Below are 105,838 nucleotides of genomic sequence, written 5' to 3'. Positions count from 1 at the left end.
TTTTACTTACGTTAATTGTATTAAGTCCCTGTACCCTATCGGCTATTAATTTTTTCGGGACTTCCGGCAAGTTATCCTTCTTTTCAACTGTAAATACTGAGACAAAGTAATTGTTCAACATGTGTGCCATTTCCCCATTAACAATGAACTGCTGCAGTCCGTGTGGGGTATGTACACCCACAGTGCTGATAGGAAGGGAGTTCCAGGATTTTGTCCCAGCGATAGTGAAGAAATGGCGATATTGTTCCAAGTCAGGATGCTGCGTGGCTTGGAGGGGAACTTGCAGGTGGTGGTGTTCCCATGCATCTGCTGCTCTTGTCCTTCTAGGTGGTAGAGGTTGCAGGTTTGGAAGGTGCTGTCCAAGTCATTTTTGATGGAGACTTCAGATAGTTTCTAACATTAGATACTGATAATCTGATCAAACTATCTTCAGAAATAGTTTCACTGTAATTTTACAAAATATACGTACAATCTGACACACACTGCATACCATCTCTTTGAGGGAGGTGAAATAGCCTGACGCTCCAGTCTCAGGTTACTATTTGATGGGTATTTCTCACATATCTTCAGGATGCTGTTCTAAATCTGTTCAGAGAACATAAGGAATAGGAGGAGTAGGCCATTCGGCCCCTCAAGCCTGCCCCGTCATTCAATAATATCATGGCTGATCTGCCCCAGACCTCAACTCCTCTTTCGTGTCAGCTCCTCATAGCCCTCAACTCCCCGCTATTTCAAAATCTATCTACCTCCTCTTTAAGTACTTTCAGTGACAAATTAAAAGTTAAACATTCATTTAAATTCTACAACAAATCTATTTGTTTTGTGACTTTTGGCTAATGATATAGAATTTAAGTTTAATATTTCAAGGAACACTGGATTTTACCAAGAAAATATTGCAGCAACAGAAAGTAAAGTTCAGATTTTAAAGAACAAACTTACATTTATATAGTGTTTTTTCAGGACATCCCAAAGTGCTTCATAGCCAATTAAGTACTTTTGAAGTGAAATCACCATAGAAACACAGCAGCTAGTTTGTGCACAGCAGAGCCCCACAAATAACAGATAAGCTACCACTTAATCGGTTTTAATGATGTTGGTTGAGGGATAAGTGCGTGTCAGGACACAAGAAACATACATGGAGCATGAATGTTGGCACAGACCAGTTGGCCAAATGGCCTGTTTCGGTGCTGTAGATTCTACACAACTTTCCTGCTTTTCCTCCAATGGTGCCATGGAATCTTTTACATCCACCTGGGAGGCCACAGCGTCTCGGTTTAACCGAGAGATGGCACCTCCAAAACAGCACTCCTTTATACTGCACTGACGTGTCAGCCGAGATCATGTACGCAAGTCTCAGCATTTAAAAAAAAATCTTGACCTAAAGAATAGTTAAACTACATTAAATCTTTGCTACATGTAAACTAATTAATGTGCTTCAACAAAAGGTATTTGGGCATTAACAAGCCTAGCTACATTAAAGTAATTGCAATTCTAGATAATTGAAAAGCTGATTAATAGTGCACTTAATAGAGTTATCACATTGCATCCTACTGATTTGCCAGTATGTTCAATGTGTGGGACGAATGAGATCTATAGAATTCATTGAATATTTTTAATGGGAGGAAGAACAGGGTTGATTCCATCAACACAATGTTTTTGAAACTTTTCCACTTTATTGGCTTGTAATAATTACAAAATAGAAGCACTGCAGATGACACACTGCTTTGATTAAGGTTGAAAAAGATTTTTGTACAAAAAAATTAGAAATATTTTCAATAAAATTGTAAATCCAAGTATCGCCACTTTCCTGCTAAATAAACCTCCACCTTCAGAAACAGAGATCAGGGTAAAGGTGAGGGGGAACATCGCTAAATTGTCTTTGAAGAAATATGTAAATTACCGATCCTTATTTAATAGAATCATACCCTCTCAACTATTTTAATATCCGCTAGGGCTGTAATTCATATCCCAAGGGATCAAGGTTCTGATCCAACAGCATGAGCGATGACTCTCTCAGCAACCGCAAAAACCTTGTCATTTCCTCTTTAGAAAATACCTGTTGTATGGAAAAGCAGAACAAAAATCCTTAAAACAAACAATTTTACTTGATACTTAATTGCACTTTGTTCTTGAACATAAAATCTTCACAGCACACTTTACATTCACCATTATGGCAACATCAGAACTCCAGGAATGCATGCAGATACCTGAACTAATAGACCTCGTCAATTTTCATTGGGCAAGGTATTGTTGGTCATTAAGTGATAGTCATTTTTGTATTCTTATTCAATTTTTAACCCTTAAAGAGTTTATTTTCCACCTTTTTTTTTTAGCTTCGCTCCTGATGTGCACTATTTCCTGATAGAGAAAGTGAGTGAGACAGGGGGCATGGGAAGATTTCCTAACTGTGACAAGGACTCTGCCTGTGTTGCTGAAGGACCAAGAGGACCTCAATATACCTGTGGAAACGATTTTACCAATAGTAACAATCAACATCAGGAACTTGCTGTTTGGGGAACTGTGAGCATTGGCCTGCATTCTAGCAAGTGGTGCCAATTTTTATTATATAATGCAAAGAACATAAGAAATAGGAGTAGGCCATCTGGCCCCTTGAGCCTGCGCCACCATTCAATAAGACCATGGCTAATCTGATTGTGGCTTTAACTCCATTTTCCTGCCTGCCCCCATAACTCTTGACTCCCTTGTCAATCAAAAATCTGTCTAACTTATTCTTGAATATATTCAATGGCCCAGCCTCCATTGCTCACCGAGGAAGTGAATTCCAAACACTAATGACTTTTGAAAGAAGAAATTCCTCCTCATCTCAGTCTTAAATGGGAGACTCCTTAATTTGAAAGTGTGCCCCCAGTCCTAGATTCCCTCACGAGAGGAAACATCCTCGCAGCATCTTCCCTGTCAAGCCCCCTCAGAATCTTATACGTTTCAATAAGATCACCTCTCAATCTTCTAAACTTCACAAGACAAACCCTTCATCCCAGGAATCAGCCTCGTACACTTGCTCTGAACTGCTTCCAATGCAAGTATGTCCCTCCTTAAATAACTGTAAATAAATAGAGTACACAGTACTCTAGGTGCGATCTCAACAATGCCATGTACAGCTGTTGGCAAAACACTTAGCAAATTTGCAAAAATTATAATGTTTGAGGTTTACAAAGCTGACAGCACTATAATTAATCAAAATTTCTTACTTCTTCATACATCATTGATAATCACCTTTTCCATAAGCGCTCACCCAGGCATGCCTTTTTAAAAGCATATGCATTACTTTACAATTATGGATGATCCCTTAAGCAGGAATGCCATATTCACCAAAGTAGCACACATTATTGTGCTAAATCCTTTTAGCCATTGGGTAAAATATTTCAGAAACGTTTTGGACTCCTAAACATGTTTTAAAATTGGTCATGGAACAGCAAGCTTCACCAAACAGCAACAGACCCTTCACTTTGATTGGAATAATGTTTTAAAATATGACTGATAGATGCACAACCAGGGTGAAATTTCTTTCAGCATATTCAAATAATTTCTGATTTATTAAAGATCAATAAAACAATCTTTAAACAAAAATTCCAAATAGAAAGAAAATCTGTGTACACACTTACTTGATAAAGCTTGTGTTGTTCTGATGAAATGACATCAGCCAGTTTTAAGCATTGCTGGTACTGTTTAGTGCTGTGCAGTACTGTATGAAGCAAGAAGCACATCATCGGAAGGCAGAGCTGGCGTAATAAATTCAACTGATGACTGCGCTCAGCATCTTCTTCAGCATCCTGGGTCAAAGTAAATACTTCAATTAACTTTAGAAAGTTTGTTAAAGTTGCTGCAGTTTAAGTACAACATTTCATCTGGAACGCTAGGTGAAATTTAGCTATTTTCCACACTTTTGTTGAATCAACAATTCTCCTGAGTTACTAAGTCCAGCAAACACTATTAATAAAAATAGAAAATGCTGGAAACAGTGGCTTGGTTAGTACTTGGAAAGAGAAAATAGATTAATATTTCAACAGAACAGAAGCGTGGAAGATAAACGAGACTCTTAATAGGATTGAGCAACACAAGGGAGCAGCAGACAAAGAACAGGTAGAAGATCTCAGGTATGCTGAATCCTGTTAGATTCAGATAACAGGCTGAACTGTCAGCAAACCAGATTTTTGAAAAGCTGAAAACAAAGTGTTAATGTATAAAGATTTCAGTGAAAAAATGAAAAATTATTATAAAGGAAATGAAAGAAAGTAAATCTGAACATAAGACATAGCACAGGAATAGACCATTCCGCCCCTTGAAACTGCTCTGCCGTTCAAGATGATCATGGCTGATCTTCTGCCTCAACTCCACTTTCCTGCCCACCCCCCATGATTCAGAGAGATCAAAAATCTATCGATCTCAGTCTTGAATATACTCAAGGAAGGAAATTCCACAAACCTCTGGGGTAGACAATTCCAAATATTTACAACCCTCTGAAGAAATTTCTCATCAGTCCTAAATGTTCAACCCCTTATCCTGAGACTGTGCCCCCATGTTCTAGATTCCCCTACTAGAGCCTGGATAACAGTCAAAGAAATTCAATGGAAAACAGATGGGTTTTGCTAAAATTGGCACCAACTGGTGCTTCAATAGGGCAAGAAGAGATTAAATATAAATCCATAGACCTGATGGCTCCTTATTCTTCCTCAGTCAAATTAATTTGATCAACTTTTTATATGCTAAGATGGAGTGTCATATAGAAGTCAGCCATTCCCTCTTCCACTTATTTTGCTTAGAAGAATGGGAAGTTATTTGGGATAAATCACTTGAATTATTTATACATTGATGCTGATCATGAGAAAACACAAATACTAATCAAGAAAAACTTCAGTTTTTTGGTAGGAAAACCTATAGGCCTTAATGCTCCATTGACACAATATGCAGTAGCCAGCCACGGTATTCAATTGTGTCATTTGTGACCTTGACCATCTAGCTAATAGATGATCAACACATCACTCTTGCATATAGCAGCCATGTTTCGTCTATTTCTACAACCATCTAAACATGGTACTCAACTGTTTTTAAAAACTAAGCCTTTTATTCAAAATGCAATACATTAATTTTCACCATTCCTCTATCTACATAAAATTAAGTGCCAGTTTAGCAGCACTCTTGCCTTTGAATCAGCTCACACGTTCAGGCACCACTATGGACTTCAGCACATAACCTAGACAGACACTTCAGTGTACCACTGAGGTGCTGTTATTCAGTGGTCCTGTTTGCCTGTTCAGGTACACATAAAATATTCTATGAACCTCTGCAGAAAAGCAGGGAGTTCTCCAGTTGTCCTGACCAATGTTCCTTCCTCAACTACCAACCAAAATTATCTAGTTATTCATTTATTTGCTGCATGCAAATTGGCTATCTACATAGAAATACGACATAGTACTGATAAAGTAATCCATTGCTTGTAAAACAGATCTTGAGGACACAGGAGGTGTTATAAAAATTCTTCTATATTTTTGGTCATTTCTAGTTAAGCAAAAAAATTCTGAATTGCTCAAACATTCCATTTTGACTTTACCTCTCTGATGTCAATCAACCATCCTCCATTCACAAAAAGCAAGACATTATAGATCTTCTCTTTTACTTCATTGGTCAGTGTTTCCAAAATGCTACTCCAAGTATCATAATCTGCCTGTTTGCAAAAAAAAAATCATCAATACCAAAAAGCATAGAAAAACACACGCTGCAACAACTGAAACTGTATATACTTTGAACCTGGAACTTCTTCTGTTTGTGCTCATGAGCCACCGTCTCAGTGAAACTTGCGCTTGCAGAAATGGTGGGTTCCTGAGGTGCCGATTGCATCTGTTTAAACCATTTATTGAATGCTTCATGAGCTTCCTGGAGAAGAGCATAAATTATAAAATTCCATTTCTTAAAGCAAAAGATTGAGAATATATAAATGACCATACCCTCTTCAATACAAATAAAAAAAAAAGAAAGTGAAACAGAATGTTTTCATAGGTGAGGGCTTATTAAAGTGTTAAATTTGAAAAACTGACTTGCATTAAACTTGAGTTACAGAACAAAGTAGAAGGGAGCACGCCTCAGAATACAAACCCCTCCCCCTCCAGGCAGGTTCTTTTTCTACCACTGGTTTGAAATTATAAATTTTATCTTGAAAGGGTGCTGGCCAACTAAGTGTTTATGCAACTCTGAATTTAAGATGGTCTGTCTTCAACCTTCCTTTAAAATCAACGGAGCTCGAGTATTGGGACTCCAATAATGTAGCTATATTTCTGTTCTGAGTGTCGTTTCACTGCTAGGACTGCAGGATTATGGAATATCTCTTGTAAACCTACCAGATAAGCCCTTATGCACAAATGTTCCCGGATAGCATTTTCTTCCTCTGCTGGAGGCATGAAATCCATTCCGTAATCATCCCAGTTTGTGTACACCTCACCTATAGAATCCTGTGGAATTTTGCCGAACACTTCTTTAGCTGCTTCATGCTTCTTAGAAGCTAGAAGACAAAATTATGGCATTTGAACTACATTATACATTCACCCATTATTTAGCTCACTATATATGAAGAATCCCTTACAATATCTCTTTCTGGCCCCAATCCTCCAAGTTATGATGCTACAGATAAGATCTCCTCAACCTCAAAACAGATTTCTCAGATGGGATCTTCTATTGATACATAATGGAATAAAGAAAGCAAAGCTGAAAAAGTACTTTCAGTTATGCTGGGCACATGATCATGGGCAAATTATAAACAAACTTAAAGTACTTCTTTACATGGAGCGATCAACAGCTGGAACAAGGTATTAGGAAGGTGGATGTGGCACATTAGATTGATTTAAGAAACAGCTAAATACTCTAACTAGAAGACAGTAATTGATATTCTAAAGATTAAATAAAATGAGCTGATGGGATTATTTTCACCCAAACCACTTATGAAAAACTATTTCAGCATTATAATTAAAGGTGATTTTAATAATTTTTAATCTTAATGTCGAGATGATCAATATCAATAGTCCTAAACTATTTAACCGAGTGTGCACGGCATTCTACAAGAAGTTATATTTCAGCATAGTTACCAATTTCACCACTAAAGGGATTACTACACAAAAATAAAAATATAAAGCACATAAAAAGTAAAATACAATCGACCTCAATTTATAATAGAGCATCTGAAGAGCGTGCAAAAAGCAGGTCTGGGCAAGAACACCAAATGTAAGAAGCAACCATGTTCAATAGTTGGTATCACTGTTAGGATATTTTCACCAAGTACAATACATTCATAAAATAGGGAAATCTCTCAGCAGTGGCAGTGCACCAAGCAGTTTTTTCATTCATCTATATTATAACTCACACAAGCCCACAGGATTACATGCAATTGGATTCTACAAATGGTGAGGCTCGTGGAGCCTTGAACCTCATTTCAATGGAGTTAGCGAGCTACAGGCGAATCATGACTGAAGATCACACTGCTGCTGGATTCGTAGCAGTCTTTGAGAAGATGAGGAAGGGTGGGAGATCAAGCTAGGTTTGCTTTCTTTTAATGAGGGGGATCGGGGGAAATACTCTTACTCCTCCAAGCTCCACTTTCAGGCAAGTATGAGGGCCTGCCTGGCTGTTACTGCCATATTGTGCTATGAGTTCAGCCTGTGGCCCTGTTGCAAATCAATATCAAAAAATGGATCCTGCAATTTAAATGATATTCAGATGTTGGCTTAATTTGGATGTGTGCCACTGAGATCAGTGCACCTGCCTATACCAATATGATGGGTAGCACACTACCAGCTTGTGAGGAGCGTGAGCCTCTTACCAGCCATATTGGAGGTTTGGAGGCCGTTCAGTGCCTGCAAAATGGGCACTGCACAGCTGAATTTCTAGGCCAGAGAATACACATGGCTATTAATCACAATCAAAGTAATTACCAAGTTCAATCCATTTAATAGACACTGGCCATCATCAATTTCATTTAGCATGAAAACAAAATCCACATATAAAGAAAACTATGTAATTACAAAGTTTATTGAATTTTGAAAATCACATATACATGAAACAAAACTACATACCCAAGAATTTCCTCATTATAGCATTGCTCTGTTTCAGTGCCTCTGCCCTTTGTGTAGGATCAAACACCAACCACTCAATTACATTAATCTTCATACGGTCTTCCTGTAAAAATCATGTTACTTGACTCAGCTTGTAAAATTCAAAAATATACATTGTTTTATTCTGTTACAACTTTTCTTCAATATTTATTTGTATCACGGTCAATCCAATATTTTTAAAGCAATGTATTTCACAAACTAACATCTCAAACAATAGTTAGAATCTCCCACCAAATCAATTACAATCTAATACAACTATATTAAATAGATCAGGATGGAGACAAAATAATTAACTTTGGAAAGATGAGTACAACACAAAATCTATTTTTTTTCTACATCAACTTTTTTGCCTAAATTAAATTGAAGGAATGTCACCCCCTTAATACGCAATGAACAGACATGCCTTTTATAATTAAGTACCATTTAAGGTTATAGCAGATCTATGCAGAAAATGACACCCACTTTTGTAGTAGCAGTATCCAGAGATGGCGACAGGTCATGGTGAGTAAACTCCTCGGCATCCTTTTTCCGAATGTTTTCTACGACACACTTGGTCACAGCTGCTACATCAAGCCCTACATAATTTTGGAAGACATCCCAATTAAAAAAATATTCATACAAGAATGTGTTGACAGACAAGATGATATAATATTTTAAAAATTAAAAGTCCATTTAAACCATATTCATCATTTGCAGATTATCGTGATGCTGTAAATCACTTAGTTACTATATTGGAACAATATGTGAAATCCTTTTGAAAACCTAAATCTACTATTTTGCATTTTTCAATTCAGAAACAAATAACTCTTTATTTTCTAAAGCACAGCATCTGATTTAGTTTTTTTTATATTGACCCGGAATTTCATGAAGTGGTATAACTAGCAAGTCATACCAAAATTTAGATCAATCTTTCCATTGCCAAGTTATATTGAATTTGCTGAGTATATACCATATATCAGAATGCAAAAATTGACTTGACACATAGGGCTGGATTTCATGCAGGAACTGAGAGTCCCGACACTGGGCTGAAAACTCAGGTGGAACCCCGCCTCTGCATTTTTTCAGACCCCCGGAGCAATCCTCCGGTCTTTGGCTGTCAAAGTTGAAGGAGACGGATTTCCCATCCCTTTAAACACTTAATGGGGACGGGGACACTGCCCCCAAGTGCTGCCGGCCAATCACCGGGCTGGCAGCTCAACAGTATCGGCAACACCAGTGGGATTGCAGAGGCCTTAGACCCTGGCCCAGGGGTGAAACCCTGGAACTGAGGTAGGTAAGGCAGGATTGCCGGGGAAAGGCCAGAAGGTGGGTGGGCGTTTGGTCCAAGGGAGGTGGTGGGGGTGCGGTTCTGGGAGAGGTACATTGATTCCACAGGGGGTGGGGGTCCTCCGGTGGCCACGAATTCCCTACGAAGGGGACCCACCCCACTACTAGTAAGATCCCAGCGTGGAAAGAAGAGGCCCTTAAATGGCCATCAATAGGTTACTTAAGAACAAAGAACAAAGAAAATTACAGCACAGGAACAGGCCCTTCGGCCATCCAAGCCTGCGCCGATCCAGATCCTCTACCTAAACATGTCGCCTATTTTCTAAGGGTCTGTATCTCTTTGCTTCCTGCCCATTCATGTATCTGTCCAGATACATCTTATAAGACGCTATCGTGTTCGCATCTACCACATCCGCTGGCAACGCGTTCCAGGCACCCACCACCCTCTGCGTAAAGAACTTTCCACGCATATCCCCCCTAAACTTTTCCCCTTTCACTTTGAACTCGTGACCCCTAGTATTTGAATCCCCCACTCTGGGAAAAAGCTTCTTGCTATCCACCCTGTCTATACCTCTCATGATTTTGTACACCTCAATCAGGTCCCCCCTCAACCTCCGCCTTTCTAATGAAAATAATCCTAATCTACTTAACCTCTCTTCATAGCTAGCGCCCTCCATACCAGGCAACATCCTGGTGAACCTCCTCCGCACCCTCTCCAAAGCATCCACATCCTTTTGGTAATGTGGCGACCAGAACTGCACGCAGTATTCCAAATGTGGCCGAACCAAAGTCCAATACAACTGTAACATGACCTGCCAACTCTTGTACTCAATACCCCGTCCGATGAAGGAAAGCATGCCGTATGCCTTCTTGACCACTCTATTTACCTGCGTTGCCACCTTCAGGGAACAGTGGACCTGAACACCCAAATCTCTCTGGACATCAATTTTCCCTAGGACTTTTCCATTTACTGTATAGTTCAGTCTTGAATTGGATCTTCCAAAATGCATCACCTCTCATTTACCCTGATTGAACTCCATCTGCCATTTCTCTGCCCAACTCTCCAATCTATCTATCTATATTCTGCTGTATTCTCTGACAGTCCCCTCACTATCTGCTACTCCACCAATCTTAGTGTCGTCTGCAAACTTGCTAATCAGACCACCTATACTTTCCTCCAAATCATTTATGTATATCACAAACAACAGTGGTCCCAGCACGGATCCCTGTGGAACACCACTGGTCACACGTCTCCATTTTGAGAAACTCCCTTCCACTGCTACTCTGTCTCCTGTTGCCCAACCAGTTCTTTATCCAACTAGCTAGTACACCCTGGATCCCATGCGACTTCACTTTCTCCATCAGCCTACCATGGGGAACCTTATCAAACGCCTTACTGAAGTCCATGTATATGACATCTACAGCCCTTCCCTCATCAATCAACTTTGTCACTTCCTCAAAGAATTCTATTAAGTTGGTAAGACATGACCTTCCCTACACAAAACCATGTTGCCTATCACTGATAAGCCCATTTTCTTCCAAATGGGAATAGATCCTATCCCTCAGTATCTTCTCCAGCAGCTTCCCTACCACTGACGTCAGGCTCACCGGTCTATAATTACCTGGATTATCCCTGCTACCCTTCTTAAACAAGGGGACAACATTAGCAATTCTCCAGTCCTCCGGGACCTCACCCATGTTTAAGGATGCTGCAAAGATATCTGTTAAGGCCCCAGCTATTTCCTCTCTCGCTTCCCTCAGTAACCTGGGATAGATCCCATCCGGACCTGGGGACTTGTCCACCTTAATGCCTTTTAGAATACCCAACACTTCCTCCCTCCTTATGCCGACTTGACCTAGAGTAATCAAACATCCGTCCCTAACCTCAACATCCGTCATGTCCCTCTCCTCGATGCAAAGTACTCGTTTAGAATCTCACCCATTTTCTCTGACTCCACGCATAACTTTCCTCCTTTGTCCTTGAGTGGGCCAATCCTTTCTCTAGTTACCCTCTTGCTCAGTTGGCCACTGGGTGAGAAGGCTGATGTCGGCCTATCCCGCCCCCGGGAAAATCGGGACAGGCAATCTTGGCGTCGGGTTCCGTGACGGTCATTGCCACTCCGATCCTCCAGCACCCAACCCGCACCCCCCCACCACCGCCACAGAATTAGACACCCGAGCTGGGTACAAAAACCAGCTCATAATCTAGGCAGACATTATACGGCTACACTTCAGAAGTGCTGTCTTTCAAATGAAACTTTAAACCGAGTCCCTTTTGCCCTCACAGGAGGGAGAAGATACTCCGGTAACATTTGCATAACAGCAGGGGAGTTCTCCTGCTGTCCTGAGCAACATCTGTTCCTCAACCTAAAACAGATTAAATTTTTTTCAATCGCATTTTGTGGGCCCTTCCCATGCGCAAGTTGGTTGCTGTGCATTCGAACATTACACCAGTGTCCACACTTCTAAAAGTAAATTATTGGTTGTGAAGTCCTACAAGATATGCTACGGTATTGCAAAGTACTATAATCCAAGTTGTTTCTCTCTTTCTATATTCTTAGTCCCTCTATATACTGGAAAAAAGTTTAACACCATTTAAGCACAGCATGTTTAAGAAAATACAATCATTGATGTATTCCAATTTTTAGTGCAAATTGTTAATGTCAAGGGTACAGAAAATACATTTTAACTCAAGAAGAAATAAAAACACTGGATAAAGAAAGCCATAAAACTTCAGAAATATAACTTTGGGTCCTGTTGTGAAGATTTTAGGCTAAATTTACAGCTGGTAAGAAATGGCATTGGTTATGGAAACTTGTGCGAGCCACATTCTTGTATGAGGGCAGAGTTACATTAATGAGCAAAAGAGGTTTTGGTGGAGAAGTTGCATAAAATTGGGCGTAAAAGTTACGGGAAATCTGGGTGTAGCATAAAAATGGGCACAAATGAGTTATGTCCCAATTTCCTCCATCCTGTGCCAAAATCAATATTACACCATTGTTTCTATGGAAATTTTCAAGAAATTCCAACCCATTGTCTTTACATGGGAGTCAAACCTAAGGTTTAATTCTGAGAACCAATACAAAAGAACTGCATTCAATTTTAAGCTAAGATAAATGCAAAGAATTTGTGATAAGATTTTGCTAATACAGTGGTTCATTCCTGAAGGTAAAAAGGCAACTCATACAATTGCAGAGTACTGAATCAGCCTCATTGGGTACTGTTACTTTGGTCTCAGGATTTTCAATATTTTTTTTTACACAATTTGCTAAAGAAATGTTTTGCCCCAAAAGATGCAGCCGCCCCTTTGGGAACCAGGCAGCACCATTCTGATTTGAATTAAACATTATGAGATAATACTTACCAGCCTCTCTTGCCAGATCTAGACATAGTCTCCGTTGTTCAGTCTCTGTGACAGTCTCCAAAAATGAAGAATACTGAGCGACAGCCAACTCTGGTGGCAAGTGGCTGACATAAAATGCTATTAAATTTGTGTGCTTAGCTTTTATCAGAAGCTGCAAGAGATAACATTGAAAACTAATGACATTTCAGGAAGAACTTTATTATAATGCAGTATAGAAATAAAATCAACTTATTTCCATGGTTTAAGAAAGCACGGTATGCTACATTTCTAGGAAGGCAGACTGTATATCTCCGTCTCAAATTAGTTTCTTTTAACCAGAGCAGTAAAATAAACTATTACCCAATAGACAGTTTTGTATTCCATTTATAAAATGACTGAAGAAAAATAATAAGTACGTTTAAATTTAGATTGGTTTCCGTCAGAGTTACTTTATTTGGGAAGAAAATTTTGGAAATGTGCCAAATTTGCCTTGCCCAGAGACAAAAGGCAGAATTAACACAAGGCTATAAACATCATTAAGGAGCAAGTCGCTCCAGCTCAAAATCATGGAAATAGTTTGTCCAATTACTAGAGACATTTACATCAGCATGTGTATTAATACAAAAAGCTGAAGTACTGTATTTGGAAATAAGTTAATCTAGTTATCTTACCTCTATATAAGTTTTTAGAATGTCCGTACAAACGTCCTCCTGAAAGTAGTAAAACGTTATTTAACCAAGATCATCTATTGTAGATTTTAACTTATTTGGGTGGGGAGCAGATAAAGGTAATAGTTTTCCAATTCTAGCTGGATTAAACAGACGAAGAAAGGTCCTCTTTAACACTGACCTAGATTAGTTCCATGATAACAACTGGTTGTATTTACAAACTCTTTCACTGAATTCGAGTGGAGGAAATGAGAAAGATCCAATGATCTATAATCAGTTTATAAAAAGAGAAACAGAGTTAGCATTTCAGGTCACAGATCTGAAAGGTTAACTCTTTCTCTCGTCACAGATGCTGCCAGACAGGCTGAGTATTTGCAAGATTTTCTATTTTTATTTCAGCTTTCCAGCATCTGCAGTATTTTGCTTTTGTAGGTCACTGGCATTGACATCAACTCTTCTCATTAACTTGCTCATCCTTGCAGAATGAATTACATCAGTTTTTGATCAGGCTCCTTAATGGAAAACCAAGGAGAGGAAGTGGTGTTCACTCTCAGTTTAGTAGTCAACTAACCAGATAGAATCAGGTTTTAGACAAATTCCAAGCTTTACTGAACTTAAAATCCAAAAGAAATTGAAATATGGTTTTCAATTTATGAATGTTTGCGTACTAATACACGGTTATACTTTTTCAACATAGCAACATTTGGATGCAGTAATCAGGTTTACCTTTGTCTGTAGGCCCATGTTCCACAAGAACAACACAAGATGAGTCATGAATCGAAGGAGATGTGCTGGAAGAAAAGATCTGCATTTTGCTAGCCAATCCTGAAATTCATCCATCAGACCTATTATTCACAAACAAAAGACAATTACATCAGATGGACAAGACATAATAAATTTTCCACAACAGTACTATTGATAGGATAAATGCCTGAATTTTTCTGTACACATACTTGACTACTTCAACTCAGTTCACTTTTTAAAAAAAACTCACCATCAATGTCTCCCAAGATTATGAATTTCTGAATGATGTGGTAATGAGCTTTATTCTCTTCCATCACTTGCTACAAATAAAAAAATAGTTTTTTTCACATAAATGTCTGTTCAGCACACCTAAACATTTGATACCACCATTTAACACACATTAATGCTATTTAACCTTTGGTACCAATTTCATTCATGCATATAATGTACATTTTATTTGACATTAGGCAGTTAGTTGCATTTGTGCCAATTTTTAAAACCTTATAAACAAAAACAAATGAATTTAGGGGAAAGAAAGTAACTTGTCTGAAATATATTCTCCTTTACCCCAGTCTGGGGAAAAAAGGTAAATTTATTTATTTTAGGAAAAACTGTCACCAGTTATAAAATTCTGGGGGACTAACTGGAGAGCTCTTTCAAAGAGCTGGCCCAGGCACAATAGGCCAAATGGCTGCCTTCTGTGCTGTATCAATGATTTTGATTGCATTCTTAACGACTGTTTCATGCAACTAAAAGTTTCTCTTTTATTTAAAAAAATGGAAAACCTAGGTAAAGGATGAATACTGGAGTTTTGAAATACTGAAAATTGGAGTTCTTTGAAGGAATTACATGTGCTGTGGATAAAGGGGAACCAGTGGATGTACTGCACTTAGATTTCCAGAAGACATTTGATAGGGTGCCACATCAAATGTTATTGCAAAAAATAAAAGCTCATGGTGTAGGGGGGTAACATATTGGCATGGATAGAAGACTGGCTAGCTAACAGGAAACAGAGAGTAGGCATAAATGGGTAATTTTCTGGCTGGCAAGATGTAACGAGTGGTGTGCCACAGGGATCCTGTGCTGGGGCCTCAACTTTTTACAATTTATGTAAATGACTTAGATGAAGGGATCAAAGGTATGGTTGCCAAATTTGCTGATGACACAAAGATAGGTAGGAAAGTAACTTGTGAAGAGGACAGAAGGGGGCTACAAAGGGATATAGATAGGTTAAGTGAGTGAGCAAAGACCTGGCAAATGGAGTATAATTTGGGGAAGTGTGAATTTGTTCACTTTGGCAAGAATAATAAAAAAGCACATCATCTAAATGGTGAGAGATTACAGAGCTCTGAGATGCAGAGGGATCTGGGTATCCTAGTGTATGAATCGCAAAAGGTTAGTATGCAGGTACAGCAAGTAATTAGGAAAGCTAATGGAACGTTATCGTTTAATCACGAGGGAAATTGAAAAGAAAAGTAGGGAAGTTATGCTTCTGCTATACAGGGCATTGGTGAGACCACATCTGGAGTACCGTGTACAGTACTAGTCTCCTCATTTAAGGAAGGATGTAAATGCGTTGGAGGCAGTACAAAGAAGGTTTACTAGATTAATACCTGGAATGGGCAGGCTGTCTTACGAGGAAAGATTGGACAGGCTAGGCTTGCATCCGCTGGAAATTAGAAGAGTAAGAGACGACTTGATTGAAACATACAAGATCCGGAGGGGATTTGACAGGGTGGATGTGGAAAGGATGTTTCCCTTTGTGGGAGAATCTAGAACTAGGGGTCACGGTTTAAAAATAAGGGGTCGCCCATTTAAGACAAGAAATGAGGAGAAATATTTTCACTCCATTTTACGTTGTTCTCGCCCAATCTGTCTCTTCTATTCTTTTCTAACTAAAAATAACTTTTAAACTTGTGCTTTCTCTTCTACCTGGCCTCCTGGGTTTTCGTCACTTTCAAGGCCAGGTTTTTTATCCTGTCAGAAGGTTAGTCACATCTACAGCTAATAAAAATACATTAAAAAAATTACATACTTGAGAGGCAAGTACACGCATCAGAGCCCTTAGATATGATTGAGTGAACTCAACCAAAAGGTTTTAAAAGTTCATTGTAAAAAAATTCCAAATTGCAAGTGCTATATAATGATCCCGATCAAATGCCCACCTCACCCCAAGTTAGTACGATTTATTTTTCCTTTTCAAGTCTCCACAAGCAATACATCGCCCCATAAGACCTTCTCCCCAATCTTTGTGAATTGTCACCCATGGGCAGCTACTTGGAGATGCAGTTACTGAATCTCTAAGTATGAGTTTTTGCTTGGAGAGTTTTATCCTTCAGTTAACACCTCCCCATTATGGCACAGCTAAAATAGCACCAAACAATGCCTAAGTCTCATTATACTTACATATGTGCAAACACACTAATAAGGAGGAGTAGGCCATTCGGCTCCTTGGGCCTGCTCTGCCATTTGATAAGATCATGGTTGATCTGAATGTGGTCTCAACTCCACTTTCCTCTCTGCCCCCATAACACCTGACCCCCTTGTCTATTAAGAATCTATCTACTCAGCCTTGAATATTTTCAATGACCCAGCCTATACTGCTCTGAGGAAGCAAATTCCACGGACCAACAATCCTTAGAGAAAAAATTTCTCCTAATCTCAGTCTTAAATGTAAGACCCCTTATTTTTAAACTGTATCCCCTAGTTCTAGTCTTGCCCATAAGTGGAAACATCCTTCCAGCAGCCACCCTGTCAAGTCCCCTCGGGATCTTGTATGTTTCAATACGATCACCTCTCATTCTGCCAGAATCCAATGGGTATAGGCCCAACCTGTCCAACCTTTCCTCACAAGGTAACACCTTCATCCCAGGATTCATCAAGTCAACCTTCTGTTTCTAATGTAATTTTATCCTTTCTTAAGTAAGGAGACCACAACTGTACACAGTACTCCAGATGTGGTTTCACCAACACCCTGTACAGCTGTAGCAAAACTTCCTCCTTTTATATTCTATTCCTCTTGCAATAAAGGACAACATTCCATTTGCCTTCCTAATCACTTGCTGTACCTGCATACTAACTTTTTGTGATTCATCTATCAGGACACCCAGATCCCTCTGTACTGCAGAGTTTATTTATTTATTTAGAGATACAACACTGAAACAGGCCCTTCGGCCCACCAAGTCTGTGCCGACCAACAACTACCCATTTATACTAATCCTACATTAATCCCACATTCCCTACCACATCCCCACCATTCTCCTACCACCTACCTACACTAGGGACAATTTACAATGGCCAATTTACTATCAACCTGCAGATCTTTGGCTGTGGGAGGAAACCGGAGCACCCGCTGGAAACCCACGCGGACACAGGGAGAACTTGCAAACTCCGCACAGGCAGTACCCAGAACTGAACCCGGGTTGCTGGAGCTGTGAGGCTATGGTGCTAACCACTGCGCCGCAGTTCTGCAGTCTCTCTCCATTTAAATAATATACTGCTTTTCTATTCTTCCAGCCAAAGTGGACAAGTTCACATTTTCCCACATTATACTCCATCTGCCAAATTTTTTCCCACTCACTTAACCTATCTATATCCCTTGGTAGACTCTATGTCCTCTTGCCAACTTACCTTCCTACCTATCTTTGTGTCGTATGCAAATTTAGCTACCATACATTTGGTTCCTTCATTCAAGTCATTGACGTAGATTGTAAATAGTTGAGGCCCCAGCTCTGTTCCCTATGGCACTCCATTAGTTACAGCTTGCCAACCCAAAAATGCCCCATCTATCCCTACTCTCTGCTTCCTGTTAGCTAACCAATCCTCTATCCATGATCATACATTACCCCCTACACATGGACTCTTATTTTGTGTAGTAACCTTTGATGTGGCACCTTACTGAATGTCTTTTTGGAAACCCAAGTACACCATATCTACAGATTCCCCTTTACCCACGTTGCTTGTTACTTCCCCAAAGAACTCGAATAAATCAGTCAAACACTATTTCCCTTTCACAAAACCACATTGGCACTGCTTGCTGCATTATGATTTTCTAAATGTCCTGTTATAACCTCTTTAATAATGCTTTCTAGCATTTTCCCTACGATAGACATTAGACTAACTGGCCTATAGTTTCCTGCTTTCTGTCTTGCCTTCCTTCTTGAATCAGTGACTCCCAACACAGAGCATGCGCAGAACGATCGCGGACATCATTAGTGCATGCTAACATTTGCCAGCTTGCTAGTATGAATACGCGCATGCTGACGTTACTACGCAATGATGTCATCACCCATCAAGAGTCGCCATTGCTGGCTCCATTCCCCCTAACAGTACTCCACTTCCTCCCGCCAGCCCCACTTTCAATCACCTACTGCATCCCGCCTCGCCGCTGCCTTCCCTCACTCATGCCGCTTCCCCTCTTGGCCACTCGCTCCCTGCCTTGCCACTGCCTTCCCTCAGCCACTCGCTCCTGCTCTTGTCACGTTTCCCCCCCCTTCCCCCGGCCCCCCCGCCGCTCTCAGAAGGCCTCGCCGCTTCCCCCCTTGGCCACTTGGTTGCGCCCTCGCCCTTCCCCCACCCCAACTGCTTGGTCCTGGCCTCGTCCCTTCCCCCTTCGGCCGATCACTCCCTGCCACACTGCCGGAAGAAGTGGCGGGGTACGAACCTCCAGAGCGGCAAGGCAGGGAATGAGTGGCCAAGAAGAGGGAAGTGGCGAGACCTGGAGCAAGCAGCCGGGGAGTAAGGGGGGGCATAAGGGCCAAGGTGGGGAAGCGGCGAGGTCGGCAGCAAGTGGCTGAGGAAAGGCAGTGGTGTGCCAGGGAGCAAGCAGATGGGCGCAAGAGGGACTGGCGAAGGGAAGTGATATGGCAGGAGGAAATGGGGATCGCAGCCACTGTGGGGATTTGGGTTTAAGGCTCAGTGTGCTTTTATGTGACAAACAGCAGCGCCATCTTTATTACTAGCAGCTGCCTGATACATCAGACAGTGACGCTTCAGTGGATGAGGTTGCATTTGCATATGTGCCAGTACTGCGCCACCTAGCGTTTTTGCTAGTAAATGCAGCCTTCTTGAATAGAAGATGTTACATTAGCTATTTTCCAATCCACAGGGTCCTTTCCAGAATCTAGGGAATTTTGGATGATCACAACTAATGCATATACTATCTCTGCAGCCACTTCTTTTAAGATCCTATGATGCAGGCCATCAGGTCCTGGGGACTTGTCAGTCTTTAGCTCTAATAGTTTTTCCAGTATCTTTTCCCTGATGATTAGGATTGTTTAGGTTCTTCCCCCTCCCCCCCGTCCACTTTTTACCTCGTTTCTCCTATGTCTTTGAGATTTTTTTCTGTCGTCTTCTTCCACCATTTCCTTGTTAGCCATAATTCCGCAGACTCACTCAAAAACCAACGCTCATTTGAGTTACTCTTTCTTTTTAGAAACTCTTACTATCTGTTTTTATATTTCTAGCTAACTTTCTCTCATGCGCTAATTTATTCCTTTCTTTTAGTTGGTTTTTCAAATCTGTCCAATCTTCTGATCTACCACTTACCTTCGCTGAATTGTATGCTCCTTCTTTCAATTTGATACTATTTTTAACTTCCTTAGTTATCCGCGGATGGTGCAACCTTCTCCTATCTGCCGTTCTCGCTGGAATGTATCTTTGCTGAGTTATGTTATCTCCTTAAATGTCTGCCACTGCTCCTCTACTGTCCTATCTTTTAACCTAATTTCCCAGTTCACTTTGGAAAACTCTGTCTGCATACCCTTCTAATTGCTTTTATTGAAGTTTTAAACACTAGTCTTAGAACTTCACATTCAGTTTGAGGGTGAGAAGTGTGAACACTGTTCTAGATATGTGATTACTTAATCTTGTCTTATTGTACATTACCAAGTCTAGAATGGCCTGCTCCCTGGTTGGCACTAGATGGTACTGCTGTAAGAAACTGTCCCGAACCCACTCTATGAACTTGCCTTCCAGGCTAATCTTATTTGCCAATCTGATTCATCACTCCATGTCATGCCACATTACAGTACCAATATGTTAAACCATAATGCAGTTGCTCCTCCCTTCCAAATTAATTCAAAAATTCTTGTCCTCAGCTACAAATCTCTATAAACCATGGCCCACCATATCTCTGCAATCTCAAGTTCTATATCTCCTCTCAAACACTGCTCCTGACTTGAACTTTGTGTCTCCACCTCCCTTCACCCCAATGCAGGAGGCAGACTGCGGCAGGCTGAAAGCTCTTTAGAAATTCCTCCTTAAATCTCTCTCCACTTTTTGAAAACCCTCCTCTAGACCAATTCCTTTGACCAAGTTTTCAGTCATCCCTAACTTCTCTTTTCCAACATCGAGTAACTATTTCCTTACGACTATTTTTTAAGCACCATAGGACATTTTTTTTATATTAAAAATGCTATAAAAACTAGAAGAATTGTACATAAACTTCCAAATTAGTTAAAAAGCCACTGAATAATCCCATATCTCTCAAAGAAAACCTGATGAAATCGCATCACAACTTGCTTGTACAGTGCTAGTCACAAAATGAGAGGTCCTTACATAAATACTTAGCTGCTGCAAATTCTGAACTAATAGTAGCATTTGGAAACAGATGATTAAGGAAAAGAACATTTCATATGTTTTCTCTTACCTTTTTATCTGTTGCCTGCAGCTCTTCAAATATTGCCTCAAGAGTCCAACTGAAAATGTACAAGACAGAATTTGTAATTACTTGACTACTCAAGAAAACTGCACTTAACATGAAACATATTTTATTTGTTTTACAATGTTCCATGAAAAGCTTTAGAGCACGTACTTACTTTGCTTCAGTGTACTCTTTAGGTAACTCTTCTAATTCACGCACAGAAGTACTCAATGCACGGATTTCTTGTTCTACAAGACTGTCCACCATGACCCTGAAGTATGCCCAAACACAGTCTTCCCAAGTATCACACACAGAAAGGAGCTACAAGATATAACAAATGGTCATACTGTAGGGAAACAAGTATGTCAACATTTCTGTATTTTTATATGAATTCTCTTACGAATTGGGATAAGGAAAGATTAAGTTTTGCAAATTTTACCTGTTTGAGATTTCCACTTAAGGCTGCATAGATTGCTCGCTCATATCTGTTAAACTGTTCCTATAAAACCAAATTTAGGAATTCACAGCTATATTAAAACATTAACCGTAAACGGTTCAAACAATCTTCATGGCTTCCACATTATTACAAAGACACACAAAGATCCTTTTCATAAAATGGCCCTCAAGTGAACACCTTTTTATCATAACTCCTGAATTCAATATTATAAAGGAAGCACACTGTTCTTTAATTTCAATATAACAGGTAAACAAATTACTGTTAAAATAGAGGGCTGAATTTGGTGGCACGCTTTCAACTCAGCGGCCTTCTGACACGGAAGGGTCGCCAAGGAGCCCCAACGATATTCCTGATAACGTAGAGGGGGCGATCGCTGCGTCCACAGCTTTAAGCTCTTACGATTAATTTTAATTTTTAAAGGTATATGGTAAAATTTTATTAAATAAAAACTTGTGATGGAGGCCCTTCCCCAACGGTCATTTCATTGCCCGAAATGACAAACAATTGGCTTTTCCCTCCAACCTTCGCCCTTCAACCCCTTCCCACCATCGCATCCAATCAAAATTGTTTTCCCCACTCCTCCACCCCCCCCACCCAGATAATTTTGCCTGAAGGTACGTATATTTACATCTTATTAATGTTAATTTGCATATGGAGATGAAGGGCCCACCACCAGGTGGCTACATAGAGGGGCCCGCCGCCCGTAATATGCAGCGGGCCCATCACGACGTTGCAGGTTGAGGCAGTTCTCTCCTCGAAGAATTTTACCGGCCCCCCGCTGTGTTGAGGGGCTGGTAAAATTCAGCCCAGAGTTTACTTTAGGCTCCAAAACTGTATTATTCTTTTTGCAACTTTTTAAAGAGGAAGTAAGTTAGAGGCTACATTATACAACTTGCCCATTTCCTCCTATAACTAAATTTAATACAGCGTTAATGTCAGTTGGTTCAATAAGATAGAATGACTAATAAGCGAGTGGAGAGCAGAGATGTACAAACTGGATCGGACAGATAAAACCACTACTACAGCTCAGTATATCCTCACGGCTACTGCTATAATATACTTACACAAGAGGACATGCTTCCCATTGCATACTGCACGGAGAAACAATCATCTAACCCTCATGTGATAGACTGATCAATAGCACAGCAGCAGTTTGTTCAGAGTAGAACACACTTTTGAAAAACTATAATTCACCATTTTAAATGTCTTTTTATTCGTTTGACATGTGGGCATCGCTGGCAAGGCCAGCATTGTTGCCCATCCCTAACTGCCCCCGAGAAGGTGGTAGTGAGCTGCCTTCTTGAACCGCTGCAGTCCGTCAGGTGCAGGTACACCCACAGTGCTGTTAGTGAGGGAGTTCCAGGATTTTGATCCAGCAACAGTGAAGGAATGATGATATAGATCCAAGTCAGGATGGTGTGCAGTTTGGAGGGGAACTTGCAGATGGCCATGTTCCCACATGTTTGCTGTTCTTGTCCTTCTAGGTGAAAGTAGTTGCAGGTTTGGAAGGTGCCGTCAAAGGAGGCATAGTGAGTTGCTGCAGTGTCAGTGATGGGGGCAGTAAATGTTTAAGGTGGAGGATGGGGTGCCAATCAAGTGGACTGCTTTGTCCTGGATGGTGTCGAGCTTCCTGAGTGGTGTTCGTGACACGGTCATCCAGGCAAATGAAGTGTACTCCATCACACTCCTGACTTATGCCTTGTAGATGGCAGACAGGCTTTAGGGGTCAGGAGGTGGGTTATTCACTGCAGAATTCCCAGCCTCTGACCTGCTCTTGCAGAAACAGTATTTATGTGGCTGCTCCAGTTCAGTTTCGGGTCAATGGTAACCCCCAGGATGTTGATGGGGGTGGGGAGGATCCACCAATGGTAATGCCATTGAATGTCAAGGCAAGATGGTTAGATACTCTCTAGTTACAGGTGGTCATTGCCTGGCACTTGTGTGGCATGAATGTTACTTGCCACTTATCAGCCCAAGACTGAATGTTACAATTCATAGAAACATAGAAAATAGGAGTTGGCCATTTGGCCCTTCGAGCCTGCTCCACCATTCACTATGATCATCCAACTCAGTAATCTGCTCCTGCTTTCCCCCATACCCTTTGATCCCTTTAGACCCAAGAGCTATATCTAATTTCTTCTTGAAAACATTCAATGTTTTGCCCTCAACTGCTTTCTGTGGTAGCAAATTCCATAGGCTCACCACTCTCTGGGTGAAGAAATTTCTCCTCATCTCAGTCCTGAAAGGTTTACCCTGTATCCTTAGACTATGACCCCTGGTTCTGGACTCCCCCACCATCAGGAATATCCTTCCTGCATCTACCCTATCGAGTCCTGTTAGAATTTTATAGGTTTCTATGAGATCCACCCCCCCCCCCCCTCACTCTTCTGAACTGCAGCGAATATAATCCTAACCGACTCAATCTCTCCTTATACGCCAGTCCCGCCACACCAGGAATCAGTCTAGTAAACCTTCGCTGCACTCCCTCTATAGCAAGAACATCCCTCCTCAGATAAGGAGACCAAAACTGCACACAATATTCCAATATAAGGGACCTACATTTGTCTTCACCAATCTTTTCTCTTCACATACCTATAGAAACTTTTACAGTCAGTTTTTATGTCCCACACAAGCTTGCTCTCGTACTCTTATTTTCCCCATCTTAATCAATCCCTTGGTCCTCCTTTGATGAATTCTAAACTGCTTCCAATCCTCAGGTCTGTTGGTTTTGCTGGCAGGTTTATATGCCTCTTCCTTGGATCAAAAGCTATCTCTAATTTCCCTTGTAAGCCTTCCCCGTTTTACTTATGAGCCAGACAGGGATAAACAGTTGTTGCAGTTCATCCACGCGCTCTTTAAATGTTTGCCATTGCCTATCCACCGTCATCCCTTTATGTAACATTTCCCAATCCGTCATAGCCAACGCGCGCCTCATACCTTCATAGTTTCCTTTACTAAAATTCATAGGAGCAGGAATCGGCCATTTGGCCCGGTTCACCATTCAAAAAAGATCATGGCTGATCGTCTAATTCAGTACTCTGTTCCTGCACTTTCCTCCTACCCCTTGATCCCCTTGGCATTAATATATCTATTTCCTTCTTGAATATATTTAATGACTTGGCCTCCACTGCCTCCCATAGTAGAGAATTCCACAGGTTCACCATCCTCTGAGTGAAGAAATTTCTCATCTCGGTTCTAAATGGCATACTCCATATCCTGAGTCTGTGACCCCTGGTTCTGGACTCCTTAGTCATCGGAAACAGACTCCCTGCATCTAGCCTGTCTAGTCCTGTAAGAATTTTATAGGTCCTTTCATCTATATATAAATACTACCAACTTTACATAGATTTACATTAAGTAATTAAACAAATCTGCTGCAGCTCAATATATATACTGTTACGACCAGGTAAGAAAAATGTCTAGGGTTATTTTACTGTCTTCACCTGGTCTTGTTGTAACAGGGTTTAATTTTAAACAGTGTTCTGAGCTCCCCCTTTGTGAATCCTTGTTCACAGCTTTCCAATTATTAGGCAAATAAATGAGCACACCAGGTTTTCTTAGGTTTAAAGAAGAAGTGAAATTTATTAAACCTTAAAACTTAAACTCTAATTTGGTTAACACCTACGGATACACGCCGCACCCCATGCTAGCATGCATATGCGATACGCACATGCTAACAGAGACAGAAAAGAGAATAAAAATAAAATGGAGAGTTTTTTTTAAAAACTGTGCTTCGAGCTCACTGTAGAGTCTTGGACTGTAGGTAGTCTTGCTTTTCGTTGGGGCCCAGTATTCTTCTTAAACCTTGTTCACTATAGGAGACTTTTCTCTCTTGGGGTTCATATGTCTTCAATGGTTTCAGAAGCTGGAGAAAGCGAGACAAGAGCAGACAGGAGAGAGGTCCCTTCCAGTCAAGGAGCAAACAGCCTTCTGATTTTTAATTCCCTGTTGGAAGTTCAAATCCAAAAAACTCCAACAGTCAGTCATGTGACTAAACTGGTCTGACCACGTCTGTTTGCGTATTAGCCCATCTTAGCAGTTAACCTGGAATGCTAGCCTTTCCACCTTCAACGTCTGGTAATCAAAGGTCCATTGTGGATTAAATTGGAGCAGGACATAGCCCCTTTGTCATACTGTCTGTTGATATGGTAATGGCTCTCTCGAGTCAGCGTCTCCAATTGTTTCTAAAGCACGTTCTTTCTTCAATAACAGTTTAATATCAATGTTCACGTGGAGAAAATAATTTTCTGCATTCTTGGGGGGCTTGCCTGACAATACATACATATACACGCACACGCACACAATAAAATCTCAGCTTTCAACCCCCTCACCATCCCCAAGCAATTTTCCTGTACAAGGAATTAATTGAAAGATTAATTGATCACTTTAAATTAACTGGCCTCTATTGATTACGACCTACATCAATGACATTAATTCCGAACCACATAAATAGTGGATCCAAAGATATAAATTAGTTTTAAGAGTTACCTGATCAGAATTTCACATATAGAAAATTACGTTGTGCTAATTGGAAATTTTGACCATACCTTGCATGTTATAAACTACTAGCTAAAATTCAAATTAATTCATCACAAGGTGTTTTAACTTTCAAGCATATAAATTATTTTAATTCAGCAAAATTTGTGGAAAGCAGCTACCAGATTTTTTTTTTTTTAAAGCTGGAGGTTCAATGCTAATAAACAATTCATGTAAGATTGTTTTTACACCTATTTTTTAATGCCTTTTAATACTTGTGTAGCTTACATCTTCAGCCATCCTCCAACAACAAGCCTTCCAAATACCTCTGTTTGGGTTCCCTTCCACAGGTTCAAGAATTGTTCCTGAAATCACACCAAATAATCAATTTCAACAATTTAAACAACAATTTATATCCATTTGAATAACTGACAGACAGTTAACATTCTGGAATAGTATACTCACCACCATTAAGATTTGGATCATGGTACAGTTTCCAGCCTTCCAGAGTTGCAGCTCTCCAAGCCTGACCACAACGTCTGCAGAGTCTCTGAGCCTGAGGGGTGTTATATTATTTACTAAGTACCTGGATTTTTCATAACGAATGTATACTTTTGAATTTATGAAGTGCATGCTGAAATAAGATCAGGACCGTTCTACCTCATCAGTCATCCCAGCTCGTATAAGAGCAAAGAGATATTTCATAAATCTGGCATCATCTTCCCTGTCCAAATCTGCAAGAGGCATTTTCTGCCTAATAGGAGCATCTGGATCCTTGGAGAAAATGGGAACAAAAGCTTAGTCAGAATTTTGTTTCTCAGTCATCATAAATTTTAAACACAGGGTTAGCTGCAGTAGAGCTTTAACACATTTCCTAATTCACTGGTCCACTCAAAAGCTACAGTGATTAAAGGTTCATTGGAAAATCTTGTTCAGCTCATCATATCAAGTCCTGTTTAACAGGACAAGTGAAAAGTTGATAATTAAGTTGTTCCAATAACTTTTTGTATCTAATTTGAGAAAAAGCAGAACAAAATTGTATTACCAGCTCAGTCACAAGTTGCCTTGAAAATCCAGAGATGCCCGATTGCCGCTGTTTCAACACATGTAATGTATTTTCCCTACAAGTTGAAAATAATGGGGTTCGGAAAACACACAGTTAGCACTATGAAGATCTTCTTTAATGAACAATGTCCATCCAGAGATTTTTCTTTATTAACTTAATGGATATTTAACTGTGCACTACTTTCTGTTTTGGAGACCCAGAAAATGGGTTATTCTCCAAGATGATCAAGACTCCCATAGCCAACAGGTGCCCAGTTGTCTATGAACTATTACATTAGCCGAACACCATTCCCCCACCTATACAATTCAAGAAACAGGAGATCAAGCCCGAATGATGATTGGTATGCGCTTGAACCAAAATACTGCTGAAATTCTATGCAATGGAGAGTAGGGAAATTGAAGTTGGTAAAACTTCAGACAAGGCAGATGTTGTTTGCATCTTAGCATGGAAGGGAAGACGTTAACTTACTACTGAAAATATTCCATCGCATGCTAGCCTCCTAGGCTAGTGTGAAAGATGAACACTGGCATGGACCTGTTGGGCTGAATGGCCATTTCTGTACTATAAAGGCTATGCAAGACTCCTCCTACAGGTGTCAAACATCACAGGAAATGTGTTTGAAAAGTGACTTTACAGATCAGAAGTTGGTATTGAAAAAACAAATGAGAGGAAATGGTTACGAATAATCAATTAATCATCAAATCTGAAACAAAGTTCTTGATTTTTCTAACAATCTAATTTTCTTCCCTTGCATTCACACCCTCCCCATACAAAAAAAAATGGTTCGTACCAGTATACAGATTTTGCATAAAATTCTATGTTCTCTGCAAAATTTCCAGCTTCATCTTTGGCAATACTCTCTAACCAGTCTACAACAATCTATAAAAGAGTTAAAAATAAAATGTTAACATGATTCTCATCAAAAATAAGATTAATCCTTCAATTGCTAGTTATTGGACGAAACATCTGAATTGAATTAACAAAGAGCATCATGGATTGAAATGGAAACAAGAAATGCTGGAACCACTCAGCAAGTTTGGCAACATCTGTGGAAAGAGAAGCAGAGTTAACGTTTCGGGTCAGTGATCCTTCTTCGGAACTGACAAATATTATGGATTGAAATGGTACTGGAAGGGGGTGACAGTGGATCACATTTCTATTTTTACAAGTAGAGTAGTGACCTACAATTATTGAGAAAAGCAAATCAAACTGGAGGAATTAGATGCTGACAAAATACTCTGCATACCTAAGACAATGTGATTCTTCTACATAATGGGCCGGAATTGCTGCAAAGGATATAGCAACAAACATCACAAGTTAGACTGTTGTGTTTCCTAATCATCCACTGTCAAATGTGCACCACAACTTACTGGGAAACTGATAACACACAGCAATGTATGGATTTGCGGCGAATCTGAAGTGGCGAAGCTATCAATGTATTGATCCTGTTAATAAAGTAATTTATGCCAGAGGATGATAAATAAGCCAGTAAAGCTGTTCTAACAAACCAATGTCAGCTTGGACTATGAAGATATTACTATACCAACCATTTCATTTTAATTCATTGTCTTACATTTTAACAGCAAATCATGTAGAATCATAGAAAAATTAGGGCAGAGAAGGAGGCCATTCGACCCATCATGTCTGCACCGGCCGAGAAAACTAGCCGCCCAATCTAATCCCACCTTCCAGCACCTGGTCCGCAGCTTTGCTGGTTACAGCACTTCAGGTGCATGTCCAGCTAACTTTTAAAAGAGTTGAGGGTTTCTGCCTCCACCACCGTTCCTGGCAGTGAATTCCAGACACCCACCAGCCTCTGGGTGAAAAAGTTTTTCATGTCCCCTCTAAACCTTGTTGTGCTCCCTGGTAATTGACATCTCCGCTAGGGAAAACGGGTTCTTCCTGTCTACCCTATCTCGGCCCCTCATAATTAAGTCACTCCTCTGTTCTAAGGAAAACAACCCTAGCCTATCCAATCTTGTCTCATAGCTGCAACTTTCAAGCCCTGGCAACATTCTTGTAAATCTCCTCTGTACTCTCTCCAGAGCAATTATGTCCTTCCTGTAATGTGGTGACCAGAACTGTATGCAGTATTCCAGCTGTGGCCTAACCAACAGTTCCGGCATTACATCCCTGCTTTTGTATTCTATGCCTCGGCCAATAAAGGAAAGCATTCCATATGCCTTCTTCACCACACTATCCACCTGTCCTGCCACCTTCAAGGACCTGTGGACATGCACTCCAAGGTTTCTCACCTCTTCTACCCCTCTCAAAATCCTACCTTTTATTGTGTATTCCCTTGCTTTGTTTGCCCTCCCCAAATGCATGACCTCACACTTCTCCGTACTGAATTCCATCTGCCACTTCTCTGCCCACTCAACCAAACCATTGATATCATTCTGGAGTCCACAGCTATCCTCTTCACTATCAACTACATGGCCAATTTTTGTGCTATCAGCAAATTTCCCAATCATGCCTCCCACATTTAAGTCAATTGACTTTTGAATATGTAAAACAGAGAAATCCTGGTTTTCACAACATACAGTTGTAACAGATAACAATTTTAAGCAGGCAGCTCATAACCATACTGTTCACACTATCTAAATAGAGGCCATCATCCATATACGGTCTTTTTACTTGTAATCAAGACAAACAAATACAAGAGAGATTATTAAGCTCCTCATGCATCTCCTTGGAACTCAAATAGCCTTGCCCCATTAGAATTCACCCCCTCTTGCATTACATTGCATTAATTCACAATCTTGTCATTTTCAGGTTGCTAAAATTAGAAGTGTTTTGTAACAGGTCCTCTTTGGGTACAAACCTCAGCAGAGATACTGTTCGCTATTTAAAAATTCCAATTGCCACATCTAGCATCAGTGTAATGTAGTGAGGTCAAATTTGCGAAAATAGCATTTTTAAATTTTAAATAAAATTTTGTACAAAGAATCCTTTTGAGAATATGCAAGCATCTCAAAGTAAGGAGTCAAGACCCAAAACACTCTCGGGCAAATCTTTATGATCTACAGAGTCTTTTTCTCTCTAAATAAATAAATATTTATACACTAAGTGAAGGGGCATTTCTAGTCGGGACTACAATTAGCATGAGTCAGAGATTTGCTTTATTGTGTTAGCCTATACCCCCAATTGGAACTTATTGTTATCTAGACCAACAGCCTTTGTGCCTCAGGTCATGTAACAAATTTATTTACAGGCAGGGCTTTAAGGTGCCATGAGCATAAAAATAACCTGTTCTAACTGATCTCAGAGATAGGATCAGGCTGATTCAAAAATCAACAGCTTTGTAGTGATTAAGAGAAAGATCCAGATTGCCAAGATCGTTTCCCAATGTAATGAATGGCTTAGAGGCAGTATTACAACCACGTGGTGCAAGGTGGATGGTTCCTACGATTCAACTCCCCACCTGACCGCAGCAAGTGTATTTGTATTAGAGTTTAGCCCCTTGGTGTTTTATTTTTCAAATAACAAGACAGCGACAGGTTTACTTGTTAGTTTTAAAAACAGAAAGTTGATTATGTTGCTAAAATTAGAAGTTTTGAAACTGGTCCTCTCTGGGTACAAACCTTGGCAGAGATACAGTTAGCTATTTAAAAATTCCAATGCCACATCTAGCATCACTGCAATGTAGGGAGGTCAAATTTGCAATAGCATTTTAAAATTTGAAATAATATTTTGTGCAACAGAAGACGACATTCAATTCTGGAAAGTTTTAGGATAGGTGGATGGGTTCAATTGACATCTCTTGGCTTGGAAAATTTGTCCTTTGGCTTTGTCAGATAGTTGGAATACACAAAAGGCCAATTCCTTTCTCTTCAGCGCCCACTTTGGACCATTGTTCACTTTTTAAAATAAAAGTTTTTTTTTTAAAGACAGTCTGTTTTTTCATAACTCTTCAGGGTTAGTCCATGATTGTTGTATCATCGCACCTCTGGTGTGTGTGACAGCAAATTTGTGATATTCATTCATTTTAATAGGGGTTAGCAATTGTAATTACCAGCTTGCTGTTTTCATTGATCAATTGTTTATTGATCAATACCCCATTATCCCAAAATTGTCGCAATTGCATCCACTCATGCATTTGTGCGCTGACACACACACACACACACAGACAAACAGATTGAGGAGGGAAAGGGGAAGGTGACTTTTAGTGGGGGGAGTGGGGGAAGGTTACAATAAACCTGTTGAATTCTCTTGGAAATCAAGTTCTCGATGGATGCAGATTTCACTCAATTGAAGATAGTGGGTTATGTCGAGCTCTCACTGCTGTATAATGTAGATGTTGGATTCTACAGCAGGGCACGTGCTTTTTCTGTCTTGGCCAGAACACAAGCTGTTAGGATGTTGCTTCTTTCCATTTCTGGCTGCCTTTTTTTTTTTAGGCAAAGCTGTTGTCTCTCACCTCCTGTTAGGATACACTCTATTCTCTCCCCCATTGTGATCACACAATGACCCAGGACGTGGCGAGTTCACCCCTCCTTTGTTTAAGAAGACCACACTCAATTTTGGACTGTTTTAGGATAGGTAGAGGATAGGTTCAATTGACACCTCTTAGCTTTGAAGATTTGTCCTTTGTCAGACAGTTTGAATACATAAAAGGCCAATCTCTTTTTCTTCAGTGCCCATTTTGGACCATTGTTCACTTTTCAAAATGAAAGTCAATTTTTTAAAGACAAAGTCTGTTTTTCATAACTCTTCAGAGTTAGTCCATGATTGTTGTATCATCACACTTCTGGCGTGTGACAGTAAATTTGTGATAGTCATTAATTTTTATAGGGGCGAGCAATTATAATTACCAGCTTGCTGTTTTAATTGCCATGGGGTAATGGTGAAGAAGTGTAAAAGTCCCAACAAATAGCATTACGCAAGTAACAGTACAAATCACTCAGGCCAGTTTCCTGGAACGTTGGCATCCTAATAATGGTGCACACCACAGATACGCCCTTACTGTGGTACACGTTTTCAAACCATTTTATTTTACTGGATTAAAAGACGTCAGTATACAAACTCTTGATTAATTATGTTCAAAATTTTGTGCACAATATATGCTAGTCTTTCAAAAAAGAACCTCAAAAATTACAGGATAAGCTTTTCAAATATTCATGTGGAATATAGTTTGTAAATAACATGGCAGTACCTGGCTCTGCCGGATCATCGAATCCCGTTGGAAAAGCATTTCTACAATGGTCTTTTCAGTGGCATTTGGGGCCTGCAAAAGATGTTTCATCATGCAACATAAATTAGTTAATTTTTTTAAAATTCTGAAAGTCCTGTATATTAGTTACTCCACCTACAAGACCATTACACATTTCACCAGCAAGAGTCTCAATTACTACGGGACAGAGATTAATTCATCCCTATCTCATAAGAGGATTTAAATGTAGTTAACTGCGAGAACGTGTCACATGTCATCGATGTAGCGGAGCCACCATGATCCTAAGCATGGCAGCTCATTTAAATAGCCTGGGCGGGACCCACCCCCGATCACGTGAAGGGGGCGGGCTGTCCATCCCTGGCTATGGCATCAGCTGCCTATGCACAGGCACTGACGCCATTTTTAAAGGGCTGCTAGCCCTACCAGCATATTTAAATATTTAAAGTTAGATTTAATTAAATATATTTATTCCCCCAATCAAGTAAATTAATTATTTGCCCTCCATCATCTGACCTTCCTCCCACCCCAAACTGCACAAACTACAACCCTTCTCACCGTCCCCAACACTCATGATGCTAATCTGACCCCGTCACACCACCCCTGCACTGATAAACTTACCACGCCCAACCCCCCCACCCCACCAATGTGACGCCTTGTTTCCCCAGACGGGGATCTGAAGGCGTTGGAATGCCGGCTGCTGCACCGAAGATCACGGCAGGCCATCAGAAGATGATGCAAGTTTATTTAAATTCATTTTAATTGATTTGCATATAAAATTATGGTCCCGTCACCCAGTGGCTGGAAGGTCGCCACGGTGCCTTGCCGCCGCCGGGTGGATCGGGTTGGGCCCTCCCGGCATCGAGGTCCGCGGCGGGCCTCATCCGGAGCCATCTTCGACCTCGAGATGGATAGACACAGAGGAAGGTGAGTGGGGAGAGAGATGGACAAAGAGGGGATAGGGACTGACACAAAGAGGGACAGAGAGAGCAAGAGGGGAGAAAAAGATCAAGGTCATTCCTGACAGATGGATATCTATCACGTTTCTCCACATGGCCACATCAAGTGTGCAGGCAGACATTGACTACTTGTACAAACGAAAACAATGCCAGGTACCTCACTAAAAAGGGTGAAACACATTTTAAATCAAACTGTGTTTTGATGGCATTAGGTTGGCTATACACTTTCTATAAATTAATTGCCTCCATGTCCACAGCGGAGTCAATAATTTTGTCAAATGTTTGTGCTGCAACATGTTGGTGCCTATCCCGGATCTGCACAAGTGGCATGGCTATCATATTAGTTCTCACTGTTTTTAAGCACCTCTGGTGCCTGCCTCAAATTAGCGTTGGATCAATTTGCATATGTAAAGAAGGGTCTTGTGCCTTTTAAATTTTGCACCACAGCAGATCCTACTCCTCCACAGTCTAAAGAAAAATGTAAGAAAAACTCCATTTACTCAGCTGCCCTCTTTTAGGCCACAGTAGAACTCAGGATATTTCTTCGTAAATGTGTAGGAAACTAAGTGGAGCATGCAGTGTGAAAGCTTCAACTAATTTTTCCAATTCTACAGTGGCCTAAAAAAGGGGTTGGCTGAGCAAACAGCAGGAAAAGTTTTTTTGTTTAAATACACAATTCCTTCTGTGCAGCGTGGAGGAGTTACTATGGTGCAAAGTTTAAAAGGCTCATTTCATGATCCATTCCAGGACATAAAGGCAACCTTCAACACAGCATGTGCTGACCAGATTAAACTATTTGCACCCCTGCTCTAGATAACATATGAACATACAAAAATGACACAGACTGGGAGCAGTGATCCCTCTAAATTTGCTTTATTATGTACAGCCGGCATATTTCAATGCACGGGCCCTTTACATTTTTATGCATGGCCTCGTAGGCATGGTATCTTAAAGGGGACAGCTTGTGAGCGGTCTGTGCAGTACCTTCACGATTGCTAGGTGGCTACGCACGTGAAGCTTGGAGGGAACACTGGTTGAGAGCAATGTTTCCTTTAAGCTGTGCAGCAATCCGGAAGTTCCTGCACAGGTCAAGCACAAGTTGGTCCTTTTAAGTTACCAGGCATGTGTGGCGGCGTAAAAAAATTTAAAGGGCTAGCACACTTAAATAAATAGGTTGTGCACAACAAAAAAAAAGAGGGAGGTTGGTTGAGAGTCTCCTATAAACCCATCTCTGTGCAGGTAGTTATCTCTAATAATCTCTGCCAGCAACTTGGCTATAGCTGAAGTCAAGCTATTGGGCCTATAATTTTATGGTTTGGAGTGGTTGCCCTATTTTGAAAGATGGTCCGTGGAAAAAAGAGGTTAACCAAGAAATAATAGGCAGCCTTTACAATCAATATGCTTTGCTGGAAAATTACAAATAATTTTATCACATCTCTGAAAAAATACTTACAGCTACTTCAAACATCATCCCCTCTTCCACAACAGATTCAATCCTATCCCTGTAAAATAACATAGCAAACTATATCAGTTAGGGAAAAATCGACTTAAAAACATGTGCAGGAACTTCTTACAGCTGCTATACTTCAATGTATTGTCACGACCGAGGTGGGAGGAGTGCACTGTTTTTTTCTAGTTCCACTTCGCCACAGGGCAAAACATATATTTACATTTTTACCCAGTTACTGATACGGTCAATCATAGACTATTTTTGATCCCAGAAAAGACACCAACCATGTTTCTTAAACAACAAAATTAATCGGTTTACTCTGAACAAAGTGATTATTGACAACGCAGCCAGCAGCTGACGTCAGACTGCGCCAATCGGCGCACATGCACAGACGGGCTCCTGCTCTCTGCGCATGCGCTGCATTCCGCAATGCCATGACTGGTTAACGCATGTGCAGATGACGTCACCGCATAACGCGGGCAGAGCGCAGGGGGTGGGGGAAGCTGGGAGAGCGCAGGGGATGGGGGAAGCGGCCCACCCCTTGCTCACTCTTTCCTCCCACCCCCCCCCACACCTCCAGCTCCCTCCCTCCTCCCCCCCACCCCCCCCCCCCCGGTCACTGTGTGCTGCCATGTGTTTCAGTTCCTTTGTGAGATTATTTGAGCAGCGACATCTTTAGTCCTGGCAGCTGCCGGAAGGTCGCAGGCTGAGACATTTTAGTGGCATAGGCTACATTTGCACATGTGCCACTGCAGCGCCACCTAGTAGTTGCACTGTCAGCAAACGCAGCCTATTTTCAAACAAGGCATAACCAGTTACGAAGCAAAGCATTAACACAGATTGAAATATGAAAGTTCCCTTTTTACCTTAGCCCCTCCCTCGCATGCACACACATACAGAGTTAATCTAAAAAGAGAGATTTTCTCTTTAGAGCTCTGTTAGAACAAAAAAAAACTTTGGCCAAATACCTGCTAATTCTTGAAAAAAAAAGAACATATGGAAAGATGTCAGATGTCCCTTTTTTTCTCCTGATGTCCGGGTATATGTTGATGGATCACGAGATCTTTTTCTGGAGCAATTCGTTCAGGTGCCATAGAGGATTTATCCAGCAGGCTTTTCAGGAAGAATGCAGAAATTTTTCTATTTCTTACACTTGCTTATAAGAGTTTCTCAAAGAGATGGAAAAACTGGCAGGCTTTTCAAAGAGAGGGAGAGGGCCAAGTTGGAGATTGCCCTTGGCAGGCTGATTTTTTTAAACTCCTTTTCAAAACACTGTCCATACCCCAACTGACTGTCCAAAGCGAAAGCAAAACAAAATCTCAAGAGTCAAGCCTCCTGACCGGTCACTCCTCTGTAAACATCTTATCTTCCCACCCCCCCCCCCCCCCCGCCCCCCAAGGTCAGAAAATCCCCCTGGGTACTGAGCTGAAGATAGGTGACCTCCAGTAAGGGTTGTTTACAAACCAAGTCCAAAAGACCTTCCAATGACTATTTTTTTTAAAAAAGAAAACACAAAGTCAAGTAACTATGGAATCCTTTCTTCAGTTTTAAAAAAACAAGTTCTCAAAATTTAACAAAAAAATGGAAGCACTCTTAACAGTATGCAGAACCAACATTAGTTCTGTGCAATACAGATCCAGCCTCAAAGTTAGAAATACTAGTAATCATAAATGTGTGGATTAGAGTCAGATTAGCCCCCCCCCTGAAAGGTTACAGTCCTGCTTGAAAGTGAAAATGACAGCATACTGTCCAGATATTGAAAGATTCTTCAAAGAAATCCAGCAGCAGAAATCACATTAAAGTAAGTTTTTTTTTCACTTAAGGAGCTGATGTTAATTAAACGGCTTATTTCAATGCTATAAACTTTTATTAACATTATACTTGCAAGAAAACATCAATCATTGACTTCTTGTCAAATCCTTTAAAATGTTGATAATCAAATGTCCTCTTTCATTGATGTTAATACATGTATGTTTACGGACATCAGTGAAAGGGTGTTACAAAGAAATCCATGAAAATGTCTGTCCTGTTTTCATTTTTATTGATGTTTGAGTAACAGCAATTGCAGCTGTTAAGATATTGTGTTTTTGAATCTTTTTTTTTTAAATGGCTCGTCATAAGGTTGCAGACCCCTGGCCTGAACTTAACTCATCTTGTAACAGTCAAGAATGTGCATTTATATAGCACCTTTAACGTAGTGAAACATCCCAAGACACTTCACAAAAGCATCAATGACACTGAGCCACATAAGGTGATATCAGGGCAGGTGATCAAAAGTTTGGTCAAAGAGGTAGGTTTTAAGGAACATCTTAAAGGAGGAAAAGCAAGGCAGAGAGGTTTAGGGAGGGAATTCCGGTACTTAGGGCCTAGGCAGCTGAGGGTATGGCCACCAATGGTGCAACAATTAAAACTGGGCAAGTTCAAGAGACCAGAATTGGGTGAATGCAGATGTTGTAGAAATCATCAGAGAAACTTACGGCACGGAAGGAGGCCATTTGACATATTGAGTCTGTGCTGGCTGACAAGGAACCATCCAGCCTAATCCCACTTTCCAGCACTTAGAGCCATAGCCTTGTAAGTTACAGGACTTTAAGTGCATTTCCAAATGCTTTTTAAATGCAATAAGGGTTTCTGCCTTTAGTACCTTTTCAGGCTGAATTCCAGATCCCCACCACCCCGGGTGAAAACATTTCCCCTTGAATCCCCTCCAAACCTTCTACCTCTTACTTTAAATCAATGCCCCCTGGTTATGAACCCTTCAAACAAGGGGCGTAGGGCCTTCCTATCCACTCGAAACCCCTCATAACTGCATACACTTCAATTAGGTTTCCCCTTAGCCTCCTCTGTTCCAAAGAAAACAACGCAAGCCTATCCACTCTTTCCAGGCAACATCCTTGTGAATTTCCTCTGCATCCTCTCAAATGCAATCACATCTTTCCTATAGTGCAGTGACCAGAACTGCATGCAGAACTCCAGCAGTCGTCAAACCAGTGATTTATACAGTACCAGCACAACCTCCCTGCTCTTATATGCTATGCCTTGGCTAAGAAAGAAAGATTTACATTTATATAGTGCCTTTCACAACCACCAGATGTCCCAAAGCACTTTACAGCTAATGTACTACTTTTTTTTTGAAGTGTACACACTGTTGTAATACAGGAAATACGGCAGCCAGTGTGGGCACAGAAAAGTCTTACAATGAACAATGTGATAATGAAAAGATAATCCGTTTTCGTGATGTTGATAAAGGCATGTATCCCGTATGCTTTCTTGACCACTAAAATTGAATGCTGTACCTGTAAAGAGATCCAATTAAACGCCAGGTGACCTTTTCTTGCTGAAGGAACCAGAGAACACTAGCTGTTTTTGAAAATTTCTGCTGTCCAGGAGTTGCACGGTTCACAATCTTCTTAAGTATATTTACCTGAAACAATTAAGTACTTAGAAATGTTTGCTTCATGCTTTGTTTTAAAGTATACATACATGGACAGGTACTTTGTGTACCTTTATATCTACCCAATTGCTTTAGTACAGAGAACAGATACAATAAAGTTATGCAAGACAAAATTTCTCCTTGCACACGGTACATCTCTTAAGAACTTGGGTCATTGCTTTGGCTCAACAATGAGTCACAAAGTTGCTGCTCATCTTTCCCCAGTCTCTGCTGCTCAGTATTACTTGAAAAACAGAATAACCAATTCACAATTAGTCGCTGGAGACCATAAGTACACAAACTATGACCACTAGCAGTCTTATCTAAGAAAGCAAGTTATATCACCATCACACCACACAACGATGTTAGTAAAAAGTATTATAACAGGCAAGTTGGGATAAGTTATAAGAGCAATTAATTCGCCTATTAATTTTGGACATCTGACATTGGCTCCAAACTGCATATTAAAATATTTCTGATTTGTACAATTTCATTTGAATTACCAGCAAAGCCAAAAATTGTAAGTTTCTTAACTTAGGCTTCTGTTAGCAGTACCCTGCAAAGATTCATTGTGCGTGTGCAGGGAAGTGAAACAAATACACAAACTACATTGCGATGTTTTACAGTTAAGAGAAGGCAACGCCCTATTTACCCATCTGATTGCAGATTGAGCCCACCAGGTTGAGAATGTCTGATTAAATACCTCAGAATTGTGAAATGCTAATATAGCAAGTTTTTAACTGTACGGCGGGTGGGTGGGTCACATACTGGTTGCTTAGGACCAAGCTCGGTTATGTACATCGATTGTTGGAAGATTCAAAACCCATCCCAATTCCAGGAGTTGACAGTTTGCATTTTATACGCCCAATAGACTGATCAGAACCCTGTATACATGCCTAGTGTGAAAGCACTGCTTTGACTGGGGAAGTTCTTCAAGGATGCTGGCTTCTACTTCCACTAAAGTGAGTTTATCGGAATAGAAGCCCTAAGTTGTTCAGTTCACTCCACAACAATAGTGAAAAGATTCAGTTAAATGACTAGGAATTCAGACATTTTGTTATACTTTAAACTTTTTCAGAAATCAGTATAAGTGCATTAATAATTGTCTGCTTTTTTTTGCTTGTGTGAATTTATTTCCTATATATATCATTAATATAGTTTTACCCTGAACTACATATGGTCTGATGTCATTCTACTTTTTCACATTGAAGAGTTAAGAACTGTGCGATAGGTATTCCATGCAACTTCCAGTGTGTAATCCAGTGGTACAAGTGTATTTTTAACTCTAAGGCATAGTACTCTAATTCACCACCTTTTTTTTTTAATTGCAAATGTCAGCTCAGAGTGAACAGGAGTCCACCTATGAAAAGTGAAATATGCCATGAAGAAAATAAGGAAATGGTCAAAACTTGAATCCACATACAAATGGCAAGTTCTAGATCAACATGGAATTGCATACTCAATTCTCCTATCCATACCAAATATCTGCCTGTTAAAGTTAATTTCTTGAAAAATTACAAAAATTATAAACAATTCTAACCCTTCATAAATGGCTGTGGCAGCAACCTTTCAGTACAAATCTTCCCCCTTCTTATTTCAACTAATCTTCAAACTACTTCGATTTCTTCTCTCTCTTCCAACTGTATGCTGCACCAAGAGGCAAGCAGATATAACTTTTCCACAGCTCAGAGACTGCCACTACCTATCACTGAGGGAGCACCATCACAACAAGGACTGCAGTGCTTCAAGACCAACACCTTTTCGGGGCAACTAAGGATGAGCAATAAATAGAGTCTTGCCAGTACTACCCAGAAAGAAACAACAAGACGACGAAGGAGGAATATAGAAGGATATATGCTGTTGAATAATAAAGAATTGGAGTCCAAATCTGCCATTTTAGTTACTGAAATTGAAGATTAATACAGGTTGCAGCTATGTATTTTACCTACTATTGACATCAACGTGTTGAAGGGTTAAGCACCTTAAACACAGGAATCTGTTCTAAACCAGACACCCCAAAACACGTAATGACTTCCAATTTTCTGTCAAGCTCTCAGGCTAATTGCCAATTTTCTTTTAGAAAATAACCATGAACTGGTTCAATACACAACATGGAGGAGTCCAACATACAATAATGTGGGAGATTACATTAATCAAATGTTCATCCCAGTTTCTTTGCAACTCCATCAGGTACCAGTTGCTTCCCCAAAGTTTGGGCATTACAAATTCAGGTTGTGCCTTAGATAGTCTCTTAAATACAACATTACTGGTCATTCCCATATGTAGTTTGGGCCTCCTACATTTAGGGTCCTGTCCAATAAAGCCCAATATCCAACTATACAATAGAATAACCCAGGAGTTTAACAGTAAAGACCTCGTGATCTGAAAAGGATACTTGTGTCTTCGTTCACTTTAAAGCCCCAAATTTTAAATGCAACTATTTTCTAATTCATTTTTGCAGAAAAATGCCCAAAAATCATGAAATGTAACACTGGGCTTAAAGAAAAGGAAAAATTCAGTTGATCCAAGGATACATTTATACAAAAGTAAAATACTGTGGATGCTGAAAATCTGAAATAAAAACAGAAAATGCTGGAAATGCTGACCAGGCCAGGCAGCATCTGTCAATCTTAAGAGTCTTAGAATAGTACAGCACAGGAGGAGGCCATTCAGCTCATTGAGTTTGTGTTGGCTTTCGAAGAGCAATCCAGTTAATCTCACTCCGCCATTCTCTCCCCAAATATGCAACTTTTTTTTTCCTTCGAGTATTTATCCAATTCCCTTTAGAAAGCAATTATTGAATCTGCTTCCACCATCTTATAAGGCAGGGCACTCCAAATCCTGACCACTCGTGTAAAAAATAGCTTTTCCTCAGGTCACCTCTCGTTTGTTTGGCAATTGCCTTAAATCTGTGCCCTCTTGTTGGCGCCCCTTCAGCCATTGGAAAAGTAATATAAATTCCTAGTTGGTTTGAATATTCTTTTAAAAAGAACCATTGCCTGGCCATAGAACATTGGCAGCTATGCCTTCAGCTGCCTGGGCCCCAAACCTCAGCATCCACTTCCCTAACCCCTCCACCTCTCTTTTCTCCTCGATTATGTCCCTGAAAACCTACAACTGGGAGTTTGGTCAACTGTCTTAATACTCACTTATATGGCTCAGTGTAAAATTTTGTTTGATAATTGTTCTTATGAACCACCTTGGGTGGAGACAGCAACATACTTAATGTTTCAGGTCAATCACCTTTTATCATCCATCTGAAATTTTAACGCTATTTACTCTCCACAGATACTGTCCGACCAATTCAACATTTCTATTTTTATTCCAGGATTCATTTCTTGGTAGCCTGCTCAAAAAGCAGCACTGCCAAGGTTTCGAAGAGGATTATTCAGCCACAGCTAATATGGCTTAGGGAGATAGGAAATGTTCTCAGACACGAGAACAAACTAGGCTAATTTACATGATTGAGAAAATAGACGTTTTCTGTTACTCCACAAAAAACTAGTAGAAGCCAAGCTTTAAAAATCTTACCTGTTCACTGCAATTAGCTTCATAAGATGCTATTAGATCAAAGATAGCACTAGATGAATGCTTCAGGAAAGAATCCAAGAATTTTGGAAACAAACTGGCTGAAGCTGTCAAAAACAGAAAGGTAAAAAAACTTAAAAAGTGTTACTAGATTATGATACTTGAGACAGCCTATAAATCTAGGTCAAAATTATATTTCTGTAGTCACCAAAACATCTTCAGATTTTGATACCCAAATTGGTTGTCTCATTTTATTCGTACAATACGGTTGGAAAGTCCAACATTCATTAAATACTTTGCTTTGAACTGGTTTCATTTAAAAAAATAAAATTACCATAACGTATTGTGTTTTATATACGGTCATTAAAAGCAGAAATAGGAAAATAGCATTCAGCCCTTAATTTTTTTTTTAAAAATTTGTTCATGGGATGTGGACGACACTGACAAAGCCATTTATTGCCCATCCCAAAATGTCCCCGAGAAAGTGATGGTGAACTGCCTTCTTCAACCACTGCAGTCCACGTGGTGCAGTACTGTCAGGAAGGGAGTTCCAGTGAAAGTGAAGGAATAGCAACATATTTCCAAGTCGGGATGGTGAGACATTTGACGGGGACCTTGCCAGTGGCAGTGTCTCCATGCATCTTCTACCCTTGTTCTTCTAGGTAGTAGAGCATGGGTTTGGTAGCTGCTGTCAAAGGAGCCTTGGCAAGTTCCCGCAGTGCATCTTGTAGATGGTACACATTGCAGCCACTGAGCGTTGGTGGTTGTGGGAGTGAATATTGAAGGTGGTGGATGGGGTGACAATCAAGCGGGCTGCTTTGTCCTGGATGGTGTCGATTGAGTTTTGTTGGAGCTACATCTATCCAGGCAAGTGGAGAGTATTCCATCACACTCCTGACTTGTGCCTTGTAGATGGACAGACATTGGGGAGACAGCAGGTGAGTTACTTGCCACAGAATTCCCAGCCTTGGACCTGCTCTTGTAGCCACAGCATTTATGTGGCTGGTCCAGTTCATTTTCTGGTCAATGGCAACTCCTAGGAAGTTGATAGTGGGGGATTCAGCAACGGTAATGCCATTGAATGTCTTGGGGAGATGGTTAGATTCTCTCTTGTTTGAGATTGTCATTGCCTGGCACTTGCATGCTGCAAATATTACTTGCCACTTCTCAGCCCAAGCCTGGATGTTGTCCAGGTCTTGCTGCATCTGGAAACGGGCTGCTTCAGTATCTGAGAAGTCACGAATGCTGATGTATTGTAGCCACAATACTTATATGGCTGGTCCAGTTAAGATTCTGGTCAATGGTGATCAATGTACCTTCTAATATTTTTCTTCTAGTGCACGGGCCCTTTAAACGCAGTAACTTAAAGGGGTCAGCGTGTGCGTGGCCTGCACAGGAACTTTCCTGTTGCTATGCAGCCACACAGCTTAGAGGGGAACAATGATGGTGCACCCCAGGATGTTGATGGTGGGGGATTCAGCGATGGTAATGCTGTTGAATGTCATGGGTAGATGGTTAGATTCTTTCTTGTTGGAGATAGTCATTGCTGGCACTTAAGTAACATTCATACCACATGCCATTTATCAGCCCAAGCCGGAATATTGTCCAGGTCTTGCTGCAAGCGGGCATGGACTGCTTCCTTATCTGAGGAGTAGTGAACAATGTTACAGTAAGCTGCGTGACTGCCCCGCAGCCCAACAAGCACAGCACAGGCCTTGTTCTGGGATAAACACCACATATGTATGGTCATGCAAAAAAATTTAAAGGGACCATGCACTAAAAAAAAAGGGCTGCATAGAGCAATAAATTTAAACAGGAGCATTGGTTGCGATTGGAACTGAACACTTTGCAATCATCTGTGAACATCCCCACTTCAACCTTATAGATGGAGAGATCAATGAAGCAGCAGGTTGGAGCTAGGACACTGCCCTAAGGAACTCCAGCAGTGATATCCTGCCACCTTCCCTGTGCTTGATATGACCCCAACTAGTAGAGAATTCCTCTTCCCCCACTCCCCCCACCCTGATTTCCATTGACTTCAATTTTACTAGGGCTCCTTGATGCCACAGTCAAATGCTGCCTTGATGGAAAGGCAGTCACTCATCGCACCTCTGGAATTCAGCTTATCCATATTTATCCATATTTGGACCAAGGCTGTATTGAGGTCTGGAGCTGAGCAGTCCTGGCAGAATTCAAATTTGGCATTGGTGAGCAAGTGCTGCTTGATAGCACTCTCAGCAACACCTTCCATCACTTTGCTGATGATTGAGAGTAGACTGATGCAGCGATAATTGGCCAGATTGAATTTGTCTTGTTTTTGGTGGACAGGACATACCCGGAAAATTTCCCAAATTGTCTGGCGAATGCCACTGTTGTAACTTTACTGGAACTGCTTGCCAACAAGGCACGGCTAGTTCTGGAGCACAAGTTTTCAGCACAACAGCTTGAATGCTATTTCTGTTGGGGGGAGGGGGGGTTAAACTAATTTGCCAGGGGGATGGGATACAGAGTGGAGGTACAGTAGGGGGCAATACAGAACAGAAAGTGAGTCTGCCTGGAAGGCAGAGCAAATATAGACCTGGTAAGGTACAAGGGAAAAATGCAAGGTTGGATTTCATCTATTTCAATGCAAGGAATCTTACTAGTAAGGCAGATGAATTGAGGGCATTGATTAGCACATGGGATTATGATATTATTGTTATCACAGAGACATGGTTGAGGGAGGGACAGGACTGGCAGCTCAATATTCCAGGGGATAGAATCTTCAGGCGCGACAGGAAGGGTATAGAAGAGGAGGTGGTATTGCACTGTTGATCAAGGAGTCAATTACTGCAGTAAGGAGGGATGACATCTTAGAAGGTTCCTCAAATTAGGCCATTTAGGTAGAAGTTAAAAACAAAAAGGGGGCAATCACTTGGCTGGGTGTCTACTACAGGCCTCCAAACAGTCAGGGAGAGATAGAGGAGCAGATATGTAGGCAAATCTCAGAGGTGTGAAAATAATAGGGTAATAATAGTAGGGGATTTCAACTTCCCCAATATTAACTGGGATAGTCTTAGTGCAAAAGGCTTAAAAAGGGGTGGAATTCTTAAAATGCATACAGGAGAGCTTTTTGAGCCAGTATGTAGAAAGTCCGACAAGGGAAGGGGCAGTACTGGACCTAATCCTAGGGAATCAAGCCGGTCAAGTGGTAGAAGTGACAGTGGGGGAACATTTCGGGGATAGTGACCATAACTCTAAGATTTAAAGTAGTTATGGAAAAGGACAAAGATGGACCAGAAATAAAGGTACTGAATTGGGAGAAGGCCGATTTCAATATGATAAAACAGGATCTGGCCAAAGTGGACTGGGAGCAGCTACTTGTAGGAAAGTCTACATCACATCAGTGGGAGTCATTCAAAGAGGAAATAGTGAGAGTCCAGAGCCAACATGTACCCGTTAAAGTGAAGGGTAGGACTAACAGGCCCAGGGAACCCTGGATGTCAAAGGATATAGAGCATTGGATCAGGAAAAAAAAAAGGAGGCGTACGGCAGATCCCACGTGCTAAAAACAGTGGAGGCACTGGAGGAGTATAGAAAGTGTAGGGTGGCACTTAAAAAAGTAATTAGGAGAGCGAAGAGAGGGCATGAAAGAATACTGGTGGGCAAGATAAAAGAAAATCCCAAGGCGTTTTATAAGTATATTAAAGGGTAAGAGGATAACCAGGGAAAGAGTAGGGCCCATTAGGGACCAACATGGCAACCTTTGTGTGGAGCCGGAGGACATACGTGAGGTTTTAAATGATTACTTTTCATTGGTGTTCACTATGGAGAAGGACGATGTAGGTGTAGAGATCAGGGAGGGGGATTGTGATATACATGAACATATCAGCATTGAGAGGGAGGAAAAATTAGCTGTTTTAGCAGGCTTAAAAGTGGATAAATCCTCAGACCCAGATGAGATGTATCCCAGACTGTTATGTGAGGCAAGGAAGGAGATAGCAGGGGCTTTGACACAAATTTTCAAATCCTCTCTGGCCACAGGACAGGTACCAGAGGACTGGAAGGCAGCAAATGTGGTACTATTATTCAAGAAGGGTAGTAGGAATAAACCAAAAAATTACAGGCCAGTGAGTCTAACATCAGTGGTTGGGAAAATATTGGAAAAAATTCTGAGGGACAGGATTAATCTCCACTTGGAGAGGCAGGGATTAATCAGGGATAGTCAGCACGGCTTTGTCAGGGGGAGATCGTGTCTAACTAACTTGAATGAATTTTTCGAGGAGGTGACTAGATGTGTAGATGAGGGTAAAGCAGTAGATGTAGTATACATGGATTTCAGTAAGGCTTTTGATAAGGTCCTGCATGGGAGGTTGGTCAAGAAGGCAAGAGCCCATGGGATCCAGGGCAATTTGGCAAATTGGATCCAAAATTGGCTTCATGGCAGGAGGCGGAGGGTAATGGTCGAGGGCCGTTTTTGCGATTGGAAGCCTGTGACCAGTGGTATACCACAGGGATCAGTGCTGGGACCCTTGCTATTTGTAATGTACATTAATGATTTAGATGTGAATATAGGAGGTATGATCAGTAAGTTCACAGATGACACGAAAATTGGTGGTGTTATAAATAGTGAGGAGGAAATCCTTAGACTACAGGGAGATATAGATGGGCTGGTAAGATGGGCAGAGCTGTGGCAAATGGAATTTAAACCTGAAAAGTGTGAGGTAATGCATTTTGGCTGGACTAACAAGGGAATACACAATGGATGGTAGGACCCTAGGAAGTAGAGAAAGTCAGAGGGACCTTGGTGTACTTGTCGATAGATCACTGAAGACACAGGTAGATAAGATGGCTAGGAAGGCATATGGGATACTTGTCGTTATTAGCCGAGGCATAGAATATAAGAGCAGGGAGGTTATGATGGAGCTATTTAAAACGCTAGTTAGGCCACAGCTGGAGTACGGTGTACAGTTCTGGGCACCACACTATAGGAAGGATGCGAGTGCACTGGAGAAGGTGCAGAGGAGATTCACCAGGATGTTGCCTGGGCTGGAGCATTTCAGCTATGAAGAGAGACTGAAAAGACTAGGGTTGTTTTCCTTGCAGCAGAGAAGGCTGAGGGGAGACAGGATTGAGGTGTACAAGATTATGAGGGGCATTGATAGGTTAGATAGGAGGAAACTTTTTCCCTTGGCGTAGGGGTCAAGAACCAGGGGACATAGATTTAGGGTAAGGGGCAGGAGGTTCAGGGGAGATTTGAGGAAAAAAATTTTCACCCAGAGGGTGGCTGGAATCTGGAACGCACTGCCTGAAGAGGTGGTGGAGGCAGGAACCCTCACAACATTTAAGAAGTATTTAGATGAGCATTTGAAACGCCATCGCATACAGGGCTACGGGCCAAGTGCAGGAATATGGAATTAGAATAGTTGGGTGCTGTATGGCCGGCACAGACACGATGGGCCGAAGGGCCTGTTTCTGTGCTGTATAACTCTATGACTTTACTGTATCCAGTGCACTCAAGCGGTTTCTTAGTATCACGTGGATTGAATCAAAATGGCTGACAACAACTTATATTTATATAGCACCTTTAACATAATAAAACGTTCCAAGGTGCTTCAAAGGAGCATAATAAAACAAAATATGACAATGAGTCACAAAGGAACATATTAGGTCAGATGACCAAAAGCTTGGTCAAACAGGTAGGTTTTAAGGAGTGTCTTAAAGGAGGAAAGTGAAGAGGTGGAGAGGCCTAGGAAGAGTATCCCAGAGCCTGGGTCCTAGGCAACTGAAGGCATGGCCACCAATGGTGCAGCAATTAAATTAGGGATGCACAAGAGGCCAGAATTAGAGGAGCACGGATATCTTGGAATTGTGGGCTGGAGGCGATTAGAGAGATAGGGAGGGTTGAAGCCACGGAGGGATTTGAAAACATGGATAAGAACTTGAAAAGAAATCGGTGCTGGACCAGGAGCCGATTTAGGTCAGCAAGCACAAGGGTGATGGGGAACGGGACTTGGTGTGAGTTAAGACATGGCCAGCAGAGTTTTGGATGACAAGATTACGGAGAGCAGAATGTGGGAGACCAGCCAGGAGTGTGTTGGAATAGTCAAATCCAGAGGTAACAAGGTATGAATGAGGGTTTCAGCAGCAGATGAGCTGAGACAGGGCGAAGTTGAGCACTGTTACAGAGGTGGAAATAGGCAGTTTAAATGATGGCACAAATATGAAGTCGGAAGCTCATCTCAAATGTGACACCAAGGTTGCGAACAGACTGGCTTAATCTCAGACTGTTGCCAGGGAAAGGAATGGAATGGGTAGCTAGAGAACGGAATTTGAAGCGGGGACCAAAAACAATGGCTTCAGTCTTTCCAATATTTAAATTGGAGAAAATTTCTGCTTTCCCAGTACTGGATGTCGGATAAGCTGTCTGACAATTTAAGTGGAGGAGTCCAGAGGAGTGGTGGTGAGGTACAACTGAGTGTCATCAGCACACGTGAAAACTAACAGTTCTTTCAGATGATGTCACCGAGGGGCAGTATGTAGGTGAGAACTAGGAAGGGGACAAGGATAGACCCTTGGGGGACACCAAAGATAATGGCGCAGGAGGAGGAAGAGAAGCCATTGCAAGTGATTCGCTGGCTATAATCAGATAGATAAGAATGGAACCAGGTAACAGCAGTCCCACCCAAAAGGACAACAATGGAGAAGCGTTGGAGGAGGATGGTGTGGTCAACTATGTCAAAGGCTGCAGACAGGTCAAGAAGGGAAAGTTTACCTTTGGCACAGTCCACATAGGATGTCATTTGTGACTTTGATAAGAGCTGTTTCAGTACTGTGGGCAGGGGCAGAAACCTGATTGGAGGGATTCAAACACGGTTCTGGGAAAGCTGGGAACTGATTTGGAAGGTGACAGCCTTGGCAACCTCCGACAGGCTCATTGAGGCACTCGGCGCTGGCTCTTCACAAGCCGCAATCCCAAATGCTCCATCCCAGTCTCTCGTCAACCTTCCAGCCCAGCAAGCCCGCTGGGAACTAATCCTTCCAATCCTTCTAATCCAGTCCCACTGCTGACCCTGTGAACTCTGCCAGCGTATCAGCTCTCACCACCCCTCTCCCTCCAGAATGTCTGTTCACTTAAGAACAAGGCCCTTGCCATCCATGAACTTATTGTGGATGGTTTTTATCAACATCATGGCTTTAACAGAAATATGGCTGAGGGGTGATGCACCTTGCCACTTAATGAAGCCTCCCCACCAGCTACATCTTCCACCACTTGCGCTGCTAAGACTGTCACAGTGCTGGTGTGGCACTTATCACCAGATCACACCTTGGCCTGACCCCCTAGTCCTCTTGCACTTTTTTCTCTTTCGAGCATCTCACCTTGTTCTACCCCCTCACCTTTGTTTCAAAATCATCGTTCTCGACCACCCAAGTACAAAAAAACTTTACCACATATGTTCACTGCTTTCCTCCCTCAACCTCCACACTGAGCGACTGCTCATCCTTGGTGATTTCAATCTTCATCTCAACTCATGTGCTCTCGAGTTCAGTGCCCTCTTATCCTCCCTAAATCTCTCCCTGCATTTAAACTCCCCCGCCCATATTCACAGCCACCCCCTCGACCTTGCCATCTAACGTAGTCTTGCTAGTTCCATTGTATTCTAGATAAGACCATCCTCTGATCACTTCCTTGTATCACTCTCCACCCTATAATGCTCTCCCCCATGCCCTAGCCTTGAACTCACATCTTTCTCTAGTTTCTCTCCTATCTCCCCTCATGCTGTCTCTTGGCTCATCTTGTCCATGAGACTCACCTCCTGCGCCCTTGATCCTATTTCCATTAAACTGATCACCAAACCTCCCCTCCCAGACCCCATGCTAGCTGACACAGTAAATAGTTCTCTCTCTCTGCGGGTATTGTCCCTCTCTCCGTTAAATGTACTGTCATCACCCCTCTCCTCAAAAAAAAACCTTTGACCCCACCACCCTTGAAAATTACCATCCCATCTCCAACCTCTCTTTCCTCCCCAAAGTCCTTGAACGCGTTGACTAGCACCTATGATGCTGGCGACCTCAGAAGGAGGCAGAGATGGATCATCCACTCTGCACTTCTGGCTGAAAATGGTTGGAAACATTTCGCCTTGTCTTTTGTTCTCACTTGCTGGGCTGCGCCATCATTGAGGACATTCACTGAGCTGAGTTGTTCATCACCATTTATGACTGGATATGGCAAGACTGCAGAGCCTTGATTTCATCTGCTGGTTGTGGGATCACTTAGCTCTGTCTATGGCCTGCTACTTCTGCTGTTTAACATGCATGCAGTCCTATGTTGTAGCTTTACCACACTGGCACGTCATTTTTAGGTATGTCTGGTGCTGTTTTTGGTATGCTCTTGCACTCTCCTCATTGAACTAGGCTTGATGGCAATGGTAGAGTGAGGGATACGCAGAGCCATGAGGTTGCAGATTGTGGTGCAATACAATTCTGCTGCATGCTGATGACGTACAGCACCTACCTTATGGTTGCCCACTTTTGAGCTCCAATATCTGATCTGAATCTATCCCATTTAGCATGGTGGTAGGGTCACACAACACAATGGAGGTTACCCTCAGTGTGAAGACAGGAGGTTGCCTCCTCAAGGACTGTGGTGGTCACTGTACCAATACTGTCATGGACAGATGCATCTGTGACAGATAGATTGATCAGGACAAGTAGGTTTAACCCTCGTGTTGGTTCTGCCACCACCTTTTGCAGGCCAAGTCTGGCAGATATGTCCTTCAAAACTTTGCCACCTCAGTCAGTAATGGTGCTACCAAGCCACTCTTGGTGAGGAATATTGAAGCCCCCCATCCAGGGTATATTCTGTGCGTTTGTCACCCTTAATCATTCTTCCAAGTGTTGTTCAACATGGAGGAGCACTGATTCATCAGCTGAGGGCGGGCAGTAGGTGGTGATCAGGTGGTGGCTTCCTTGCCCATGTTTGATCTGATGCCATAAGACTTCATGGGGCCCAGAGTCAATGTTGAGGACTCCTAAGGTCACTCCCCTTTGATTGCACAGCACTGTGCCGCTAGCTGAGTCTGTCCCACCAGTGGGACAGGACATACCCAGGGCTGGTGATGGAGGAGTATGGGACATTGGCTATAAGGCATGATTTGGTATGACTATGGCAGGCCATTGTTTGACGAGTCTGAGGGACAGCTCTCCCAATTTTGGCACAAGTCCCCAGATGTTAGTGAGGATGACTTTGCAGGGTCAATTGGGCAGGGTGTGCCTTTGTCGTATCCAGTGCCTAACTCAGTGCATTCTACTTTTCTGTGGCGGTTTGATACAACTGAATGGCTTGCTAGGCCATTTCAGACAGCAGTTAAGAGGCAACCACATTGCTGTGGGTCTGGAGTCGCATGCAGACCACACCAGGTAAGGAGGGCAGATTTCCTTACCTAAACAAATGAACCGAACAGGTTTTTACAGCAATTTGGTGGTTCCATGGTTATCATCACTGAGACTAGCTTTTTATTCCGGACTTAATTAATAAATTGAATGTAAATTCCCCAACTGCCATGGTGGGATCTGAACTCATGTCTCTGGATTAGTCTAGGCCTCTGGATTACTAGTTCTGTAACTTTTATCACTCTGCTATTGTTCTCTAAGTTAATGCTTAGGTTCCAAAATTGGGAAGGCTTAGGTCCTGTTTCGGTTCATCAATAGGACCCATACAAAACAAGTTGAATATATTTAGTACCAAGTCTGTTTTACTCTATTCCACTGAAACAGGTAACTATTCATATTTTTGAACATTCAACTTAGGTTTTAAATGTCTATCATATACCAGCAATTTTTCCAGATAAATAGGTAAGTGAAAATATTTAAGGTAGGCAAAACTCATCAATTCTGAAGGCTCTTCTATTTTTTGTATTAAAGAAAAAGCTATGAATTTTAAACTTTTTGATTCCAAGGACAACTGTACCTTGTTACAAGGATCACAAGTTATAACATGATTGCTCAGACTCTAATTTTCCATTGATCATGAAGCAATACCACTGAAGTGCGAGTTGGTAAACTAGTAACCAGTGTATAATCCTAACTGAACGTTAGCTATTACAATCTCAGGACCTGTCAAGCATTTAAATGCACTGTCTAAACATTGCTGTAACATCACATATTCAGCAGACTGGACAGCTACGATGAAAGTGCCTTGCACGGATTATAGACTGAGAACCTGGTGGGGCACAGTGAGCAGAGAGTGGTTCTGATACATTTACCTTTCTTTTCAGTAACTTGAGATGCAGTGTTCAAGGTCTGAACTGACAATTCCAGACCAGGCCAACAGTAGGGCGAGACGAGTGAAACTCATTTCACTTAGGCCCCTTAAAATAGAATGGAGACTTGCACTGCCTCCCAGCCCTATAACACTCCCCTTGATGCAAGTTTTACATACAAGTTTATGACCAAGTTTATTTCTCACCAGTTAATCCTGGATCATCCTCATGCAACATGACTGCACTAAGAGTTACATCCTCTGTAAAACTTCCTGATGAATCAATTGCTCCCCTCATGCTAATCTTCTGCGGAGTGAAATCAGTTGAAGTAGCCTCCTCTGCATCATCTGAGATATGTTGCTAGACAAAAGTTTTAAAGAGTCAAATAAACACAAAGCAATTTTTAAATCATCCTTCTTGTTGGCCAGTAATGACAGTACAGAACTTTAATTGCTAGTAAGGATAGCTATTATCCCAGTTTCACTTAACACATCTCAAAAGGAGGTGAACTGTATCACGCCACCATCTTATTTCCTGGGAAGTGAAAACTATCTGGTTTAGTATACCCACACCACTCAGGTTAAGAGTCCCTCCTGTTAGGCCAAGGAAGATGTACAACTGATATCGCTACAGATGACCACAACCATGCCAACATTCAGAAGGATGGGCATGATCAGGACTTTGATTTCTACTAGTTTTCCTGATAAAACAAAATTAGGAAAATATTGTTATGACCGAGGTGGGTCACAACACAACATACACTTAACAATACGGTCAATCATAGACTCTATTTTTATCCCAGAATAAAACAAACCAACCAAGTTTCTTTAATAAACAAAATTATCAGATTATAAAACAAGTCTAAACCAGTAATGAAATAAAGCTTCAACACACAGATTGAAATATTAAAGTTTCCTTTTTGCCTTAGCTCCTCACACATCTGTTAACCGGAAAAAAAAATAATTTTTGTTTCTAAGAGCTCTTACAGACAAAAAAAAACACGGGCTGAATACTTGCTCATTCTTGAAGAAACAAATGATGAAACATGGTGTGTTCGAAAACTGGCAGTCTGGCTTCCAAGTACACATAAACAGATCACTGAGATCTGTTAGAACAATTCTTTTCAGGTGATGTTGAGAATTAATTTAGCAGGCTTTTCGTCAAAGACAGGAGACAAGAGGAGTTGACACAGTGGACTTCTCAGGGTCTTTTGGAAGGGTGCTGGAAAGCTGAGCTGGGTGGTGGTCTCCTCTCCTTGGAGGTCTTCTCCCTTTTTATACAGTTCAACCTTAACTCAAAACAATTCAAAAATGAAACCGATAACAGGTGGTCAACTTTTTGACCTCCATCAATCTGGATCTGTCACTTCTTTGTAAATAACTTCTCCAAATGTCCAAAGTTCTTTGTTTATTGAGCTGGAAGTCAGGTGGTTTCCCAAAAAGGCTCGTTGTGGCTGGAATTCAACTGGTTTCTCGGAAAGGCTAATTTTTCTCACAAAACCTCTCAGTGCTCCTTTTAAAAATATTTCCAGGGACTGTTTTTCAAAGTCAAGTGGCCCAAAGTTTTTTCTTCAACCTTTCAAAAATGAATCCTCAAAAAATATATTTAACAAAATACAGAGGCACATTCGTAACAATATAAAGTTCCTAGGCTTCATGAGTGGCCACAAGATATGATCGCAATGTATCACAAACATGCACAAACCAAATATATTTAAAACATTGGCCTGGAGGTTTTTTTTAAATAATGGGGAGTTATCAGCGCTTGCCGTTTTAATGGGGTAAATCTGACGGCAACTTCTGGAATCCACACATGCGCAGTTAAACATGGAAATTCATAAGCTGCTGTCAGAGATAGCCTGCTCCTCCACGGGTGCACAGTTACAATCCTTGGCAATAAACTTGGCATTGAAATGACTGCCACAGCCTGAACTTGCTATACTTGCCCACTAGTTCTGTGCTACAAATTGCTGAAAAGGTTTGAGCTCATGCATTCAGATGTAATGGAGCTTTTAATGCCATGATGCAATAATTACTAATCAACCTCTCTGGCCATAAAATTAACTTTACAAGTATGAAATTTCATTCCCTCTGAAGAAACTAAATGACGGCGATTTTTAAAAAAATGTTTTCTTTTTCTGTCTCTTCTCATTCTTTTCATTCCATCTGTATTTCCCAATCTTTATTTTGCCCTCTACATTATTTAAATCTAATTTACATTTCCTGATTTATAACTTCCTGGTTTGGACTCTGCATTTATAACTTCCTGGTTTGGACTGTGAGGGATCTTCAATCTGATAGGTTTACAGCATCATTGTTTCTTGTCCCGCTCAGTCGCCACAGATCCCCAGTAAAGGGTGCTGCGCTGAGACAGATGCCCAATGACAGGAAGTCTCCACTCTAAAGCCAATCAAATCTTTGTGCACAGTTGTCAGCGAGGTGAACAAGGAACACCATTCCTTTGTCACTAACTGCAAAATCAGACCAATTAGGCAATTAATTACATCAGAAACATGATGCAAAAATACCTGTGGTTCAACCACAGCAATATCAAGGCTGATTAATTCCTAATTTTTTTGTGCTAAGCACTCCTGCACATCATCCTGAATTCCAGCTTTTAGTCTACCATTGAAAATGCTGGACTGCATCATCTGACTCCACTTTGTCTACCATTAGAATGGCGTGCAACAGAAAATGATGTAAATTAATTAAAGCTAATTACACAAACACTAGTCAGTCTGTTAACTGCAGCTTTCAAGATGGAATTGAGTTAAAAATAATTACTTTACAGAAAATAACCAGCCAACTTAAGGCAAATGAATGTAAACAATTACACAAATTCCCTGGTTTATAAAAGATTCATTAGCAGATTTTTATTTTAAGAATCGGTACAATAATACAAATACTTTTGTACATTTTTATGAACTTTCGACACATACTAATGCATCCGTTTGCATTCCTGACCTTGTTTCAAAGAAGAGAAACAATAAAACTTGGAAGCAATGGTTGGCTCTTACCAGTGACAACTCTGGTGTTAAAGGGACCATTAGAGATGGTTTGGTTGATCCTAAAATAGTAGATACATCCGCCTGTTTCAGAGGACAGACCCTAGTCTGTGGTGTATCTGTAATACAATACTGGAAATTAATTTTAATAATGAGCACTAATGTTTGTATTTTACATCCTCAACATTCTTGAATTGAAGTTATTTTGTGATGGAACGAATAAACTCGGGGTTGCTCGCCTAAATTGGAGGAGCACAGAGGTCTTGGAGGTTAGAAGGAGATTACAGAGACAGGGAGGGGTGAGGCTACAGAGGGATATGAAACAGGAAGATAAGAATTTTTAAATTGAGAATTTGCCGAACTGTTATCCAACGTATGTCAGCGAGCATGGGGTGATGGATGAACAGGGCTAAGCGCGAAGTTAGGATACAGTCAGCAGAGTTCTGGATGAGCTTATGAATAGTGCACCATGGGAGGCCAACCAGATGATCAATGGAATAGTCAAGTCTAAAAACAACAAAGGCACAGGTGAAGGTTTCAACAGCAGATGAGCTGAGACAAGTATGAAGATAGGTGGTGTTACAGAGGTGGAAGCAGGCAGTCTTGGAGATGGAGGTGGTCGTTAGCTAATCTCAGTGTCAAAAAGGACACCGAGATTGTCAACAGCCTGTCTTGGCCAGTCAACGGCCAGGGAGGGGGATTGAATTGGTGGCTAGTGAATGGAGTTTGTGGCAGGGACTGAAGACAATATTATCAGTTTTCCCAATACTTAACTAGAGCAAATTCCTGCTCTTCCAATACTGAATATATGTGCAACCTAATGTTGACCAGGGTTAAAGCTCAATGTGGTTAAAAATCTGAAAGCAATATGCATGTGTGAATGACCACTTAATCAACAGAAATGATACAGTATTACAGCAGAATTTGTAAAAACAATTTGTTCACCTTTGAGAACAGGACCTATCCAGTGCTGGTGAGAGTAGAAGCTCTGTGCTTACAGTGCAATATGGCCTATGGGGCATATTTTCACATATTTGTGTCCAAGCACAATAACTTGTTTATAACTAATACAACATAGGGTTTTTAACCAAAATTACCATGTAAAATGGGAAAAGTCTAGCTTTGTGACATGTGAAATACCATAAGAAGCCATCAGCTACAGGTAATTGTGAAATAGCAACCAAACTCAACATCACGTGCTGTACTATAACACAGGCTGTTAACAAGGGTAAAAGGAAAAGGTGCACTGTTCAATGCAACAGGTGTTGGACATACAATTAACAAAACAACTGGTAGCACATGCAATCAAAATAACATGGTAAACATGAGAATAAAAGCAAAATGCTGCAGATGCAGGAAATCTGAAATAAAAACAAAGTGCTGGAGTTACACAGCAGGTCTGGCAGCATCTGTGGAGAGAGATACAGAGTTAACGTTTCAGGTCTGTAACCTTTCATTAGAACTCCTCGGTTCTGTGTATCTGCTGTCTCCCCAGCACTTTGTTTTTATTTTATGGTAAACATGAGGATTTAATGCCTGCACTATTTTAATATCTTGAAGAAATATAGCATAATCTCTGTCTGAAACAAGAAATTAATCTTACTGGCTAAAAGGCTTCAGTAATCTTAAATCAATACTTACAGAATTCATGGAATATATTAGCTGCAGCACGATTAATTGATATTAGTTCTGCAGTAGAAATGCCTAGACTCCCCCTCAAAGCTTAAAGAGAATGAGTTAAGCAAATTTGGATTTGTTTGTTCACAGACAAATGGTGATCATTTCTTTCTATTGAGTCTTCATCAGTACTTGCTCTATATTAGTACCAAACAGTGGTCATTTCAAATTAAAACAGAAATGACATTCAATCTTTAAAACTGTCCCATTAACCTTACATTGTTACTTTCAAATGTAATGGATCATGAAGTAATTACTGATTACCTCAAAAGCTGCATCGCATCTACAGCAAAGAAACAGGCCATTCAGCCCAACTGATCTATGCTGGTGCTTATGCTCCACACAAGCTTCCTCCCATCTTCAACTAACCCTATCAGCATATCCCTCTAATCCTTCCACCCATATGTACTTATCTATCTTCCCCTTGAATGCATCTATGCTATTTGCTTCAACAACTCTGCGGTAGTGAGTTTCACATTGTTACTACTGTCTGAGTAGAGTTCCTCTTGAATTATGTATTGGATTTATTAGTGACCATCTTATATTTATGACTTCTAGTTTTGAACTCCCCTACAAGTGGGGACATTTTCTCTACATCTACCCTATCAAACCCTTAACATCGATCATGTCATCCCTCAGCCTTCTCTTTTCTACAGAAGGGCCCCAGCCTCTTTAGCCTTTCCTTAGAAATATATCCTCTCAGTCTGGTATCATCCTTGTTGACATTTCTTGCAGCTTCGCCAATGAAACTATGCGCCTTTTATAATATGGAGACCAGAGTGGTGCACAGTACTCCAAGTTTAACATAACTTCTCTGCTTTTCAATTATATCCGTCTGGAGATAAACCCCAGTGCTTCATTTTCCTTTTTTTTTTAAAATGGTCCCTAGTTTAGTTTAGAGATACAGCACTGAAACAGGCCCTTCGGCCCACCGAGTCTGTGCCGACCATCAACCACCCATTTTTATACTAATCCTGCACTAATTCCACATTACTACCACATCCCCACCTGTCCCTATATTTCCCTACCACCTATCTATACTAGGGGCAATTTATAAAGGCCAATTAACCTATCAACCAGCAAGTCTTTGGCATGTGGGAGGAAACTGGAGCACCCGGAGGAAACCCACGCAGACACAGAGAGAACTTGCAAACTCCACACACACAGTACCCAGAATTGAACCCGGGTCGCTGGAGCTGTGAGGCTGCGGTGCTAACCACTGCGCCGCCCTATTAATCTGTTACTACATTTAGTGATGTGAATGTGTACCCCTACTTCCTGTTGTTCCTCTAACTCACAGATTACCCAAGCACTATATGAAGTCTTAATTCTTCCTCCAAAAATGCACCAACTCTCACTTATCTATATTGAAATCCATCTGCCAATTACACATCCATTCTCCAAGTTTATCATCCTCTTACATTTTTTTTTTGTGTTAACTACACTCCAATTTAGTATTATCCGTAAATTTTGAATTTGTACTTTGATTCCAAAGTTAGTGGTTCCAACACCAATCCCTTTAGAGCAACACTATCCTTTGCCATTCTGTAGCTACACTTAACCCCTTACTCTCTGATTTCTAGCCAACTTGCTATCTATTCGGCTGCCTATCCTGACTCCACAGACCCATGACTAAGGTCAGAGAATACCATGCAGTATCTTACTGAAGGTCTGTTGAAAACCCAATTATATCTACTACATTACCGTTGTCTTCACTGTTAGTCTTTCAAAGAATTCAATAAGGTTAAGCACAACCTTCCCTTTTGAAAGCTGTGCTATTACATTTTCGGTTTCCAGATGATTTTCAATTACATCTTTAAAACACGATTCCACTATTTTTTCTGTCTCAATGTTAACTGGTGTAGAGTTTCCCCAGACTTGTTCCATCTCCTTTTTGCCTTAATTATGATCACCAGCATAGCAATTTCATTGGTGACCCTGTTTTCCATGTTATATGCATTTGGAGATGTGCTCTTCAACACCATGGATCATGGGTCATTTTAAATTGAACCTCTCCAAAGCCCATGCTCTTCCAAAGGTAGTGGGAGGCGGTGGTGTAGTGGTATTGTCACTGGACTAGTAACCCACAGACCCAGGGTATTTCTCTGGGGACATGGGTTCGAATCCCACCACAGCAGTCGGTGGAATTTTAATTTAATTAATAAATCTGGAATTAAAAACTAGTCTAATGATGGCCATGAAACCATTGTCGATTGTTGTAAAAACCCATCTGGTTCACTTTAGGGAAGGAAATCTGCTGTCCTTACCTGGTCTGGCCTACACGTGACTCCAGACCCACAGCAATATGGTTAACTCTTACATGCCCTCTGAAATGGCCGAGCAAGCCACGCAGTTGTATTCTAACCGCTACGAGGTCAATAACAAATGAAACCGGATGGACCATCCAACATCGACCTAGGCACTGGAAACAACAACGGCAAAACCAGCCCTGTTGATCCTGAAAAGTCTTCCTGACTAACATCTGGGGGCTTGTGCTAAAGTTGAGAGAGCTGTCCCACAGACAAGTCAAGCAACAGCCTGACAGTCATACTCATGAAATCATACCGTACAATGTCCCAGACACCGCCATCGCCATCCCCGGTTATGTTCTGTCCCACTGGCAGGACAGACCCAGTACAGGGGGCGGTATACAGTCGGGAGGGAGTTGCCCTGGGAGTCCTCAACATTGATTCCAGACCCCGTGACGTCTCATGGCATAAGGTCAAACATGGGCAAGGAAACCTCCTGCTGATTGCGACCTACCACGCAGCTAATGAATCAGTACTCCTCCATGTTGAACAGCACTTGGAGGAAACACTGAGGGTGGCAAAGGTGCAGAATATACTCTGTGTGGGACATTTCAATTTCCATCACCAAGAGTGGCTCAGTAGCACCATTACTGACCGAGCTGGCCAAATCCTAAAGGACACAGCGGCTAGACTGGGCCGGCGTCAGGTGGTGAGGGAACCAAAAAAAGGGTAAAATATAGTTGACCTCGTCCTCACCAGCCTGCCCACCGCATATGCATTTGTCCATGACAGTATAGGTAGGAGTGACCACAGCACAGTCCTTGTGGAGACAAAGTCCTGTCTTCACATTGAGGATACCCTCCATCGTGTTGTGTGGCACTTTTTTGGCCTCCTTATCTCGAGAGACAATGGGTCTGCGCCTGGAGGTGGTCAGTGGTGTGTGGAACAGCGCCTGGAGTGGCTATAAAGTCCAATTCGAGAGTGACAGGCTCTTCCACAGGTGCTGCAGAAAAACTAGTTTGTTGGGGCTGTTACACAGTTGGCTCTCCCCTTGCGCTTCTGTCTTTTTTCCTGCCAACTGCTAAGTCTCTTTGACTCGCCACACTTTAGCCCCGCCTTTATGGCTGCCCGCCAGCTCCGGCGAACGCTGGCAACTGACTCCCACGACTTGTGATCAATGTCACAGGACTTCATGTCGCGTTTGCAGACGTCTTTAAAGCGGAGACATGGACGGCCGGTGGGTCTGATACCAGTGGCGTGCTCGCTGTACAATGTGTCTTTGGGGATCCTGCCATCTTCAATGCGGCTCACATGGCCAAGCTATCTCAAGCGCCGCTGACTCTGTAGTGTGTATAAGCTGGGGATGTTGGCCGCCTCGAGGACTTCTGTGTTGGAGATACGGTCCTGCCACCTGATGCCAAGTACTCTCCGGAGGCAGTGAAGATGGAATGAATTGAGACGTCGCTCTTGGCTGACATACATTGTCCAGGCCTCGCTGCCATAGAGCAAGGTACTGAGGACCTGTGTGGCACAGTACCTGTGTGGCACTACCATCATGCTAAATGGGATAGATTTCGAACAGATCGGGCAACTAAAAACTGGACATCCATGAGGTGCTGTGGGCCATCAGCAGCAGCAGAATTGTACTCAACCACAATCTGTAACCTCATGGCCCTGCATATCCCTCACTCTACCACTACCATTAAGCCAGGGAACCAACCCTAGTTCAATTAAGAGTGCAGAAAGGCATGCCGGGAGCAGCACCAGGCATATCTCAAAATAAGGTGCCAACCTGGTGAAGCTACAACCCAGGACTACTTGCGTGCCAAACAGCGTAAGTAGCATGCGGTAGACAGCTAAGCAATCCCACAACCAACGAATCAGATCTAAGCTCTGCAGTCCTGTCACATCCAGTCTTCAATTGTGACAGACAATTAAACAACTAGAGGAGATGGCTCCACAAATATCCCCATCTTCAATGATGGGGGAGCCCAGCACATCAGTGCAAAAGATAAGGCTGAAGCATTTGCAACAATCTTTAGGCAGAAGTGCCGAGTGGATGATCCATCTCGGCCTCCTCCTGAAGCCCCCAACATTACATGGCAGGATCCCCAAAGACACAGTCTTGAGCCAATTCGATTCATTCCGCGTGATATCAACAACTGAAGACAGTGGATACTGCAAAGACTATGGGCCCTGACGACATTCTGGCAATAGTACTGAAGACCTGTGCTCCAGAACTTGCTGCACCCATAGCCAAGCTGTTCCAGTACAGCTACAACACTGGCATTTACCCAGCAATGTGGAAAATTGTCCTGTATACAAAAAGCAGGACAAGTCCAAGCAGGCCAATGACCACCCCATCAGTCTACTCTCAATCATCAGTAAAGTGACGGAAGGTGTTATAAACAGTACTATCAAGTGGCATTTGCTTAGCAATAACCTGCTCACTGACGCTCAGTTTGGGTTCCGCCAGGGCCACTCAACTCCTGACCTCATTACAGCCTTGGTTCAAACAAGGACGAAAGAGCTGAACTCAAGAGGCAAGGTACCTTTGACATCAAGGCAGCATTTGACCAAGCATGGCATCAAGGAGCCGTAGAAAAATGGATACAGAACTGGCTTGGACATAGAAGACAGAGGGTATTAGTGGATGGGTGTTTTTCTGAATGGAGGAATGTGACTAGTGGTGTTCCGCAGGGATCAGTGCTGGGACCTTTGCTGTTTGTAGTATATATAAATGATTTGGAGGAAGATGTAGCTGGTCTGAAGTTTGCGGACGACACAAAGGTTGGTGGAGTTGCGGATAATGATGAGGATTGTCAGAGGATACAGCAGGATATAGATCGGTTGGAGACTTGGGCGCAGAAATGGCAGATGGAGTTTAATCCGGACAAATGTGAGGTAATGTATTTTGGAATGTCTAATGCAGGTGGGAGGTATACAGTAAATGGCAGAACCCTTAGGAGTATTGACAGGCAGAGAGATCTGGGCGTACAGGTCCACAGGTCACTGAAAGTGGCAACGCAGGTGGATAAGGTAGTCAAGAAGGCATACTGCATGCTTGCCTTCATCGGTCGGGGCATAGAGTATATGTTGCAGCTGTACAGAACCTTAGTTAGGCCACACTTGGATTATTGCGTGCAATTCTGGCCGCCACACTACCAGAAGGACGTGGAGGCTTTGGAGAGGGTACAGAAGAGGTTTACCAGGATGTTGCCTGGTCTGGAGGGCATTAGCTATGAGGAGAGGCTGGAAAAACTCGGATTGTTTTCACTGGAACAACGGAGGTGGAGGGGCGGCATGACAGAGGTTTACAAAGTTATGAGCGGCATGGACAGAGTGGATAGTCAGAAGCTTTTTCCCCAGGGTGGAAGAGTCAGTTACTAGGGGACATAGGTTTAAGGTGCAAGGGGCAAAGTTTAGAGGGGATGTGCGAGGCAAGATTTTTACACAGAGGGTGGTGAGTGCCTGGAACTTGCTGCCAGGGGAGGTGGTGGAAGCAGATACGATAGCGACGTTTAAGAGACATCTTGATAAATACATGAATAGGAAGGGAATAGAGGGATATGGGCCCCGGAAGTGCAGAAGGTGTTAGTTTAGGCAGGCATCAAGATCGGCGCAGGCTTGGAGGGCCGAATGGCCTGTTCCTGTGCTGTACTGTTCTGTTCTTTGTTCAAAACTGAAGACAATGGGAATTAGGGGGAAAACCCTCTGCTGGTTGGAGTCATACCTAGTGCAAAGGAAGATGGTTGTGGTTGTTGGAGGTCAATCATCTCAGCTCCAGGACATCATTGCAGGAGTTCCTCAGAGTAGTGTCCTAGGCCCAACCATCTTCAACTGCTTCATCAATGACCTTCCTTCAATCATAAGGTCAGAAGTGGGGATGTTCGCTGATGACTGCACAATGTTCAGCACCATTCACGACTCCTCAGATACTGAAGCATTCCGTGTAGAAATGCAGTTGTTAATCTGAGTTCTTTTTGCCTTCAGTCTGGTTCAGTAAATATACCGAGTCGGATGTGTAGGTAAAATCAATTACCTTATTTGCGCAGTCGTCAGCGGACTTACTCTGAGAACAGCGGCACTGACTCCACCAGAGTCTGTCGGGTCCCCCCCCCAGAGTAAGTGAAGTTTTTGATACAGGTACTACTGTTTATACATTAAGATTCATGCTACACCGCCTTGTTTAACCAATCAGTGCGATACAATTCGACTTCACCCACGTGGTGACATGCAGTACATCTGTTACTGAGGTTACAATACACTCCATTCTCAATACATACTTGTTACTAATAAAATATTGTTTTGTACCAGCAAGATAAAACAAAGCGGATAAGCAAGCTAATTAACAAGAGCATAGGAATCATCAATAACCATGCTGGTCTCACTCCCTACATGGATCATGAGTCAGTCTCTACCCTGTGACAAGTAATTGCGGCGCATCCTGCTATCTCTATTAGGTGTACATTCCTGAGTGTTTCGTGCCGTCTGCAGCAACATCAAGTAGTGGCAGTTCACGAAGATAAGAGGGGCCTAGCACTTCTTATCACTCACACAGGGATGGACATCCTTTGATTCATATGAGTCCATCTACTTCAAACCACAGGGAGTCATACACTCAGGCCATGAAGAACAGATGTCCTTGCAATTACCAGTGTCCGCTAGTCTTTACTGTCTCACACGCTCTGCCTTTACTTTTAACTATTTCATTGTGGTTTCTGCCACTTAAAATCAAAGCTCAGCAAAGCTACTATTCCTAACTTGGCTATATTTCCCATTAAGCATAGTGCCATACCTTTCTGCTCACTTCCACACAGTAAGACCTGGACAATATCCAGGCTTGGGCAAAGTGGCAAGTAGCATTTGCGCCACACAAGTACCAGGCAATCACCATCTCCAACAAGAAAGAATCTAACCACCTCCCTTGATATTCGATGGCATTATGATCGCTGAATCCCCCATTCTCAACATCCTGGGGGATTACCATTGACCAGAAATTGAACTGGAGTAGCCATATTAACACCATGGCTACAAGAGCAGGTCAGAGGCTAGGAATCCTGCAGCGATTAACTCACCTTCTGACTCCCCAAAGCCTGTCCACCATCTACAAGGCACAAATCAGGAGTGTGACAGAATACTCTATACTTGCCTGGATGGGTGCAGCTCCAACAACACTCTAGAAGCTCGACACCATCCAGGACAATGCAGCCTGTTTGATTGTCACCCCATGCACAAACATTCACTCGCTCCATCACCGATATACAGTAGCAGCAGTGTGTACCATCTACAAGATGGCACTGCAGCAACGCACCAAGGCTCCTTAGACAGCACCGTCCAAACCGGTGACATCTACCAACTAGAAGGACAAGGGCAGCAGAGTCAAGGGGACACCACCACCTGCAAGTTCCCCTACAAGCCACACACCATCCTGACTTGGAACTATATCACCATTCCTTCATTGCCGCTGGATCAAGATCCTGGAACTCTCTTCCTAACAGCATTGCTGGTGTACCTACCCCACATGGACTGCAGCAGTTCAAGAAGGCAGCTCATCACCACCTTGTCAATGGCAGTTAGGGATGGGCAATAAATGCCAGTGATGCCCACATCCCATGAAGGAATGAAAAAAACATATGATCTGCCCTCCAACACTATGTTAACGGTTATGTAGTTCCTCTCAAATTGCTCTATTTATGTTGTATTTGACTGTTCTGTTCTTCCTTTGACTCTTCCCTTTAACTTCAGGTTCCTCAAAGCTCTATCCTCTTTCTCATCTTCAGACAAATGGCCTCCTGCTGCTCATTCAACTTCTTTCAGATCACACACTCAGCACTCTCAATTGGTCTTCCTGCAGTTCAATGGCTCAATCCACCTTATCCATGCCACTGATTAGAGCAATAAAATTCTTATTCCTTTTGATTCTTCAAAAACAGTTTTATCAAGTCTTTCACAAGGCTAAACGACAATCAGGTTTTACTTCTCTGAACCCCAACCCTTTTGTCAGAAGGCCAAGAATGTCCTCCCTGATAGCAAAAGAAGCACCCTTATCTCCATCATTGCTGAAACTGCCTCCAAGAAACCTATTAGCTTTCCTTCCTTACCATTTCTGTCTTTCCTTCCTTCTACAATAATCAGGCTTTCCCATAACCACTTGTGTTCATTGCAAGCTTTTTTGAACTCCAAATAAACTGATCTTGAACAGGCAAATTCATTGTTTAGACTCTGTGGGAAATACTGCACTCATTCTCTTTTTCTGCTGGACATTTTCATTGTTTTAAAAATGCATATTTACTATAACCTTTTAAATCCAAAGACACTTTTCCCCAGACACATTGCTTTGTTGAATTAAATATTTGTGTGGAGAATGAGATACCTGGAACCTCCCTACCATAGTGAGAAGTAGACAAACTGAATCACGAATGCCCAAAATATGCTGTATATTACAATTAAGCAACTATTATGCAACCATATCACGCCACAAATAAACTCAAACAGATGCAGACTGTGCATTGTAATTCTCTGCAAAAGTATGGAATCACTTTGCAAAAGTGTGGAAATACATTTTTGCAGTATTTAAAATAAATACACTAGGCAACTCCATTTATGCCTCTCAATTCATTGATCTATCCTCTCCCATATTTTTGTTGATTTTATCCTTACAAAGGGATGTTGACAGTTCAGTGATCCAAATGCTTGTTCTAGGATTGATTCTTTTTGAAGTCTTGATAATTATCTTCAAGACCTTTCCCAACATAAATTCTAGGACTTAATGTTCTTGTCTGAACCATCCAGTTGATAAAGTCAGTTCTCACACCCCCCTTTACAAAAATGTGTCAACATGTCCCTGAGCTACAAAGATAACTGAGAAAGCCCAAGAGGAAATACTGAAAACACAAGAAATGCACAATATCTGCTACAGAGAATGTTAAATGTTTCAAGTGGAGACCCTTTATCAGAGCGGGCACAATATGAAAAGGATACAAACACCCTGGCTGCGTCTCAGAGAAGTTCTACTAATCTCGGTGCTCCGAACAATAGGAGATAGCACTTCTTTACTCAGTTGTCTAAAATAGAAAGTTCAGCAAGTTTAGAAATCAATGTTCAGGCTTTAAAAGTAATTGCGAAAGTTCTTATTGCTATACAATTCAAACTAATTTCACTACGCAATATTTTCCCATGCTATTGAACAAAATATGCGATGTGTTCAGCGAGGATCTTTTCTAAAATAGAAACTGACACCAAATGAAGATCAAACTAGAGTTTACAAAAAAATATCACTAGGAAGAGAATATGTTGTGCCTCCCTCCAAACCGTTCTCCCAGGATTCCACACTACCTTGCACTCCAAATGTCCCCTTCCTTCTCTCTGGATCAACCCTCCACCCCGCACCTCTTTTCCCCCCCCCCACCAGTCCCCCAAATTCACATCCCTCTTCCCCTACCTATCCTGCTACCACACACACCCGATCACCACTCTCCCGTGCCCTGTCTCTCCCTCTTTAACTCTCTTCCCCTCACTCCAACCCTCCTCTCTTCCCCTCACCCCCGTTCCCACTCTCTCTCCCCCACCCCTCCACTTTCAAATCCTCCTTCCCGGTATCTCCCCCACTCCCCCTCCCATTCTCCCCTGCCCCCACACCCTCCATTCCTCCCCAGTACACCATCCTCCTGCACTTACTCCCCCTCCATGGCCTCCACCCCCCCCCACCACAACCCCTCCTCGGCATCCACCCCCCCCCACAACCCCTCCTCGGCCTCCACCCCCACAACCCCTCCTCGGCATCCCCCCCCCCCCCACCCCTCCTCGGCCTCCCCCACAACCCCTCCTGGGCCTTTCCCCCCGCCCCCCCACCCACGACCCCTTCTCAGCCTCCACCCCCTCCACCCACGACCCCTCCTCGGCCTCCTCCCCCCTCCCCCACGACCCCTCCTCGGCCTCTTCTCCCTCCCCCCCCCCAACCATGACCCCCCCTCGGCCCCCCCCCCCAACCATGACCCCTCCTCGGCCTCTTCTCCCCCCCCACCCCCAACCATGACCCCTCCTCGGCCTCTTCTCCCCCCCCCCAACCATGACCCCCCCTCGGCCTCCCCCCCCCTCCCCCAACCATGACCCCTCCTCGGCCTCTTCCCCCCCCTCCCCCAACCATGACCCCTCCTCGGCCTCTTCCCCCCCCTCCCCCAACCATGACCCCTCCTCGGCCTCTTCCCCCCCCCTCCCCCAACCATGACCCCTCCTCGGCCTCTTCCCCCCCCTCCCCCAACCATGACCCCTCCTCGGCCTCTTTCTCCCCCCCCCCCCCCCCCACCCACGACCCCTTCTCGGCCTCCACCCCCGCCCCCCCCCACCCACGACCCCTTCTCGGCCTCCACCCCCGCCCCCCCCCACCCACGACCCCTTCTCGGCCTCCACCCCCGCCCCCCCCCACCCACGACCCCTTCTCGGCCTCCACCCCCGACCCCCCACCCACGACCCCTCCTCGGCCTCCACCCCCGCCCCCCCACCCACGACCCCTCCTCGGCCTCCACCCCCGCCCCCCCACCCACGACCCCTCCTCGGCCTCCAACCCCCCCCCACCCATGACCCCTCCTCGGCCCCCCCCCCCCAACCATGACCCCTCCCCCCAACCATGACCCCTCCTCGGCCTCTTTCCCCCTCCCCCCAACCATGACCCCTTCTCGGCCCCCCCCAACCATGACCCCTCCTCAGCCTCTCCCCCTCCCCCCCCCAACCATGACCCCTCCTCGGCCTCTTCTCCCCCCCCCCCCCAACCATGACCCCTCCTCGGCCTCTTCCCCCCCCCCCCCAACCATGACCCCTCCTCGGCCTCTTCCCCCCCCCTCCCCCAACCATGACCCCTCCTCGGCCTCTTCCCCCCCCTCCCCCAACCATGACCCCTCCTCGGCCTCTTTCCCCCCCCCCCCCACCCACGACCCCTTCTCGGCCCCCACCCACGACCCCTTCTCGGCCTCCACCCCCCCCCACCCACGACCCCTTCTCGGCCTCCACCCGCGCCCCCCCCCCCACCCACGACCCCTTCTCGGCCTCCACCCCCGCCCCCCCCCCCACCCACGACCCCTCCTCGGCCTCCACCCACGACCCCTCCTCGGCCTCCAACCCCCCCCCACCCACGACCCCTCCTCGGCCCCCTCCCCAACCATGACCCCTCCCCCCAACCATGACCCCTCCTCGGCCTCTTTCCGCCTCCCCCCAACCATGACCCCTTCTCGGCCCCCCCCAACCATGACCCCCCCCCCAACCATGACCCCTCCTCGGCCTCTCCCCCTCCCCCCCCCCAACCATGACCCCTCCTCGGCCTCTCCCCCTCCCCCCCCCCAACCATGACCCCTCCTCGGCCTCTCCCCCTCCCCCCCCCCCAACCATGACCCCTCCTCGGCCTCTCCCCCTCCCCCCCCAACCATGACCCCTCCTCGGCCTCTCCCCCCCCCCCCCCCAACCATGACCCCTCCTCGGCCTCTCCCCCTACCCCCCCCAACCATGACCCCTCCTCGGCCTCTCCCCCTCCCCCCCCCAACCATGACCCCTCCTCGGCCTCTCCCCCCTCCCCCCCCCAACCATGACCCCTCATCGGCCTCTCCCCCTCCCCCCCCCCAACCATGACCCCTCCTCGGCCTCTCCCCCTCCCCCCCCAACCATGACCCCTCCTCAGCCTCTCCCCCTCCCCCCCCCAACCATGACCCCTCCTCAGCCTCTCCCCCTCCCCCCCCCAACCATGACCCCTCCTCAGCCTCTCCCCCTCCCCCCCCCCCAACCATGACCCCTCCTCAGCCTCTCCCCCTCCCCCCCCCAACCATGACCCCTCCTCGGCCTCTTCCCCCCCCCCCAACCATGACCCCCTCCTCGGCCTCTTTTCCCCCCCCCCCAAACCATGACCCCTCCTCGGCCTCTTCCCCCCCCCCCCAACAATGACCCCTCCTCAGCCTCTTCCCCCCCCCCCAACAATGACCCCTCCTCGGCCTCTTCCCCCCCCCCCCAACAACCATGACCCCTCCTCGGCCTCTTCCCCCCCCCCAACAATGACCTCTCCTCGGCCTCTTCCTGCCCCCCCCCCAACAACCATGACCCCTCCTCGGCCTCTCCCCCTCCCCCCCCCCAACCATGACCCCTCCTCAGCCTCTCCCCCTCCCCCCCCCAACCATGACCCCTCCTCAGCCTCTCCCCCTCCCCCCCCAACCATGACCCCTCCTCGGCCTCTTCTCCCCCACCCCCCCCAAACCATGACCCCTCCTCGGCCTCTTCCCCCCCCCAACCCATCCTCGGCCTCCACACCCACCCACCAACCCATCCCCGACCTGCACAACCCCCAACCAACGCCCGCCAACCCCTCCTCGGCCTCCCTATCCCTCCCCCCACCTCTTCCTCCCCCCGCCCCTCAATTTCGCCGCCCACCCCGTGCCCGAAGTCCAATCCAGGTCCAAACCACATCTCTGGCTGGCACTTAGGCGCAGGCCAGCCTTCCTACCTGTCTAGCGAATCCAACCACGCTTTCGCCATGATGAATACCGGTAAACTACCGTGTCCTATCAGTTAAAAGCAGCCACCAGCAAAACTAAACCCATCATCAGGTCAGCGCGCAGCTCAACCGCCGCCTCATTCAGGGCCAAGAGGTAACGACTTCCCTCCGGAGCTCGGCGCCAAACTGGGCGCCCTCTACCGATAGCGAGCAGCCTGACTCACATTTCACACACTTTACTGTTTGTATGGGGAAGTGTTTGATGGATCTATTTGGAAGAGAAGATAGTCCTGCATTCTACTTGCCACAATGGCATTATCTGTAGGAGGACTCAATAATACAAGTTAATGTTAAGCATGTTGAGATTCAGACTGCAAAGTGCTCACCAATATGATGAGATATTCTTCCTGAAGTTGACAAATACAGGGGCCAATAGGAAATTAACATTTCCCATATCTCTGATCTCACTCCTTTCCCTGATCCCTCAGACATCCATCTACAGCATGATACTACCCACAAACACATCTTCCCTTCGCATAAACAGCAGGCAGGTGGGGGAATTGTGGAGCCGAGGGAGACAGGGGTCTGTGGATAAAGGGGGTCTGTGCTGGAGGGCGGGGATGGTTGGGGGAGTGTAGGGTGGCAGAGAAGAGAGAGGTCTGTTGCAGGGGAGAAAGAGAAGGGTCTGGCATGGAAAGGGTCTGGCATTGAGGTACTGTTGAAATGTAGTTACTGTTGCAACATAGGAAATGTAGCAGCCAGTTTGCATGCAGCAAGCTCCCACAAACAGAAATGTGATAATGACCAGATAATCTGTTTTTGTGATGTTGCTTGAGGGATATATATTGGCCAAGAAACCAAGGATAACTTCCCTGCTCTTTTTCAAAATCATGCCATGGAATGTTTTACACCCACCAGAGGACAGAAGGGGAGATTAGTTTAACATTTCACCCAAAAGATAGCCCCTCTAAGAACATAGTGCTCCCTCAGTACTGAGCTGGATTGTTAGTCTAGATTTTTATGCTTAAATCCTGGAGTGGACTTGAACCGATAACCTTCTAATACAAAGGCAAGAATGCTACTAACTGCACACATAGGATTCCGATTATGAGGTCAGGTTCTGATGAAAGATCACTGACCTGAAACGTTAACTCTGCTTCTCTCTCCGCAGATGCTGCCAGAGCTGCTGAGTATTTCCAGCATTTCTTTTTTTTATTTCAGATTTCCAGCACCTGCAATATTTTGCTTTTATATAAGAATTTCTATGAATGTATTTATTCCCTTTCTAGGGGGTTCCTCTGAAACACCCTTGTTCACTCTTCCACTATCACAACTTCCAACAGACTGAATATAGAAAGTTCAGAGGGGTGTGAAAAAAGAAAAAGGAGCAGCAAGGAGCGAGCATGAGAAGATACTGGCAGCCAACATGAAAGGGAAGCCAAAATTCTTCTTATAGGCTTTCTGTGCCGTAATGACTCTATGACTCCAATATAAATAGTAAAGGGAAGGTAAAAGGAGGAGCAGGGACAATTAGGGACCAAAAAGGGGATTTATGCATGGAAACAGAGGGCATGGTTGAAGTACTAAATGAGTACCTTGCATCTGTCTTTACCAAGGAAGAAAATGCTGCCAAAGTCATGGTGAAAGAGGAGATAATTGAGACACTGGCTGTACTTAAAATTGATAAGTCAGCAGGAACAGATCAGATGCATCTGAGGATACCGATGGAAGTAAGGGTGGAAATTGCAGAGGCACTGGCCATAATCTTCTAGTCATCCTTAGATACAGGGGTGGTACCAGAGAACTGGAGAATTGCAAATGTTACACCCTTGTTCAAAAAAGGGTGTTAGGATAAGCCCAGCAACTATAGGCCAGTCAGTTTAACCTTGGTGGTGGAAATTTTTTTAGAAATGATAATCTGGGACAAAATTAACAGTCACTTGGACAAATGTGGATTAATTAAGGAAAGCCAGCATGGATTTGTTAAGGTCAAATTTGATTGAGTATTTTGATGAGGTAGCAGACAGGGTTGATGAGAGTAATTGTGTTGATGTGATTCTTTAAAAAATATGTTCGGGGGATATGGGCATCGCTGGCTATTGTTCATCCCTTATTGCCCTTGAGAAGGTGGTGTGGTGAGCTGCCTTCTTGAATCGCTGCAGTTTTTGGGGTGTAGGTACACCAACAGTGCTGTTAGAAATGGAGTTCCAGGATTTTGACCCAGCGACAGTGAAGGAACAGTGATATAGTTTCTAGACAGGATGGTGTGTGGCTTGTAGGGGAACTTGCAGGTGGTGGTGTTCCCTTGCATCTGCTGCTCTTGTCCTTCTAGGTGGTAGTTTTCATGGGTTTGGAAGGTGCTGTCTAAGGAGCCTTGGTGCGTTGCTGCAGTGCATCTTGTAGATGGTACACACTGCTGCCACTGTGCATCGGTGATGGAGGGAGTGAATGTTGAAGGTGGTGGATGGGGTGACAATCAAGTGGGCTGCTTTGTCCTGGATGGTGTCGAGCTTCTTGAGTGTTGTTGTAACTGCACCCATCCAGACAAGTGGAGAGTATTCCATCACACTCCTGGCTTGTGCCTTGCAGATGGTGGACAAGCATCGGGGAGACAGGAGGTGAGTTATGTGCTGCAGAATTTACAGCCTCTGACCTGCTCTTGTAGCCACAGCATTTATGTGGCAGGTCCATTCAGGTTCTGGTCAATGGTGACCCCCAGGATGTCGATAGTGGGAGATTCAGCAATGGTAATGCCATTGAATGTCAAGGGGAGATGGTTAGATTCTCTCATTTGAAATGGTCATTGCCTGGCACTTGTGTGGCACGAATGTTACTTGCAATTTATCAGCCCAAGCCTGGATATTGTCCAGGTCTTGCTGCATTTCTACATGGACTGCTTCAGTATCTGAGGAGTCATGAATGGTGCTGAACATTGTGCAATCATCAGCGAACATCCCCACTTCTGACCTTATGATGGAGGGAAGGTCATTGATGAAGCAGCTGAAGATGGTTGGGCCTAGGACACTACCCTGAGGAACTCCTGCAATGATGTCCTGGGACTGAAATGGTTGACCTCCAACAACACAACTATCTTCCTTTGAGCTAGATATGACTCCAACCAGCGGAGAGTTTTCCCCCTGAGTCCTATTGACTCCAGTTTTGCTAGGGCTCCTTGATGCCATACTCGGTCAAATGCTGCCTTGATGTCAAGGGTAGTAACTCACCTCACTTCTGGAGTTCAGCTCTTTTTTCCATGTTTGAACCAAGGCTGTAATGAGGTCAGGAGCTGAGTGGCCCTGGCGGAACCCAAACTCACTGTCAGGGAGCAGGTTATTGCTAAGCAAGTGCCGCTTGATAGCAATGTCGACAACCCTTTCCATCACTTTACTGATGATTGGGAGTAGACTGATAGGGTGGTAATTGACCAGGTTGGATTTGTCCTGCAAATTGTGTACAGGGCATACCTGGGCAATTTTCCACATTGCTGAGTAGATGCCAGAGTTGTAGTTGTACTGGAACAGCTTGGCTAGGGACGCGGCTATTTCTGGAGCACAAGTCTTCAGCACTATTGCTGGAATGTTGTCAGGGAACATAGCCTTTGCAGTATCCAGTGCCTTCAGCCATTTCTTGATATCGCGTGGAGTGAATTGGATTGGCTGAAGACTGACATCTGTGATGCGGGGGACTTCAGGAGGAGGCCGAGATGGATCATCCATTCAGCACTTCTGGCTGAAGAAGTGATGTACATGGACTTCCAAAAGGCATTTTATAAAGTGCCACATAACAGGCTTGTCAAAAAAGTTGAAGCCCATGGAATAAAAGGGACAGTGGCAGCATGGATACAAAGTGGACAGGAAACAGAGTAACGGTAAATAGTTGTTTTTCGGACTGGAGGGAGGTATAGACCGGAGTTCCCCAGGAGATGGTATTAGGTTTTTCTTGATTTATATTAATGGCCTCGACTTGGGTATGCAAATTTGCAAATGGCACAAACCTTGGAAGTATTGTGAACTGTGAGGAGTATAATGATAAACTTCAAGAGGACATAGACAGGTTGGGGGAATGAGCACACGCATGGCAGATGAAATTTAATGCTGAGAAGTGTGAAGTGATAAATTTTGGTCAGAAGAATGAGGAAAGGCAATATAAAATAAATGATACAATTCTAAAGGGAGTGTGGGAGCAGAGGGATCTGGGTGTATATGTGCACCAATCATTGAACGTGGCAGGGCAGGTTGAGTAAGTATTTAATAAGCCACATGGGATCCTGGGCTTTAAAAATAGAGGCATAGAATACAAAACCAAGGAGGTTATGGTGAACCTAGTTTGGCCGCAACTGGAGTATTGTGTTCAATTCTGGGCACCACACTTTAGGAAGGGTGTGAGGGTCCTTAAGAGGGAGCAGTGAAGATTTACCAGAATGGCGATGAGGGACTTTAGGTACAAGGTAAGTTGGACAAGCTGGGGTTGTTCTCCTTGAAACAAAGGAGATTGAGGGAAGATTTGATAGAGGTGTACAAGATTATGATGGGTTTGGATAGGGTAGACAAAGAAAAGCTGGTACAAAGACTTGGGGTACAGATTGGGGGTGACGGTGGCGTAGTGGTAATGGCACTGGACTAGTAATCCAGAACACCAGGTCAATGCCATGGGGATACAGTTCAAATCCCACCATGGCAGCTGGTGGAATTAAAATTCAATTAATTAATCAAAATGAATGTCCTTTAGGGAAAGAAATTTGCCATTCTTACCTGGTCTGGCCTCCATATGACTCCAGACCCACAGTAATGTAGTTGACTCTTAACTGCCCTCTGAAATGGCCTCACTAGCCACTCAGTTGTCAAGGGCAATTAGGGATGGGCAATAAATGCTGGCCTTGCCAGCAACACCTGCATCCCATGAAAGAATAAAAAAAAGTTTTCAGCAAGAGATGCAGAAGGTATCTGAGGAAGATCTTTTCTACGCAGCGAGTGGTAATGACCTGTGTTACAGTGAGGGTTCCGAAGAAGGGTCACTGACCCGAAACGTTAACTCTGCTTCTCTTTCCACAGATGCTGCCAGACCTGCTGAGTGACTCCAGCATTTCTTGTTTTTGTTACAGTGAGGGATGTGGGTCCCCACTGTTCAACTCCCACCTGACTGATAGCAAATGTTTTTGTTATTAGAGTTTTAACCCCTCTGTGTTTTATTTGTCAAATAAACAGACATGACAGGTTTTCTCGTAGGTTGAAAAAAGATTATCTATTAAGCAAATATTCACTGCTGAAACGATTGCAACCACACCCGCATGCACATTGACTCACACAAAGACACACACAAGAAGAGTCAGATAGAGAGGGAAAAGGGATAAGTGGTTTCAGGTGAGGTAGGGTTTCAGGGCTCACGGTAAACCTATTGAATCCTCTCAGAGGTCAATTTCTCTTTAAAGTTGCAGGCCTGGGTTGTTTGTACATTTCTCTGTTGGGTGAAATTTCAGTCTGAAGACAGGGGATCATTTCCTGTCCTCTGCTGTACAAGTTGAAGTGTAGAATTCACAGCAGAGCACCTTCTTGCTGGATTTTTCTCCCAGCTCTCAGCTGGATAGGGTTTGGTAGCGTTTTGTCCTGATTCTCTCTCACTCCAGAGAGCTACCTTTTAAGCTAAAAGTCTCTCACATCTTGCCTCTGTTAGGAGACATAGACCTTCCTCCCTGTGGCGACCGACAATGGCCCAGAACGTGGCTACTTCACACTTTCTTTGTTTCAGAAGAACCCTTCAATTCAAAAATGTCTCTTGATGGGTTCAGGATTGGTGTAATTGACATCCCTTAGGAATGTATCCTTCTGTCCTTGCCAGACAGTAAGACAGCTTGAATATACAAGGCCAGGTCTTTTGTCCTTTGGTGCTCATTTTGAAGCACATTGTCGAGTTTTTTTAAACGAAAAGTCCATTTTTAAAACACTCAGGTTGAGTTCTTGTATTCTCAATTGCTGCACTTTACGTAAGTGTAACACCTGGAACTTGCTGCCTACGAGGGTGGTGGAAGTGGAGACAATGAATGACTTCAAAAAGAAATTGTATGGGCACTTGAAATAAAACTTCCACGGCTACGGGAGTAGTTCAGGGGAATGGGACTGATTGGATTGCTCTACAATGCCAGCATGGAACCAATGGGCTGAATGGCCTCCTTCTGTGCTGTAATGACTCTCTGAGCTGAATTTTCCTGACCCATTGGAGGCGGGAAGGCTGGCAAGATGGCGCGAGAAGACGTAGGGAGGGGAGCCCGATGTCTTCCCACCGGCATGGCATGTAGCCATCACCAGAACCTTGGCAACACAGCCACCCACTGGGCAGCCAAGTGAGCCACTTGAATGGACAATTAAGGGGCACTTCCTGCCCTCCAGGTTATTTTGCCCACGTTGGGAAGCCGTCAGGTAAATTAACAGTCACTTGGACAAGTGTGGATTTATTAAGGAAAGCCAGCACTGATTTGTTAAAGGCAAATTACGTTTAACTAACTTGATTGAGCTTTTGATTAGGTCAATGTCACATAATAGGCTTGTCAGCAAAGTTAAAGCCCATGGAATAAAAGATGCAGTGGCAGCCTGGATACAAAATTGGCTGAAGAGGAAACATAGTGGTGAACAGATTTTTTTCCTGGAGGAATACAGTGGGGTTTCCCAGGGGTCAGTACTAAGACCACTGCTTTTTGTGATAAATATTAATGACTTGGACTTGGGTGTGCAGGGCACAATTTTAAAATTTGCAGATGACACTAAACTTGGAAGTATTGTGAACATTGAGGATAGTGACGGACTTCAAGAGGACATGGACAGGCTGGTGGAATGGGTGCACATATGGCAGATGAAATTTAATGCACAGAAATGTGAAGTGATATATTTTGGTAGGAAGAAAGAGAGGCAATATAAACTAAACTACAATTCAAAAGGGGGTGCAGGTACAGAGAGACCTGGGAGCATATGTACAAAAATCATTGAAGGTGGCATTGTAGGTTGAGAAAGTAGTTAAAAAAAACATACAGGATCCTGAGCTTTGTAAATAGAGGCATCGAATACAAAAGCAAGGAGTTATGAGGAACCACTGGTTCGGTTACAACTGGAGTATTGTGTCCAATTCTAAGCACTGCACTTTATGAGGAATGTGAAGACCTTAGAGAAGGTCCAGAGAAGATTTACGAGAGTGGTTCCTGGCATGAAGGACTTCAGTTACATGGATAGACTGGAGAAGCTGGGGTTGTTCTCCTTAGAAAGGTTGAAAGGAGTTTTAGTAAAGGTATTCAAAATTATAAGTGATCTAGATAGAGTAGATAGAGAAAAATTGTTCCCTTCAGTAGAAGGAACTAGAGCCAGAGGACACAGATTTAAGGTTGTTGGCAAAAGAGCCAATGGTGCCATGGATGTTTAGGATCTGGAATGCACTACCTGAGAGTGTGGTGGAGGCACATTCAATTGTGACTTTCAAAATAGAGTTAAGTAAATATTTGAAGGGAGAAAATTTGCAGGGCTACAGGGAAAGGACAAGGAAGCGGGCCTAGCTGGATTGCTGTTGCAGAGAGCCAGGACAGACTTGATGGGATGAATGGCCTCCTTCTGTGCTGTCACCATTTTATTAAACAGGTCTTCTAAAGATTCAAATATATTTGTTTTTATTGTACATTTAAAAATTTCAATAAATGAGTTTACAACACTGTTAATAGTGTTGCAGTAATTACAGATGAAGAATAGTTTTATATACTTCACTTATTTATGTCATTTCAGAAAACAAAGTAACGGTTTCCTGGCTTGCAGGAAGTCAGCATTCTTTGGTGGAAATCCTGCACACATTGATGAAATGAGTGGACATACTATGTGGAGGATGCTGCTTTAGAAGATGATTACTGTACCAGGGGTATATAAACTGTGTTTCTATTACTAAGTTTCCACTTCCTTGGAGTTCTATTTTTCCTTCCTCACCAATCAAATTTGACTTTTGTAAATAGTTATACTAAATCACTGGAATAACTGATGTAATTATCCAAACATAGACTGGGATAATAGTAGTGCAACGGCAGTGAGGGGCAAGAGTTCCCAGAGTGTGTTCAGGAAAATGTTCTACAACAGCTTTCCAACAAGAAAAAAGACACTACTAGACCTGGTTCTTGGGAATGAGGTGGGCCAAGTGGATCAAGTATCAGTAGGAGAGCATTTAGGGGATAGTGATCATTGTATCATAAGGTTTAGGCTGACTATGGAAAAGGACAAAAAGCAATCCAGGCTAAGAATAATTAACTGGGGGAAGGATAACTTCAATGGGGTGAGCTGGAGCAAATAAACTGGAGTCAAATGCTGGCAGGAAAACCGGTAGATGAATAATGGGCTACCTTCAAAGAAGAGATAGTTTGGGCACAGTCAAGGTATGTTCCGTCGAAGGGGAAAAGTAGGGCATACAAATCCAGAGCTTCCTGGATGACAAAAGAGGTAGAAATTAGGATAAAGAAGAAAAAGTGTGCTTATGACAGATGCCAGGTAGAAAATACTATTGAAAATGAAGCTGAATATAGAAGGTCCAGAGGTGAAGTGAAAAATAATTTAAGAGAAGTAAAGAAAGAGCATGAAAAGAGACTGGCAGCCAACATTAAAGGAAATCCCAAAGTTTTCTATAGGCATATAAATTGTAAAAGGGTGATAAAAGGAGGAGTGGGGCCGATTAGGGACCAGAAAGGGGATTTACACAAGGAGGCAGAGGGCATAGCTGAGGTATTAAATGAATACTTTGCATCCATCTTTACCAAGGAAGAAGATGCAACCCAGGCAATGTTGAAAGAGGAGGTACGTCAGACACTAGAGGGGTTTAAAATTGATAAAGAGGAAATATTAGATAGGCTGTCTGTACTTAAAGTGGATAAAGCACCAGGACCAGATGAGATGCATCCAAGGATACTGAGGGAAGTGAAGATGGAAATCGTGGAGGCACTGGCCATAATTTTTCAGTTTTCCTTAGACTCGGGGTGGTGCCAGAGGACTGGAGAATTTCAAACGTTATACCCTTGTTCAAAAAAGGGTGTAAAGATAAGCTGAACAATTACAACCCAGTCAATTTAACTTCAGTGGTGGGAAAAGTTCTAGAAAAAATAATTCGGGACAAAATCAATAGTCATATGGACAAATGCGAGTTAATTAAGAAAAGCCAGCATCGATTTCTTAAGGGAAAATCATGTTTCACTAACTTGCTGGAGTTTTTTGAGGAGGTAACAGAGAGGGTTGGTGAGGGCAATGTTGTTGATGTGGTGTATATGGACTTTCAAAAGGCATTTGATACAGTGCCGCATAACAGACTTGTGAGAAAACTTGTAGCTCATGGAATAAAAGGGACGGTAGCAACATGGATACGAAATTGGCTGAGGAAACAAAGAGTAATAGTTAATGGATGTCTTTCGGGCTGGAGGAAGGTTAGTAGTGGAGTTTCCCAGGGATCAGTGTTATATCTAGTAATGACCTGGACTTTGGTGTACAGGGCACAATTTCAAAGTTTGCAGATGATACAAAACTTGGAAGCATTGTGAACTGTGAGGAGGATAGTGTAAAACTTCAAAAGGACATGGACAAGTTGGTGGAATGGGCAGACAGGTGGCAGATGAAGTTCAATGCAGAGAAATGTGAAGTGATTCATTTTGCTAGGAAGAACATGGAGAGACAATATAAAATAAAGAGTACAATTCTAAAGGGGGTATAGGAGCAGAGGGACCTAGGTGTATATGTGCATAAGTCATTGAAGGTGGCAGGACAGGTTGAGAGAGCAGTTAATAAAGCATACAGTATCCTGGACGGCATAGAGTACAAGAGCAAGGAAGTTATGTTGAACTTGTATAAGACACTAGTTGGACCTCAGTTGGAGTATTGCATCCAGTTCTGGGCGCCACACTTTAGGAAAGATGTGAGGGCATTGGAGGCAGTACAGAAAAGATTCAGAAGAATGGTTCCAGGGACGAGGAATTTCAGTTATAAAGATAGATTGGAGAAGTTAGGACTGTTTTCCTTGGAGAAGAGAAGACAGAGGTGATTTGAAAGAGGTATTCAAAATCATGAGGGGTCTGGACAGAGTAGATAGAGAGAAACTGTTCCCACTTGTGAAAGGATTGAGAACGAGAGGGCACAGACTTAAAGTACTTGGTAAGGGAAGCAAAAGTGACACGAGGAAAAGCTTTTTCAAGCAGCGCGTGTTAAGGTCTGACGTGCTGCCTGAGAACGTGGTGGAGGCAGGTTCAATTGAAGCATTCAAAAGGGAATTTAGACAGTTATATGAAAAGGAAGAATGTGCAGGGTTATGGGGAGAAGGCAGGGGAATGGAACTGAAGAAATGGCTCTTTCAGAGAGCCCATGTGGACATGATGGGCCGAATGGCCTCCTGCTGCACTGTAACGTTCTGTGATTCTGTGAATTGCTTGGTGTTTGGTTCCCCTATGACAGTGAAGAACAGATTCTGTACTGATGTTATAGCTCAGAATTAAGATGTATTGGCGAACTATTAGGAACAAGGATTTAATATAGACCATTGGGAGTATGGTGAAAGAAGGCAAATTGTTGAGTAATAGTGTTTTCTCTTCACCCATGATGGTGTGCTGAATGAGCCTATTTAGATTTAGATTTAGAGATACAGCACTGAAACAGGCCCTTCGGCCCACCGAGTCTGTGCCGACCATCAACCACCCATTTATACTAATCCTACACTAATCCCATATTCCTACCACATCCTCACCTGTTCCTATATTCCCCTACCACCTACCTATACTAGGGGCAATTTATAATGGCCAATTTACCTATCAACCTGCAAGTCTTTGGCTTGTGGGAGGAAACCGGAGCACCCGGAGGAAACCCACGCAGACACAGGGAGAACTTGCAAACTCCACACAGTACCCAGACTTGAACCCGGGTCGCTGGAGCTGTGAGGCTGCGGTGCTAACCACTGCGCCACTGTGCCGCCCTTTGGTATCTCGCAACTGTTCCTACTGCACTTGCTTCCTGTTCTTCATGAGTCACTTCTAAAGCACCTGAAGTGACATAATTGACCTGAAATGTGAAGTTGTGAAGCACAAAACATGCCACTACAATTTATGAGATGATACTGGCCACATGCTGCAAGGCATCCCTGGACCTATCCGGACAACAGAACTTTCTTTTGAGCAGTCCAATCACTGGTTCATTATCTTTGTCCTTGTGTGTGCATCATTATAATTCTATAAAGAGGTCATCATTTGTAAATATATTGGGCTAGAAGCCCATCGAGTTCAAGTGAATTGAAAATTGGATGGCTTCTATAATGGACAACCAATCCACAAGGCCAGTTTTATGGGAAATATTTGAAAATATACCTCATTAAACTTCTTGATTTAAGAATTTAATCATCTTTTCTTGATATTTTAGATTTATCATTGCCTTTAGAACAGTCTTGTGATCAGTTGCATGCAACTAGTCTAATTCAAGAATATTTATTGTGATATGTTGTATAAACAATCTGAAGATAATATTTTAATTAAACTTCAAAAATGCTTTCTTGCAGCCAACCTACTCAAAACATTTCTGCTAAACTGCTAAAATACAGTTCTCAGTAAATTTTCTGCAAATGGCTGACTCTTTCAGTAACATTTTTCCAAAAAAATACAGTGAAAAATTGGGAATAGCTATGATCAGCATGTCAACCATCAGATTTTAAGAGGATACAGCCAGTTATATTAAATGTGCCCTGATCTTCCCTCAACACACTGTACTGGAATTGCAAGTAAGAAGCATTTAAGACTAAACTAAACTAAACTAAACTAAGATATTTATATTAGGGGCTGAAATTTAATCGCATGCTGTGCTGCGGCGCCATTTTTAAGGGCTTTAAGCCCTTAGCAAAAATTACAATTTCTAAAGGTGTAGAATTATTAATTTTTATTAAATACAACATGTTGTGACCGAGGCCCTTCCCTAACCCCCTCAGTGGTCATTTCATTGCCCGGGATAACCAAAAAATGTCTTTTTCACTAACTGAACTTTACCCCCCAACCTTCAAACTTTTGCCCTTCAACCCCTTCCCACCATTCACACAACCACTCAAAATGGTTTTCCCCATTCCCCCACCCCTCCCTCCCCCCTCGCGCAAAGCACGAATGGCGGCCGTAAAATCGGCGTGGGACAGCTGCCACCTTCAGGTAAGTTTATTTGCATTTCTTAGTGTTAATTTGCGTATGCTGATGAAGGGCCCACCGCCAGGCAGCGGGGTGGGGGGGTGGGGGGTTGGTGTCACACCTTTTATCACCCTTTTAATATGCGGCGGGCCCTTCTCAACGTTGCGGGTCGAGGTGTGCCTCTCCCCGCAGAATTATAACGGCCCTCATGCCACAACCCGCAGTGTCGAGGGGCCGGTAAAATACAGCCCAGGATTTAGACATAACCATGGCTTCAAACAAAATGGCCAAACCAAACTGTAATCATATTTAAGAAAATGCTCCTTAATTGCCCATAAGATGTCAGTGCAACTGCAAGAACATGTGACATATAGAATTTCTAAACTTTTCTTTGTATTTACCATTGCAATAAAAGAAACTTAGAATATGCGTTAAGATGCACTTATAAAAGTCATACGTTATTTGATTATAATACAGTATATGTTATCTGGTAAATATCTGTAGCAAGAGAACTATGCCATATCTTTATGTTTGTTCCTTGATCATATAATCATTCAGTTCTTTACAAATTAATGCGATTTGGCACTGTCGTTGGGGAGTCTCATTCAGTAAAATCAAATATTTGGGCAGACATTGCAAATCATGGATATTACGTGCCTAAATTTCAAATATGCAAGCAGAACAGATTTGTGAAATAAACCCCTATAATACTTATGATTAGGTACTGCACAATTTATGGAATGTGCTTGTCACAGTCATTCATCGATTCAGTACACATTTTTAAAAGAAGTGTAGTGGCACACAAATGCAATTGAATGGTAATTACAGGTTATTGCCCACAGTTCCCCACACATGAAAATATTTATATGCAAATTAATGAGTAACCTGATATTTCAGTACCAAGAAACAGCATGACTTCAGATTAGCATTCAGAACTACTGAGGACAGTTCAAAGAAAGCTGTACCATATTTTAGTAGCAATGCCAAATTCATCCTGTTGTCTATTTAGTTTAACTTTGGGTTTGAAGGCAATGAATAGTGCTGGGATCGTCTAATTTCTTTGAATCTTTGTATTACCCTTCACTGGTGCCCCCTAGTGCATTACAAATTCAACTGATGCTCAAGACAGCAAAATTGCTGGATACCTACTCATCAGTTTCCAGTTAAGGCTGGGGTATCCTATTTGTGGCCCTAGCATTCTGGCTATTCTGCCCATGAAGCTCTGCCAACTTGGTTTCTATGTAAACTTAAATGTATTACTCCCCTGGTTTCTACTGTTTGAATTCCATAGCTGGAAAATTTGGAAAGGTTTCCTGTAACTGATGTTCCATCATTACTTCACAAGAGCACAAGAAAATATAGGATAAGGGAAGCCACTGAGCCCATTTTAACTCTTCCATCAAGAACAGCTCTCACCCATTGCTGGATCTTTTTTCAAATTATTCCAGGGTTTTTTACTCAAACACTGCCTAAAAGTCCATTCCAACTGTTGATCACTCTGTGTCAAGAGGAACTTCCTGACATCAGCCTTAAGATCACCTTTTACTAGATTGTCCTACATCCCCATCTTAATTTAAAATATTCTGGTTAACTTTCTCAATTCCATTTACTATCCTGTATACTGCTGTAAGATCATTGCAATCTGCTTTGCAGTGATTGTTGGTCTGATGTTAATGAGACCCAGTCCTCAAAATGGACTGAGTCTGCTGTCAGCATTAATGGGCCATCCCCCTCACTGGTCAACCACCAGATAGTTAAAATGTACCCCGATAAATTCTAAACTACTTACCTATATTCACCACTGATTTCTCACTGGTTAAACTCTAGCTATTTAAGTACTGTTTGATGGTGTGTTCTCTGCTCAAATTCACCTATTAAAGCCTTTCATGATTTAAAAAAAACTTTATTAAATCTTCTTTTAGTCTTCTCTGCTCCAGTGGAAATTATTCTCAAGTCTCTCCTCATAACTATAGTTCCAATGGTATTATTCTAGTGAATAATGTGACAATAAGTGAACAAATTGAAAATATTGATCACAGAAAAGTTAGATTCAAAATGAAATAAGAAAAAAATAAAGTTTAGCACATTTAGAAGGGATCTGGTCCAATGGAAAACTTAGAAAACTGAACAGATCAGTAGTAGGGAATCTTCAATAATTAGATGAATAGACTACGAAATAAATATTTTCCTATCAAGCAAAAATGTGGATCTCTAGATGAAGGGATTAAAACCAAACAAATTTAAAACAAAAGTATTGAAAAAACAAGGGATACCAAAGCATAATGAAAGTAGAAGTATAGTGGGGAGATGAGCAAGGAAAGTAAAAAGGATAAAAGGGATTTTGAAAAAGGCTAGCAGGTAACATAAAAGGAAGAAAACATTTACAATTGTCAAAATAATTTAACAGGACAAGATCACTTGAGATAAAGGAAACTACTTATGAAGAACAAAAATTTGGTGGCAATATTAAATATTTACATCAGATTTTACAAATGTTGGGGGAAGTATAAATGTTGTTACGGCCAGGTGGTAAGGGGTGTGGGTTCCCACTGTTCACCTCCCAACTGACTATAGCAAGTGTTTTTTGTTACTAGGGTTTTAACTTCTTGTACGTTTAAAACAGAAGATTAATTATTTATTGAGCAACATGCCTTATCCCGAAATGGTCACAACTGCGCTCACACACATTTTCACTTGTGCACATGCGCACACACACAAGAATAAACAGAGAGGAAAAAGGTAAGTGGGTTGAAGTGAGGTAGGTGTTCGGCGTTCATGGTAAACCTGTTGAATCTTCCTGGAGGACAGTTTCTTCTTTTAAAGTTGCAGGCCTGGGTTGTTTGTAGATTTTTCTGGTGGTTGAGACTTCAGTCAGGAGGGGTGGTCACTTTCAGTTCTCTGCTGCACCAAGTTGAAATGTAGAATTCGCAGCAGGGCTCCTTCTTTGGTTTTTGCTGGATCTCTCAACAGCTCTAGGTTGGATAGGCTTTTGTGCTGTTGTTGTGATCTCTTCCCTCTCCAGAGAGCTAGTTTTTAAGGTAAAAATCTCTCACATGTTGCCTCTGTTGGGAGACGCAGTGCTGCCTCCCTGTGATGACCAGTAATGGACCAGGATGTGGTTACTTCACACCTTCTTTGTTTCAGAAGAATCCATTTTATTCAGGAATGTCTCTTGATGGGTGCAGGATGGGTGTAATTGACACCTCTTAGCTTGAAACGCATCCTTTTGTCCTTAACAGACAGTAAGACAGTTTGAATTTACAGGGCCAGGTCATCTGACCTTTGGTGACCATTTTGCAGCACACTGTCCAATTTTTTTAAAAGGAAAAGTCAATTTTTATAACTTTTCAGTTTGGGTTCTGTATTTTCAGCGCTGCACTTCTTGTGAGCTGAAGGAGGATGTGATACAATTGTTAGAGCTAACTATAGAAATGGAATTGGTTCAGCGAATTAGCAGAACTTAAAGTCTCTGATCAAGTTGGTATGCACCCAAGAGGCAGAGAAGCTAGCAGACGCTCTGACCACAATTTTTCAATCTGCCTTAGACATACCAATTATGCCAGAGAGAGTTAACCAGTCATGATGAAGAGTACACACCCAAAATGTTAACTACTCAGTTCTGTCTACATAGGAACAGGAGCAGGTCAATCAGCCCCTCAAGCCTGTTCCAAATAGATCATGGCTGATCTGTATCTCAACTCTATCTAATCACTTTGGTTCTGTAACCCTCAATATCATGCTGAACAAATATTCACCAATTTCGGTTCTGAAATTTTCAGTTGACCTAGCCTTAACAGCTCTTTGGAGGAAGAGAGTTTCAGATTCCCACTACGTTTTGTGTAAAGAAGTAGTTCCAGAACAGTCTAACTCAAATTTTAGGGTTATACCTCCTTGACCTGGACTTCCTCCACCAGAGGAAATCGTTTCTATCTACCCCTATCGGATCCTTTAAACACCTTAAACATCTCAATTAGATACTGCCTGACCTGCTGAGTGTTCCCAGCATATCCTGTTTATTCCATGCAACATTAAATGGTGTCAGCCAGCAGAGACAACAGTTCTGGTCTCTGAACACTGGGTTGATATCTAGCGGGGTACTCGTATGAGGGGAGAAGACTGGTGATGCTCCCCCCCTCCACCAACAATCTCAATGGGCAGAACCTTACCAGTATTGTTTTTAAACGTGGGCAGGGACCATTTCTGGGTCCCAACAGCAATGGTGTCTGAGGGCTGCCCGCCTGTGCGATCTTCCCAGAGGTGGCCAATTTACAGGCCGCCTCCACGTTTGCCATCTAATTAAGGACAGTGGGTGGGCTGTGCAGGGGGAAGGCCAATCAGAGCGCCTGAGGCTGTGGGCGGCCGGCAGCCCCACTGGGAGAGGTGGGTTCTGCTAATGTAGGAGGGAGCCTGCAAGGGTGCCTCAAGATGGAGGCACCCTCTGAAGACTTCTGAATTTTTAAAAATAAAGTGTGGCTACAGCTGCCAGGCCATCATTGTGGAGGGGAACCATGGCCCGCTGCAGGGAGGCCATCTCCAGGCACTTGCCAGGCTTCAACCTCAAAAGGTGGACCGTCCATGGTTGGAAATATCCTGGTGGTGTAACCACTCTGTCCCAAGTGGGCACTGAATTAATCCTAATTGACTACCCGCTGCTGGGCAGGTAGTGGGTGCCAGTCTGACCCTGCCTCCGGGAAGATCACTCAGAGGCGGGAACGCATCAGGTAGATGACTTGACATGCAACATTCCCTGTCCTCCTGGTTCCAAAGGCATCTCCGCGTAGCTGATAAGGTTCTGCCCATTGTATCTAGTCAATTCTCCTGGTAGCAGCTTGTGAGTCAGACTAACAATCTATCCACATTAAAAGGGTCTTCGCTTTGGAAATAAACCAGAGCACAATCTGCTGGATGTAAAAGCAAAAGAATTGGGTTGCCTCTAGGCATGGATTAGAAAGAAGAAAAAACATTACATGGATAATTGAACAGAAGCAATGGCATATATAGAATTATAGTAGTTACAGACTTAGCTATCTATCCCAAAATAAAAATGTACCAAATTGAAATGTAAATTAGACCAGACATGTTTACATGGTGGATTGTTGTTGACCATCCATTGGCTCCCAATAATGGTTCCAAATGACTACCCAGTTTGAACAAGACTGAGAAATACTTTAAGAAAATAGTGACAAGGCAATAACTTCTCTCAAATATCGAATATCAGCTACTCAAGCATATATGCAAATAAAAATCACAATACATATGAATTGAGTGGTTTGGACATATGACTAGACAATGTATATATTTTGGGGTGAGTGTATCAAAGCAAAATAGACTGTTTTAAATGCCATAATACTATAGGAATCAAACACGTTACACAAAAATGCATCACTTTTCACAAATACCAGCCCATAGACTAGCTGACACGGGGAACCTCAGCATACTAGCACATTAGAAAATTCATTAAAATAGGCCACTCTCATAAATGTAATTTTTGAACTGAATAAAGATACTTTCCGTTAAGATCAGATTATTGTTTGCACAATGCAGATGTTGAAAGGGATGATCTTAAATTGTTATAGCAAGACTGTTTTTTCTGACATCATTCATTCCCAGAAATCAGTGCTTAAACCCATGGAAGAAAGATATTGGGGGTGAAATTTGATTTGGGTGGTAGCGCACAACAGGGAATAGTGAATCGGCAGCCTATAGGAACAGGAGTAGATCATTCACCCCCTCAAACCTGTTCCACCATTTATGAATGATCTGCATCTTAATCCATCTATCCATGTAGTACTCACTGTGGTAGGCGTAGAAGCTTCTGTTTAATATATGTAAAAGGGTGTCCCTGTAAAAGCAATCACCAAGGAGGTTACAGAAGTTAAGATTGTACAGCTAGAACAGCCAGTACATGGCAGATGAGTGTCACTTGGGAATGGATAGCACCTCCAGAGATGGAGATTCATCACTTGGACATCTCAAGAGGTCAAAACGATCCTACCAGAGGAAGGCAGAGCACCAGTCAAAAGGACGAGGTCACACAAGGTCCAGGGACATTGATAACTACAAGCATATGGACTTAAATCCATTTAATTTACTATTGAATGCTGTTTACTGGTCAGCTGTGAGAGGAGCCTAAATCTTAAATTAATGTCACCAATTTATATTAATTTTAGACATTGATCTCAAGTGTAAGTTTATAATCAGCAAGCAGTCAATGCTGGATAATGACATCACAACTGAGTTACCTTTGCAAACTTTTATTCAATTAATGTTATGAATTATTTGTATATTCAATATTTAAGTGTTGCTAACTATGATTCTGAAGTGAATAAATTTTTAATTCATGATTTTGTCTAATTCATGCTTGATAATTGCCAAAAAATGGTGCCGATTGATAATTGCCCAAAAAAACGGTGCCGATCCTAATGGGAAGTTGATAGCATACATGGTAATATAATCTGAACTGGTGGTATAAGATAGTTTGGCAAGCCAAATGCAATCAGCATTAATTCACAGCTGTAGTCTAGGAGTTAAACTCCTGACAGTTCCTTGACGAGGAGTTGAAATGAGAAATTTAAATTCATCTAATGTCCTTAATGAATATTCTCAATAGTGTTCCCACATCACTGACTCTTTATGCTCTCTGAAATGACCTAGCAATCCACTCAGTTGCAGGCAATCACTACAGAACACACAGATATCAACTGGAACTATTGGCAATCACTCAGGCATCATATTAGAACAAAGAACAGTACAGCACAGGAACAGGCCATTCGGCCCTCCAAGCCTGCACCGATCTTGATGCCTGTCTAAACTAAAACCTTCTGCACTTCCGGGGACCGTATCCCTCTATTCCCATCCTATTCATGTATTTGTCAAGATGCCTCTTAAACGTCGCTATCGTACCTGCTTCCACTATCTCCCCCAGCAGCAATTTCCAGGCACTCCACCCTCTTTGTAAAGAACTTGCCTCGCACATCCCCTCTAAACTTTGCCCCTTGCACCTTAAACCTATGTCCCCTAGTAACTGACTCTGCCACCCTGGGAAAAAGCTTCTGACTATCCATTCTGTCCATGCCACTCATAACTTTGTAAATCTCTATCATGTCGCCCCTCCACCTTCGTCGTTCCAGTGAAAACAATCGAGTTTATCTAGCCTCTCCTCATAGCCAATGCCCTTCAGACCAGGCAACATCCTGGTAAACCTCTTCTGTACCCTCTCCAAAGCTTCCACATCCTTCTGGTAGTGTGGTGACCAGAATTGCACGCAATATTCCAAGTGTGGCCTAACTAAGGTTCTGTACAGCTGCAGCATGATTTGCCAATTTTTATACTCTGTGCCCCAACTGATGAAAGCAAGCATGCTGTATGCCTTCTTGACTACCTTATCCACCTGCGTTGCCACTTTCAGTGACCTGTGGACCTGTACGCCCAGATCTCTCTGCCTGTCAATACTCCTAAGGGTTCTGCCATTTACTGTATACCTCCCACCTGTATTAGATCTTCCAAAATGCATTACCTCACATTTGTCCGGATTAAACTCCATCTGCCATTTCTCCGCCCAAGTCTCCAACTGATCTATATCCTGCTGTATCCTCTGACAATCCTCATCACTATCCGCAACTCCACCAACCTTTGTGTCGTCCGCAAACCTACGAATCAGACCAGCTACATTTTCCTCCAAATCATTTATATATACTACAAACAGCAAAGGTTCCAGCACTGATCCCTGCGGAACACCACTAGTCCAGCCCTCCATTCAGAAAAGCCCCCTTCCACTGCTACCCGCTGCCTTCTATGACCGAGCCAGTTCTGTATCCATCTTGCCAGCTCACGTCTGATCCCGTGTGACTTCACCTTTCGTACCAGTCTGCCATGAGGGACCTTGTCAAAGGCTTTACTGAGGTCCATATAGACAACATCCACTGCCCTTCCTTCATCAATCATCTTCGTCACTTCCTCAAAAAACTCAAATCAAGTTAGTGAGACACGACCTCCCCTTCTCAAAACCTTGCTGCCTCTCGCTAATAAGTTCATTTGTTTCCAAATGGGAGTAAATCCTGTCCGGAAGAATCCTCTCTAATAATTTCCCTACCACTGACGTAAGGCTCACCGGCCTTTAATTTCCTGGATTATCCTTGCTACCCTTCTTAAACAAAGGAACAACATTGGCTATTCTCCAGTCTTCTGGGACCTCACCTGTAGCCAATGAGGACAAAGATTTCCGCATAACCCTGCACATTCCTCCTTTTCATGTAACAGTCTAATTCCCTTTTGAATGCTTCAATTGAACCTGCCTCCACCACATTCTCAGGCAGCACATCCCAGACCTTAACCACTCGCTGCGTGAAAAAGTTTTTCCTCATGTCACTTTTGCTTCTCTTACCTATTACTTTAAAACTGTGCCCTCTCATTCTCGATCCTTTCACGAGTGGGAACAGTTTCTCTCTATCTACTCTGTCCAGACCCCTCATGATTTTGAATACCTCTTTCAAATCACCTCTCAGCCTTCTCTTCTCCAAGGAAAACAGTCCTAACCTCTCCAATCTATCTTCATAACTGAAATTCCCCGAACCTGGAACCATTATTGTGAATCTTTTCTGTACTGTCTCCAGTGCCCTCAAGTCTTTCCTCAAGTGTGGCGCCCAGAATTGGACGCAATACTCCAGCTGAGGTCGAACTAGTGTCTTATACAAGTTCAACATAACTTCTTTGTTCTTGTACTCTAAGCCCCTATTAATAAAGCCCAGGACACTGTATGCTTTATTAACTGCTCTCTCAACCTGTCCTGCCACCTTCAGTGACTTATGCACATATACACCTAGGTCCCTCTGCTCGTGCACCCCCTTTAGAATTGTACCCTTTATTCGATATTGTCTCTCCATGTTCTTCCTACCAAAATGAATCACTTCACATTTCTCTGCATTGAACTTCATCTGCCACTTGTCTGCCCAATTCCACGAACTTATCTATGTTCTTTTGAAGTTCTACAATATCCTCCTCACAGTTGTCATGGTCCTGTAGTTTTTTTTTGGAATATGCGATTTGCCTTTAAGGCTTGCAAGGGATCAGTATTGCTTTAAGAGCCGGCAAGCCTCAGGAGTTATAGGAAGGTGCATTTTCATTGCCTTAGAAACAGCCATTTGGAGACTGTGATTCAAAGGGTGCATTCTCGATACCATAAATATAGCCACAGGGAGTGAACCTGATGTGATACATTTGTTACAATTCAGTTTTGAACTGGCTAGTAGTGGAAGACAGTTTGTTTGAACAGACAGACACAGACAGCTGTGATGAGCACACCTGAAAAAGAGCTCTCAACCATTTAAACTGAAGGAAGAGGTTTATAGTCATTTTACTATTATCTCTCAAAATTCGAAAAAAAAAGTCAAGCCAAAAGAGATCTCTGTAATTTAAATTGAAGAAAGGGAAGTTAGACTGTGACAATCTTTTATCCCTCAAAAACTCTAAAGTCAGATCGATTCTATTGAAAGTGTTTGCAAGTCATTAATTGTTAAAATTTGCTGGAGAAGGAAAGCAACATCCTGTGAGGACTTCGAGCAACATTGGACTGTAAATTTGCAAGGACTCTAATTTTTTCTATTTTAAATGTTTTTTATATCTTCATAGTGTTGAAGAATTTAGTTCGTCTAATTAAAGAGTTATTTTGTTGATTTCAAGACACATGGCTTGGTTAGCCGCATTCGGGGGTTAATAGATGATACAATTTGGCTGGGTCTTTCTTTAATTTGGAAAGTTTTAAATGATATGTTAGGCGATCTGTGGAGCAACGGGATTGAATTATCAGTGCGTCTCTTCCACCCCAATCAGAATCGTATCTTTTGATTGGGGGCTTTGACAGGAGCGGTCGGTCATAACATTTATTGGGGGCTTGTCCGCAACTTGAATAACATATTAATTGGGGGCTCACTCAAGATTTGAATCACATATTAATTGGGTTTCTGGATTTGCATCATATCTGAATTGGGGGCTCGCTCGCAGTTGAATCACATTTAATTCGGTGGTGCATCTGGGATCAGAATCAGACTAATCTGGAGGGCTCACATTTGGAATCATAGTAATTACTCGTCTCTGGGATAACATATTTAAATTGGGGTCTTGCGTTTGGCATCAGATTCATTGCTTTCGAGTCTGGGATCTTATCAATTGGAAACTTGATTGTTTGGATCTAAATCTGACACCAATTACAAAGAAATTAAAAGAACCAGGTCTCTTGTTAAATAAGGTACAATCTATACCATTGTTATGGCATTAATGGTTGTAGCAGAGTTTTTGGAAAACCAGAATGTTTCCCTGAGTGACTTGATAACTTTAGCTAAGAACAAATTAAAAGAATTGGCAGTGAAATTGGGGTTGGAATTGAAATCAGGTGCCAAAAAAGCAGGGATAATTGGATTAATAGCCGAACATCTGGAATTGGTAGAAGATGATGATGGTAATACAGATGAGGGGCAATATGAGGAACAAGAAAGCGAAAACGAAAGATATGAAGGTACTAGGTCCGAGAGTGATGCAGTGCTATTGGCTAGGATTCAGTTAGAAACCAAAAAACCTGAGGCAGAAAAAGAATTAAGAAAACATGAATTGAAGGAAATGGAGAAAGAGAGAGCATTTTGGAGAGAAAGTGAAAGAGAAGAGAGGGAATTTAGGTTAAAATAGATGGAACTAAGACAAAGGGGTTGTCTTAAATTCAGGGAAAACTCGGGTCAGGAAGAATCTGAATTTAGATCAGGACCCAGTGAGAAGTTCTTTAAATTTATACAGGCTCTTCCTAAGTTCGAGGCAAGGGATGTAGAGGAATGTTTCGTATCTTTTGAAAAAATGGCCAAGCAGATTAAATGGCTGAAAGAAAGCTGGACATTACTCATGCAGGGCAGGCTGGTAGGCAGAGCTCATGAAGCTTATGCCATGCTTTCTGAGGAGACTTCTGCAGATTATGAGATGGCAAATAAGGCTAATCTTGCCGCGTATGAATTAGTCCCTGAAGCTTACCGTCAGAAGTTTAGGAATTTACGGAGATTGACTGGGCAGACATATTTAGAATTTGAGAGGGTGAAGCAAATGAATTTTGACCGTTGGATACGGACATTAAAGATAGAAACCACATAAGAGAACCTTTGAGAATTGATTCTCTTAGAAGAGTTTAAAAACTCCATTCCTTCAGTAGTGAGAACTCATATAGATAACCTGAACGTTTTGAAAGCTAGGCAAGCAACAGAGATTACTGATGATTTTGAGCTGATGAATAAGCCAACCTATTTTGTTCGTCACCCCCATAAACCCGAGAAGGATAGAAAGTGAGAGAGTGAAAGGAAGGCAAGTAGCCGGGGACAAGAAGGAACAGCTGGGAATGCCCCAGGATCACCTCCTCAGGTCAGAAAGGAAGGTGCTGAGGGTAGAAGTGAGGTTCGCAAGCCAAAGTGTTATCATTGCAACAAAACGGGTCATCTTCGTTTAGAGTGCTGGAAATTGCAAAGTAAACCCATAGGACTTGTTGGGGTACGCAAAGTTAGTGCAGAGGAAAAGACTCTGACTGAGAGTATAGCAGACCAGGCTATAGCTTTAACGACAGCTGTGAATGTGAAACCAGATACTAAAACTAAGAGGAGTGTAGGGGTTAAGAATAAAATACCTGAGAGTTATAATGATGTTTTGTTAAAGGGGAGAGTAACTCCATATCCTGTAAGTGACGCAGGAAAACCGATCATTACACTAAGGGATACAGGAGCAACCCAAACACTCTTGCTGGGGAAAGATATGAGGTTTCCACCAGAGAGCGCCTTGAACGCTAAAGTTTTAGTAAATGGAATTGGCGGGGTGTGTATACCTGTACCTTTGTATAAAGTATGCTGAGAGAGTGACTTAATAACTGGGGTAGTAACAGTAGGTGTTGTCCATAGTTTACCAGTAAAGGGAATTGATCTACTCCTAGGAAGTAATTTGGCAGGATCAAAAATATTAATTTCTTGTATGGTTACAGAGGAACCATGTGAAATTAAGGAAAAGGAGAAATTATAGGAGCAAGTTCCAAGAATATTTCTTGTGTGTGTAGTTACCTGAGCAATGGGTAAACAGGATCCATTGTCGGAGGTAAAAGGGGCACCACAAATAGATAATCAGGCATCTAAAACCTTATTTGGGGATTTAGGTAATCCAAATGAGATGTTTAACAGATCGTATATCATTGCAGCACAGCAAGCTGATCCAGAGATCTACCAAATAGTACAAACGGCTCTGTCAGAAGCTGAGGTGAAAGGAGTTCCAGAAGGCTATTATATGGCAAACGGGGTTTTGAGGAGGAAATGGAAACTGCCTCATAGACCTGCTGACGAAGACTGGACAGTTGTTGAACAGATAGTGGTACCACCTAAATATCGCCAAAGATTATTAAGGTTAGCACACAACATTCGTTTTGCAGGACATAGGGGAATTCGGAAGACAAAATCACACATAAGCAAACATTATTACTGGCTAGGTCTTACAAAGGATGTGCGACAAATTTGTAGGTCATGCCATACCTGTCAAACAGTGGGAAAACCAGGGGATGAGGTATTAGTGTTGGTACCGTCACAGGGAGAACCAGTGAAAGTATGGTTCAGTGGCCCACATAGAGTGATCAAAAAAGTGGGTAAGGTAGATTACTTGATTGACACCCCTGGTCGAAGGATGAAGAACCAGTTGTGTCACGTTAATTTGCTCAAACCATATTACCGCAGGGAAGAGGATAAGCCAGTGCAGGTATGTCAGGTAATCAGGACTGTGAAGAAGGAAAAGGATAGTGAGGATGAGGCCTAGGAAATTTTCAGATTGAACCTCCAACTATCCAATCAGTGAATGCGGAATGGCTAGGAAAATTAAACAATAGGCTTTTACACTTAGAGGCAAATCAGCGTGAAGTCCTAACCAGGGTTTTCACAATGTTTCAAAAAGTTTGTAGTGATAAGCCAGGATGTACAACCTTAGCCACACATGATGTGGGTATAGGGGGAGCCATTCCTTTAAAACAACATTCTTGTTGCTTAGGTCCAGACAGACAGGCCCAAGTGGAAGCAGAGGTACAATGCATGCTGAAGGGCAGCTTAGCTGAACCTAGTCAGGACAGCTGGAATTCGCAAATGGTCTTGATGACAAAACCTGGTAGGACAGCTCAAAGTTACACAGACTCTGGAAAAATCACTGTGGTAAAGAAGGCAGACTCCTACCCAAATTCTCATTTAAAGGACTGTATGGACAGAGTGGGCAACACAATGTGTCGTAAAGAGACAGATGTGTTGGAAGGAACCTGTCAAATTCCTTTGACATCCCAGGGTAAGAAAAAATCAGCTTCTGTTACACCAGACAGGGTTTTCCAGTGTCAAGTGATGCCACATAGGTTAAGGGGTACTCAAGAAACTTCTCAGAGAATAGTGAACCCAGTAGTGGTCAGTGCTCCTAGCTGTGCAGCTCACCTGGCTGAGGTGATGGACAATAGGGACACTTGGAAGGAAAACACAAAACAATTGGAAGACTATGCTTGTAAATTTGAAATGGGTTAATTGGAACAACCTTTTGAAAATTTAAAGCCAAAATGTTCTGGTGAAACTTGTTGCTGTAGTCTAAACATTTTTTTGGGAAATAAGTATATCTGTAAATTCGGGGAAAAAAAGTTAGCGTTTTTTCAATTTGTTTTGTTTTACCCATTGTAATGAAACGCATTTCAGGAATGGTGTTTCATTCTGCCAGGGACATTCTGTCATGGTCCTGTAGTTTTTTCAGAATATGCGGTTTGCCTTTAAGGTTTGCAAGGGATCAGTATTGCTTTAAGAGCCGTCAAGCCTCAGGTGTTATAGGAAGGTGCATTTTCATTGCCTTAGAAACAGCCATTTGGAGACTGTGATTTAAAGGGTGCATTCTCGTTACCATGGATATAGCCACTGGGAGTGAACCTGATGTGATACATTTGTTACAATTCAGTTTTGAACTGGCTATTAGTGGAAGACAGTTTGTTCTAACAGACAGACACAGACAGCTGTGATGAGCACACCTGAAAAAGAGCTCTCAACCATTTAAACTGAAGGAAGAGGATTTTAGTCTGTTTATTATTATCTCTCAAAATTCTAAAAACGTCAAGCCAAAACAGAGATCTCTGGTAATTTAAATTGAAGAAAGGGAAGTTAGACTGTGATAATCTTTTATCCCTCAAAAACTTGAAAGTCAGATTGATTCTATTGAAAGTGTTTGCAAGTCGTTAATTGTTGAAATTGTTGGAGCTGGAAAACAACATCCTGTGAGGACTTCGAGCAACATTGGACGGTAAATTTGCAAGGACTCTAATTTTTTCTATTTTAAATGTTGTTTATATCTTCATGGTGTTGAAGAATTTATTTAGTCTAATTAAAGAGTTAATTTTTTTTATTCATTCATGGGATGTGGGCATCGCTGGCATGGCCAGCATTTGTTGCCCATCCCTAATTGCCCTCAAGATGGTGGTGGTGAGCTGCCTTCTTGAACCGCTGCAGTCCTTGTGACTGAGGTAGGTACACCCACAGTGCTGTGAGGAAGGGAGTTCCAGGATTTTGACCCAGTGACAGTGAAGGAACGGCGATGTAGTTCCAAGTCAGGATGGTGTGTGACTTGGACGGGAACTTGCAGGTGGTGATGTTCCCATGCATCTGCTGCTCTTGTCCTTCGAGGTGGTGGAGGTCGCGGGCTTGGAAGGTGCTGCCTAAGGAGCCTTGGTGCGTTGCTGCAGTGCATCTTGTAGATGGTACACACTGCTGCTACCGTGCGTTGGTGATGAAGGGAGTGAATGTTAGTGGATGGGGTGCCAATCAAGCTTTGTCCTGGATGGTGTCGAGCTTCTTGAGTGTTGTTGGAACTGCACCCATCCAGGCAAGTGGAGGGTATTCCATCACACTCCTGACTTGCGCCTTGTAGATGGTGGACAGGCTTTGGGGAATCAGGAGGTGAGTTACTCACATCAGGATTCCTAGCCTCTGACCTGCTCTTGTAGCCACGGTATTTATATGGCTACTCCAGTTCAGTTTCTGGTCAATGGTAGCCCCTAGGATGATGATAGTGGGGGATTCAGCGATGGTAATGCCATTGAATGTCAAGGGGAGATGGTTAAATTCTCTATTGTTGGAGATGGTCATTGCCTAGCACTTGTGTGGCGCAAATGTTACTTGCCACTTATCAGCCCAAGCCTGGATATTGTCCAGGTTTTGCTGCATTTCTACATGGACTGCTTCAGTATGTGAGGAGTCGCGAATGGTGCTGAACATTGTGCAATCATCAGCGAACATCTCCACTTCTGACCTTATGATTGAAGGAAGGTCATCGATGAAGCAGCTGAAGATGGTTGGGCCGAGGACACTACCCTGAGGAACTCCTGCAATGATGTCCTGGAGCTCAGATGATTGACCTCCAACAACCACAGCCATCTTCCTTTGCACTAGGTATGACTCCAACCAGCAGAGTGTTTTCCCCCTGATTCCCATTGACTCCAGTTTTGCTAGGGCTCCTTGATGCCATACTCGGTCAAATGCTGCCTTGATGTCAAGGGCAGTCACTCTCACCTCACCTCTTGAGTTCAGCTCTTTTGTCCATGTTTGAACCAATGCTGTAATGAGGTCAGGAGCTGAGTGGCCCTGGCGGAACCCAAACTGAGCGTCACTGAGCAGGTTATTGCTAAGTTTCAGTGCTGTATCACTAAATAAAATAAAATAAGTGCTGCTTGATGCCACTGTTGATGACACCTTCCATCACTTTACTGATGATTGAGAGTAGGCTGATGGGGCGTAATTGGCCGGGGTGGACTTGTCCTGCTTTTTGTGTACAGTACATACCTGGGCAATTTGCCACATTGCCGGGTAGATGCCAGTGTCATAGCTACACAGGTGCAGCTTGGCTAGGTGTGCGGCAAGTTCTGGAGCACAGGTCTTCAGTACTATTGGTGGAATATTGTCAAGCCCCATAGCCTTTGCAGTATCCAGTGCCTTCAGTCGTTTCTTTTCTTTATATCACATGGAGTGAATCGAATTGGCTGAAGTCTGGCATCTGTAATGCTGGGGACTTCAGGAAGGGGCCGAGATGGATCATCAACTCAGCACTTCTGGATGAAGATTGTTGCAAATGCTTCTGCCTTATCTTTCGCACTGATGTGCTGGGCTCCCCCATCATTGAGGATGGGGATATTTGTGGAAACACCTCCTCCAGTTAGTTATTTAATTGTCCACCACCATTCACAACGGGATGTGGCAGGGCTGCAGAGCTTAGATCTGATCCGTTGGTTATGGAATCGCTTAGCTCTGTCTATTGCATGCTGCTTATGCAGTTTGGCATGCAAGTAGTCCTGGGTTGTAGCTTCACTAGGTTGACACCTCATTTTGAGGTATGCCTGGTGCTGCTCCTGACATGCCCACCTGCACTTTTCATTGAACCAGGGTTGGTCTCCTGGCTTGATGGTAATGGTAGAGTGGGAGATATGCCAGGCCATGAGGTTACAGATTGTGGTTGAGTATAATTCTGCTGCTGCTGATGGCCCACGGTGCCTCATGGATGCCCAGTTTTGCATTGCTAGATCTGTTCGAAATCTATCCCATTTAGCACGGTGATAGTGCCACACAACACAATGGACGGTATCCTCAATATGAAGGTGGGACTTCGTCTCCACAAGGACTGTGCGGTGGTCACTCCTACCAATACAGTCATGGACAGAAGCATCTGCGGCAGGCAGATTGGTGAGGACAAGGTCAAGTATGTTTATCCCTCGTGTTGGTTCCTCCACCACCTGCCGCAGACCCAGTCTAGCAGCTATGTCCTTTAGTACTCGGCCAGTAGTGGTGCTACAGAGCCACTCTTGGTGATGGACATTGACGTCCCCTACCCAGAGTACATTTTGTGCCCTTGCCACCCTCAGTGTTTCCTCCAAGTGGTGTTCAACATGGAGGAGTACTGATCCATCAGCTGAGGGAGGGCGGTAGGTGGTAATCAGTAGAAGGTTATCTTGTCCATGTTTGACCTGATGCCATGAGACTTCATGGGGTCCGGAGTCGATGTTGAGGACTCCCAGGGCAACTCCCTCCCTACTGTAGACCACAGTGCCGCCACCTCTGGTGGGTCTGCCCTACCGATGGGACAGGACATACCCAGGGATAGTGATTGCAGTGTCTGGGACATTGTCGGTCAGGTATGATTTTGTGAGTATGACTATGTCAGACTGTTGCTTGACTAGTCTGTGGGACAGCTCTCCCAATTTTGGCACAAGCCCCCAGATGTTAGTAAGGAGGACATTGCAGGGTCGAAAGGGCTGGATTTGCCATTGTCCTTTCCGGTGCCTAGGTTGATGCCGGGTGGTCCGACCGGTTTCATTCCTTTTTATTGACTTCGTAGTGGTTAGGTACAACTGAATGGCTTGCTAGGCCATTTCAGAGGGCATGTAAGAATTAACCACATTGCTGTGGGTCTGGAGTCACATGTAGGCCAGACCAGGTAAGGACAGCAGATTTCCTTCCCGAAAGGACATTAGTGAACCAGATGGGGTTTTACTACAATCGGCAATGGTTTCATGGCCATCATTAGACTAGCTTTTAATTTAAAAGCAAAATACTGCGGATGCTGGAAATCTGAAACAAAAACAAGAAATGCTGGATTCACTCAGCAGGTCTGGCAGCATCTGTGGAAAGAGAAGCAGAGTTAACGTTTCGGGTCAGTGACCCTTCTTCGGCTTTTAATTTGTTGATTTAAAGATACCTGGTTTGGTTAGCCTCATTCGGGGGTTAATTGATGGTACAATTTGGCTGGGTCTTTCTTTAATTTGGAAAGTTTTAAATGATATGTTAGACGATCTGTGGAGCGACGGGATTGAATTATCAGTGTGTCTCTCCCACCCCACTCAGAATCATATATTTTGACTGGGGGCTTTGACAGGAGCGGTCAGTCATAACACAGTACACAATGCTTCCAAGTTTCGTATCATCTGTAAACTTTGAAATTGTGCCCTGTACACCAAGGTCTAGGCCATTAATATATATAACACAGATCCCTGGGGAACTCCACTACAAACCTTCCTCCAGTGCGAAAAACATCCATGAACCACTACTCTTTGTTTCCTGTCACTCAGTCAATTTTGCTCACGTTTGTTGTGTGGCATTGTATCAAATGCCTTTTGAAAGTCCATGTACACCACATCAACAGCATTGCCGTCATCAACCCCAATACCTCTTCAAAAAACTCCAGCAACTTAGTTAAACATGATTTTCCTTTAAGAAATCTATGCTGGCTTTCCTGAATTGACTCGCATTTGTCCATGTGACTATTGATTTTGTCCCTAATTATTTTTTCTAGAGCTTTTCCCACCACCAAAATTAAGCTGACTGGCCTGTAGTTGCTGGGCTTACCTTTACACCTTTTTTTGAACAAGGGTGTAACATTTGCAATTCTCCAGTCCTCTGGCACCACCCCCAAGTCTAAGGAAGACTGAAAAATTATGGCCAGTGCCTCTGTGATTTCCACCCTCACTTCTCTCAGTATCCTTGGATGCATCTCATCTGGCCCTGGACTTTTATCCATTTTAAGTACAGACAACCGATCTAATACTTCTTTATCAATTTTAAACCCCTCTAGTGTCTGACGTACCTCCTTTTTCAACATTGCCTGGGTTGCATCTTCCTTCTTGGTAAAGACAGATGCAAAGTATTCATTTAATACCTCAGCTATGCCCTCTGCCTCCATGTGTAAATCCCCTTTCTGGTCCCTAATCGGCCCTACTCCTCCTTTTACCACCCTTTTACTATTTATATGCCTGCAGAAAACTTTGGGATTTCCTTTAATGTTGGCCTCCAGTCTCTTTTTATGCTCTCTCTTTGCTTCTCTTAAATGCTTTTACACTTCCCCTCTGGACCTTCTATATTCAGCTTGGTTCTCAATAGTATTTTCTACCTGGCATCTGTCATAAGCACACTTTTTCTTCTTTATCTTAATGTCTATCTCTTTTGTCATTCAGGGAGCTCTGGATTTGTTTGGCTTACTTTTCCCCTTTTGAAGGAATATACCTTGACTGTGCCCGAACTATCTCTTCCTTGGAGCTGGCCTATTGTTCATCTACCAGCTTTTGACTCCAGTTTATTTGCCCCAGCTCCATTCTTACCCCATTGAAGTTATCCTTCCCCCAATTAACTTTTCTTACCCTGGATTGCTCTTTGTCGTTTTCTGTAGTCAGCCTAAACTTATGATACAATGATCACTATCCCCTAAATGCTCTCCTGCTGATACATGACCACTTGGCCCACCTCATTCCCAAGAACCAGGTCTAGCAGTGCCTCCTTTCTCGTTGGACTTGCAACATACTGTTGTAGAAAATTTTCCTGAACACACGCTGGGAACTCTTGCCCCTCACTGCCCTTTACACTACTATTATCCCAGTCTATGTTTGGATAATTTAAGTCCCCCATTATAACTACCCTATAATTTTTGCACCTTTCTGTAATTTCCTTGCAAATTTGTTCCTCCATGTCCTTCCCACTAGCTGGTGGCCTAGAGACAACTCTGAGCAATGTAACCGCACCTTTCTTGTTCCTTAGCTCTAGCCAAATTGATTCTGTCCTCGACCCCTCTGGGACATCCTTTTCCTCCAGCACTGCAATGCTCTCCTTAAATCAATACTGCCACCCCTCCCCCTTTCCTATCTTTCCTGAACACCTTGTATCCAGGAATATTTTAACACCCAGTCCTGCCCTTCTTTGAGCCAGGTCTCTGTTATAGCCACAACATCATATTTCCACATGGCAATCTGCGCCAGTCTCCGTGCATTCATATACATGCACATTAACTGTGATTCAGACTTTATTACTTTCTTCCTTACTCTGACCCCACCTAATAATTTACTATTTCCTACTTTTGTGCAATCTATCTCCCCCAGTATTCTGTGCATCTTGGTATTCCTCTCTAATACTTGCTCCTGGTTCCCACACCCCAGACAAGTTACCAGTTTTACTTCCCTCCAATCTGAGCTCCCTCTCAGGTTCCCAACCCGCTGACAATTTAGTTTAAACCCTCTCCAACAGCACTAGCAAATCTCCCTGTGAGGATATTCGTCCCAGTACTAAGATGCAATCCCTCCATCTTGTACGGGTCGCACCTGCCCCAGAGCTGATCCCAGTGTCTCAGAAATCTGATGCCCTCCCTCCTACACTAGTTCTCCTGTCACATGTTCAATCGCTCAGTTCTCCTATTCTTATGTTCACTTGCAGTAGGACTGGGAGTAATCCTGAGTTTACTGCTTTTGAGGTCCTGCTTTTTAAACTCCTTCCTAGCTCCCTAAAATCTGCTTTCAGGACCTCATCCCCCTTCATACCTATGTTATTGGTACTGATGAGGACCACGACCTCTGGCTGTTCACCCTCCCCCAGAAGAATGTCCTGCAGCTGCTCCGTGATATCCTTGACCCTGGCACCAGCGAGGCAACACACCATCCTGGAGCCACGTTTACTGCTGCAGAATTGCCAAAATGGAAAAACCAATTAGCGAGTGAGATCATCTTAGGGGACTCCTGCAATACCTGCCTAGTTCTCTTGGACTGCCTGGCAGTCAGCCATTCCCTATCTGCCTGCATACTTCTAACCTGCAGTGTGACCACCTCCCTAAACGTGCTATCCACATAGTCCTCTGCTTCGCGGATGCACAACAGTGACTCCAGTCATCGCTCGTGTTCTGAATCCCGGAGCTCAAGCTTCTGCAGCTGGTGACACTTCCTGCAGATGTATCCGTCGAGGACACGTGGTGCGTCCATGCCTTCCCAAATACTGCAGGATGCAAATTCCACTTGGCAGAGCTGCCCTGCCATGCCAGAAGTCATGGTCCATATCGGTACCAATGACATAGAAAAAGGGATGATGTTGTGCAGGCAGATTTTAGGGAGCTAGGAAAGAAAGTAAAAAGTCAGACCTCAAAGAAGGTAGTAAATCTCCAGATTACTCTTGGTGCATCGTGCTAGTAAGTACAGAAATAGGAAAATAATGCAGCTGGATGCATGAGTGGAGAGATGGTGCAGGAGGGAGGGCTTTAGATTCCTGGGGCATTGGGACCGATTCTGGGGAAGGTGAGACCTATACAAGCCGGATGGGTTGCACCTCAACAGGCCAGGACCAATATCATGGCTGGGAGGTTTGCTCGTGCTGCTCGGGACGGTTTAAACTAGCTTGGCAGGGGAATGGGAACCTGAGCATATATTCAGAAAGCAAAGAAGCAAAGCTGGAAACATAAATAAGAAAATTAGTAAATGAGTATGGAAGGCTGAGGAAACAAAAAGCTAGAAAATAGATGACAAAGCAGCTGTTCAGGGATTAGTGGTATGTAGTTCAATGCAAGGAGTTTGGTGAAGAAGGCAGATGAGCTGAGGGCACAGATAATAGACACTTGGAAGTATAATATGTATATATTATTGAAATATGATTTAAAGAAGGGTAGGAATGGCAGCTCAACATTCCTGCTTACAGGATTTTTAGATGAAAGAGGGGATCACAATATTGGTTAAACAATCACAGCTATGAGGAGGGGTGATATGCTAGAAGGAGCATCAAATTAGATGGGCTGAACTGAGGTATTAAAAAGGGGGAATCACACTGCTAAGAGTATACTATAGACCCTGTAGTCAGAGGGAGCTAGGAGAAAAAATATGTAGGCAGCATTGCTGAGAAGTACAGAAACAAAAGGGAAGCAATTATAAAGGATTTCAGCTACCCTATGAACTGGAATAAAATCAGTGTAAAGGTATAGAGGGTACAGAATTCTTAAAATGCATTTAGAAGAACGTTTTTAGCCAGTACATAGCATTCCTAACAAGAGAATGGGCAATTCGGGACTTAATTTTAAGGAATGAAGCTGGGCAAGTGGAAGGGGCATCAGTGGGAGTGCATTTTAGTGGTAGCGATTATAACTGAGTTAGATTTAGCATAGTTATGGAAAAGGAAAAAGATAGAACAAGAGTAAAAAAAGTTTTAAATTGGAGAAAGGCCAACTTTACTGATTTGAGGTGTGATTTGCCAAAAGTGGACTGGAAACAGCAACTTGAATGTAAATCAGCGTGAGAGCAGTGGGAGGCATTCAAGGAGGAGTTAGAAAGGGTTCAGAACAAATAAGTTCCCACTAAGAAGGAGGCCTGGACAACGTATGCCAGCCAAGAGCGACGTCTCAATTCATTCCATCTTCCCTGCCTTCGGAGAATACTTGGCATCAGGTGGCAGGACTATATCTCCAACACAGAAGTCCTTGAAGCGGCCAACATCCCCAGCTTATACACACTACTGAGTCAGCGGCGCTTGAGATGGCTTGGCCATGTGAGCCGCATGGAAGATGGCAGGATCCCCAAAGACACATTGTACAGCGAGCTCGCCACTGGTATCAGACCTACCGGCCGTCCATGTCTCCGTTATAAAGACGTCTGCAAACGCGACATGAAATCGTGTGACATTGATCACAAGTCGTGGGAGTCAGTTGCCAGCATTCGCCAGAGCTGGCGGGCAGCCATAAAGACAGGGCTAAATTGTGGCGAGTCGAAGAGACTTAGTAGTTGGCAGGAAAAAAGACAGAGGCGCAAGGGGAGAGCCAACTGTGCAACAGCCCCAACAAACAAATTTCTCTGCAGCACCTGTGGAAGAGCCTGTCACTCCAGAATTGGCCTTTATAGCCACTCCAGGCGCTGCTTCACAAACCACTGACCACCTCCAGGCGCGTATCCATTGTCTCTCGAGATAAGGAGGCCCAAAAAGAAAAAGAAGAAGAAGGGTGGCACTTCCAAATCTAAGCCCCTCCTAGATGTCAAAATGCATACATAGTGGGAATAAGGCAAAATAGGGAAATATGTCAGATGACAAGAGCTCAATAATGCAGAAAACCTAGACGCGTATGAAAGTGCAGAAATGAAATTAAAACGTAAATTAGGAAAGCAAAGAGAAGGCATGAAAAAATATTGACAAGTAAAATCAAGGAAAACCCAAAGATGTTTTATAAATACATGAAGAGCAAGAGTACCAAGCATGGATAACCATGGAATACCATGGATAACCAAGCAAAGAGTAGGGCCGATTAAAGACCAAAAAGGTAACGTGCGTGGAGGCAGAAGACGTGGGCATGGTTCATAATGAATACTTTGCGTCTGTTTTCACAAAAGAGGGGGTTGAAGCAGACATTGTAGTTAAGGAGGACTGTGAAATATTCAATGGGATAAAGTGAGGGAGGAAATAATTAAGGTGTTTTGCATCCTTGCAAGTAGATAAATACCAGCTCAGATGACATGCATCCAGGCTAAGAGAAGCAAGGGTAGAAATAGTGGAGGTTCTGACCATTTTCCAATTCTCTCTGGCTGCAGGCATGGTGCTGGAGGACTGCTAACCTTGTGCTGTTGCTTAAAAAAGGGAGGAAGGGATAGCCTGAGTAATGACAGGCCAGTCAGCTTAACCTCGATGGTGGACAAATTATTGGAAAACATTTTGAGACATTGTATGAATGCTGGAGCTGGTAACATGATGGTTTTAAAATTGTGATTTTTAAAAGTTCAAGATGGAATCCGGAAGGTCAGGCGACCTCACCTCCACTCTGCGAAAGGACAAGACAAGACAACAGGGAATACAGATCAAAAATAAAAGCAAAATACTACAGAAGCTGGAAATCTGAAATATAAACAGAAATTACTGGAAATACACAACAGGTCTGGCAGCATCTATGAGGACAGAAACAGAGTCAACGTTTCAGGTCTGTGATCATTCATCGGAACTGGCAAAGGTTAGAAATGTAATAGGCTTTGAGCAAATGAAAGGGGGGGTGGGGGGGAGAAGAAGAATAAAAGGGAAGGTCTGTGATAGGGCAGAGGGCAGGAGAGAACTTTGTCTTTTACTACAGCTATTACTACTCCCTTTGCCTTCAGTTCCATGACATCGTTGTATGTTGCCCTTCATCGCAAGGGGATTTGAATGCAGGAGTAAAAATGTCTTGCTGCAATTGTATAGAGCCTTGGTGAGACTGCAGCTGGAGTAATGTGTACAGTTCTGGTCTCCTTATCTAAGGAAGGATATAATGGCCATAGAGGGAGTGCAAGAGAGGTTCACCAGACTAATCTCTGGGATAGTAGTATTGTGTTATGAGGAGAGATTGAGGAAACTTGGCCTGTATTCTCGAGAGTTTTGAAGAATGAGAGGTGATCTCATTGAAACTTACAAAATTCTTACAGGGCATGACAGGGTAAGTGTAGATAGGATGTTTCCCCTGGCTGGTGCATCTAGAACCAGGGGACATAGTCTCAGAATAAGGGGCAGGCCATTCAAGATTGAGATAAGGAGGAATTTCTTCACTCAGAGTGTGGTGAATCTTTGGAATTCTCTACCCCAGAGGGCTGTGGAAGCTCAAACATTGAGCATGTTCAAGACAGAAATCGATGGATATCTGGATACTAATGACATCAAGGGATATGGGGATAGCATGGGAAGGTGGCATTGAGACAGATGATCAGCCATGATCTAATTGAATGGCAGAGCAGGCTGGACAGGCTGAATGGCCTACTCCTGCTCCGATGTTCAATCTCTCCTGCCCTCCCAACCTAAACATTGAAAGCAAGGGTCAGTGGACCTTACTTTATTAGGAGGAAACTTAGTGAAGTGAACTATTTGGTTAGCACCCCAGACAAACAGAAATGTCAAAGGCTTGTCACGTGAATATGTTGAAAAGATACTATGACA

The 105,838-nt window shown here is 43.0% G+C and overlaps 1 protein-coding gene across 1 annotated transcript; it reads right to left on the bottom strand.

Moving 5' to 3' along the window:
- Positions 1–1,653: 1,653 nt before the first annotated feature.
- Positions 1,654–69,128, bottom strand: nup107 (nucleoporin 107). The gene is made up of 28 exons (XM_068050499.1): positions 68,975–69,128; positions 65,476–65,558; positions 56,207–56,287; positions 54,578–54,684; positions 51,768–51,921; positions 41,324–41,427; positions 37,656–37,783; positions 34,363–34,411; positions 31,936–32,007; positions 27,571–27,659; positions 26,760–26,835; positions 26,375–26,488; positions 26,180–26,270; positions 26,003–26,079; positions 21,221–21,280; positions 20,957–21,102; positions 20,788–20,836; positions 14,389–14,458; positions 14,121–14,239; positions 13,398–13,436; positions 12,748–12,898; positions 8,580–8,692; positions 8,079–8,181; positions 6,354–6,514; positions 5,767–5,892; positions 5,570–5,683; positions 3,624–3,791; positions 1,654–2,056 (listed from the first exon to the last, which is right to left on the bottom strand). Exons 1-28 carry the CDS (start codon positions 69,004–69,006, stop codon positions 1,949–1,951), a joined length of 2,784 nt encoding a protein of 927 aa, XP_067906600.1. The 5' UTR covers positions 69,007–69,128; the 3' UTR covers positions 1,654–1,948.
- Between the last annotated feature and the right edge of the window lie 36,710 nt (positions 69,129–105,838).

The sequence above is a fragment of the Heterodontus francisci genome, chromosome 18, assembly GCF_036365525.1.
Source record: "Heterodontus francisci isolate sHetFra1 chromosome 18, sHetFra1.hap1, whole genome shotgun sequence".
NCBI lineage: Eukaryota > Metazoa > Chordata > Chondrichthyes > Heterodontiformes > Heterodontidae > Heterodontus > Heterodontus francisci.
The sequence above is the reverse complement of the archived record's forward strand: the minus strand, read 5'-3'. Positions and strand labels throughout refer to the sequence as shown.

Excerpts from the sequence above, each read along its gene's own strand:
- nup107 (XM_068050499.1), bottom strand. The coding sequence starts at position 69,006 with ATGGCGAAAGCGTGGTTGGATTCGCTAGACAG. Across the intron at positions 27,660-31,935 it reads CGATGATCCGGCAGAGCCAG|ATTGTTGTAGACTGGTTAGA; the intron begins GTACTGCCATGT and ends ACTCTTTTATAG. Across the intron at positions 6,515-8,078 it reads TATAATGAGGAAATTCTTGG|CTTCTAAGAAGCATGAAGCA; the intron begins GTATGTAGTTTT and ends TTTGTCTTCTAG.